This window comes from Sycon ciliatum, chromosome 5 (genome assembly GCF_964019385.1).
Source record: "Sycon ciliatum chromosome 5, ocSycCili1.1, whole genome shotgun sequence".
Classification (NCBI taxonomy): domain Eukaryota; kingdom Metazoa; phylum Porifera; class Calcarea; order Leucosolenida; family Sycettidae; genus Sycon; species Sycon ciliatum.
This window is the reverse complement of record NC_088647.1, coordinates 11,465,072-11,609,250: the sequence shown is the minus strand read 5'-3', so window position 1 is coordinate 11,609,250 and position 144,179 is coordinate 11,465,072. Positions and strand designations below refer to the sequence as shown.

Genomic DNA, 144,179 nt, shown 5'->3' with positions numbered 1-144,179 from the left:
CTATGGGTAACTGGGCCCAGCTTCAATGTGGGTGCTGGATTTGCTTAAATTTTTGGTTTGCTCGTAGGCCGCTTGCACTCGTAGGCAGTGCCCCAGGAAATTTGACCCTACTGTAACTTATTTGAGTTCCAGGTCCGGATGCACGGGCAAAAAGCCCCAAAGTGGGAGATAGGTAGTTTTTAGGGTTCAGTAGCCTGGGCAGGTCGTTTATGACAATGTGTGTCATTTCTGCTTTGCACTACCCTTTGTGTGCCTCTTGTAGGAATTCACGATGGTCACTGTCTAAGTTGCAGGTGCGAATAGTGGGAAAGGTGAGAAATGGTGAATTTTGGACCATTTCTGCGCCTGTGTTCTTTTCAATGTACCTATGGGTAAAAGACCCCAGCTTCAATGTGGGTCCTGGATTTGCTTAATTTTTTTGTTTGCTAGTAGGCCGCTAGCACTTGTACGCAGTGCGCCAGGAAATTTGACCCTGCTGTAACTGGCTTGAGTTTCAAGTCGGAATGCATGGGCAAAAAGCCCCAAACTGGGAGATAGGTATTTTTTACGTTTCATCAGCCCTAGGCAGGTCGTTCCTGACAATGTGTGTCATTTTTCTTTTGCACTACCCTTTGCGTGTCTGTTGTAGGAATTCACGATGGTCACTGTCTAAGTTGCAGGTGTGAATAGTCGGAAAGATGAGAAATGGTGAATTTTGGACCATCTGTGCGCTTGTGTTCTTTCAATGTACCTATGGGTAAATGGACCCAGCTTCAATATGGGTGCTGGGTTTGTTTAAATTTTTGGTTAGCTAGTAGGCCGCTTGCACTCGTAGGCAGTGCCCGAGGAAATTTGACCCTGCTGTAACTGGCTTGAGTTCCAAGTCTGGATGCACGGGCAAAAAGCCCCAAACTGGGAGATAGGTAATTTTTAGGGTTCAGCAGCCCTGGGCAGGTCGTTTATGACAATGTGTGTCATTTCTGTTGTGCACTACCCTTTGTTGTATTGTATTTGTATTGTATTTTATTATTTTACTTGGGCATTCCCAACAGACCCTAAGGTCTTCTTACAGGGTGCCCAAGATGAATGAAATTGTTAAGTTCCTGGCGAAATGAATTGGGGATATGATTTGTGCGAAGGGATTCGGGAAGCGCAATAAAGCGGTCAGCACCAAGGAATGAAATAGATCTGTATCAAGCTTGAGCTTGCACAATGGCTAAGGAAACACGAAGAATATGGACTTAGTATAATATCTTTTGTCTAAGCTAATTATGTGGTATCGCTCAAGCAAGTATGATGTCCGCGTGAATGTGTCATGCTCAAATATGCATCTAAGTGCTCTCTTACTTATGCGTAGCAGCTGATCTCTCACATTGTCAGCGAGGCAGTGGACGTAGGCAGTGCTGGCGTACTCGAGCTTGCTCTGGACTACTGACAAGTAGAACTGCCTTCTGGCCTGGACAGCAAGGTTCCTCCTTCCACGTCGAAAAGCACCTAGTTTCTTTCCGATGTCTTCCCTGAGGGAGTTAACGTGGGCACTGAAACTTAAAGTTGAATCGAGAGTCAGTCCTAGATACTTAACTTCGTCAGACGGGGCAATAACAGTCGAACCACAGACAATGCTCAGGTTAGGTGGGGGATGTGAGCGTCTGCTGTGGATCAGTAGTACTTGGCTCTTGCTGGAGTTCAGGAGCAGGCCGCGATCTGTGAGGTGCTGCTTAACCACTGAAAAATCGTCTTCTAAGTCAGACATGAGAATTCGTGGACACTTTCCAGAGGCATACAGGGTGGTGTCGTCTGCATAAAGAAGGTATTGGGAACGCAATGGCAGAGTGGGGACAAGTCGAGTGTAGATGCTGAAGAGGGTAGGGCCTAGGACGGAACCCTGGGGAACGCCCCTAGTGCAGGTTCTACAGTCACTTGTGGTTCCGTTCACTTCTACGCGTTGCTGTCTGTGGGACAGATACGACTTGAACCACTCAAGAGCATTTCCACGGATCTTCAGATTGTGAAGGTCATCTATTAGCGTTTGGTGGTGGACGCGGTCAAAGGCTTTGCTCATATCGAGCAGCAGTACAGCCGTATAGTCTCCGGTATCCATGCTTCTCTGCCAGTTATTGATGGCAAGTGTTAAAAGGTCCTCAGTGCTGTGGTTCCGCCTGTATGCAAACTGTTCATTTGGAATTGCTCCGGGTGTGATGTCCAGATGGTCGTGAAGCTGCTGGAGCACTAGTGATTCCAAGACTTTGGAGATATTGGGCAGTAGCGAGACTGGGCGATAGTTGGAACTGTCGTAGGGGTCGCCTTTCTTAAACACTAGACACACAGACGCTAGTTTGTAGGCTGACGGTACCTTTCCGCTAGACAATGACTGGTTGAAGATGGAAGTTAAGGAATTGGCCAGCTCGGCGGCATGGTGTTTCAAGATGTAAGCTGGTATGCCGTCTGATCCAGATGCTTTCGTGGCATTCAATCGTTCGAGAATCTTCGTTACTGCTGCTGTTGTAACGGGTTGGAACTCGAGAAGGCAGTTGTCTAAACAGTCCTCCGCCGGAGTGTCTGGGGTCGTAAGAGCAGCGCGGTGTTCATCATGGACGATATTGCCTAGGGTATCTGACAAAGATGAGAGGGAGGCTTTCGGTGTGGGGTGGGATTTTCTCCTTCCAGTTAGTTGATTCAGCACTGCCCATTGGAGTCTAGGATTTCCTGTAGCGGCACTGAACTTATCTTTGTAGTACACACTTTTCAGTTTGCGGTTTAGTAAAGTTCCTTGACGACGTATTCCACGATACTGCTGTCGGAGGCGGTCATCCATGGGGTGCTTTATTAAGGCGCGGTGGGCTGAGCTTCGTCGATGAAACATCTGTTTCAGCTCTGGGGTGACCCAGGGCTGGGGGCAGGGTTTGGAGTAAGCTGCGCGCTTCTGGGTAACGAATGGTGCAAGATCATCTAGTACTGTCATGACACTTTGTTGCCAGTGGCTTGCCGCTGCATTTAGAGTATAACCGCCGGATACATCTGAGGGGTCAAGGATGTGTTTGGGAGCTGCAGACGTTACCCTACGGTCAAGGTGAGCCAGGCTAGGTTGGCGTCTTGGAGAGAATTGCTCGTGTGCCTGTTCAAAGTTGGCTCTACTAACACGGACAGAGAGGCCAATAAGATGGTGGTCGGACAGTCCATCGACGCTGTGAACAAATGTACTATGAAGAAACATGGGAGAGGAAGACGGAGCAGCCGTTGTCATTGTTGTCGGTATGAGTGCAAGGTCTAGGCATGACTGACTAGGAACTCTGGTGGGCTGTAGTATGACGTTTTGTAAGCTGTGGTCAGCGCAGAGGCCTTGTACATAGCGGGCGTTTGGGTGAGGTGGGACAGAGAGCATGTTGACATTGTAATCACCGAGGAGGAGGATGTCCGGACATGTTGCGGAGGCCATCTGCACGCTATTGTCGAGCTGCTCCCAGAAATCCACATGGCTGTCGGGAGCGCGGTATACGCAGCCGATGGATAGAAATGGATTCGTTCGGCTATGGGTGTGCAACCCAACGAATATGGTCTCTAACCTGTCGTTTACTTGAAGTTGCCTGGATTTCAGTTGTTCCTGCACATACAAAGCAACGCCGCCACCCTTTCTGCGATCAGCTCGGTCCCGGCGATAGAGAGTGTAGGCTGGTATAGCAAGATCGCAATTCATCACAGAAGAGTCCAAGCATGTTTCACTGATTGCTAGCACATCGATTCTGTACTTGTACATTATGCAATGGATTTCATGAGTTGTATTTCTTAGGCTACAGATGTTGATGTGGGCAATGGTTAAGCTCTTGATGGGTGAAGACGGACAGTCAGGCACTGTTTGACTGGATGGATAGTTACAAGGATTTCTTAAAATGTTAGGTGCTGGGTCAGCGACATCTGTTGCTCGGAGATGAGGTGAAGCAGCTGAGAGGGAGTGTTGCTGGTGATTACTTGGACACCCTGATGTAACCTATTGTGTTGCTAGATCATCGATTTCAGTTGCACTGTACGGGGTGCCATCTGGGTTCAAAATCTCACCATACGGTAGCGAGCAACGGATCTCCTTTTGGCGGAGTTCCTTATACCTAGGCAGGGCCTGTCGTCTAGCAATCTGCTGTTGCTTGGTAAGGTCGTTGTTCACGTACACATCTTGATCATTCAGTTTCAAATCCAGACGTTTACGGTACACTGACAGCTTGGCCTCGTGGCTTTTCATGCGTAGCCTCACTGGCCTGGCCTTGGTCTGTACGGCTTTGCTGGCGGAACCAATACGCTCTGCAGAGAGTATTTGGTCAGCACTAATCTGGAGGAGCTGCTCACATCTGGATGACAGTGCTACGCTGTCCTCATTGTCCGCTTCGGGGATGCCCCTGAGAATAAGGTTTTCCGACCTCTTCACCCTCTCTACCTCCTCTGCTGTGACCTCGGCAAGCTGCGTTGCACTGTGGCTCCCAGCTGTTCGCCACGCGTTTCCACGTGGTGCATTGCTTTGCACCGCACTCCTGGTACGGTACGCAGGGTCATCATCTCGAGTACGGAAAGTCCTCTCCATCTCCTCCACTCTCACTTCAAACTTCGTCAGCTTCTCTCTCAAAGAGCGATTTTCCGCCATTACACTTTCTAGCTTCAGGGAGATTTCTTGAAAGATGCTGTTTACTCTCATACTCATATCCTTCTGCTCCCACAATATCTCGTTTAACGTGCTGCGCATTGACGCAGTGTCGTCCTGTTCCGCCTGGCTCCCGTCATAACTGGTGTTGTCAATTTGCTGTCGCAGGCCGTCAGGAGGCGAGCGATCCGCCACGGGAGACTTTCTGCTCAACCTCTCAGGAGTTTGGCGAAGAGAAGACGACTTCACACCTGTAACTGCTACTGGCAGCCTGCTTGGCTGACTGGCTGGCATGCTGGGGGAGAACAAGGGGGACTTTGACCAGAGCTCAAAAACCTGCAACCAGTTCCTACGTCACAAATTGTGAGGAGATGGTGATAAGCTTGTGTGTCTGTTGTACTTCCTCCGCGTCATCGAAATTGTCGCAGTTTGATGTTTGATATAAAACGGGGTATTTACTCACCAGCACTCGTACCAGAGGCAAGGAAGCGGACATAGGCGATAGTCATCAGTATATTGTGACGGTAAAGTTCTAATTTCTGTTATTGGAAGCTGGAATTTTTGAACTAGACTCAATTTCTTCGCTGATGTCGCTGCGATGGTAATTTCGACCCCCTGAGATCAGTCAGGCGTTGCAGCCTGCACATTTCTCGTGCTTATGGCCATTCACTCAAGCCTCATCACTGTTTTACCTAAGCTGGGGTGAGAATGACTTTGTGGAACAAGTGGCAGCGCTTGGAGAAACATCGAGGGGTCAGCAAACTAAATGCCTGCAACAGCGATAAAATTTGTCGCTCTGGCTGAGACACTCAGTACATGATTGTACCTGCAAGAGCTGTGCAGACTCTACACGTAGTGCTAGTGATGCACGCGCAGGTGCCGTACCATGGTATACCAGTGATGCTGGAAAAGAGGTCGCGCTGGACGTGATGGTACACTTACCTGCATGAGCTGTGACCACACAGCTAAAATAAATGGGCATACCACGGCTAAAAAAAAGTTCATTTCAAGATCGAGGTGATTCCGCCGACGGTAATCAACCGACCTCGCAACGATCGTGTACTCTTACTAGGCTTCGTTGGTGGTGAAGTTGAAATCATCCAGAGTTAGCAGACGACACAAGCATAGCAGCTCTTGCCCTGTGGAGAAAGTCAAAGTGTTTGAGATGTGGCGCGACCAACTTTCAACCTTCCTTGAAATATTTCGGAACGATATTTTTGCGTCCATTGACATCAGCGACGACGAGGACTTCATCTCTGCTTGAAAACTCTCAGTCCAACTGTCCTGGAACGTTACTCTAGTCTTCAGACTATCATACTGTGTAAAAAGTTTTGAATGGCTTAGCTTATGGAGTTGTCAGTAACAAGTGACAAGTCACTAGTCAAACTGCGACAATTTCGATGACGCGGAGGAAGTAGGAATTCACGATGGTCATTGTCCAAGTTGCAGGTGTGAATAGTGGGAAAGGCGAGAAATGGTGAATTTTGGACCATTTCTGCACAAAGTACCCATCTGTAAATGGGCCCAGCTTCAATGTGGGTGCTGGATTTGCTTAAATGTTTGGTTTGCTAGTAGGCCGCTTGCACTCGTAGGCAGTGCCCCAGGAAATTTGACCCTGCTGTATCTGGCTTGAGTTCCAAGTCTGGATGCACGGGCAAAATGCCCCAAACTGGGAGATAGGTAATATTTAGGGTTCAGCAGCCCAGGGCAGGTCGTTTATGACAATGTGTGTCATTTCTGTTGTGCACTACCCTTTGTGTGTCTGTTGTAGGAATTCACGATGGTCACTGTCCAAGTTTCAGGTGCGAATAGTGGGAAAGATGAGAAATGGTGAATTTTGGACCGTTTCTGCGCTTGTGTTCTTTCAATGTACCTATTTATAAATGGAGCCAGCTTCAATGTGGGTTCTGGATTTGTTTAAATGTTTGGTTTGCTAGTAGGCCGCTTGCTCTCGTAGGCAGTGCCCCAGGAAATTTGACCCTGCTGTAACTGGCTTGAGTTCCAAGTCCGGATGCACGGGCAAAAAGCCCCTAACAGGGAGATTGGTAATTTTTAGGGTTCAGCAGCCCTGGGCAGGTCGTTTATGACAATGTGTGTCATTTCTGTTGTGCACTACCCTTTGTGTGTCTGTTGTAGGAATACACGATGGTCACTGTCCAAGTTGCAGGTGTGAATAGTCGGAAAGGTGAGAAATGGTGAATTTTGGACCATTTCTGCGCTTGTGTTCTTTCACTGTACCTATGGGTAAATGACCCCAGGTTCAATGTGGCTGCTGGATTTGCTTAATTTTTTGGTGTGCTGGTCGGCTGCTTGCACTCGTAGGCAGTGCCCCAGGAAATTTGACCCTACTGTAACTGGCTTGAGTTCCAAGTCCGGATGCACGGGCAAAAAGCCCCAAACTGGGAGATAGGTAATAATTAGGGTTCAGCAGCCAAGGGCAGGTCGTTTATGACAATGTGTGTCATTTCTGTTGTGCACTACCCTTTGTGTGTCTATTGTAGGAATTCACGATGGTGACTGTCCAAGTTGCAGGTGTGAATAGTGGGAAAGGTGAGAAATGGTTGATTTTGGACCATTTCTGCACTTGTGTTCTTTCAATGTACCTATGGGTGAATGGGCCCAGCTTGAATGTGGGTGCTGGATTTGCTTAAATTTTTGGTTTGCTAGTCGGCCGCTTGCACTCGTACGCAGTTATTATTATTATATTATTATAAACACTATCGCGATGTAAGTGAGGATGCCTACTTCACTTGTGCCATTCAGGATGATGATAAAGAGAAAGACAAACAAAAAGCTCAGAATCTTGAGGAACAATGCTATAGAGCAGAATAGCTGTGATCAATTGGATGCACTACAGAAAGGTGAAAATTATTAGTTCATTGATAATAGCTGGTGAGTTGTCTCGTCATTTCTGAATATTCGATCTGGAGTGTTTTGAACAGTTTGGTTCTAGCAAGTTGCCTTCAGGGTGCGCCAGCCTTTTCTGTCTTGGGCTCTGGTGTGCCAGGTCTCAAGATCGGTCTGCGTCCGGGTGGGGATACCATGGCTGGTCAGGTCGGCGATGACGGTGGTTGCAAGGGTGGTACGCGGCCGGCCGCGGAAGCGTTGTGCAGCCGGGTCACTGGCCCGGCGGAAGTATGCACCCATAGCGAGTTGTGCCGGGGTGTCGACTGGTGAGCGCAGAACGTGCCCGAGGAGTCCGATCCGCAGGCGGTTGATGGTGACGCTTAATGGCTGGGTTTTGCACCTCCTGTACAGGGTCTCGTTCGATATGTGCCGGGGATGATGCATGTCAATGATTGAGCGCAGCTGTCGTCGGTGGAAACTGTCCATTCGAACCATTTCAGTTTTGGAAAGACCCCAGGTGCCACTGTTGTACGCGAGGACAGGTATGATGTACGCCTCATACAGTCGCAACCTGAGACGCTCGCTGATTTCGCCTCACCGGAACCAGATGAGGTACATGGACCGGAATGTGCAGCCAGCAAGTTGTCTCCGTCTCGCAGCGTCTTCAGCATCCCCTAGCAAAGAGCCCAATTTTGTAACTAATCTCCACACTTCGTCGTTCCGGTCGGGTTTCCTGGATACTTCTGCATACTCGGTTTTCGAGGCATTGATATTCAAATGCCATTTGCCTAGAATGGTTGGGGCAATGGTTTCCACTTCCCGAAGGTAGGCTTCACTGTGGCTAATGAAGTCAACGTCGTCTGCGTAGCCGATATCGAGGGGCAGACCGCCATCTGACAATGGTCAGGCCGGCAATGCCTGTCGCAGCTCCTTGAGGGCAGCCTCTAAGTAAACGATGAACAGAACGGGAGAGAGGCTATCGCCTTGTGGGACTCCGATGTTTGTAGAGAACTTCTCTAGCGGTGCACCTCTTACGCGGGGCTCAAGCCATGTATTGGCGAGCAGCATCTGCACTATGCGTAAGTCGCTGGCGTCCAGGAATGAGTGCAGGACCTCAAGAAGGACATCACGGCAAACAGTGTCGAACACACGACTCATGTCGATGCCAAGGATATGAATCGTGTCGTGGAAACGTTGAGTCATTGCACCCAACCACTTGTGGCACCATATAACATCGCTGGTACTACGATGACGTCGGAATGCACTCTGTGATGGGGATAAATATTCCTCAACCCGTGGCTGAATGCGTTTGAGCACGATCAGTGATAGGCATTTCCGGAGTACCGAGAGCAATACGATTGGCCTTGTGCTGGAAAGTGGCCCAAGAGGTTTCCCGGGTTTCTGCAAGAGGGTGAGCGCGCCTCTGCCAACGTCCAGTGGGTCGCTGGTCTCTAGTGCCAAGTTGATAATATCAGCGATTCTCTGAGCAACAGATGGACAGATGGTGGGCAACAGATGGTGGGTATGAGCAACAGATGGTGGGTATGAGCAACAGATGGTGGGTATGAGCAACAGATGGTGGGTATGAGCAACAGATGGTGGGTATGAGCAACAGATGGTGGGTATGAGCAACAGATGGTGGGTATGAGCAACAGATGGTGGGTATGAGCAACAGATGGTGGGTATGAGCAACAGATGGTGGGTATGAGCAACAGATGGTGGGTATGAGCAACAGATGGTGGGTATGAGCAACAGATGGTGGGTATGAGCAACAGATGGTGGGTATGCGCAACAGATGGTGGGTATGAGCAACAGATGGTGGGTATGAGCAACAGATGGTGGGTATGAGCAACAGATGGTGGGTATGAGCAACAGATGGTGGGTATGAGCAACAGATGGTGGGTATGAGCAACAGATGGTGGGTATGAGCAACAGATGGTGGGTCTGAGCAACAGATGGTGGGTATGAGCAACAGATGGTGGGTATGAGCAACAGATGGTGGGTATGAGCAACAGATGGTGACAGATGGTGGGTATGAGCAACAGATGGTGGGTCTGAGCAACAGATGGTGACAGATGGTGGGTATGAGCAACAGATGGTGGGTATGAGCAACAGATGGTGGGTCTGAGCAACAGATGGTGACAGATGGTGGGTATGAGCAACAGATGGTGGGTATGAGCAACAGATGGCGGGTATGAGCAACAGATGGTGGGTATGAGCAACAGATGGTGACAGATGGTGGGTATGAGCAACAGATGGTGGGTATGAGCAACAGATGGTGGGTATGAGCAACAGATGGTGGGTATGAGCAACAGATGGTGGGTATGAGTAACAGATGGTGGGTCTGAGCAACAGATGGTGACAGATGGTGGGTATGAGCAACAGATGGTGGGTATGAGCAACAGATGGTGGGTATGAGCAACAGATGGTGGGTATGAGGAACAGATGGTGGGTATGAGCAACAGATGGTGGGTCTGAGCAACAGATGGTGACAGATGGTGGGTCTGAGCAACAGATGGTGGGTATGAGCAACAGATGGTGGGTCTGAGCAACAGATGGTGGGTATGAGCAACAGATGGTGACAGATGGTGGGTATGAGCAACAGATGGTGGGTATGAGCAACAGATGGTGGGTATGAGCAACAGATGGTGGGTATGAGCAACAGATGGTGGGTATGAGCAACAGATGGTGGGTATGAGCAACAGCTGGTGGGTATGAGCAACAGATGGTGGGTATGAGCAACAGATGGTGGGTATGAGCAACAGATGGTGGGTATGAGCAACAGATGGTGGGTATGAGCAACAGATGGTGGGTATGAGCAACAGATGGTGGGTATGAGCATCTCACCAGTAAGCATGTCAGGACCAGCAGCTCCCCCCGTCCTTTGTTTAACCCTTTACCGGTCTACCATAAGCGAACCGATACTATAGTATCGGTACGTTTAGCCCTCATTTTTTTGGGGTCTTGTTGCTAGGAGACAGCTAAAATGGCGCTCCACGCGTAGCTGAGGTCCAAGGCTTTCTGACGATGTACAAAACAACCATGCTTACCATACAAATTTTTGCCGTATCGATCGACTGAAGTTTGTTGAAATTGGAAAAGACGACCATCCGCCATGCGTGCATTTCGAGAATGCGAGTGCATCTCTTGGGGCCGTGTTTGACAAGCGTTCTGAGAGCAGTAACACCACCAGTCCAGGCTGGATCTCCCGGGAGGTTTTGCAGTGTAGTGTGTTGAGAAAAAGAGCTCCGTTGAGTCCTGCTAGTTCAAAAATATATCGTCCACGAATGAAGAAACAAATTTCTCCAAACAGAGAGGAAGCCTTCTTGCTGCCGACACGGCGACAGCGACTGTCACAAAGACTCGTCAGGTGTGATCAGCTGATTCGCCTGGCCGTGAGAATCACGGCATGCGTAAGCTCGCGCCTGAGTGCTCATCTGAGCGAGAGTGAATCTGACGCGAGCAGCCCTGAGATAAACAAACCGAAGCTGCGATATCGTGGAATGGGAATTGCTGCTGCTGGCGTATCGCCGATGGCGAGGTGTTGGTGTTCAATGGCGGTATTGTAGAGAGCCTACATTTCTTGTAAAGACGTAGCCCTTACCTGATTGTTTATCGTACGACTTCAGCTCCATCACGAACTTGGCCAGTATGCCCTTCGTGCTGTGATATTCGTGTATTTCATTCGCAATTGTATTTTCTCTCAACTTGAAGGGCTACCATGGGCTCTATCCTTGCCTGGACCTAGTCATATTTGAATTTTCTGGACGCGTTCAGGCATACAGATTTTGAAAATATATGGTTTACCCATACCTACATCACATGGTTCTTGAGTTATTGCTGGTTGTGTGTACATGTATTTGCGTGACCACCCCTCACATACATTGAGTTAGACCGGCAAAGGGTTAAACGTTTCAACACCGCGGAAACCTCTGACGCTGTGATTGGTTGTTCCATTGGTCCTGGGTTGGCTGGAAATGGAGGGACAGGTGTGACGGCATCATCGTGGAATTGCGCTTGATAGTGCTGTACGATAAATGATTGTTGTTCTATACGGTTCACAACCACGCGCTTCATTTCGTCATGGATGACTGGTTGGCAGTACGGCTTGCGTTTCATCAGTTGGACGGCGCGAAACATCTTGGCCCCGTCGCGTATTCGTTCTACTTCCTCAGCTTGTTTCGTCACAACTGCTTTCGCTTCATCAAACCTGAGCTTCCTGATATTGTGAAGTATGCGATTCCTTTTGTCTTGAGAGTTCTCTTCTTCTCCTCATCTTTGCATTCGGCGATGGACAGCTGGAGTCCTCTTTGCTCATGTGATAGAGATGCAATCTCAGGGGAGAACTGATGTTTCCGTGGTGCACGTTGCGCAGCGCCGACACACCGCTCCATCGATACCAATAGCCAGACCATCCCATGCAGCCTGTGCCGATTCACTCTCCGCCACAGTCGTATGCAGTGCCGCAGGAAATTTCACCCAGCTGTAACTGGCTTGAGTTCCAAGTCCGGATGCAAGGGCAAAAAGCCTCAAATTGGGAGATAGGTAATTTTTACGTTTCAGCAGCCCTGGGCAGGTCGTTTATGACAGTGTGTGTCATTTCTATTGTGCCCTACCTTTTGTGTGTCTGTTGTAGGAATTCACGATGGTCACTGTCCAAGTTGCAGGTGTGAATAGTCGGAAAGGTGAGAAATGGTGAATTTTGGACCATTTCTGCGCTTGTGTTATTTCAATGTAAAACATAAATTTAAAAAAGTAAATTATCGTATCCGTTCCCGAAGGGAACTCACGACGGCCGCTAACACCCGATAAACCCTAGCGGTAGATGCAGCACCTAACGGTGGGGGTGGCTGGGTAAGTCTCACAACCACTGGCACAAGTGCCGAAAACGACCACATTAGCTGCATCCATGTACCCCTTGTGCCTGGCCACAAGTTCCCAGTTGACTGTGGGTAGCAGCACGGCTGGAAAAACCGCTCACCGGCAGGACTTGAACCAGGTACCTCTCGTATCTCAATCATGGTCTTTGACCAACCCACTGTGCCTGCCTGGTACCTGGTGCCTGCCTGGTACCTGGTGCCTGCCTGGTATTTCAATGTACCTATGGGTAAATGGGCCCAGCTTCAATATGGGTGCTGGGTTTGTTTAAATTTTTGCTTTGCTAGTAGGCCGCTTTCACTCGTAGGCGGTGCCCCAGGAAATTTGACCCTGCTGTAACTGGCTTGAGTTCCAAGTCCGAATGCACGGGCAAAAAGCCCCAAACTGGGAGATAGGTAATGTTTAGGGTTCAGCAGTCCTGGGCAGGTCGTTTATGAGAATGTGTGTCATTTCTGTTGTGCACTACCCTTTGTGTGTCTGTTGTAGGAATTCACGATGGTCACTGTCCAAGTTGCAGGTGTGAATAGTCGGAAAGGTGAGAAATGGTGAAATTTAGACCATTTCTGCCCTTGTGTTCTTTTCAATGTACCTGTGGATAAAAGGGCCCAGATTCAATGTGGGTACTGGATTTGCTTAGCCCTTTGTGGACCGATGCCGCACATGTGCGTCAAAACGTCACACCCTGATTTCCTGATGCCGCATATGTGCGTCACGTAAAAGTGCATACTTGTACAGTGTACAGTGTATATACCGTACATCACTGTTGACGTATGCAATCGTCGCGAAGGATGGCTCATTGGAAAGGTGAGAGAATAAGCTTTCCATTGGTATGTCGTTTGATATAGGGCGAAGCGGAATCACTGAGTATCGAAGAACGAAACGCGGATACGCTTGAAATAGTTTCTAAAATTTGCACGCAGAGCGCTTCAAACTGCGTCGGCGTGCCTCAAACGGGGACTTTCTTAGTGACTCATCGCTGCACAGCGCATGCGAAGTAGAGACCAAATGAATCGATTGAGCTTCATGGATCTGCAGGAATTTTAATCATCGTTCTACGTTGAGTAAAAATTGAGAAACGATAAAATTTGTGGAGTCGGGTACAGAATCTCGCTCAGGCGCAATAGGGCAGCTCTCAACAGGCTTGATGGCAATTCTGTTGCTCCTGCTGGGTGTCTAGTGGCGATATTCAGAGAGAGGACATCTGTAGCTTTCCAATGAGACCAAAAAGAAATAATTACGAAATTGGTGAGTGAAATTAGATAATTTTCAAATGCATACTGGGGCTATTGAGTATGGCAGGGCGGGCGGTGGCAGGAATCAGGGGATTTAGCACCAGGGCGCAAAAGGTTACACTTTTGCTTTGCTAGTCGGCCACTTGAACTCGTACGCAATGCCCCAGGAAATTTGATCCTGCTGTAATTGGGTTGAGTTCCAAGTGCGGATGCACGGGCAAAAAGCCCCAAACTGGGAGATAGGATATTTTTAGGGTTCAGCAGCCATGGGCAGGTCGTTTATGACAATGTGTGTCATTTCTGTTGTACACTACCCTTTGTGTGTCTGTTGTAGGAATTCACGATGGTCATTGTCCAAGTTGTAGGTGTGAATAGTCGGAAAGATGAGAAATGGTTGATTTTGGACCATTTCTGCACTTGTGTTCTTTCAATGTACCTCTGTTAAAATGGGCCCAGCTTCAATGCGGGTGCTGGATTTGCTTAAACATTTGGTTTGCTAGTAGGCCGCTTGCACTCGTAGGCAGTGCCCCGGGAAATTTGACCCTGATGTAACTGGCTTGAGTTCCAAGTCCAGATGCACGGGCAAAAAGCTCGAAACTGGTAGATAGATAATTTTTAGGGTTCAGCAGCCCTGCGTAGGTCGTTTCTGACAATGTGTGTCATTTCTATTGTGCACTACCCTTTGTGTGTCTGTTGTAGGAATTCACGATGGTCACTGTCCAAGTTACAGGTGTGAATAGTCGGAAAGGTGAGAAATGGTGAATTTTGGACCATTTCTGCGCTTGTGTTCTTTCAATGTACCTATGGGTAAATGGGTCCAACTTCAATGTGGGTGCTGGATTCCGTAACTTTTCGGTTTGCTAGTAGGCCGCTTGCACTCATAGGCAGTTCCCCAGGAAATTTGACCCTGCTGTAACTGGCTTGAGTTCCAAGTCCGGATGCAGGGGCAAGAAGCCCCAAACTGGGAGCTAGGTAATTTTTTAGGGTTCAGCAGCCCTGGGCAGGTCGTTTATGACAATGTGTGTCATTTCTGTTATGCACTACCCTTTGTGTGTCTGTTGTAGGAATTCACGATGGTGACTGTCCAAGGTGCAGGTGTGAATAGTCGGAAAGGTGAGAAATGGTGAATTTTGAACCATTTCTGCGCTTCTGTTCTTTCAATGTACCTGTGGATAAATGGGCCCAGCTTCAATGTGGGTGCTGCATTTGCTTAAACCTTTGCTTTGCTAGTCGGCCGCTTGAACTCGTACGCAAAGCCCCAGGAAATTTGATCCTGCTGTAACTGGCTTGAGTTCCAAGTCCGGATGCACGGGCAAAAAGCCCCAAACTGGGACATAGGTAATTTTTAGGGTTCAGCAGCCCTGGGCAGGTTGTTTATGACAATGTGTGTCATTTATGTTGTGCGCTACCCTTTGTGTGTCTGTTGTAGGAATTCACGATGGTCACTGTCCAAGTTACAGGTGTGAATAGTCGGAAAGGTGAGAAATGGTGAATTTTGGACCATTTCTGCGCTTGTGTTCTTTCCGTGTACCTATGGGTAAATGGGCCCAACTTCAATGTGGATGCTGGATTGCGTAACTTTTCGGTTTGCTAGTAGGCTGCTTGCACTCGTAGGCAGTGCCCCAGGAAATTTGAGCCTGCTGTAACTGGCTTGAGTTCCAAGTCCGGATGCACAGGCAAGAAGCCCCAAACTGGGAGATAGTCATTTTTTAGGGTTCAGCAGCCCTGGGCAGGTCCTTTATGACAATGTGTGTCATTTCTGTTGTGCACTACCCTTTGTGTGTCTGTTGTACTTGGTCCGCCCAGTTACAATTGGCACTTATCTTCATACTTGTCTCAGGAAGGAAATACGAATATTTGAAGCAAGCCACGATCACAAAGCACTATGTACATGATTATTTACATGTCAGTAAGCAACTCTGTCGAAAATTCAAGCAAGTTACAAATCCTCCTCGCCACTATCGTCGCTGGAGGGAGAGCTGAAAAACGTTCGATCCGGACAGCTGCTGCACGTTTCATAGCTTGTTCCACTTCTCCTCGTCTCGAATCGTGCTCAAAGGCAGTGCGTGCCTGTCACCTTGCCGATCAGAAGCTGAGTGAGACGGCCCGCATGTTGGCTGTAAGTGTTATCTCCGTTCGTCGCAATAATGCGACTTTGTTTGAGCCAAAAAGGCAACGCCATATCAGTGTCCTTTTTTTCTAATCGCCTCTTGCGCTTGTCGTACTTGCTGATCAGCACCCACGCGAGCCGCTGGAGCTTGTACATGCAGTGCAGTGATAGCTTCCGCTTGATGTAGCACCTGTGCGTACTGCACAGTGCACCTAACTAACGTCCTAAGTCCGAACGCAGTGCACCAGGCTTTTCGGCTAGTTTTCTGAAAGTCCTTTGCACCAGTTTTTGCCTCAGGACATGGTGTTTATTTTGATTAGTTCAAAATAAATCCTTGCCATCAGACAGCTGGAAGTAGACAGAAACTGTATTCTCCATCGCTCTGAAATGCGAACATCCGGACCTATTTTACGGACTCGAGCGGAGGTTGCAGTGTTTTCTTGCGCTGACGGAAGTGTTCGTCGGCGGCAGCTCCGTCAAAAAGACTCAAACGAACCGATCGCAACTTCTGTGATGGTTTGTGCTGCCATGTTGTCCGATGCAATGGTCAATGGTTATGTTCGGATGGTGAATCGGTGGTTCCATGCCGTGTGACACAGGCAGAACACCGAAAAACCAAGTGAGAAGATAAGCGCCAATTTTAACTTGGCGGACCAAGTGGGAATTCACGATGGTCACTGTCCAAGTTGCAGGTGTGAATAGTCGGAAAGGTGAGAAATGGTGAATATTGGACCATATCTGCGCTTGTGTTCTTTCAATGTACCTATGGGTAAATGGGCCCAGCTTCAATGTGGGTCCTGGATTTGCTTAGATTTTTGGTTTGCTAGTAGGCCGCTTGCGCTCGTAGGCAGTGCCCCAGGAAATAATTTGACCCTGCTGTAGCTGGCTTGAGTTCCAATTCAGGATTCACGGGCGAAAAGCCCCAAACTTTGAGATGGGTTACATTCAGGGTTCAGCAGCCCTGGGCAAGTCGTTTATGACAATGTGTATCATTTCTGTTGTGTACTACCCTTTGTGTGCCTATTGCGGGAAATCAAGGTGGTCACTGTCCAGGTTGCAGCTGTGAACAGTCGGAAAGGTGAGAAATAGTGAATTTTGACAATTTGTGCGGATGTGTTCTTTTCAATGTACCTGTGGGTAAATGGGCCCAGCTGCAATGTGGGTGCTGGGATTGCTTAGATTTTTGGTTTGCTAGTAGGCCGCTTGCACTTGTAGGTATTGCCCGAGGAAATTTGACCCTGCTGTAACTGGCTTGAGTTCCAAGTCCGGATGCACGAGCAAAAAGCCCTAAACTTGGAGGTAGGTTATTTTCAGGGTTTAGCAGCCCTGGGCAAGTCGTTTATGACAATGTGTGTCCATTCTGTTGTGCACTACCCTTTGTGTGTCTGTTGCAGGAATTTACGGTGGTCACTGTCCATGTTGCAGCTGTGAACAGTCGGAAAGGTTAGAAATGGTGAAACTTTGACCATGTATGCGCGCCTGTTCCTTTCAATGTAACTATGGGTAAATGGGTTCAGCTGCAATGTGGTTGCTGGAATTGCTTAGATTTTTGGTTTGCTAGTAGGCCGCTTGCAGTCGTAGGCAGTGCCCCACGAAATCTGACCCAGCCGTAACTGGCTTGAGTTCCAAGGCCGGATGCATGGGCAAAAAGCGTTCAATAATTTTCATTCTCGGTCAATCATCCTGTTAGGCCGCAGCACCTGGAATCCCAATCCCATGGCCCCCTGTGTGTGGAATCCCAATCCCATGGCCCCCTGTGTGCCCTGTGTGATTGTGTGATTGTGTGCCCTGTGTGATTGTGTGATTGTGTGCCCTGTGTGATTGTGTGATTGTATGATTGTGTGATTGTGTGATTGTGTGCCCTGTGTGATTGTGTGATTGTGTGATTGTGTGATTGTGTGCCCTGTGTGATTGTGTGATTGTGTGATTGTGTGCCCTGTGTGATTGTGTGATTGTGTGATTGTGTGATGTCAAAGAAGGATGTACATGTTGTAACACTATGTTGCATTTTGCAACAGCTCCTTATCTTGAGAAACCTCTGCTGTATGCACCTATTGTCTTGCAGCTTGTGTGCGCACATTGTCACGGAGACTGCAAGGACCGAGTAGTTCAAGCACCAGTGCAAATTGTGACATGACGAAGTGCTGGTGATGCAGAACGCAGAGTACAGTGGAACCAGTGATTGGTCAGTGCTGCTGATGCAGAACGCAGAGTACAGCGGAACCAGTGATTGGTCAGTGCTGCTGATGCAGAACACAGAGTACAGCGGAACCAGTGATTGGTCAGTGCTGCTGATGCAGAACACAGAGTACAGCGGAACCAGTGATTGGTCAGTGCTGCTGATGCAGAACACAGAGTACAGCGGAACCAGTGATTGGTCAGTGCTGCTGATGCAGAACACAGAGTACAGCGGAACCAGTGATTGGTCAGTGCTGCTGATGCAGAACACAGAGTACAGCGGAACCAGTGATTGGTCAGTGCTGCTGATGCAGAACACAGAGTACAGCGGAACCAGTGATTGGTCAGTGCTGCTGATGCAGAACACAGAGTACAGCGGAACCAGTGATTGGTCAGTGCTGCTGATGCAGAACACAGAGTACAGCGGAACCAGTGATTGGTCAGTGCTGCTGATGCAGAACACAGAGTACAGCGGAACCAGTGATTGGTCAGTGCTGCTGATACAGAACGCAGAGTACAGCGGAACCAGTGATTGGTCAGTGCTGCTGGTGCAGAACACAGAGTACAGCGGAACCAGTGATTGGTCAGTGCTGCTGATGCAGAACGCAGAGTACAGCGGAACCAGTGATTGGTCAGTGCTGCTGATGCAGAACGCAGAGTACAGCGGAACCAGTGATTGGTCAGTGCTGCTGTTGCAGAACGCAGAGTACAGCGGAACCAGTGATTGGTCAGTGCTGCTGTTGCAGAACGCAGAGTACAGCGGAACCAGTGATTGGTCAGTGCTGCTGATGCAGAACCCAGAGTACAGCGGAACCAGTGATTGGTCAGTGCTGCTGATGCAGAACACAGAGTACAGCGGAACCAGTGATTGGTCAGTGCTGCTGTTGCAGAACACAGAGTACAGCGGAACCAGTGATTGGTCAGTGCTGCTGTTGCAGAACACAGAGTACAGCGGAACCAGTGATTGGTCAGTGCTGCTGATGCAGAACACAGAGTACAGCGGAACCAGTGATTGGTCAGTGCTGCTGTTGCAGAACACAGAGTACAGCGGGACCAGTGATTGGTCAGTGCTGCTGTTGCAGAACACAGAGTACAGCGGAACCAGTGATTGGTCAGTGCTGCTGATGCAGAACACAGAGTACAGCGGAACCAGTGATTGGTCAGTGCTGCTGTTGCAGAACACAGAGTACAGCGGAACCAGTGATTGGTCAGTGCTGCTGATGCAGAACACAGAGTACAGCGGAACCAGTGATTGGTCAGTGCTGCTGATGCAGAACCCAGAGTACAGCGGAACCAGTGATTGGTCAGTGCTGCTGATGCAGAACACAGAGTACAGCGGAACCAGTGATTGGTCAGTGCTGCTGATGCAGAACGCAGAGTACAGCGGAACCAGTGATTGGCCAGTGCTGCGGATGCAGAACGCAGAGTACAGCGGAACCAGTGATTGGTCAGTGCTGCTGATGCAGAACACAGAGTACAGCGGAACCAGTGATTGGTCAGTGCTGCTGATGCAGAACACAGAGTACAGCGGAACCAGTGATTGGTCAGTGCTGCTGTTGCAGAACACAGAGTACAGCGGAACCAGTGATTGGTCAGTGCTGCTGTTGCAGAACACAGAGTACAGCGGAACCAGTGATTGGTCAGTGCTGCTGATGCAGAACACAGAGTACAGCGGAACCAGTGATTGGTCAGTGCTGCTGGTGCAGAACACAGAGTACAGCGGAACCAGTGATTGGTCAGTGCTGCTGTTGCAGAACACAGAGTACAGCGGAACCAGTGATTGGTCAGTGCTGCTGATGCAGAACACAGAGTACAGCGGAACCAGTGATTGGTCAGTGCTGCTGTTGCAGAACACAGAGTACAGCGGAACCAGTGATTGGTCAGTGCTGCTGATGCAGAACACAGAGTACAGCGGAACCAGTGATTGGTCAGTGCTGCTGATGCAGAACACAGAGTACAGCGGAACCAGTGATTGGTCAGTGCTGCTGATGCAGAACACAGAGTACAGCGGAACCAGTGATTGGTCAGTGCTGCTGATGCAGAACACAGAGTACAGCGGAACCAGTGATTGGTCAGTGCTGCTGTTGCAGAACACAGAGTACAGCGGAACCAGTGATTGGTCAGTGCTGCTGTTGCAGAACACAGAGTACAGCGGAACCAGTGATTGGTCAGTGCTGCTGATGCAGAACACAGAGTACAGCGGAACCAGTGATTGGTCAGTGCTGCTGTTGCAGAACACAGAGTACAGCGGAACCAGTGATTGGTCAGTGCTGCTGATGCAGAACACAGAGTACAGCGGAACCAGTGATTGGTCGGTGCTGCTGTTGCAGAACACAGAGTACAGCGGAACCAGTGATTGGTCAGTGCTGCTGATGCAGAACACAGAGTACAGCGGAACCAGTGATTGGTCAGTGCTGCTGATGCAGAACGCAGAGTACAGCGGAACCAGTGATTGGTCAGTGCTGCGGATGCAGAACGCAGAGTACAGCGGAACCAGTGATTGGTCAGTGCTGCTGATACAGAACGCAGAGTACAGCGGAACCAGTGATTGGTCAGTGCTGCTGATGCAGAACACAGAGTACAGCGGAACCAGTGATTGGTCAGTGCTGCTGATGCAGAACACAGAGTACAGCGGAACCAGTGATTGGTCAGTGCTGCTGATGCAGAACACAGAGTACAGCGGAACCAGTGATTGGTCAGTGCTGCTGGTGCAGAACACAGAGTACAGCGGAACCAGTGATTGGTCAGTGCTGCTGGTGCAGAACGCAGAGTACAGCGGAACCAGTGATTGGTCAGTGCTGCTGATGCAGAACACAGAGTACAGCGGAACCAGTGATTGGTCAGTGCTGCTGTTGCAGAACACAGAGTACAGCGGAACCAGTGATTGGTCAGTGCTGCTGATGCAGAACCCAGAGTACAGCGGAACCAGTGATTGGTCAGTGCTGCTGATGCAGAACACAGAGTACAGCGGAACCAGTGATTGGTCAGTGCTGCTGTTGCAGAACACAGAGTACAGCGGAACCAGTGATTGGTCAGTGCTGCTGTTGCAGAACACAGAGTACAGCGGAACCAGTGATTGGTCAGTGCTGCTGATGCAGAACACAGAGTACAGCGGAACCAGTGATTGGTCAGTGCTGCTGTTGCAGAACACAGAGTACAGCGGAACCAGTGATTGGTCAGTGCTGCTGTTGCAGAACACAGAGTACAGCGGAACCAGTGATTGGTCAGTGCTGCTGATGCAGAACACAGAGTACAGCGGAACCAGTGATTGGTCAGTGCTGCTGTTGCAGAACACAGAGTACAGCGGAACCAGTGATTGGTCAGTGCTGCTGATGCAGAACACAGAGTACAGCGGAACCAGTGATTGGTCAGTGCTGCTGATGCAGAACACAGAGTACAGCGGAACCAGTGATTGGTCAGTGCTGCTGATGCAGAACACAGAGTACAGCGGAACCAGTGATTGGTCAGTGCTGCTGATGCAGAACGCAGAGTACAGCGGAACCAGTGATTGGTCAGTGCTGCTGATACAGAACGCAGAGTACAGCGGAACCAGTGATTGGTCAGTGCTGCTGATGCAGAACACAGAGTACAGCGGAACCAGTGATTGGTCAGTGCTGCTGATGCAGAACACAGAGTACAGCGGAACCAGTGATTGGTCAGTGCTGCTGATGTAGAACACAGAGTACAGCGGAACCAGTGATTGGTCAGTGCTGCTGGTGCAGAACGCAGAGTACAGCGGAACCAGTGATTGGTCAGTGCTGCTGATGCAGAACACAGAGTACAGCGGAACCAGTGATTGGTCAGTGCTGCTGATGCAGAACACAGAGTACAGCGGAACCAGTGATTGGTCAGTGCTGCTGATGCAGAACACAGAGTACAGCGGAACCAGTGATTGGTCAGTGCTGCTGATACAGAACACAGAGTACAGCGGAACCAGTGATTGGTCAGTGCTGCTGATGCAGAACACAGAGTACAGCGGAACCAGTGATTGGTCAGTGCTGCTGATGCAGAACACAGAGTACAGCGGAACCAGTGATTGGTCAGTGCTGCTGGTGCAGAACGCAGAGTACAGCGGAACCAGTGATTGGTCAGTGCTGCTGATGCAGAACCCAGAGTACAGCGGAACCAGTGATTGGTCAGTGCTGCTGATGCAGAACACAGAGTACAGCGGAACCAGTGATTGGTCAGTGCTGCTGTTGCAGAACACAGAGTACAGCGGAACCAGTGATTGGTCAGTGCTGCTGTTGCAGAACACAGAGTACAGCGGAACCAGTGATTGGTCAGTGCTGCTGATGCAGAACACAGAGTACAGCGGAACCAGTGATTGGCCAGTGCTGCTGTTGCAGAACACAGAGTACAGCGGAACCAGTGATTGGTCAGTGCTGCTGTTGCAGAACACAGAGTACAGCGGAACCAGTGATTGGTCAGTGCTGCTGATGCAGAACACAGAGTACAGCGGAACCAGTGATTGGTCAGTGCTGCTGTTGCAGAACACAGAGTACAGCGGAACCAGTGATTGGTCAGTGCTGCTGATACAGAACACAGAGTACAGCGGAACCAGTGATTGGTCAGTGCTGCTGATGCAGAACACAGAGTACAGCGGAACCAGTGATTGGTCAGTGCTGCTGATGCAGAACACAGAGTACAGCGGAACCAGTGATTGGTCAGTGCTGCTGATGCAGAACACAGAGTACAGCGGAACCAGTGATTGGTCAGTGCTGCTGATGCAGAACACAGAGTACAGCGGAACCAGTGATTGGTCAGTGCTGCTGATGCAGAACGCAGAGTACAGCGGAACCAGTGATTGGTCAGTGCTGCGGATGCAGAACGCAGAGTACAGCGGAACCAGTGATTGGTCAGTGCTGCTGATACAGAACGCAGAGTACAGCGGAACCAGTGATTGGTCAGTGCTGCTGATGCAGAACACAGAGTACAGCGGAACCAGTGATTGGTCAGTGCTGCTGATGCAGAACACAGAGTACAGCGGAACCAGTGATTGGTCAGTGCTGCTGATGCAGAACACAGAGTACAGCGGAACCAGTGATTGGTCAGTGCTGCTGGTGCAGAACGCAGAGTACAGCGGAACCAGTGATTGGTCAGTGCTGCTGATGCAGAACCCAGAGTACAGCGGAACCAGTGATTGGTCAGTGCTGCTGATGCAGAACACAGAGTACAGCGGAACCAGTGATTGGTCAGTGCTGCTGTTGCAGAACACAGAGTACAGCGGAACCAGTGATTGGTCAGTGCTGCTGTTGCAGAACACAGAGTACAGCGGAACCAGTGATTGGTCAGTGCTGCTGATGCAGAACACAGAGTACAGCGGAACCAGTGATTGGTCAGTGCTGCTGTTGCAGAACACAGAGTACAGCGGAACCAGTGATTGGTCAGTGCTGCTGTTGCAGAACACAGAGTACAGCGGAACCAGTGATTGGTCAGTGCTGCTGATGCAGAACACAGAGTACAGCGGAACCAGTGATTGGTCGGTGCTGCTGTTGCAGAACACAGAGTACAGCGGAACCAGTGATTGGTCAGTGCTGCTGATGCAGAACACAGAGTACAGCGGAACCAGTGATTGGTCAGTGCTGCTGATGCAGAACACAGAGTACAGCGGAACCAGTGATTGGTCAGTGCTGCTGATGCAGAACACAGAGTACAGCGGAACCAGTGATTGGTCAGTGCTGCTGATGCAGAACTCAGAGTACAGCGGAACCAGTGATTGGTCAGTGCTGCTGATGCAGAACACAGAGTACAGCGGAACCAGTGATTGGTCAGTGCTGCTGATGCAGAACACAGAGTACAGCGGAACCAGTGATTGGTCAGTGCTGCTGGTGCAGAACGCAGAGTACAGCGGAACCAGTGATTGGTCAGTGCTGCTGATGCAGAACACAGAGTACAGCGGAACCAGTGATTGGTCAGTGCTGCTGATGCAGAACACAGAGTACAGCGGAACCAGTGATTGGTCAGTGCTGCTGATGCAGAACGCAGAGTACAGCGGAACCAGTGATTGGTCAGTGCTGCTGGTGCAGAACGCAGAGTACAGCGGAACCAGTGATTGGTCAGTGCTGCTGATGCAGAACACAGAGTACAGCGGAACCAGTGATTGGTCAGTGCTGCTGTTGCAGAACACAGAGTACAGCGGAACCAGTGATTGGTCAGTGCTGCTGATGCAGAACACAGAGTACAGCGGAACCAGTGATTGGTCGGTGCTGCTGTTGCAGAACACAGAGTACAGCGGAACCAGTGATTGGTCAGTGCTGCTGATGCAGAACACAGAGTACAGCGGAACCAGTGATTGGTCAGTGCTGCTGATGCAGAACGCAGAGTACAGCGGAACCAGTGATTGGTCAGTGCTGCGGATGCAGAACGCAGAGTACAGCGGAACCAGTGATTGGTCAGTGCTGCTGATACAGAACGCAGAGTACAGCGGAACCAGTGATTGGTCAGTGCTGCTGATGCAGAACACAGAGTACAGCGGAACCAGTGATTGGTCAGTGCTGCTGATGCAGAACACAGAGTACAGCGGAACCAGTGATTGGTCAGTGCTGCTGATGCAGAACACAGAGTACAGCGGAACCAGTGATTGGTCAGTGCTGCTGGTGCAGAACACAGAGTACAGCGGAACCAGTGATTGGTCAGTGCTGCTGGTGCAGAACGCAGAGTACAGCGGAACCAGTGATTGGTCAGTGCTGCTGATGCAGAACACAGAGTACAGCGGAACCAGTGATTGGTCAGTGCTGCTGTTGCAGAACACAGAGTACAGCGGAACCAGTGATTGGTCAGTGCTGCTGATGCAGAACCCAGAGTACAGCGGAACCAGTGATTGGTCAGTGCTGCTGATGCAGAACACAGAGTACAGCGGAACCAGTGATTGGTCAGTGCTGCTGTTGCAGAACACAGAGTACAGCGGAACCAGTGATTGGTCAGTGCTGCTGTTGCAGAACACAGAGTACAGCGGAACCAGTGATTGGTCAGTGCTGCTGATGCAGAACACAGAGTACAGCGGAACCAGTGATTGGTCAGTGCTGCTGTTGCAGAACACAGAGTACAGCGGAACCAGTGATTGGTCAGTGCTGCTGTTGCAGAACACAGAGTACAGCGGAACCAGTGATTGGTCAGTGCTGCTGATGCAGAACACAGAGTACAGCGGAACCAGTGATTGGTCAGTGCTGCTGTTGCAGAACACAGAGTACAGCGGAACCAGTGATTGGTCAGTGCTGCTGATGCAGAACACAGAGTACAGCGGAACCAGTGATTGGTCAGTGCTGCTGATGCAGAACACAGAGTACAGCGGAACCAGTGATTGGTCAGTGCTGCTGATGCAGAACACAGAGTACAGCGGAACCAGTGATTGGTCAGTGCTGCTGATGCAGAACGCAGAGTACAGCGGAACCAGTGATTGGTCAGTGCTGCTGATACAGAACGCAGAGTACAGCGGAACCAGTGATTGGTCAGTGCTGCTGATGCAGAACACAGAGTACAGCGGAACCAGTGATTGGTCAGTGCTGCTGATGCAGAACACAGAGTACAGCGGAACCAGTGATTGGTCAGTGCTGCTGATGTAGAACACAGAGTACAGCGGAACCAGTGATTGGTCAGTGCTGCTGGTGCAGAACGCAGAGTACAGCGGAACCAGTGATTGGTCAGTGCTGCTGATGCAGAACACAGAGTACAGCGGAACCAGTGATTGGTCAGTGCTGCTGATGCAGAACACAGAGTACAGCGGAACCAGTGATTGGTCAGTGCTGCTGATGCAGAACACAGAGTACAGCGGAACCAGTGATTGGTCAGTGCTGCTGATACAGAACACAGAGTACAGCGGAACCAGTGATTGGTCAGTGCTGCTGATGCAGAACACAGAGTACAGCGGAACCAGTGATTGGTCAGTGCTGCTGATGCAGAACACAGAGTACAGCGGAACCAGTGATTGGTCAGTGCTGCTGGTGCAGAACGCAGAGTACAGCGGAACCAGTGATTGGTCAGTGCTGCTGATGCAGAACCCAGAGTACAGCGGAACCAGTGATTGGTCAGTGCTGCTGATGCAGAACACAGAGTACAGCGGAACCAGTGATTGGTCAGTGCTGCTGTTGCAGAACACAGAGTACAGCGGAACCAGTGATTGGTCAGTGCTGCTGTTGCAGAACACAGAGTACAGCGGAACCAGTGATTGGTCAGTGCTGCTGATGCAGAACACAGAGTACAGCGGAACCAGTGATTGGCCAGTGCTGCTGTTGCAGAACACAGAGTACAGCGGAACCAGTGATTGGTCAGTGCTGCTGTTGCAGAACACAGAGTACAGCGGAACCAGTGATTGGTCAGTGCTGCTGATGCAGAACACAGAGTACAGCGGAACCAGTGATTGGTCAGTGCTGCTGTTGCAGAACACAGAGTACAGCGGAACCAGTGATTGGTCAGTGCTGCTGATACAGAACACAGAGTACAGCGGAACCAGTGATTGGTCAGTGCTGCTGATGCAGAACACAGAGTACAGCGGAACCAGTGATTGGTCAGTGCTGCTGATGCAGAACACAGAGTACAGCGGAACCAGTGATTGGTCAGTGCTGCTGATGCAGAACACAGAGTACAGCGGAACCAGTGATTGGTCAGTGCTGCTGATGCAGAACACAGAGTACAGCGGAACCAGTGATTGGTCAGTGCTGCTGATGCAGAACGCAGAGTACAGCGGAACCAGTGATTGGTCAGTGCTGCGGATGCAGAACGCAGAGTACAGCGGAACCAGTGATTGGTCAGTGCTGCTGATACAGAACGCAGAGTACAGCGGAACCAGTGATTGGTCAGTGCTGCTGATGCAGAACACAGAGTACAGCGGAACCAGTGATTGGTCAGTGCTGCTGATGCAGAACACAGAGTACAGCGGAACCAGTGATTGGTCAGTGCTGCTGATGCAGAACACAGAGTACAGCGGAACCAGTGATTGGTCAGTGCTGCTGGTGCAGAACGCAGAGTACAGCGGAACCAGTGATTGGTCAGTGCTGCTGATGCAGAACCCAGAGTACAGCGGAACCAGTGATTGGTCAGTGCTGCTGATGCAGAACACAGAGTACAGCGGAACCAGTGATTGGTCAGTGCTGCTGTTGCAGAACACAGAGTACAGCGGAACCAGTGATTGGTCAGTGCTGCTGTTGCAGAACACAGAGTACAGCGGAACCAGTGATTGGTCAGTGCTGCTGATGCAGAACACAGAGTACAGCGGAACCAGTGATTGGTCAGTGCTGCTGTTGCAGAACACAGAGTACAGCGGAACCAGTGATTGGTCAGTGCTGCTGTTGCAGAACACAGAGTACAGCGGAACCAGTGATTGGTCAGTGCTGCTGATGCAGAACACAGAGTACAGCGGAACCAGTGATTGGTCGGTGCTGCTGTTGCAGAACACAGAGTACAGCGGAACCAGTGATTGGTCAGTGCTGCTGATGCAGAACACAGAGTACAGCGGAACCAGTGATTGGTCAGTGCTGCTGATGCAGAACACAGAGTACAGCGGAACCAGTGATTGGTCAGTGCTGCTGATGCAGAACACAGAGTACAGCGGAACCAGTGATTGGTCAGTGCTGCTGATGCAGAACTCAGAGTACAGCGGAACCAGTGATTGGTCAGTGCTGCTGATGCAGAACACAGAGTACAGCGGAACCAGTGATTGGTCAGTGCTGCTGATGCAGAACACAGAGTACAGCGGAACCAGTGATTGGTCAGTGCTGCTGGTGCAGAACGCAGAGTACAGCGGAACCAGTGATTGGTCAGTGCTGCTGATGCAGAACACAGAGTACAGCGGAACCAGTGATTGGTCAGTGCTGCTGATGCAGAACACAGAGTACAGCGGAACCAGTGATTGGTCAGTGCTGCTGATGCAGAACACAGAGTACAGCGGAACCAGTGATTGGTCAGTGCTGCTGATACAGAACGCAGAGTACAGCGGAACCAGTGATTGGTCAGTGCTGCTGATGCAGAACACAGAGTACAGCGGAACCAGTGATTGGTCAGTGCTGCTGATGCAGAACACAGAGTACAGCGGAACCAGTGATTGGTCAGTGCTGCTGATGCAGAACACAGAGTACAGCGGAACCAGTGATTGGTCAGTGCTGCTGGTGCAGAACGCAGTGTACAGCGGAACCAGTGATTGGTCAGTGCTGCTGATGCAGAACACAGAGTACAGCGGAACCAGTGATTGGTCAGTGCTGCTGATGCAGAACACAGAGTACAGCGGAACCAGTGATTGGTCAGTGCTGCTGATGCAGAACACAGAGTACAGCGGAACCAGTGATTGGTCAGTGCTGCTGGTGCAGAACGCAGAGTACAGCGGAACCAGTGATTGGTCAGTGCTGCTGATGCAGAACCCAGAGTACAGCGGAACCAGTGATTGGTCAGTGCTGCTGAGGCAGAACACAGAGTACAGCGGAACCAGTGATTGGTCAGTGCTGCTGATGCAGAACACAGAGTACAGCGGAACCAGTGATTGGTCAGTGCTGCTGATGCAGAACACAGAGTACAGCGGAACCAGTGATTGGTCAGTGCTGCTGATGCAGAACGCAGAGTACAGCGGAACCAGTGATTGGTCAGTGCTGCTGATACAGAACGCAGAGTACAGCGGAACCAGTGATTGGTCAGTGCTGCTGATGCAGAACACAGAGTACAGCGGAACCAGTGATTGGTCAGTGCTGCTGATGCAGAACACAGAGTACAGCGGAACCAGTGATTGGTCAGTGCTGCTGATGCAGAACACAGAGTACAGCGGAACCAGTGATTGGTCAGTGCTGCTGGTGCAGAACGCAGAGTACAGCGGAACCAGTGATTGGTCAGTGCTGCTGATGCAGAACACAGAGTACAGCGGAACCAGTGATTGGTCAGTGCTGCTGATGCAGAACACAGAGTACAGCGGAACCAGTGATTGGTCAGTGCTGCTGATGCAGAACACAGAGTACAGCGGAACCAGTGATTGGTCAGTGCTGCTGGTGCAGAACGCAGAGTACAGCGGAACCAGTGATTGGTCAGTGCTGCTGATGCAGAACCCAGAGTACAGCGGAACCAGTGATTGGTCAGTGCTGCTGATGCAGAACACAGAGTACAGCGGAACCAGTGATTGGTCAGTGCTGCTGTTGCAGAACACAGAGTACAGCGGAACCAGTGATTGGTCAGTGCTGCTGTTGCAGAACACAGAGTACAGCGGAACCAGTGATTGGTCAGTGCTGCTGATGCAGAACACAGAGTACAGCGGAACCAGTGATTGGTCAGTGCTGCTGTTGCAGAACACAGAGTACAGCGGAACCAGTGATTGGTCAGTGCTGCTTGTAGACATCTATTCAGTCACTCACAAGACAGCCATTGTGCTAAACAGATCTTCTTTAGTTCTCTATCAGAAGTGCGCCATGTCATCTCTCTCGTGCTATACATAAAGCGGTACAAGCACGTGCATGCCTGCACGTGCGTACATAGTACTACATACAACTGCATGTACGATATCTACATTACCCCCCTTCCCTCAAAAAGAAAAAAAAAGAAGAAGGAGAAAAAAGGAAAACAAAAACAAAACAAAAACACATGCATCCGTATCCTGCAGCTTGCAGAGGAATGTACGTACATGTGTTGGAGTAAAAGAGAGACGGGAAGTGTTGCAACTATTAGAAATAATCTGACTCAAAACTTGAGGCAAAAACACCATGAGTTTGAGTTACAATGCAAACTCGACCAATAAGGGGAAAAAAATAAAGAAAAATCTAAATATTCACAAGGTAGTTAGAAGATTCTAAACAACGCCAATCTGGTAGCGATTGAAGCCACTCATCTGGTAATGCATGACTCGACGACTCAGATGTCAGCTTCACGTGCTTTCTCTGTAAGCTTGATCTGACGGCCAGCTCTGGTCTGTACGCCCTCGCGGAATACACTTGGACGAGATGTTGGCGGTGACAGTGACATACAGGCCGGTGTTGCAGGTGATGCTGTCGTCTCCGGTGAAGCTGCAGGAGACAACGGCAATGTGAGCGCAGTTACCGGAGCTTCGGGCCTGGATGTTGCGCTGCTCGCTGACGGAAGGCTTGTTGGGTCGGACACTGGCAGTGCTGGAGCACACACTGGCTCTGGCACATGCTCCCTCTCTGACTGTGCCAGAGGTTCACTCATGGGTGCTTTCTCCGCTGCTGCTGCTGCTGGTGCTACAAACTCGGTAACATGCTGACGGTTCCGGAGCAGTATGCGTGACCCATCAGTGACCCCAACCTGACGACCATACTGCTCTACTACCTTCCATTCTTTTCGAGGGTCGCTGTACCCATCATGGAGCACTACCCGCGTACCTGATGGCAAATGGGGTAACTTGCGGACACCTCGGCGCGAGTCATGACCTTCAACCATTGCTGCTTTCGCCTTGATCTGCTCAGATGGGTTGACGATCTGTGGGGTGATGGATGCTGGAACCCGTGTCCGAATGACTCTGCTGAACAACGCTTCGCTCGGCGATGTACCTAGCATCCGGTGCCGCGAATTGCGAATGTCGAACAAGACTTGAGTGATGCGGCGGTGTAGCGGTAGATGAGGTCTCAGGCTGGCAACTCGTTCTTTCACCAGACGATGTAGTCGCTCCACCATACCGTTAGAGCGGGCATACCGGGGGCTAGACTTGCAATGCTCAACACCCAACTGAGCGAGAAACTTGGACATCTCAGTGGATGCAAACTGTGGGCCCCAATCCGAGACGAGTGTTGAAGGCAGACCAAACCGTGCGAACAACTCCATCAGCTTGTCGATCACACCCGTTGTCGTAGTATTGGACAGTGGTAGAAGCTCTGGCCAGCGGGAACCATAATCAATAGCAGACAGGAACGTGGCTCCCTCAATGGTAACAAGGTCAATGGCCAGTTTCTGCCAGACACCTTCTATCTCTGTAGGGAGGAGCTGTTGCGCTGGATTGGAGCGTTTACGCCAGCATTCAGAGCATTTCTCTGCAAACAGATTGGCATCCTTCATGAGACCTGGCCACCAAACCCGTTCGCGAAGGGTATCCCGGAATGCATCGATGCCTGGATGACCTTCATGTGCTAGTCGCAGCACCGCTGGGCGGAGCTCTTCTGGAATGACGTAGCGATTGTCTAGCATGACAATCCCTTCAATGACTGTCAGCTGATGGCGTAGCAGGAAGTAAGGCTCTTCCGTTTGGATGCACCCTGACCAAACTGATGTGCCCACTCTTTGTCGGACGCTGCTCAGTGTCGGATCAGAGTCCGTGGCCTGGCGAATATCCTTGGAACGAACCGGACAAGCCTCGAGAATGAGACTAACGAATTCCGCCATTGAACGTGCCTCTGCAGGTGAAGCTGTGCGATCAGGTAGAGGAGCTCGAGAGAGAGTGTCAGCACAAACCATCTGCTGGCCAGGGACGAACACCAAGCTGTAGCGATAGGGCATCAATGCGACCAGCCATCTCTGAAGCCTCGGTGGCACTTCGTCGAACGGCTTCTGGACGATAGAAATAAGCGGCTTGTGATCCGTAAACACTTGCACTTCTCGGCCTAGTACATACTGCCGAAAGCGAGTCAGGCCGAATACCACTCCCAGCATCTCTCGTTCCAGCTGAGAATAGCGTGACTCAACATCTGATAGAGAGCGACTGGCACATGTCACTGGTACCCAACAGCCACTGGTATTCTTCTGCCACAGGACTGCTCCCAAACCGTCTGGCGATGCATCACAGCTGATAGCAGTAGGGACGTCCAATGCTGGTTGAAAGAATGCCAACGCTTGCAAAGCTGACGCTATACCAGCCTTTGCTGAGGTGAATGCCTGCAGGACTTCATCATCCACACTGAAGGGATCACGCTTTGCTAGCCTGCGCAGAGAAGCCGTGATCTGGGCCAAGTTCGGAATGAACTTTCCAAGGTACGTAGCCATCCCCAGGAACCGTCGCACATCAGAGATAGATTTCGGAGGGGCCAGCTCCTGGATGGCTTGTAACTTGTCATCATCTGGGGACAAGCCGGTCGCACTTAGCCAATGTCCCAGATACTTCACACGGTCCTGGTTCAGTCGGCACTTGGTCCAGTTGAGTTGGAGGTTAGCTGCTCGCAGTCGCTGCTTGACTGCTTCTAGCCGTGCATCGTGTTCTGCTTGATTGGAGCCAAACACTAGGATGTCGTCGATGTAGACGATGACTCCTGGCAGGCCTTCCAGAATGTCGGACACCACTCGCTGGAAAATCTCAGGCGCACATGCAATACCGAAAGGTAAACGCTTGAAACGGAACAGGCCACAGTGCGATGAGAAAGTCGTTAGAGGCCTTGCTTCTTCTGACAAGAGTAGCTGATGGAATCCAGATTCCGCATCCAGAACTGAGAAGACCCCTGCGCCATCAAGCTGAGCTGTGATCTCGTCAACGGTTGGAAGAACGTTGCGCTCACGTGTAACTCTCTTATTCAGTTCTCTGTAGTCCACGCATAGTCGCAATGCTCCATTCGGTTTGCGGACTGGAACAAGTGGTGACACCCACGGCGTGGCTTCCTTGACGGGTTCAATGATATCCAACTTGGTCAGCCGTTTCAGCTCGGTCTCGATGTCAGCCCGGATACTGAAAGCTGGGCGTCGTGGTGGCTGGGCTAGAGGCTTTGAACCGTCTTCCAGAGAGATTTCGATGGGTGACACGTTCACCACGTTTGCTTGTGACAGGAGGTTCAGCTCCTTGATGACATCCTGTCCGAAGAGAACGGAGTGCTGACTGGCTGCTACCACGAAACAACTGCACTTCACGTTCTTGCCACCATGTGAAATGTGGACGTCAGCCATGCCCAAAGTCTCTACGACACCGCCATTGTACGCTTTCAGCAAGCGGTCACTCTTGCGCGTGGGCTTGATCACATCATCAGTGAGGATCGTCCGAGTTGCACCTGTGTCTAACAGTCCAGTGCACAGCTCACCATTGACTTTGAGTGTAGTCTGGAATGTCTTGGCGCCTGCGAGTGCCGAGCTACTGACGGCGAAAGCGGAGTCGTACATGCGACTTGCATGCTCATACTCATCAGGCTCATCCTCTACTGGCCGGGCTCTTTCTTCGTGTCTTTCCACTTTGTTTGACATGCAGACCGCTGCAAAATGCCCTCGCTTGCCACACTTGTTGCAGGTGACGTTGGCCGCAGGACAGTTACGCATGCCTGGTTTGTGACTACGTCCGCAGTATTTGCACTTCTTTCCCTCTGATCCAGAACCAGCTGCAGAGACAGCTTGCACACGCTGGATGGGCACGGGGAACACAGGCGGTGCGTCACTAGCTCTGGTACTATCGTACAGTTTACTGTCAGTAATCGACGCTTCCAACGCCACTGACTTGGTGACGGCGTCGTTCAGGGTCAGCTTCGACTGTTTCAGCAGCTCCTTTCGAAGCTCAACAGAACGCAGGCCCACGATCAGCTGGTCTCGAATTTGGCAGTTGACAATGGTATCCACAGAAGTGGAGCTGAATTCGCAAACATCTGCCTTTTCTCTCAGCCGCCCAACGAACGAAGTCACCGACTCGCCCTCCATTTGGCGGAGTTGGCGGAATTTGTGACGTTCAGACGTGACATTTGTTGACGGTCGAAAGTGTGCCAACAATGCGTCCGTCAAGGCTTGGTACTCATCTCCAGGTGAGCCATCTTGTGTCTGCTCCACCGTGACAACCAGACCTTTCACAATGCGCCTCACTGCTAATCCAGCCAGATTCAAGAACAAGCGTTTCTTGTCAGCTGCTGCCGTCACTTCACTGATTGAAAGGAAATCATTTATGTCCTCGAGCCAGAGTTCAAAATCAGCACCGACGTTGCTCGCAGCATAGTCAGGAATAAATTCCTTGGGCGTCCTGCCCTTAGTCATTTTCGTTCACTGCGCCAATGTAGACATCTATTCAGTCACTCACAAGACAGCCATTGTGCTAAACAGATCTTCTTTAGTTCTCTATCAGAAGTGCGCCATGTCATCTCTCTCGTGCTATACATAAAGCGGTACAAGCACGTGCATGCCTGCACGTGCGTACATAGTACTACATACAACTGCATGTACGATATCTACACTGCTGTTGCAGAACACAGAGTACAGCGGAACCAGTGATTGGTCAGTGCTGCTGATGCAGAACACAGAGTACAGCGGAACCAGTGATTGGTCAGTGCTGCTGATGCAGAACACAGAGTACAGCGGAACCAGTGATTGGTCAGTGCTGCTGATGCAGAACACAGAGTACAGCGGAACCAGTGATTGGTCAGTGCTGCTGATGCAGAACACAGAGTACAGCGGAACCAGTGATTGGTCAGTGCTGCTGATGCAGAACACAGAGTACAGCGGAACCAGTGATTGGTCAGTGCTGCTGATGCAGAACGCAGAGTACAGCGGAACCAGTGATTGGTCAGTGCTGCTGATACAGAACGCAGAGTACAGCGGAACCAGTGATTGGTCAGTGCTGCTGATGCAGAACACAGAGTACAGCGGAACCAGTGATTGGTCAGTGCTGCTGAGGCAGAACACAGAGTACAGCGGAACCAGTGATTGGTCAGTGCTGCTGATGCAGAACACAGAGTACAGCGGAACCAGTGATTGGTCAGTGCTGCTGGTGCAGAACGCAGAGTACAGCGGAACCAGTGATTGGTCAGTGCTGCTGATGCAGAACACAGAGTACAGCGGAACCAGTGATTGGTCAGTGCTGCTGATGCAGAACACAGAGTACAGCGGAACCAGTGATTGGTCAGTGCTGCTGATGCAGAACACAGAGTACAGCGGAACCAGTGATTGGTTAGTGCTGCTGGTGCAGAACGCAGAGTACAGCGGAACCAGTGATTGGTCAGTGCTGCTGATGCAGAACGCAGAGTACAGCGGAACCAGTGATTGGTCAGTGCTGCTGATGCAGAACACAGAGTACAGCGGAACCAGTGATTGGTCAGTGCTGCTGATGCAGAACGCAGAGTACAGCGGAACCAGTGATTGGTCAGTGCTGCTGATGCAGAACACAGAGTACAGCGGAACCAGTGATTGGTCAGTGCTGCTGATGCAGAACACAGAGTACAGCGGAACCAGTGATTGGTCAGTGCTGCTGATGCAGAACCCAGAGTACAGCGGAACCAGTGATTGGTCAGTGCTGCTGATGCAGAACGCAGAGTACAGCGGAACCAGTGATTGGTCAGTGCTGCTGATGCAGAACGCATAGTACAGCGGAACCAGTGATTGGTCAGTGCTGCTGATGCAGAACACAGAGTACAGCGGAACCAGTGATTGGTCAGTGCTGCTGATGCAGAACGCAGAGTACAGCGGAACCAGTGATTGGTCAGTGCTGCTGAGGCAGAACACAGAGTACAGCGGAACCAGTGATTGGTCAGTGCTGCTGATGCAGAACACAGAGTACAGCGGAACCAGTGATTGGTCAGTGCTGCTGATGCAGAACACAGAGTACAGCGGAACCAGTGATTGGTCAGTGCTGCTGAAGCGGGACGCAGAGTACAGTGGAACCAGTGATTGGTCAGTGCTGCTGATACAGAACGCAGAGTACAGCGGAACCAGTGATTGGTCAGTGCTGCTGATGCAGAACACAGAGTACAGCGGAACCAGTGATTGGTCAGTGCTGCTGAGGCAGAACACAGAGTACAGCGGAACCAGTGATTGGTCAGTGCTGCTGATGCAGAACACAGAGTACAGCGGAACCAGTGATTGGTCAGTGCTGCTGGTGCAGAACGCAGAGTACAGCGGAACCAGTGATTGGTCAGTGCTGCTGATGCAGAACACAGAGTACAGCGGAACCAGTGATTGGTCAGTGCTGCTGATGCAGAACACAGAGTACAGCGGAACCAGTGATTGGTCAGTGCTGCTGTTGCAGAACACAGAGTACAGCGGAACCAGTGATTGGTCAGTGCTGCTGGTGCAGAACGCAGAGTACAGCGGAACCAGTGATTGGTCAGTGCTGCTGATGCAGAACACAGAGTACAGCGGAACCAGTGATTGGTCAGTGCTGCTGATGCAGAACGCAGAGTACAGCGGAACCAGTGATTGGTCAGTGCTGCTGATGCAGAACACAGAGTACAGCGGAACCAGTGATTGGTCAGTGCTGCTGATGCAGAACGCAGAGTACAGCGGAACCAGTGATTGGTCAGTGCTGCTGATGCAGAACACAGAGTACAGCGGAACCAGTGATTGGTCAGTGCTGCTGATGCAGAACACAGAGTACAGCGGAACCAGTGATTGGTCAGTGCTGCTGATGCAGAACACAGAGTACAGCGGAACCAGTGATTGGTCAGTGCTGCTGTTGCAGAACACAGAGTACAGCGGAACCAGTGATTGGTCAGTGCTGCTGATGCAGAACACAGAGTACAGCGGAACCAGTGATTGGTCAGTGCTGCTGATGCAGAACACAGAGTACAGCGGAACCAGTGATTGGTCAGTGCTGCTGGTGCAGAACACAGAGTACAGCGGAACCAGTGATTGGTCAGTGCTGCTGATGCAGAACACAGAGTACAGCGGAACCAGTGATTGGTCAGTGCTGCTGATACAGAACACAGAGTACAGCGGAACCAGTGATTGGTCAGTGCTGCTGATGCAGAACGCAGAGTACAGCGGAACCAGTGATTGGTCAGTGCTGCTGATGCAGAACCCAGAGTACAGCGGAACCAGTGATTGGTCAGTGCTGCTGATGCAGAACACAGAGTACAGCGGAACCAGTGATTGGTCAGTGTTGCTGATGCAGAACACAGAGTACAGCGGAACCAGTGATTGGTCAGTGCTGGACTGCATAGTGTACAGCTGCTGCTACTGCCGTCGCCGTTGTCACCATTCTACCCATGACCATCAGTAGGCACTGGTACTGATGTCTTTTGCAAATGTGCGTACCACAAATATATAGCCAGCCGCTAAGTAATAATCTACTGCTTTGCCAATGCACGGAATACATACCGTCTTTGCCGGAGTATGACGCGCACCTGAGTATAAAAGGCGCACCCCCTCTTTTGAGCAAGGTTTTGGCAACTCATGGTATATGCGGATATCCTGAGTATAATGCGCCGCCGCCTAGATTTGAGATTTGAGAACATTATCGATGGTAAAGGCAGTACTATAGTGCGACCTTTGTCAGAATTTATCCTAAAAAAATGAGCATGCGTATGGCTTGCGCAGGGTCATAGGTCAGAGGTGGCACACTTCACCGCAGTTTTACTAATTGTACTACTTCTCGAAGTACAGTACATGCATTTTCATATTTGCATAGTGTGCGCCTGCGATTTGTGGCCAGAACGAATAGGGCCTCTAAAGTGCGCACTATACTCCGGCAAATACGGTAGTGTGACTTCTTGTGCAGCTAGTACATGTGTGGTAGAATTTGAGTGCGTTGATACAGCGGCTGTAGTGCAGCATATTGGTGTTGATTATGATCTCTATCCGTCAGTTCTCTACACTGTATCTCTACCCCAGTACATAGGCTGAAGACTACCCTGCAGTGTTGTATCTCTACCCCAGTACATAGGCTGAGGACTACCCTGCATTGCTGTATCTCTACCCCAGTACATAGGCTGAAGACTACCCTGCAGTGCTGTATCTCTACCCCAGTACATAGGCTGAAGACCACCCTGCAGTGCTGTATCTCTACCCCAGTACATAGGCTGAAGACTACCCTGAAGTGCTGTATCTCTACCCCAGTACATAGGCTGAAGACTACCCGGCAGTGCTGTATCTCTACCCCAGTACATAGGCTGAGGACTACCCTGCAGTGCTGTATCTCTACCCCAGTACATAGGCTGAGGACTACCCTGCAGTGCTGTATCTCTACCCCAGTACATAGGCTGAAGACTACCCTGCAGTGCTGTATCTCTACCCCAGTACATAGGCTGAAGACTACCCTGCAGTGCTGTATCTCTACCCCAGTACATAGGCTGAAGACTACCCTGCAGTGCTGTATCTCTACCCCAGTACATAGGCTGAGGACTACCCTGCAGTGCTGTATCTCTACCCCAGTACATAGGCTGAGGACTAACCTGCAGTCATTATAATCTGTGCACTGTACTGCCTGCATCCGCGCCGCTCTGCTTTATTTAGCATGATCATATTCAGATGAGATGCTATACTACTCCGTCTGCAGAATCTGAACGGTATGACCTTGTACATATTACTGGTCTGAGTTCTACTTTAGACCAGTGACGGGTTTATTCGCTGAGTCTCTAAAATGCTACTACTGGCACTACTGGTACTATGTACTTCAAGTATTGCATTGCATACTGCATACTTGTACTCTTGTACTCTGGTCTCCTCGCACTCTGCTGTGTATTTACATCTACTACAGCCATGCTGATTTTGAGTACAAGCGAGTACAACCACAAGCATGTGCTTGTACACTGAACAGGTCCTGAGTTCTATCTGCAGAACTATGTGTGTATGCAAACTGTTTATTTTTTTTCCTCTTCGATTGAAACTGTTTATGCTTGTGCATGTACATTTCTTGCAGTGCTTCATTATCAAACGACTGTAAAGTGTATACTGCAGATGCCATGGTCATCAGTTGTATTGCATATCATCAGCCATGTACATGTACATGGACATGTGTTATAGAGCTGCACTGTGTTCACACTATTCATGGCCGAGTCTGTCTCAGCTGTCCAATATCAAGACGAAAAATGGGAAAATCTTCCGATTTCAGATGTAAAAAACGATAAAAACACAGTTTTTCGAAGAAAATACACAGTTGCCATGGCAACCAGGCAGAAAAGCCACCGTTGCCATGGTAACCATGCTCTATTTCAGCCCATTTTCCAGGCTTACAGTGGTTGCCATGGCAACCAGGATTTCGTTGCGAATTAGGTTTGTTTCCATGGTAACCCATACAATTTCTCTGATAAACCTGGCTGTTTTTGCCTAAAACGATCCGATTTCGGAAAGCCCTGGAATTTTTTACCTGCGTAATTTTTTTATGCAGAATGACCCAACCACATGCACAGTGCACAGTATTGATTTTAGTTTTATAAAGTGAAGTTTAATTGTCATGGCAAGAGTGTGGAAGGAAGAGAGGAGAGGACAAGCAAGATAAAAGTAATGAGAAGCAAGAAATAAAAAGGATAAAAAAAAGATGAACCCGTACATCATTACAGGGGGAAAACAGTGATTTGTGGAAATCCGGCATGTTAAAGATACAAAAACGGAAGGACTCAATTGAAGTTGAAAAAAAAACACAAAAAAAAACAGAAAAGTAAACTGATCGTCTCTAAGAAAATACACGTAGAAAACAAGAACTTGAAATGAACATGGAAGACTGAAATGTTGACAAGTCCACATGTAAATAGTTATCAGGATGCAAGAATTGTAAAGGAGCAAGATCACAAAAATCAGTGTTGATCTCGATACAGTAGAACTTACTTAAACTGCTTTACTATGCAGTACATTGTGAATACATGCGCAAAACCATTCTGTTTGTTAGAACCGCAACAGAACCAGGGACATTCTAGACCATAGCAAAGTATGTAAAAATCTTATGCTCTGAAAACGGACTGTTCCGTGTACTTGCACAATGTGCCAATGGGGAATAGCAATACACGTACGAGTATACAGGATCATAAAGCCACGGCATGATATCACAAAACAACGGTGGGTTATCGGAGAGTCAAAATGGTTCATTTACGCTGCAAGTACTACTTCTACTATAAGTATAATTCCATAGTACCATTATTATTATTATGAGTCCACAAAGGACGAAACAGTTCTGTCCGCAGATTGAGTGAGTATTATTATTATCATTTTTATTATTTTCACTAGTTTGAGGGTTTGAGTTTTTTTTGTAAATGTAGACAGACAACGCAACACACCATGTTGACTGACAGGCACTAGCAGTAATTCCTATAACTTTGTGTCTTTATTCAGAGTCAAATTTCGGTTGAACCATGCTGGAGAGACAGGCCAAACGGCCAACATTTTCTTTTCACTGGAATTCACTGCTAGCTAAATTGAAACAAATGAATTGAGTGTGTACTCTACTGTTGAGGGTGGTCTCAATAGTCAACTTTCCAATTCAATGCCATGACAAACTGGTCCAGTACAGTGTAGCAACGTCGGTAAGTTCACCTTGGTGTGAGCGGGATGCTTGCACCTGATTCACTAAGCTGACTACATGTAACTTGATATGCATATCAATATTCTTTAAAGCTGGCCCCGCTTATCCCGTGAGGCATGGATGTACACTCCGGCAGACAAGGAAAAGTGTCTTTATTTCCAGGATGTCACTATTCAACCCAGGCCTTGGACTAGAAACAAGGAGCTGTGGGCAAACATTTCCTTCATTATTGATGATCTGTCTTTGTTGCATATAATGGCTGCATTGTCATGTACATGGCTATTGACATACTATAGCACAGGCACACTCGCCTTGTTTTCTGATGGCCAAGTCTGATGGCCAGGTCTGATGGCCAGGTCTGATGGCAATAGCAGTTACATACATGGCACTACATTCTTGGTTAACTTTCATGTCTTGGTTGACTAGTGTGTCTTGCATGCCAGTACAATGTGTTATAACAACATGATGTATTTCTCCTCATCTGGCCTGGCTGACAAAGTGAATTCTTTCTGGTGTCTCAGAGTTGGTTTGTACCGACTTGAGTAAAACAGGGGTATGCGTGCACTGAAGAATGTGGGATCAACCATTCTCATAATGTTGTAGCAATCTTGACAACAGGCATAGGTAATGCTTGTGAGATGCTTTACCATCATCAATCATTGATTGTGTGTATACTTCACAGTGTGTGTTCGTGATCTGATAAGCAAAGGAAATGCAGGCATGAAGACTTTATAAGACTTGCCAACCTGATCGCCATAGTTCAATGCGCATGTTCCCAGGCTGTAGTGTGGTCTCTCCGCTCTAGTGTGGTCTCTCCGCTCTAGTGTGGTCTCTCCGCTCTAGTGTGGTCTCTCCGCTCTAGTGTGGTCTCTCTGCCCTAGTGTGGTCTCTCCGCTCTAGTGTGGTCTATCTGCACTGGTGGGCCTATTTGTTTACTGAACATGGAGAATTTACTTAGTAATGTCCCTGCAGCAGTAGCATTTTCTACCTTTTCCCTACCATTAGCACACTTTCCCCATCCTGAGCAGCACACTTTCCCTATGGTACTTGCAGCGTAAATGGAGCACCTCCTACAGTGGTTATTAAGTGATAAACCAAAGAAAATAATATAAGACATTTTCAAATATAGCATAGCTCTAGCATTACTACAATGATGTCTCACTTCCAGACCACCTTGTAGAAGTGTGTACAGCCTCTGCCATAGTGTAGCTCAGCCGACAATAACTCAGAGAGTACTCCTCCCGTCGAAGACAGTATCTTGCAAAGTATATGTTTCCATCTATGGCGTACTCCCATACAAGAAGTGTCAGAGTACAATTAGCTTGCTATCAACCTAAGACAATGGATGCACAAACACACGCACACCCACATGCACACCCACGCACAAACATGTACGTAAAACACACATGCACACACTTTTAAAATTAATACACACACGTACAAACACACACACATGTCCACAGACACACACAAACACCCACCCACGCGCACACACAGACACACGCACGCACTGTCGTACACACACACACCTTTTGACGCCCATCGCCGGAGGCGATGATAGCAATGCTACGGCAAAAGCCATAGCAACTTGTGCTGGGATAGCACCATTCAACAGCTTGCAAGGCTGAAGAATTGACCGTCACTATACAGCCTGGTCTACACCATACAGCTATTTGAAGTGACATTTTCTGGCCAGTGAATCCCTATTTTTGGTCTTTTTTTCTCCACACACACACACACCTCAGACCTCAGACATGCACACACACACACACACACACACACACACACACACACACACACACACACACACACACACACACACACACACACACACATACACACACACACACACACACACACACACACACACCTGTGCATGTACGCATGCGCAAGAAAAAAACCCGGTATCTTAGACCCCGGTGCGGCTAACAAACAGGAAAACACAGTATACATTCATGTCTAGTTTATCCAGGCGGCCTGGGACAGGGCACTGACCTTAAAGGGGAAGTTAAGGCAAAAATTAAAATTTCACCAGCTGTAGTCTTCGGGGTGCTGGGTCGAATGGTCTTGGTCCGAGGAAGCTGAGACGCTCCCTTCCTACTTGAATCCCAATCGAACTCGCGCACTTCCACCGAAACTGGGTGACTGCGCCCTACTAGATGGGGATTTGTATGCAAAATGTCACTAAAAGCGCCATTTCGTTCTTATAAAAGCACGGATGACCGCGATTGGCCCATATGTTGTAGTCTTTTGGATGCTGAGTCGACTGGTTTTGGTCCGAAAAGGCTGCGATGTAGCGTTCCTCCTTTATTCCCAATCGAACATGGTTGAACAAGCGGTCACATGCTCCTGCGTACACCAGTCACCTGGTCACCGTGCCTGCAGGGTACAACTTACTAGCCTGTTTGACCTTTTTTGGGTGCACTCCTGTCACTCGAGTTGAACTCGAGTTGAACCTTGGTGTGAAATTTGTCGCGTGCTGGCGTGGTGACCATGTGATTTGGGCACCCAGGAGCACGTGACCGCTTGTTCAACCATGTTCGATTGGGAATAAAGGAGGAACGCTGCATCGCAGCCTTTTTGGACCTAAACCAGTCGACTCAGCGTCCAAAAGACTACAACATATGGGCCAATCGCGGTCATCCGTGCTTTTATAAGAACGAAATGGCGCTTTTAGTGACATTTTGCATACAAATCCCCATCTAGTAGGGCGCAGTCACCCAGTTTCGGTGGAAGTGCGCGAGTTCGATTGGGATTCAAGTAGGAAGGGAGCGTCTTAGCTCTCTCGGACCAAGACCATTCGACTCAGCACCCCGAAGACTACAACTGGTGAAATTTTAATTTTTGCCTTAACTTCCCCTTTAACTTTGAAATTGAAATGTCCATAAATCCGAATCACATACACTCTGATAGGGAAAGGCCATAGATATTGCATGTGACGTCACTATTTCCACCGTAAAGTACCGTTGATCCGCCCCCTCTCTAGTTGCCACCCCCTGTCGATTTTCTGCCTGTGAAGCGACTTCGGCGTATACAATGAAATACGATGTTGAACCGACGCATGCACTGCTGTGCACAATACGTGCCAGTGCAGGATGAAAATGTGCACAATTCAGGACATCGATTCTGAACTTCCATGTTGTTGTACATCGTACTGCACTTGACAGCCTTGATCTAATTCCCGCCCCCTCATTGTGGATGGCACATGCGAAACTTCCAGCAACTTAACACTCGTGTGCAATTGCAACAGCGATACAACCTGAAATTCAATTCTGTCATCGCTGTCAGTCTGCTATTTTTTCCATGCACTCACCATCTCGTAAATTTGAATGCCCCGTTCACTGTTTCCTGTAAAAGGACAAAAACATCAACTATAAGAAGTCATGTCGCATCTTCTCTATTGGCAGCAAAAAAAGCAAGACATAAATGGAACATTTTAAATAGCGAGGAGGAAAGTGTGTAGAGGATAGCAACAACTTACTCCATCACAACTGTTAGGCTACATCTCACTGAATGGCAACCACCTACCCAGCCAATTCAAAAAACTAGTTCAGCATCATACTATGTTTCCACATCTTCCCGTATCCTTTTCTGAACATCAGCAGAGTTCTAGCCAAAAGGGGGTACGGTGGCGGAGCACCCCGTACTCTGATTGAGTGCCCTCCTGTAAACAAAGTGGTGCCCCCCCCCCTTCTCACTTGTTGATTTTTGTGTTTTTCCGGGCTATTCAGCGAAAATACAGTCGACAGTCACTAACAGAGGATTCACAAAGGCACCCACCCCTGTCTGGGGTGAAGTTGGGGTATGTTGCATTTTGGGTGGCAAGAGAATTTTGGAAAGGGAAAATGGGTAACTGTTTCCCCTGCCCCCCCCCTTCCTTCTGCTATTTTCACCTGGCTAGAGTCCTGACTAGTTGTTGGAGATGAAGTTTCGAGGAGCAATCGTCCCGATGCGAGCACAGTCAACTAGGTTTGGCTAGATATATTTTGTAGATGCACCAACGCGCAAAGTAGCATATAAATATTTGAAAGAAAGCAATTGCTACGGTGCAGCAGCAGACACAAGGAAAATATACTGTTGAAGATCCGTTAATCCACCACGGAGACATCAATCTCAGGACTCGGACAAGGAGGCGTCGCACTCAAATCACAAATCCATTCCATGCACAAGTACTGTACGATGTTTGATGCAGGGCTGCACACCGGTTTATCCACAAAATCTAATTTTTCAGTTGTGGCTGCTTGGCCTGATATGAAGCTGCATAAAGTGTCAAACAAATTCTAATTTAAAGAGTCGGCGTGGAGAAAGCAATTTTATTAGTGCAATTAGGAGTATAATCGATGCAGACATGGCCAGACAACAACGAGTTCATGGAATTTTTAAGGATTTTTATGTTATTCAAAATCGATTTTCGTGTTCCGCTCATCAGTGAATAGTATCGGAACTGAGGGTACTGTGTACAACAATAGAACATTTTATAACAGCATAATTAATTAAAAGTGTGAACAACAAAGGAAGTGCTACAGCATTACATAATAGGTGTCAAACATAGTGCTAACGTATATAACTGAGTGCAGCCACAAAGCATGAGGTGATACAGTGCAACATGACACAACATTTACATCTGATAACCAGCTACGAGAACAACTTTAGCGCGACTACATGCTTCTTTTGTTTACAAAGAACAGGATTATGCACACGAATACATACAGCTTCCAGAACCTTCAACTGCTTAACATAACTTGCACGGCACAAAACAGAAAAGTGAGAATCATCGTACACACCAAGACAATCTGGACGTGATAACAAGTGACAAAATACAGCTGACTTTTTGCTCACGTCGCTCTCTTCCGTCTCATCCCGCTCCTTTCCTTCGACCTCCTCCGCCTTATCCTCGTCCTCCGTCTCATCTTCATCATCATCGTCCTCATCACCATCATCATCATCATCAGTCACTTCCTCATCATCCGTTTGATGCTCAGTCTCACTGCACTCCTTATCAGCCTCCAACATGGCTCCATCATCTCCACCAGCATCACAAGTCGTTTGACCGCTGCTCCGCGTCACCGTTGCTGGGTTCTCTGCTACTGCACACCCATTTCCACTGTCCATTTTGCGTGGGCCAAGTCCATTCCGTGCATAAATTTCAAGTGAATAGTTTGCTGTGCTTCTTCTGGGTCTATGGGTGAGGATATTGGTTTCATTTTGGTTTGTCGATGATCTCCCTCTCTGTCCAGACACAGTCGGCACCGTGGATCCCAGCACCGGGGGGACCACCATCTCGGTAGTCACCAAAGGTAAAGGGGGTGGCTCAGGCGGAGGCAAGGGCAACTGCCGAGGTGAAGGTTCAGTGTCTCTCGGTGGCCCCTCCTCCATTCCAGGACGATGATGTTGTGCTAGAGTAGGCTCCGCTGCCGTTTGCAGTGGGTCGAGAAGTGGTGGCCAGGTCAATGATGGCAAACCCACCCCAGCCCCAGCCACCCACGGCACCCCAGGTGGTGGGGCCGGTGGTGGCACGGGAACAGGCGGCGCTGTCGGCACAGCGTGTTTGTCTACTGAGCTAACTGGGTTCTTACACGGCCTACCACGCTTTGGCCTCTTTGCTCTGGCTGCTGGTGGTAATAAGTGCAACGGCACATGTTGTCTGATACGTGCGTTCAGGTGTTGAAGAGTCCTACCAACGTACCGGGCAGCACAATTCCGGCACTCAAAGAGATAAACCAAATGGCTTGAAAGCTGGGGAGGTAGGACATCCTTCCTCACCATGAACGCACGTACCGTGGTGAACACGGGGATGAAGTGGGCAGCAAAGTATGTTTTATTGACTAGGGTCTTGATAGCTCTGGACATGCTGACAGACGCGTTGCCTTTCCAAGGCAGGCATAAGTAGATAGGACACTTCCGAGGACCTGTGAATGTATCTTTGTTATTAGATTCTTGCTTCAGTATTTTGTTCAATAAGTCATGTGGGTATCCATTCTTAAGGAATATTGATCTGAGAAATTCCAGCTCGTCGTTGAGCTTCGTTTCAGAGCAGAGCCGCTTTGCTCTCCCCACCAGGTTACGTACCAGGTTCACTTTGTATTGATGTGAGCAATATGAATCATAGACGATGTACTGCCCAGTGAAAGTGGGCTTTCGGTAGACTGATGTTACGACGCTGTTATTAGATTTTTCTACCTGCACATCCAGAAAGGCGAGTTTGTTGTCATGCTCATGCTCACATGTGTATCTAAGCGCTGGGTGTAGGTTGTTTAGATGATGAAAGAATGTGTCACATTGCTCAACGGAATCAAAATTTGTGGCTGCACTCAGTTATATACGTTAGCACTATGTTTGACACCTATTATGTAATGCTGTAGCACTTCCTTTGTTGTTCACACTTTTAATTAATTATGCTGTTATAAAATGTTCTATTGTTGTACACAGTACCCTCAGTTCCGATACTATTCACTGATGAGCGGAACACGAAAATCGATTTTGAATAACATAAAAATCCTTAAAAATTCCATGAACTCGTTGTTGTCTGGCCATGTCTGCATCGATTATACTCCTAATTGCACTAATAAAATTCTAATTTATTATTTCTTTTTCAGTTGAGGGTGTTGAAAAGGGAAAGGGTCTGAAGAAAATTTGATTGTCACCATCAGAACCAGGGTTGGAACCAGGGACCTTCGCTATAGGCCAACAATGCTCTAACCACCGAGCTATGGTGTAGCTGACATACCAGCAGAGACCTTTCAACATTTTCTTCAGACTTCGAAACTCATGCTTTCTGTGACACTACACAGGCTAATGTTAACGCACAAACTAGTACGAGGAGAGCCCCAATATTATCAAACATGTATCAATACTAAGTATTATCAGTCGAGGCTTCATTGCTTCATTGTTTATCATAAACAGTTACTTCTTAGTGGTGGAGCATCGCTGGACATAAGCGAGGCTCCCTGATTCGAGTCCTAGTGGAGACAGTCAATTTTATCTTCAGACTTTTCCCATTTTCAACTCCCTCAACCTTATGAATATCATACTGTAAAAGCCATTATTCTAACTCTGGCGCATATATAACCATTTCCTAAAATTGACTAGTTTACGTGTACCAAAGGTAACAATTCTCACGCATTCTCAACGCTCAATAGAACAGTATATGTATCGATTTCTGCATAAAGATTTCTATTTTAACGTTAGATTTCTCCTCGTTAACTCGTTAGAGTTAGCACTTCGTTATATAATTATATGAGTTTTACAGTATTTCAGTAGTTATTTGAGTGTGCAGGGTTCAAGCCAGATCAAATAAGTGGGATCAAAATAGTGGGGTCGGGGGGGGGGGGGGGCAGGGGAAACAGTTACCCAGTAACCCATTTTGCAAATATTGTCGTGCCATGCCGAATGCAACGTACGGTGGCGAACCCTTCACCCCAGACAAATGTGCCTTTCTGAGCCCCCTCATGACTATCGACTGCATTTTCGTTGAATGACATGAAAAACACCAAAAAAATCGACAAAGGAGGGAGCGCCACTTTTTCACATGGGGGGGGGTCAATCAGAGTAGGAGGGCACTGCCCCCCCCCCCTTTTCTGTAAGTTCCAAACGCCAAACAGTAAACAACTTCTGGCAACAAAAACTCTCCCCTTCTCCCTTTTCCCCTTCTCCCTTTTTCGCATGATATAATGCCCCCTCCCCCCCCCCCCCCACCCATGCCACACCCTCTACATCACACACCCAATCTAAACACATCCAACAAACAAATGTACAATCACAACAGTTTGTTCAACTAGCAATTCAATGTCAGTTTTGAAACTATCTGTGCTCACCTGTGCATGAAATCCGTTCTGCTTTCCACGTTCGACAGTATTCCGCTTGCTGCGGTGAGTTTTCTATGGCAGCCCATCCGTGCATGAAAATTTGTTCGATACGGACAGGATTCCACTTGATGCAGGGACCGCTAAGCCCAAGTGGCATCGTACTTGGAAAGGAGTCAAGACTTCGCCTGTACACCAATTATAAAAGCAGATACTGGACAAAAAGAAATGTTACAAAATCGCCACAAAGGGTATGGTGAGCACTGATGCGCACTCTACTCTAATTACTGTAATCTTGCGCCCGCCGTCTTATAGTGGAAAAATCGCTGTTTTCTGTCCTTTCACTAGTGCTTTTTCCTTCAAATAGAAGAACATGGTCAAATATAAGAACATGGTCTTATATGCCAGAGACAAACATAGCATACCGTATTATCTCTAATATAAGCACGGTCCTTTATTTTTTCAATGTACCTCCGCCCCGTGCTATTAATGGAGACGTTCCTTTATTGGAGACTGTTCCATTATTATTTCAACCTCATTTCAGAGGCATGTTGCCATGCCAAATTTATATGTCAGACACACACATTACAGGGTTTTTTCGCCGGTACAGATAGTGAATTTACACAGTGTGCTTATAATGGAGACTGAGCACTTTATTTTTTGAATGCCGCCCCAAGGTGTTCTATTATTGGAGACGTGCTATTATTGGAGACTGTGCTTATATTAGAGATAATACAATATAAGAACATGGTCTTATATGCGAGAGACAAACATGGCATCAACATGTATATGTGCAATTATACCTCACTCCATATACACTTACCGTCTTAGGCATGCTCTCCCTTAGCGGTGTGTGTATCTCCATATACACCACTAAGGGAAATTAGCAGTAGTTGTCGGCGAGGAACAAGCCATTAGGAGGTCACACACGGTGAATATGGAGAGGTATAAATAATTATATCATAACAAATGAACCTCGTGTATACCGAGATATATACACCAGTTATAAAAACCTCGGCTTCGCCTGGGTTTTCATATTGGTATATATATATATACGTGTAGATAAACTCGGTCACTCGGTTCCTTGTTATCATATATACTAGTACATGTACGGCACACAGCATGCGTGCATGCTACACACAGCATGCATGCATGCTACACACAGCGTGCATGCATGCTACACACAGCGTGCATGCATGCTACACACAGCGTGCATGCATGCTACACACAGCGTGCATGCATGCTACACACAGCATGCATGCATGCTACACACAGCATGCATGCATGCTACACACAGCATGCATGCATGCTACACACAGCATGCATGCATGCTACACACAGCATGCATGCATGCTACACACAGCGTGCATGCATGCTACACACAGCGTGCATGCATGCTACACACAGCGTGCATGCATGCTACACACAGCGTGCATGCATGCTACACACAGCATGCATGCATGCTACACACAGCATGCATGCATGCTACACACAGCATGCATGCATGCTACACACAGCATGCATGCATGCTACACACAGCATGCATGCATGCTACACACAGCGTGCATGCATGCTACACACAGCGTGCATGCATGCTACACACAGCGTGCATGCATGCTACACACAGCATGCATGCATGCTACACACAGCATGCATGCATGCTACACACAGCATGCATGCATGCTACACACAGCATGCATGCATGCTACACACAGCGTGCATGCATGCTACACACAGCGTGCATGCATGCTACACACAGCGTGCATGCATGCTACACACAGTATGCATGCATGCTACACACAGCGTGCATGCATGCTACACACAGCGTGCATGCATGCTACACACAGCGTGCATGCATGCTACACACAGCGTGCATGCATGCTACACACAGCGTGCATGCATGCTACACACAGCGTGCATGCATGCTACACACAGCATGCATGCATGCTACACACAGCATGCATGCATGCTACACACAGCATGCATGCATGCTACACACAGCGTGCATGCATGCTACACACAGCGTGCATGCATGCTACACACAGCATGCATGCATGCTACACACAGCATGCATGCATGCTACACACAGCATGCATGCATGCTACACACAGCATGCATGCATGCTACACACAGCGTGCATGCATGCTACACACAGCGTGCATGCATGCTACACACAGCATGCATGCATGCTACACACAGCGTGCATGCATGCTACACACAGCGTGCATGCATGCTACACACAGCGTGCATGCATGCTACACACAGCGTGCATGCATGCTACACACAGCGTGCATGCATGCTACACACAGCGTGCATGCATGCTACACACAGCGTGCATGCATGCTACACACAGCGTGCATGCATGCTACACACAGCGTGCATGCATGCTACACACAGCGTGCATGCATGCTACACACATATCACATGCTAGCATGTGCAGCGGGACGGAGATCGATGTACAGTGTACGCATCTGATTTTCATTCACAGAGGTGGTCTAATATTCGAATATGACACCATGGTCTTATATGCGCTAGATTACGGTATGTGGATTTTGGATAACCAGATTGCCACCAGGCTGGCAAAAATGAGTTTGTGTACACTAAGGTAAGTTTTTTTTCTCGCTCTGTTGCTGCCCCCCTCTCTCTCTCTCTCTGTCTGCCTGTCTCTGGCTCTCTGTAGATGAGGAAGATGGAGACGAGAGCACCGTATTTTACCCGTGATAAATCTATCCCACTACGTGGGGTCTCGATTCATCGGTTCAATATCAATATGATCAAAAGCTGTTTGCCAGTAACTCAAGCACCTTCTTTTAAATTTTTTTCTGTAGGTCATATTAGAAGGTCGACTTCTAACCAGGAAAATACGGTAGTTGTGAAATGGAGTATGATGTCGAGAAGGAGAAGAAGATAGATGGAAATGAGAGTGGCAGAAATGTAGCCATGCCCCCCCCCCACAAAAACGACTTTGGGGACAGAAACCGAGCGCTAGTACAACATACATGATAGAACTAAGAACACATCATCACTATGCAAGCATAATTGCTGCATTGCCTCATCCGAATCACACTATCACCATACCAATCTATGCCTACAACCTGGAAGGCAATACCCATCATCATGTCCAGCTGTCAATGAATTGCTGCATCCGTAACAAAATAGCTAGCTTCAAGCAGCCCAACAGGAAGGAGTGAGGACTCGTATTCCAACCATACACTACAAGATAGTGGACTGTCTCCGTTACCACCTGCGACATTAAAAAAAGAGTAAATTATCGTGTCCGTTCCCCGAAGGGAACTGGGACATGCTGTCCAAAAACTATTGCACATTTACTTGAAATAGGCATATTAGAATAAGGGACATGCTGTCCAAAACTATTGCACGTTTACTTGAAATAGGCATATTAGAATAAGGGACATGCTGTCCAAAACTATTGCACGTTTACTTGAAATAGGCATATTAGAATAAGGGACATGCTATCCAAAATTATTGCACGTTTACTTGAAATAGGCATATTAGAATAAGGGACATGCTGTCCAAAACTATTGCACGTTTACTTGAAATAGGCATATTAGAATAAGAGACATGCCGTCCATAATTATTGCACGTTTACTTGAAATAGGCATATTAGAATAAGGGACATGCTGTCCAAAACAATTGCACGTTTACTTGAAATAGGCATATTAGAATAAGGGACATGCTGTCCATAATTATTGCACGTTTACTTGAAATAAGCATAATTATTAGAATAAGGGACATGCTGTCCAAAATTATTGCACGTTTACTTGAAATAGGCATATTAGAATAAGGGACATGCTGTCCAAAACTATTGCACGTTTACTTGAAATAGGCATATTAGAATAAGGGACATGCTGTCCAAAACTATTGCACGTTTACTTGAAATAGGCATATTAGAATAAGAGACATGCCGTCCATAATTATTGCACGTTTACTTGAAATAGGCATATTAGAATAAGGGACATGCTGTCCAAAACTATTGCACGTTTACTTGAAATAGGCATATTAGAATAAGGGACATGCTGTCCAAAACTATTGCACGTTTACTTGAAATAGGCATATTAGAATAAGGGACATGCTGTCCAAAACTATTGCACGTTTACTTGAAATCGGCATATTAGAATATTTTCACACTTTACCACATACTACTTGCACTAACAACAAAGACAAATTTCCTATCCATTGACTATCCATTGACGACGGACAGTGCTTTCTTAAAGGGGAAGTTAAGGCAAAAATTAAAATTTCACCAGTTGTAGTCTTCGGGGTGCTGAGTCGAATGGTCTTGGTCCGAGAAAGCTGAGACGCTCCCTTCCTACTTGAATCCCAATCGAACTCGCGCACTTCCACCGAAACTGGGTGACTGCGCCCTACTAGATGGGGATTTGTATGCAAAATGTCACTAAAAGCGCCATTTCGTTCTTATAAAAGCACGGATGACCGCGATTGGCCCATATGTTGTAGTCTTTTGGACGCTGAGTCGACTGGTTTTGGTCCGAAAAGGCTGCGATGCAGCGTTCCTCCTTTATTCCCAATCGAACATGGTTGAACAAGCGGTCACGTGCTCCTGGGTGCCCAAATCACCTGGTCACCACGCCAGCAGGCGACAACTTTCACACCAAGGTTCAACTCGAGTGACTGGATTGCACCCAAAAAAGGTCAAACAGGCTATTAAGTTGTACCCTGCAGGCACGGTGACCAGGTGACTGGCGTACGCAGGAGCACGTGACCGCTTGTTCAACCATGTTCGATTGGGAATATTGGGCATGGTTGAGATAATATGAGGTGTACACTGATACCTAATTACCCTGACACCAAAGTCACTCAGTGCATGGTTGAGATAATTATGAGCTGTACACTGATACCTCATTACCCTGACACCAAAGTCACACAGTGCATGGTTGAGATAATATGAGCTGTACACTGATACCTCATTACCCTGACACCAAAGTCACGGGCACTTCGGTCTACCGGGCACTCTTTGGGAAACTTTAAGTCGAAAAATTGTCACCTTCGTGGATCCGCACAACGCAATTAAGTTAGTACTAACGTAGTCGATCTATGGAAAGTCTTACGTACACTGCATATGGATCCGTGTTCCGCCATACGTAGTTTCCAATCATGTAGCTGCCCTTGGCAACTCCAAACGCGACAGTGTACAGCCTAGGGAGAGAGTCATAAATGTATACCCCAATCCACTTACGGAGGGAGAGAGTCGTAAATTTACACCCTAATCCACTTACGGAGCACCTCCATTAGTAGAGATCCATTTATGTACTCTACGTAGACAACTTTCCAAAAGTGGATTGAAAACTCGCGAATTTACGGGTTTCCCGCCCACTTACGTAGTGCGGAACCTCTGTAGTGACATCATAATATTATCATGCCATAGATCTAGCCATTACCTCAAATGTACGTGACTCAGAGTTACAGACATTTCCAAGTTACAGGCAGTGCTCGGTCCCGGACCACCCTGGATAAACGAGGTGTGAGTGTAACTCATTCCTGTTGGGGCGCTTGAATTTCGGCAATTTTGTGATGCAGTCCATTGAAGTCTGCACATGATGGCTATTGCCTTCCAGGATGTAGGCCTGGTTTTGTGTGGTGGTGATGTGACTGAGGTGATGATTTCACTCATAATTATGGTTTGTTATTAACTTTTGTCATGTGCTCGTCGTATGTTGTACCAGCACTTACCCTGTGTCCCATACTTCAGTCGTTTCAATTTTTTGAGGGTGGGGGGGGGGCATATTTGAGGCGTACCCTATTCCAAGATGTAGCCGGGCCGTAAGTTGAGCAACGAATCGTTTTGCATGGTTGTTGTAGACCCCAAAGGGAACATACTTTGAAACATTTGATAAGTATTTCGGTGGGACGGGAATGTACAATGGGAGGCACATTGAACTGTGCAGCAAACGGGCACTAAAGCCGGTCCAGTGAAAGAATAACACATACAGGATTTCAAGCACTGGTACTCGGTTCTTTCGTCGTGTACTGGAACTAAGTTTCACAATACATCTCATTATCCTTAGCTACAAGCACAAGTCATACCAGTCATTATCACCTTCATAGTACAGTCTGTACTGACCATAGCCTACTCTTTATATTTCAGCGTTTTCATCATCGTATCTAATGTCTCACATCATCATCGTACCACATGTATAATAATGTATGCATGCATGTACACCACGGACAACTACATACTAATAATAATAATAATAATAATAATAATAATAATAATAATAATATTAACTGATTTGAGGGAAAGAGACAAACGGGAAAAGTCTGAAGAACAAATTGACTGTCACCACCAGGACTCGAACCAGGGACCCTCGCTTGTAGCCAGCGATGCTCTAACCACTGAGCTATGGTGTAGTCGTCATCCAAGCAGAGACCGTTCAACGTTTTCTTCAGACTTCGTAACTCACACTTCCTGTGAATCCACACAGGCGGGTGGGACGCAGCCCTCACTGTACCCACACACTTCACGTACAAACTAGCACGCGGGGAGCCCCAAGTCATAAAATATTAACTGATTTGAGGGAAATAGACAAACGGGAAAAGTCTGAAGAACAAATTGACTGTCACCACCAGGAATAATAATAATAATAATAGTAATTTGAAACTCGGGTATTGAGCCAATAATAAAAGTAGAAAGGAAAAGGACATATGAAAACGAGTTAAGAGTAACTCTCCGCCACTGTAACTAGATACTATATACAGTCAGAAAGTGCAACAACTAGGCACAAAACTGACAGAGTACTGAGACATTCGACGTCCTGACACATACGTCGTGTGAAACAACTTGTTTTGTAGTCAACTAGTCCATCACAATGTCATGCATGAGGAGTACTGTAGGAGTTTAGATTTCGGCTTGTACAATTCGTTCTGGCAAAGCTTCCCCCTTCTAAACTTATCTTTGATATTTTTGACCCACCCAAGTTGGGTGGTGTGCTGCTTTGCTGCTTCGAATTGTAGTTAGACCGCTTTGTCAAATCGCCTACTGGTCTCGTCATCGTCCAGTGACAATCGACATTCTTTGTTCCGTTGGGACTGTAGCTTGTGCTCGTTTTCGTTGCGCTTGCCTTCCCCTCTTTGGTCTTTCCATAACCTTGAACCTTCCAAGTTGGAAGGCTGTCGGTTAGCGCTACGGAGATGTGTTGAAGCTAGGTGTCAGGACGTCGAATGTCTCAGTACTCTGTCAGTTTTGTGCCTAGTTGTTGCACTTTCTGACTGTATATAGTATCTAGTTACAGTGGTGGAGAGTTACTCTTAACTCGTTTCCATATGTCCTTTTCCTTTCTAATAATAGTAATAATAACAATTGTGAAAAGAAGAAGGACAAAATGTTACAAGTTATGACTAACTGTCCACCAACGTAACCAGATCTTATACAGTCAGCGAGTGCAACAAAATGGCACAAAACTGACAAGGAGTACTGAGACATTCGGCGACCTGACACCTAGCTCCAACACTTCTCCAAGGCGCAAATCAACAACCTTCCAACTTGGAAGGCTCATGTTCGGAAAGGTCCAAGAGGGGAAGGAAAGCGCAACGCAATCTCAGTTTTGTGCCATTTTGTCGCACTCGCTGACTGTATAAGATCTGGTTACGTTGGTGGACAGTTGTCATAACTTGTAACATTTTGTCCTTCTTCTTTTCACAATTATTTGATTGGCTCACCATCCGAATAATAACAATAATAATAACACAGATACACGTACAACATGCACAGCCGTGCTGTACCTGCTTTCGCTGCTGTTCTCTAGCTCTGTCCAATATATGTATGTCAATATGCGGCAGTTGTGGCGACTCCTTCAGATTATCTGCCGCCATCCATTATACTAAGAAGACGATAATGACTGGTATTGATTTGTGCTTGTAGCTGAGGATAATGAGATGTATTGTGAAACTTAGTTCTAGTACACGTAGCAAGAACCGAGTACCAGTGCCTGAAGCCATGTATGTGTTATTATTACACTGTCCGTGTATGTGTTATTATTACACTGTCCATGTATGTGTTATTACTACACTGTCCGCTTGCTGGATAGTTTGTATAGCTGTATAGTTACCACCGCTTTAGGAGCTGCACTGGTGCCTTGATCCCAGAGGGTGGTGGCATTTCTACGGATGCGCAAAACTCGGCCTCAAGCCGAGTCTGACGCGAACCGTGATTTTTTCCCCGTAGAGTTCCATGTGACTACCATGGTACATTCCCGTGCCACCGAAATACTCTTATCAAATGTTGCAAAGTAGGCTTCTTTTGGGGTCTACAACAACCATGCAAAATGATTCGTAGCTCAACTTACAGCCTGGCTACACCTTGGAATCGGGGTACGCCTCAAAATACCCCCCCCCCCCACCCAAAAAAACAACAACAATAACCTAGAAACGACTGAAGTAAGTGCTGGTACAACATCCGACGAGCACATGACAAAGCTAAAAACAAACCATAATAATTATTATGAGTGAAATCACCTCCTCAGTCACATCACCACCACACAAAACCAGGCCTACATCCTGGAAGGCAATAGCCATCATGTGCAGACTTCAATGGACTGCATCACAAAATTGCCAAATTCAAGCGCCCCAACAGGAATGAGTTACACTCACACCTCGTTTATCCAGGGTGGTCCGGGACCGAGCACTGCCTGTAACTGAAATGTCTGTAACTCTGAGTTACATACATCTTGATGGGGAAAGGCTATAGATATGGCATATGACGTCACTATTTCCACAAAAAGTGACAAAAGAGTAGTAATATTTCAACCGAAACTCGTCCAAAGGGTGCCCGGTAGACCGAAGTGCCCGTGACTTCGGTCTCCGGACAACTGAGGTATCGGTGTATGGCTCATACTTTCTGAACCATGCACTGCAAGATAGTGAACATCTCCATTACCGTCCACAGGGCACCCAGTACATGGGTGTGTTCCAGGTTTTCCTGAAAATAGATTAATTTTACCTACCCGATGACGGAAAGCACTTCATCAAGCTCCAACAACAGGCACCACACCAGACGCCTGTATGCCAAACCTTGCAGCCTGGTCACCTCTATGCAGTCTAACAAGACATCTGCAAAAACATCCTGTGTCACTCAAAATATAATACATCCTCTCCGAAGTGACTCGAGTTTCACCAGCAGCAATGCTTTGCTGGGGTCCAAAAGGTATTGAACAAATCCCGATTAGTGTGATCTCATTGATCTGGGAAGATCAGTCAAACTCGCTATTCTACTATGACACATGGTCAGTGCAGGCCCTGCAGCACCGCTCTCATGACGCAACAGTGTCACGCTTGACTTCGGTCATACTGTCAGGATATGTCGCCCCAGAGAGGATATGCTTGCTGTTTGGAGTGACAAGGACTTTCTGTGCATATGTTTTGTTAGACTGCTTAGAGGTGACCATGCTGCAGTTTTTGGCATACAGGTCTCTAGCGTGATGCCTGTTATTGGAGCTTGAGGAAGCGCTGTCCGTCAACGGATACTGGATACCGATAGGTAATTGGCCCTGTTGTTAGTGTACTTCCGTAGTACCGGTATGACTATGTAGCAAAGTGAAAATATTCAAATAGTTTCAAGCACATGTACAGTGCCTTCGTGAGTCCAGGGACTACAGACTACAGTATTTCATTGATAATATTATTTCGTAAAGGCCTATTTCGCGGTAAGGAAGGGAAGGTCGGTGAGCACCACTGCTGATTGGCCATACACATGGTCCACACTTGTCCTCACTCAACGTCAATAAATTTTAATTTACCTTGAGCAGTAGAACAGAGGTCGTCAGCACATAACGTATTCCGCGAGTTTCTCCGTTATGGGCAAATAAGACGGCCCACAAGCCTAGTGCCACAGCTCCAGAAGACAGCTTGAGTTATTTCCCGCTGCTCGCGTGCTGACAGCAGTCAAAATAATTCTCTCCTATCCTCCTTGCTTGTCAAATAATATTCCAAACATTGTTCAAGTATTTGCCAGGAAAGAAGCTGACTAGGCCACACCGGGGGGAGAGGGGTGTTTGTATCGGGAATTGCACTCGAAGCTCTTGCAAACTAGACCAGTTAAAGCTTGCTTGAACCAACACCGCGACTACAACGCAAGACCAAAGGCAAGAAGATAAAGAGAACAGGAGAAAAAGCAAGCAAGTAGAAGTATGATTGTGCCGAGTAAAAGTTTAAAATTCGCGGTGCACATATCATGGCCTACTCAGCTACTGTAAAAGCAGACATTTTCGGTGGTGTCTATTTTTGGTAACTTCGGTGCTGACAATTTTTACCCAAAATAAAACGCACCGAAAATGTCGGTACTACCTGTACTGTATACATGCAGAACTAGTACACTTACCGGTACCTGGAAAACGGGTTTACCGAAAATTTCCCTCCACCGAACCGCCGATTTTGGAGAATACGGAAAATATTACACCACCGAAAATTTATGCTTTTACAGTATGTAGACTACGTGCAGATATCGTGGTCTTTGTGGTCCACTTTCACAACAATAACACAAACATGCACAGAAGTCTCTGCTAGTTGCTGTGAGCACGGTGGCTCGGCAACGGCTTTATTTATTGATATTATTATAATATTATCTCTTTCCTGATTTTTTCCTTCTTTTTCCTTGCATATAAATTGTATGCATAGAGCCTGGTAAGAAAAAAATATGCACAAGACACTGCTGCTACTGTAGTCGGACAGCAAAACACACAGAAAACGACAAAATGTTACAATGAATGAAACAACACCGGTCCATGCTAAAGGACCTATATCCCTGCCCAAGGACGGCATCTCTAAATCCCCACACACTCACCACACGGTCATCATCCAGCGTCAGTTCAATCACTGTATTCTTCCCCTGCAGACTCAACACCCCTGTCACTATACTAGCCATACAATCTGAAGCTGTATGTAACCACGGCATACAATGGCCCACGACGCACACCTCCCCTACGTTTTTTAACTAAAAAGGAAAAACAGTCGTAACTGCCACAGCCACATGGCCAATATTGGCAATAAGAAAACCAATAAGATATCGATAAACACACACCCAGAAGTCAGGGATGGGAGGGTGGGATACTAACTGCACCAACAATAAGCCACTGCGAAGTGACAGGAATGTGGTCCAGCACAATATTTTTGCTGAAGCAAAAAGTTGCGGGGAAATCTCAAAATCGATGCGATTTTGCATGAGCCCCAATGTTCAAGTTACCCACAAAGACACAAGCGTTCCAACTCTCTTTGGCCGTTGGAAAGCGTACCTTCTCTGCATTTGGCACGTGCTCGGCAACAAGATTCAAGATTTCAAACTGCATCATTTTTTTTGTCTTTTGAGATGGATTGCAGGGTAAATCTAGAAAGACGTTGAAAATCAATATCATTACTGAGATATTCCTTAGACTGAGGGTATGACAAATAATTAGTTTGATATAACGAGTGATTTGGACAATCCCTGAACTCCGGCATCATGGTGCTGTGACTGCTGTCCATGTAGATATACTAGAATGTGCCATGGCCAAAGTGTGCCGCTGCAACATGGACAGTGACCATCGTGATTTCCTGCAATAGGCACACAAAGGGTAGTGCACAACAGAATTGACACACATTGTCATATACGACCTGCCCAGGGCTGCTGAACCCGGCGATAACCGATCTCAAAGTTTGGGGCTTTTTGCCCGTACATCCTGTCTTGGAACTCAAGCCAGTCACAGCACGGTCAAATTTCCTGATGCACTGCCTACGAGTGCGAGCGACCTACTAGCAAACCAAAAATCTAAGCAAATCCAGCACCCACATTGCAGCTGGGCCCATTTACCAACAGGTACATTGAAAAGAACAGGTGCGCACAAATGGTCAAAAATTCACCACTTCTCACCTTTCCGACTATTCACAGCTGCAACATGGACAGTGACCACCGTGAATTCCTGAAATATTCACACAAAGGGTAGTGCACAACAGAAATGACACACATTGTCATATACGACCTGCCCAAGGCTGCTGAAAGCTGAAAATTACCTATCTCCCAGTTTGGGGCTTTTTGCCCGTGCATCCGGACTTGGAACTCAAGCCACTTACAGCAGGGTCAAATTTCCTGAGGCACTGCCTACGAGTGCAAGCGGCCTACTAGCAAACAATAAATATAAGCTAATCCAGCACCCACATTGAAGCTGGGCCCATTTACCCACAAGAACATCATCAGGAAAAAGAACACAAGCGCAGAAATGGTCCAAAATTCACTATTTCTCACCTTTCCCACTATTCACACCTGCAACTTGGACAGTGACTATTGTGAATTCCTAAAACAGACACACAAAGGGTAGTGCACAAGAGAAATGACACACATTATCATAAACGACCTGCCCAGGGCTGCTGAACACTAAAAATTACCTATCTCCCAGTTTGGGGCTTTTTGCCCGTGCATCCGCACTTGGAACTCAAGCCAGTTACAGCAGGGTCAAATTTCCTGGGGCACTGCCTACGAGTGCAAGCGGCCTACTAGCAAACCAAAAAGCTAAGCATGGCCAGCAATCGAGGACATCTGAGAGTTGTAATTTTTGTACTCCTCCGGGGTGTGATTTTTGGCGTGCTGGGCCAAGCACAAGGAAGCTCCCTGCAAAAAAACTGCAGAAAATGGTTGTTGTTTGATCCTTTGGTGTAATCTTTGTTTCTAGTCGAAGCTAGTTGCTGTTTGGAGCAGAAACGCTGAAATTGACTATTTTCTGCATGTACTCATTCATGTACTCATGTACTCAGTCATGCAGTCTCACTCGTATTTTAGCTCTTTTTCTGGAATGGATGCTGCTCTGCGCCCCTTGGTGAACATTTCCTGCGCTCGTGGAGCAGCTGAAAAGGACCACTGGTATGTCTGGCTCCTGGTTTGAAAGTGGAGAGTCGACTTTTGTGCCTTGAAAAAGGAGTAGAGAGCGATAAAGGTACGTCTGTGGCTTATTTTTGAGTGCTCCGCGTACATTTTTGATCATGATAGAAATTCTCAGACCAAAGTCAGACCAAAGTCAGCGCGATGATGGCCGTCCAGTTTTCTTGTGGATTTTTTAGTTGTTTCATCTCGTATCTATGTCAGTATCGTGATGGTGAAGTGGAGAGGGTGATTTTCTTCCTCTAGGCTTCGTTCGGCCGACTTTGCTTCGTCCTCGTTGAAAAGTGATCCTGAAAAAAAGATCGATTCGCAAAATTATGTTGATTTTCAATGTACGTGATGACATGCGATTGCTGGCTATGCAATTCCAGCACCCACATTGCAGCTGGGCCCGTTTACACACACTTACATTGAAACGAACAGGTGCGCACAAATGGTCAAAATTTACCTATTTCTCACCTTTCCTACTATTCACAGCTGCAACATGTACATTGACCACCGTGAATTCCTGCAATAGGCACACAACGGGAAGTGCACAACAGAAATGCCAGACATTGTCATAAACGACCTGCCCAGGGCTGCTGAAACCTTAAATGAGCCCGTGCTTTACACAGCCGGATATGTACATGCGCGTGCATGCGGACCCACACGCATGAACGAGCACACACAGAATAGTCTGGTTGAGTTAAATTGGATAGGTGGAGTTCTGGATTCGAACAACTGGTGCAATGTCACGTGACTCAGCAAATGAGTCGCAACGCGAAAAGACTCTGCTGAGTCGCGAACAGGCAATGACTCTGCAACTGAGTCGCAAGCAAGCAAACAGGGCAAACCAGTTGTGAGTGAACATCCGCACTCCCCAATGTTTTATTTTACTTGTTTGTTTTTTAGAATTGAATATGGCAAGTTACAGCGGATGCAAGTGAAGACCACATAGGCTGCAGAGAATATAGCAACATGTTAACGTAGAGCAACAGCTATAGGGTGGGTGTTGGTGGGGAAGAAAAAGCTAGAAGCAAAACTGTGAAAGCCAGGCAGCAGCAGCGAACTCTACTTTCACAAAGGCAACACTCAAAGCAAGGCACGTGGGAAAAGTTTGGAGCAGAAGAAATACGAGGTGTGAGCTGCAACCTCTCTTGGCACGGTTTCGGAGCTGCGCTGTAGATAAGCGCCGTGAATCTGCGTGATTGATTAGTATAATCAAGCTGCCAGCTGGCAGGTGTTCATGCGGTGCTAACACGCTCTAGCCATTGGCTAGTGCGCCAATAACCGATCTCCAAGTTCGGGGCTTTTTGCCAGTGCATCCGGACTTGAAACTCAAGCCTGTTACCGCAGGGTCTAGTTTCCTGGGGCAATATCTGCGAGTGCAAGCAGACTACTAACAAACCAAAAATCTAAGCAATTCGAGCACCCACATTGCAGCTGGGCCCATTTACACACACTTACATTGAAACGAACAGTTGCGCACAAATGGTCAAAATTTTCTTTTTTCTCACCTTTCCGACTATTGACACCTGCAACATGGACAGAGACTATGGTAACTTCTTCCAACAGACACGCAAAGGGTAGTGCACAACAAGAATGACACACACTGTCATAAACGACTTGCCAAGGGCTGCTTAACCCTAAAAATTACCTATATCCCAGTTTGGGTCTTTTTGCCCGTGCATCCGGACTTGGAACTCAAGACAGTTACAGCAGGGTCAAATTGCCTGTGACACTGCCTACGACTGCAAGCAGCCTACTAGCAAAGCAAAAATTTAAGCAATTCCAGCACCCACATTAATGCTGGGCCCATTTACCCACAGGTACATTGAAAAGAACACAAGCGCAGAAATGGTCCAAAATTCACCATTTCTCACCTTTCCGACTATTCGCACCTGCAACTTGGACAGTGACCATCGTAAATTCCTACAGCAGACACACAAAGGGTAGTGCACAACATAAATGACACACATTGTCATAAACGACCTGCCCAGGGCTGCTGAAAGCTGAAAATTACCAGTATCCAAGTTTGGGGCTTTTTGCCCGTGCATCCGGACTTGGAACTCAAGCCAGCTACAGCAGGGTCAAATTTCCCGGGGCACTGCCTACGAGTGCAAGCAGCCTACTAGGAAACAATAAATACCGTACTGGCAATATATGTTGCCGCAGTGAGGCCATGAAGCATTACATTGGCACATGTTTGCCGCACGCAGGGCGTTACATGCAAAGTCGCACAGGAGCCGTTACACAGGTTTCTATATTGCCGCAGTCCTTTTTTTGCTATTGCCGCATCACTTTTTTGCTATTGCCGCATCATTTTTTTTGCTTTTGCCGCATCATTTTTTCTTGTGCAGTGCAAACTGCAATGAAAAGATCGCCGCACCCCGCCGGACGCGCGTTACGAACTCAACGAAAATTTGTCGCACTAGCCTGGTCGCGCGTTACGCCGCACCCCCCTGCGTTACGCGTTACGCGGCAACATATATTGCCAGTACGGTATAAGCTAATCCAGCACCCACATTGAAGCTGGGCCCTTTTACCCACAGGTACATTGAAAAGAACACATGCGCACAAATGGACCAAAATTTATCTTTTCTCACCTTTCCGACTATTCACACCTGCAACTTTGACAGTGACCATTGCTAATTCCTACAACAGACACAAAAAGGGTAGTGCACAAGAGAAATGGCACACATTTCAATAACTGACCTGCGCAGGGCTGCTGGAAGCTGAAAATAACCTATCACCCAGTTTGGGGCTTTTTGCCCGTGCATCCGGACTTGGAACTCAAGCCAGTTACAGCAGGGTAAAATTTCCTGGGACACTGCCTACGAGTGCAAGCAGCCTACTAGCAAACCAAAAATTTAAGCAAATCCAGCACCCACATTGAAGCTGGGCCCATTTACCCACTGGTACATTGAAAAGAACACAAGCGCAGAAATGGTCCAAAATTCACTATTTCAGACCCTTCCGACTATTCTCACCTGGAACTACTGCACAGGCAGAAAAATTCGTCGGTCAATAATTTCGTCCAACTCCAAAGAAAGGGAGTTCGTCTGGTTGTAAATTTCGTCCATGGATCATAAAAGTGTATTGGAAATACTGGACAAATTGATATTAAAAGTAGAAAGGAAAAGAACATATGGAAAGGAGTTAAAGGGGAAGTCAAGGCAAAAATTAAAATTTCACCAGTTGTAGTCTTCGGGGTGCTGAGTCGAATGGTCGTGGTCCGAGGAAGCTGAGACGCTCCCTTCCTACTTGAATCCCTATCGAACTCGCGCACTTCCACCGAAACTGGGTGACTGCGCCCTACTAGATGGGGATTTGTATGCAAAATGTCACTAAAAGCGCCATTTCGTTCTTATAAAAGCATGGATGACCGCGATTAGCCCATATGTTGTAGTCTTTTGGACGCTGAGTCGACTGGTTTTGGTCCGAAAAGGCTGCGATGCGGCGTTCCTCCTTTATTCCCAATCGAACATGGTTGAACAAGCGGTCACGTGCTCCTGCGTACACCAGTCACCTGGTCACCGTGCCTGCAGGGTACAACTTACTAGCCTGTTTGACCTTTTTTGGGTGCAGTCCTGTCACTCGAGTTGAACTCGAGTTGAACCTTGGTGTGAAAGTTGTCACCTGCTGGCGTGGTGACCAGGTGATTTGGGCACCCAGGACCACGTGACCGCTTCTTCAACCATGTTCGATTGGGAATAAAGGAGGAACGCTGCATCGCAGCCTTTTCGGACCAAAACCAGTCGACTCAGCGTCCAAAAGACTACAACATATGGGCCAATCGCGGTCATCCATGCTTTTATAAGAACGAAATGGCGCTTTTAGTGACATTTTGCATACAAATCCCCATCTAGTAGGGCGCAGTCACCCAGTTTCGGTGGAAGTGCGCGAGTTCGATTGGGATTCAAGTAGGAAGGGAGCGTCTCAGCTTCCTCGGACCAAGACCATTCGACTCAGCACCCCGAAGACTACAACTGGTGAAATTTTAATTTTTGCCTTAACTTCCCCTTTAAGAGTAAGTCTCCACCACCGTAACTAGATACTATATACAGTCAGAAAGTGCAACAACTAGGCACAAAACTGACAGAGTACTGAGACATTCGACGTCTTGACACCTAGCTTCAACACATCTCCGTAGCGCTAACTGACAGCCTTCCAACTTGGAAGGTTCAAGGTTATGGAAAGACCAAAGAGTTGAAGCTATGTGTCAGGACGTCGAATGTCTCAGTACTTTGTCAGTTTTGTGCCTAGTTGTTGCACTTTCTGACTGTATATAGTATCTAGTTACAGTGGTGGAGAGTTACTCTTAACTCCTTTCCAATGTTTCCATATGGCCTTTTCCTTTCTACTTTTGTTATTGGCTTCATACCCGAGTTTCAAATTGATATTAGTCCGGCAAAAATAAATTTAGTCCAAAAGCTGCTTGGACGAAACGACTAAATTAAATTCCAGACGAATATTTCTTCTTATTACACGTCAGGTGACCGTTTCCAGGTCTACAACCAATCAGCGACCAGATAGAGCGGGCAATATTTCTCCATACCAGCCCGCTCAGGCGGTCCAATATTACACGATATTGCCCCGACATTTGACCCCATACACACTGTACACATACACATACAAATCGTACACGCGTACCCTTCCGCACCCCCCCCCCCCCCCCCCGCACCCCGGGTCCTTTCACTTCTGCACCACTGCACATACCAACAAAGCAAACCACACCACCAAAAAGGTTTCATTGTTACTTGTAGTGTGAAGGAGCGCTGACGATGGCTGAGGAAGAAGGACTACTCGGCTAATAGATATTGGGGGGGGGGGGGGTATTTCCCTGATACTACTCGGCTAATAGATATTGGGGGTATTTCCCTGATACTACTCGGCTAATAGATATTGGGGGGGGGGGGATTTCCCTAATACTACTCGGCTAATAGATATTGGGGGGGTATTTCCCTGATACTACTCGGCTAATAGATATTGGGGGGGGGGGGGGTATTTCCCTGATACTACTCGGCTAATAGATATTGGGGGGGGGGGTATTTCCCTGATACTACTCGGCTAATAGATATTGGGGGGGGGGGGGGTATTTCCCTGATACTACTCGGCTAATAGATATTGGGGGGGGGGGGTATTTCCCTGATACTACTCGGCTAATAGATATTGGGGGGGGGGGTATTTCCCTGATACTACTCGGCTAATAACACATACTTATACAGTGGTAGGCACTTCAGGCGGTTTTTTCAAAACCAGAAATAGTCGTATTTCTTTCTTGTATCCGATTTAGATAGGTTTAGGAAGACTCCACAGAAAATTTGAAGCAAAAAGAATAACTTGGCACAGAGAAATAGCCACCCAAAGTCGGAGAATTGAATAACGGCAATTTCAGTATTTCGATGGCACCAGCAGCATATCACCGATTGCCATGACTTTCTTCAGTGTCTATAGTGGCAAAATACCAGGCTCACTGGAAGCAGGTCAAAATAACCAGATGAATGCAGAAACAGCATGGTTGGGAAAAACTTCGCATTTTTCATCCGTCCGGCAGCTCAGACGTAGATATCGGGTGTGGTCACCATGGCAGCTCCATAGCAACAGCATAGCAACTCCATCGCAACAGCATGAAAACAGTGCTGAGAAGCCTTTGGAAAAGCATATGATGAGACTTTGAGGTAAGATAGAGTAACTACAATAATTCAGTGCCAGAACACATTGTTGCTACATGTACAGTACTGACGTGGTGACGAGTACGGAAGAACAATGAGCCGAAGACTGAGCAAACTAGAATTTTACCGGGTAGAATATTACCGGGTATTTGACGAAAAGAAATGACATACTATCACATGTAGAACATCGTCTGCAAATTTTTGGGACTACTGAAACTTCAGCAACTCCAGCATGAGAGATTTTGTGCATAGAGTGTGTGTTGGATTCTCGGATATACATTATTATTATATAAATATCACCGTCAATGCTTTTCTTGGTCGCTGGAAACCACCTGCTGATCAGCTGACGATTTGTTCCAAGCAGGCCGTTTTGATGTCAGCCCTCTTGGTCCAATCGCCGAAGTATATACTGTCCTACTCGTCGCCTGCAGGAGAGAACGACTGCTCCGATGCGACTCCAATAACACCTGGCAATATTTCTTCTTGCGCAGCCATACGCATGGACGCCGATAAACAAGGACCACATGTGCTGCCGGGAGGATGCCTGCCGCGGTTCGCTTTCAATACCACCTCGCATTATTTCTTCTTGTGCAGCTATGCGCAAAGTGTCGGACGAACGTGGACAACTGATTCCGAAAGGAAATACGACGCTGAAGACGATGAGCTACATGGCAAATGTGTGTAATCAAGTGTAATGCCCGGAAAACCCTTGCCGATTTTATTCGAACTGTACGTGAGTACAAAAAATTGCCGCATCATGACGTATGTGGGCTCAAACGGAAGCTGAGGGCCTCCGCTACATGCTGCGCAACACGAGAAGGCCCTGCGCAGCTTCCATGCAGCTACAGATCGATTTATGCATGCGCCTATCTGTGGTGCCACGCATGTACGCGATTCAGCGTTAGTACTTTGTGACAGGTCATGTCACGCGACTGAAGTGCCTACCACTAGGTTAGTGACCACCGTTAATTCCTACAACAGACACGCAAAGGGTAGTGCACAAGAGAAATAGCACAAATTGTCATGAACGACCTGCCCCAGCCTGCTGAACCCTAAAAGTTACCTATCTCCCAGTTTGGGGCTTTTTGCCCGTGCATCCGGACTTGGAACTCAAGCCAGAACCAGCAGGGTCAAATTTCCTGGGGCACTGCCTACGAGTGCAAGCGGCCGACTAGCAAACCAAAATTTTAAGCAAATCCAGTACCCACATTGAAGCTGGGCCCATTCACCCACAGGTACATTGAAAAGAACACAAGCGCAGAAATGGTCCAAAATTCACCATTTCTCACCTTACCGACTATTCACACCTGCAACTTGGACAGTGACCACCGTGAATTCCTACAACAGACACACAAAGGGTAGTGCAGAACAGAAATGACACACATTGTCATAAACGACCTGCCCAGGGCTGCTGAACCCTAAAAATTACCTATCTCCTAGTTTGGGGCTTTTTGCCCGTACATCCAGACTTGGAAGTCAAGCAAGTTACATCAGCCTCAAATTTCCTGGGACACTGCCTACGAGTGCAAGCGGCCTACTAGCAAAAAATAAATATAAGCCAATCCAGCACCCACATTGCAGCTGGGCCCATTTACCCACAGGTAAATTGAAAAGAACACATGCGCACACATGGACCAAAATTCACCATTTCTCACCTTTCCGACTATTCACACCTGCAACTTGGACAGTGACCATCGTGAATTCCTACAACAGACACACAAAGGGTAGTGCACAAGAGAAATGACACACATTGTCATAAACGACCTGTCCAGGGCTGCTGAAAGCTGGAAATAGCCTATCTCCTAGTTTGGGGCTTTTCGCCGGTGCGCCTGACTTGGAACTCAAGCCATCTACAGCGGGGTCAAATCTCCTGGGGCACTGGCTACGAGTGCGAACGGCCTACTAGCAAACAATAAATATACTACCTCCGACAAGCGAAACTTGGCGCGTTTTTTTGATTTTTTTGTGTTGGTACCAAAACTACTTCACAAGACTGTGAGGTACGACCTACTTGTAGCTCCATGCAACCGGGTGCAGGAAGCCAAGCGACACGCTGGTGAGTGGCACATGGCTCATACTTAGTCAGAAGCAAGCGTGTCTCTCGTGTACCAGCAAAACTGTGCCCGCGTCCATTCTGCGAAGGAGAATTGTTGTGCTTTCGCGTTTCAATGCAAAACCAAGGAGTTCTCTCTCTCTCCTCTTGGTCACTCCGCCAGCACAGAGTCCATGCGTCCATGCCAAACAATCCTAGCGTCTTTCAACAGCCACCAGAGCGATGCGTCTCTGGTGGCTAAGGAAAATCGCCAGGAATTGCTGCAGGCAATTTTGGACAGTTGGCGAGAATACCCTGCAAAACAGTTGGAGTCCAGGCGCTTGTGGAGGTGTTGCACAGTTCTTACCACGTCAATCTGAATAGTGGCGGCGGAAACGACTACCCTCGACACCGTGGCTCGAGCACAGCACACAGGAGTGACATAGAGATTTTCAGAGCGATTACAACAGAGGTACTTGCTGCAACTGAACCCGCTCTAGTCGCACTTTCGTCTCAAAACAGGGACAATTCCTCTCCAGAAGAAACTGCGATCTCTGAATCAGAGGAGAGTTGTTCAGCCAAACTGTTGCCTCTAATGTCCTTGTTGAGCAATACAAAGTTGGATTTTGGTGAATTAATCATTAGTTTTGATTGTAAAGTGTGAGTTATTTCGAGTAATTTGAAGTAAAAAAATGCGCCAAATTTCGCTTGTTGGAGGTAGTAAGCTAATCCAGCACCCACGTTGAAGCTTGGTCCATTTACCGACAGGTACATTGAGAAGAACACAGGCGCAGAAATGTTCAAAAATTCACCATTTCTCACCTTTCCGACTATTCACACCTGCAACTTGGACAGTGACCATCGTGAATTCCTACAACAGGCACGCAAAAGGCAGTGCACAACAGAAATGACACATTGTCATAAATGACCTGACCAGGGCTGCTGAACCCTAAAAATTACCTATCTCCCAGTTTGGGTTTTGTGCCCGTGCATCCGCACTTGGAACTCAAACCTGTTATAGCACATTCAAATTTCCTGGAGCACTGCCTACGAGTGCAATCGGCCTACTACTGTGTTGGAACTGGACATCCAGTCGATTGACCGGGGCCGGCGAACTCAGAGCGTTCAGAACGTTGCATGCAGTACACATGCTGATCCGATGCGACCAGCGGGCTGCAGCCATAAATGCCCCGCGTACCACGGCTGCATGGCCAGCGCTCTGGGGCCGCTAGACGTGCCACCAGATTTCCATGTCCACGACAATAGCAAACCAAACATTTAAGCAATTCCAGCACTCACATTGCAGCTGGGCCAATTTACCCACAGGCACATTGAAAAGAACGAGTGCGCACGAATGGTCAACAATTCACCACTTCTCACCCTTCCAACTATTCACAGCTGCAACATGGACAGTGACCACCGTGATTTCTTGTAATAAAAAAATGGAATTTTGACAAAATCTGGGTCCTGGCATCGGGGATCACCGGCGCAAACGGTTCATATCGCTTTTTTGGTCAAAATTGTATGGGACCGGTGTTGGGGCACATTGCAAGAGTCGGGCACTGGGCGCTGACTGGCTTTGCTGGCCATTGCTCGCGATGATGTGCCGTATGATTTGGCACGCATTGGACTGGCTCACATAATCGCGATGCTCCCACCACCGGTGCCTCCCGGCGCGTGCCGTCGATATGTGAACCAAGTGTAAGGGTGCCGGACCCGGTCTTCCCATCGGATTTCAGTGTCCACTGCAGTAGCAAACTTCGATCTGTATCTTACTGAGTGACACAATTTTGTCCTTTAGTAGGATGCAACTATTAAAAAGAATTAAAAAATGATTTACTTGGATACTGAGCCAGTCATAAAAATGTAAAAGAAATAAGAGAACACATGAGAACGAGTTATGCAGCAACTACCCACAACTGTAACAAGATGATAAACAGTCAAAAAAGTCTCTGGTCGCTGAATGTCTTAGTAGTTTGTCAGTTTCTTGCCCTATTACAGTCAAATCTGTTGGAAGCGACCGCCCCTTGGTGCAAGAAAAAGCGGTCTCTTACGGCAGATGGTCTCTTACGGCAGATGTATGGTAAATCCGGCATACCGGGCATGCATATATGCTTCCATGTACTCAAATCGACGAGAATAATGTGATTTCTAATATCATTTTATTGGATATTTATTGGTGCACAAACCCAAGAATAGTGCCCATACCAGGGCTAATCTTTTACATATTCAGCCAGCTGTCAAGGCTTCCCTGTTCAAGTTCGGACTAGCGAAGCATCTCCTCCTTGTAAATAATGTCAGTCGCCTGTGTGACCAGATCCAGTATGCTGTCAAGGCCTCTCTGCAAGGCATACTTCTTGAGTCCATCAATGTGCTGAACTGCCTGCTTACCAGAGATGGCGTTAGCGACCACTCCATCCTCTGTGTCGCTTTCGTCATCAACATCATCGTCATCATTTTGCTGCGCTTCACCTCTTGCAGCAGCCAAGATCTCTTCCTCCCAATTGGGACTGAGGGTCTCTCCTGTACTGACGTCATCATCAAATGCTACAAATTCTTCGAATGACAAGTTGCTTAGGACTGTGTCAGCACCAGGACAGTCGGAATCTTCAACTTCACACACCTCATTGGGAGCAACATCCTTGAACCCACAACTTGCAAAACACTTGCTGATTGTTGTCTGCGCTACATCCTTCCATCCTGAAACAGTGCACAGTATGGCGTCCAACACTGTCAGTTTCTTTGCCACTTTTGACGCAGACTCTGTTCCCTCCATGTGACCAAGCAGGTGCTGTAACATCCTCTTCCTGTACTTGAGCTTCAATGCGACGAGCCAACCGTTCGACGCAGCAAAATCATTGTGGCCCATCACTTTCGCCAGTTGCAGGGCTTTCTCTTGAAGGAGAGGACCAGTCAGTGGCAAACAACGCGCCCCGGCTTTGGTAAACCAATCCCACGTTGCAGAGTTTACATCGCCGTACTTCGCCTTTCCTGACAATCGACGAAGTTGGCTGGATGTCCCTGCCTTTAAGACGTCCATGATCTTCTCCTTGTCCTTGATTATTGGCTGGATCTGAGCTTTCCCGACACCTATGCGGTTCGCGATCGACAGCGCAGATTCACCTTTCTCGGATTTCCGGATCACATCCACTCTCTCGCTGAGGGAGAGACAGCGACGCTTCTTGCTGGAGGATGTAGCCATGGTCCATCTCATGCGAAAGCCGACTACACTCCAACGAGGCTGCTGTGAACGTCGCTGTTCTGTTTTGTAGCTGCCGTGAACGTCGCTGTTCTGTTTTGCAGCTGCCGTGAACGTCGCTGTTCTGTTTTGTAGCTGCTGTGAACGTCGCTGTTCTGTTTTGTAGCTGCCGTGAATGTCGCTGTTCTGTTTTGTAGCTGCCGTGAACGTCGCTGTTCTGTTTTGCAGCTGCCGTGAACGTCGCTGTTCTGTTTTGTAGCTGCTGTGAACGTCGCTGTTCTGTTTTGTAGCTGCCGTGAACGTCGCTGTTCTGTTTTGCAGCCTACAGGAAGTGTGTTTCACTGTAACTGCGTGCGTACATATACATGTGTACAGAGTCTACGGTGAGTGTGACGTGCATACATATACATGTGTACAGAGTCTACGGTGAGTGTGACGTGCGTACATATACATGTGTACAGAGTCTACGGTGAGTGTGACGTGCATACATATACATGTGTACAGAGTCTACGGTGAGTGTGACGTGCATACATATACATGTGTACAGAGTCTACGGTGAGTGTGACGTGCATACATATACATGTGTACAGAGTCTACGGTGAGTGTGACGTGCATACATATACATGTGTACAGAGTCTACGGTGAGTGTGACGTGCATACATATACATGTGTACGGAGTCTACGGTGAGTGTGACGTGCATACATATACATGTGTACCGAGTCTACGGTGAGTGTGACGTGCATACATATACATGTGTACAGAGTCTACGGTGAGTGTGACGTGCATACATATACATGTGTACCGAGTCTACGGTGAGTGTGACGTGCATACATATACATGTGTACAGAGTCTACGGTGAGTGTGACGTGCATACATATACATGTGTACCGAGTCTACGGTGAGTGTGACGTGCATACATATACATGTGTACAGAGTCTACGGTGAGTGTGACGTGCATACATATACATGTGTACGGAGTCTACGGTGAGTGTGACGTGCATACCTACAACGACCATGCCCGTATACGCGTATGCGACGCGGCAGTAGATCGACACTGCCTGGACTTGAGAGCTACAGCGCAGCCTCAGTACAGGCCAGGGCCAGTCGATCGCACTTGCAAGACAGCGCATTTTGACACCTTGTAGTTGACAGCGCACTGGCAAGAACAGTTTCGCACCTGACTGAACCTGGGTCGCGGTCGCTTACAGCAGATTTGAATGCAGCCACCGTGCATGAAATTGCGGTCGCTGGTCGCGCACATGGTCGCTCTGGACAGATAAGTTTGTATGTGAAACTGTCGGTGCACGGAAAATCGGTCGCTAACGGTAGATGGTCGCCTACAGCAGAGGTCGCTAACGGCAGTTTTGACTGTACCGCACTTTCTGACTGTTTATCATCTTGTTACAGTCAAGGATAGTTGCTGCATAACTCGTTCTCATGTGTTTCCTTTTTTTTTACGTAAAAATATCATTGCTATTAGCAGCATGCTTGTTGCCGTACTTGTACGGCCATTTTTCCACCTCACCTTTATCCCAAGTCCACGTTGATAAATCAGTAGGCGGGCGAGAAACCTCTCCCCTTCAACAGATGTGGCATTTGGAGGAAGAAATTGTGAACTTCTGCATCCCTTCATAAGCAAGTAAATTGCGGACTTTGCGCGCCGCGCACCACTGGTTCTGACGGTACTCTACAAAATTTGTAGAGTAGTTCTCACTCAGAGGAAAACAGTAAGACTGTGTAGATTCTACTAGCGTCGCTTAGGAAACGCGCGCTATGCGCTCAGGATGCAACGCTAGTCTGGCTGAGGACCGGCAATACTAGGGCAATGCTCGCCACCATCACGCAACATGACCTATCAAACTCTGCGCGAGATGTTCTGCAAGTCGGTACCGCCGATCCTCTACAACGATTACCATGATTACGTGCTGGTAGATCTACATGTACAAACATTTCCTTGCTGCTCGAGTACCGGTCCTCAGTAGGTCTACACCATGCCATGGTACTGCCACTGCGCGGCACTGGTCTAGTGTGAACCAGGCATGGTCACTGTCAGGGTGTCCTGTGTACAGGCATGTGGTGTGTTGCTTGTTGTCAATAGATAGGTAGATAGGTAGATCGAGTAGACGGGTAGACGGGTATACTCTACACGACAATCATTGACTTTGTAGACCTAGGGCCAGGCTAGGGCCGCTAGGCTACAGTAATGAACACCGATCTACATCATAGGTACCGGTATCTAATATTGACTGAGTACGAGGTCAATATAGGAAATAAAAGCCGAGTAAAAGACCAAGGCGAAGCCGAGGTCTTTTACGAGGTTTTTATTTCCTATACTGACCAAGTACGAAGTCAATATTAGATTTATCACGACAAACAGTCCGTATTTCAAATTCCAGAACGATAACCTCATGAATCCCGGTTTTATGATTGCACAACCGTTGCACCACGGCCTACTCATGCAGTGAAACTGCTGCACTAGGCACCGTTCAACTGCGCAACCCCTAAGGAGTCAAATATAAGCGGTCAATATAGCCCTAAGGAGTGAAATATGCAGGAATATTTGACTGCTTACAAAAAAATCTATGTGAGTCAATACTAAGGGAGTGATAAATAATTATAATATTATGTATTTTACTACTCCCTGGTCTGTACTGTGGCACTGCACTCACTCACGCCGGCATGAACTCTGGTCTCGTAGATCTACACAACGGTACAGGCACTGCCCAATCGCAGGTTGAAACCAGGGAGTTTGTATGACTCCCTGGTCGAAACTATGTGACTGCGCTGTTACTGAGTGCGTTGCCTGCGAGTAGGGTTGTCTCCTCCTCGTCCTGCGAGCACAACCACACTGTGGTTGTCGAGATTTCACTTGCCTGTGTCCAGTGGAATCTGTCTAACACAACACACTCAATGTTGTCTTTCCACACGGAAGACCATGCAAGAAAGAAATATGGTGTCCCAAACGATTCCATACGTCCTTCCACCTGTTCCACAGCACCGCTCTATGTCAGTATGTACATGTGTATGCGCCGGCATCTGGCGAAACGCGAAGAGAACAAACTGATGTATAGGCCAAGTCACATACCGGGTAGTGAAGCCCGGAGCCCGGGCGGCCCTCAGTTTCATCCAGTTCCAACCAGGGAGTCGTAAAAGCCCGGGAGAGGACACGGGATGCGCGCACGCGGACGATGTTTGCCTCGGCCAGAAAGTGAAGCACGCTAGGCCGGCGCGGCCGGATCTGCTCGATCCACGGCGCTGTGCTCGTCTTCAGGGCAGGGAGTCCTAAAATACCAATATTTTACAACTCGTTGTTGACACCGAAACTGGTGGCGAAGGAAGGATAAACATGATTGTATGTCTGTCAGACTCAGTACACATGGTACAGGGGTGGGGAGTTGAGTGTGTGTGTGGGGGGGGGGGGAGGCGTGTGTATGTGCACATGTGCTTGTACTTTTGTGTGTGTTTGTACAGTGTTTGTGTGTGTGCTTGTGTGTGTGCGCGCGCACGTGCGTGTGCATTTTTGTGCACAATTCCGTTATGAAGTACAAATGATAGGTTTACCTTTTGTACACTCGCCAAGACTTCCGTTTCCTAAACGCTCAAGTCACCGCGTACTCAGTATACGAGTAGAAAAGTGTTGAAATTATCAAGATTTATAAATAACGACCTGCAACCATGTACAATGTAGATAGATAGGGAACACGCATTGATTGTTTTTAAAAGAATCCAGGCATTATCATGAATCATGGAACGAGTGCGTAATAATGCTCTATGTTGCGTTTTGACGATGCTGAAGGAAGGGAGCCGTTGCGATTCACTCACAATACACGCACAGAAATCCACTCGACTGCAATTTCAGTGCAATTTCTGACACAAATTCATAAATCCACGAGTACGCCGAGGAAGCTCAGCGGATCTCCACAAGAACTTTCGCCCATCACCTGCAATGGAATATGGGCTGTATGATACGACCAGCGGCTAACACGGGAAGTGGCGTCATTTTCCACAAATCTCGTTTCATTCACAACCATTTGACTGCAATGCAGTGCAATTTCTGCCACAAATTCAACTCCACGAGTACGAGGAAGCTCAGCGGATCTCAACACGAACGTTCGCCCATCACCTGCAATGGAATATGGGCTGTATGATACGACCAGCGGCTAACACGGGAAGTGGCGTCATTTTCCACAAATCTCATTTCGTTCACCCCAACTCAAATAAAAGTGAAGTACAATTAGGGATTTATCTTGCATTTCCATCGCCTCAGAATAAATTAACTTCGATAAACTGAGAGAGAATGAGTGAGGCAGCTGGAAGAATTGAGGATGAAAATAGAGATCAGAAGACTCGACGGAGCAATCGTCTCCGTGCTCTAAGAGAAATCGGAGAATGTCCCAATTAGTATTTCAAGAAGACATCACAATTTTCGAAAATAATAATTTCCTTGCCTCGCAACACCGTTCCCTGGCAGCGTTCCCCGGCAGCGCGAGGCAAAGATGTTTTCTGGGAATGTGTGCCGTGTCCTCTCCCGGGCTTTTACGACTCCCTGGTTCCAACCAGTTTCGCCCAGTTCCAACCAGTTTCACCCAGTTCCAACTGGTCTCGGCAGGTTTGCACCGGTTTCAACGGATTATCGCGCCAATTAGGGCTAAGTACGCATGCGCCGTATACCAAGTACCACAGCATCTTCTTGACTTGATTCAGAGAAGTAGTTTGTACACTTGTTTGATCATCGCCTAGAGAGCCTCTTTCGATGTGACTAATGCCGCTAGACCAGACACAAGAACTGCATCAACTTACCATTTCAACGCTAGGCTTGCTAGAGAAATAATCCCCGGAGAAGCGAGGTCGTTGACGTCTGAACTGATATCAGGAAAAAAAAGGCAGCAATGGATAGCGGGTGATCGTGGATGCGAAAAAAAAGATACCAGTAAGTCGTTTCGGCTCGATGGATCAATTGTAAATATCTTCGTCCTTGTAAATTGTAACGTGCAGGCAAGCCTAGAACCTGCAAACCTGGTGTTTCGGGACGTGTGCTACTTTGCTGTAAACGGACAGACAGTCTTGCATTCAATCTCCCTCCTTCATAGGAAAGTGTGGGGCTCTGATATGCTTGACAATGTAGGGCAGCCTTGTGATCACATACCCGGTGATTCGGGCCGTGTATTACTTGGCATTGAGCTATGAGTCAACTTGCATTCAATCTCACTCCTTCAAGGGAAGTGTGGGGCTCTGATATGCTTGACAATGTGGGTCAGCGTTGGGATTACACATACTCCTTCAAGGGAAGTGTGGGGCTCTGATAAGCTTGACAATGAGAGGCAGCCTTGTGATCAGATACCCGGTGATTCGGGCCATGTCTTGCTTGGCAGTGAGCTATGAGTTTTGCATTCAACCTCACTCCTTCAAGGGAAGTGTGGGGCTCTGGTATGCTTGACAATGTGGAGCAGCCTTGTGATTACACATACCCGGTGATTCGGGCCGTGTATTACTTGGCATTGAGCTATGAGTCAGTCTTGCATTCAATCTCACTCCTTCAAGGGAAGTGTGGGGCTCTGACATGCTTGACAATGTGGGTCAGCATTGGGATTACACATACTCCTTCAAGGGAAGTGTGGGGCTCTGATAAGCTTGACAATGAGAGGCAGCCTTGTGATCAGATACCCGGTGATTCGAGCTATGAGTTTTGCATTCAACCTCACTCCTTCAAGGGAAGTGTGGGGCTCTGATATGTTTGGCAATGTGGGTCAGCGTTGCGATAACACATACTCCTTCAAGGGAAGTGTGGGGCTCTGATAAGCTTGACAATGAGAGGCAACCTTGTGTTCAGATACCCGGTGATTCGGGCCATGTATTGCTTGGCAGTGAGCTATGAGTTTTGCATTCAACCTCACTCCTTCAAGGGAAGTGTGGGGCTCTGGTACGCTTGACAATGTGGAGCAGCCTTGTGATTACACATACCCGGTGATTCGGGCCGTGTACTACTTGGCATTGAGCTATGAGTCAGTCTTGCATTCAACCTCACTCCTTCAAGGGAAGTGTGGGGCTCTGATATGCTTGACAATGTGGGTCAGCGTTGGGATTACACATACTCCTTCAAGGGAAGTGTGGGGCTCTGATAAGCTTGACAATGAGAGGCAGCCTTGTGATTAGATACCCGGTGATTCGAGCTATGAGTTTTGCATTCAACCTCACTCCTTCAAGGGAAGTGTGGGGCTCTGATATGCTTGGCAATGTGGGTCAGCGTTGCGATTACACATACTCCTTGAAGGGAAATGTGGGGCTCTGATAAGCTTGACAATGAGAGGAAGCCGGGTGATCAGATAGCCGGTGATTCTGGCTATGTATTGCTTGGCAGTGAGCTATGAGTTTTGCATTTAACCTCACTCCTTCAAGGGAAGTGTGGGGCTCTGGTATGCTTGACAATGTGGAGCAGCCTTGTGATTAAACATACCCGGTGATTCGGGCCGTGTATTACTTGGCATTTAGCTATGAGTCAGTCTTGCATTCAACCTCACTCCTTCCAGGGAAGTGTTGGGCTCTGATATGCTTGACAATGTGGGTCAGCGTTGGGATTACACATACTCCTTCAAGGGAAGTGTGGGGCTCTGATAAGTTTGACAATGAGAGGCAGCCTTGTGTTCAGATACCCGGTGATTCGGGCCATGTATTGCTTGGCAGTGAGCTATGAGTTTTGCATTCAACCTCACTCCTCCAAGGGAAGTGTGGGGCTCTGATATGCTTGGCAATGTGGGTTAGCGTTGCGATTACACATACTCCTTCAAGGGAAGTGTGGGGCTCTGATAAGCTTGACAATGAGAGGCAGCCTTGTGTTCAGATACCCGGTGCTTCGGGCCATGTATTGCTTGGCAGTGAGCTATGAGTTTTGCATTCAACCTCACTCCTGCAAGGGAAGTGTGGGGCTCTGGTATGCTTGACAATGTGGAGCAGCCTTGTGATTACACATACCCGGTGATTCGGGCCGTGTATTACTTGGCATTGAGCTTTGAGTCAGTCTTGCATTCAACCTCACTCCTTCAAGGGAAGTGTGGGGCTCTGATAAGCTTGACAATGTGGTTCAGCCTTGTGATTACACATACCCGGTGATTCGGGCCGTGTATTACTTGGCATTGAGCTATGAGTCAGTCTTGCATTTAACCTCACTCCTTCAAGGGAAGTGTGGGGCTCTGATATAGTTGGCAATGTGGGTCAGCGTTTCGATTACACATACTCCTTTGGGGGAAGTGTGGGGCTCTGATAGGCTTGACAATGAGAGGCAGCCTTGTGTTCAGATACCCGGTGATTCGGGCCATGTATTGCTTGGCAGTGAGCTATGAGTTTTGCATTCAACCTCACTCCTTCAAGGGAAGTGTGGGGCTCTGGTATTCTTGACAATGTGGAGCAGCCTTGTGATTACACATACCCGGTGATTCGGGCTATGCATTGCTTGGCAGTGAGCTATGAGTTTTGCATTCAACCTCACTCCTTCAAGGGAAGTGTGGGGATCTGATATGCTTGACAATGTGGGTCAGCGTTGGGATTACACATACTCCTTCAAGGGAAGTGTGGGGCTCTGATAAGCTTGACAATGAGAGGCAGCCTTGTGATCAGATATCCTGTGATTCGAGCTATGAGTTTTGCATTCAACCTCACTCCTTCAAGGGAAGTGTGGGGCTCTGATATACTTGGCAATGTGGGTCAGCGTTGCGATTACACATACTCCTTCAAGGGAAGTGTGGGGCTCTGATAGGCTTGACAATGAGAGGCAGCCTTGTGTTCAGATACCCGGTGATTCGGGCCATGTATTGCTTGGCAGTGAGCTATGAGTTTTGCATTCAACCTCACTCCTTCAAGGGAAGTGTGGGGCTCTGGTATTCTTGACAATGTGGAGCAGCCTTGTGATTACACATACCCGGTGATTCGGGCTATGCATTGCTTGGCAGTGAGCTATGAGTTTTGCATTCAACCTCACTCCTTCAAGGGAAGTGTGGGGATCTGATATGCTTGACAATGTGGGTCAGCGTTGGGATTACACATACTCCTTCAAGGGAAGTGTGGGGCTCTGATAAGCTTGACAATGAGAGGCAGCCTTGTGATCAGATATCCTGTGATTCGAGCTATGAGTTTTGCATTCAACCTCACTCCTTCAAGGGAAGTGTGGGGCTCTGATATGCTTGGCAATGTGGGTCAGCGTTGCGATTACACAAACTCGTTCAAGGGAAATGTGGGGCTCTGATAAGCTTGACAATGAGAGGCAGCCGTGTGATCAGATACCCGGTGATTCGAGCTATGAGTTTTGCATTCAACCTCACTCCTTCAAGGGAAGTGTGGGGCTCTGATAAACTTGGCAATGTGGGTCAGCGTTGCGATTACACATACTCCTTCAAGGGAAGTGTGGGGCTCTGATAGGCTTGACAATGAGAGGCAGCCTTGTGTTCAGATACCCGGTGATTCGGGCCATGTATTGCTTGGCAGTGAGCTATGAGTTTTGCATTCAACCTCACTCCTTCAAGGGAAGTATGGGGCTCTGGTATGCTTGACAATGTGGAGCAGCCTTGTGATTACACATAACCGGTGATTTGGGCCGTGTATGACTTGGCATTGAGCTATGAGTCAGTCTTTCATTCAACCTCACTCCTTCAAGGGAAGTGTGGGGCCCTGATATGCTTGACAATGTGGGTCAGCGTTGGGATTACACATACTCCTTCAAGGGAAGTGTGGGGCTCTGATAAGCTTGACAATGAGAGGCAGCCTTGTGATCAGATACCCGGTAATTCGGGCTATGTATTGCTTGGCAGTGAGCTATGAGTTTTGCATTAACCCTTTACCTTCTGTGTGTACATGAATCGACCGAATTTGGTCGATGGACATGCATGCACTAAAACATTCGTAACTCGATCAATTCTTAACGTAATCTCAAAAACTAAATATGTAGGAAGAAGCCGAAGTGCCCAGCTGTTCATTGCAACAATCGGCGAAGAGCTGCGATGCCGCATTCCAAAGATATCGCGCTCGACATTCCAGTCACGGCAAAAGTCGATTTTTTTCTGAGTGACTGGCCTTGAGCTGGGGATTTTCCCTCTCCTGACATGCTGAGTTACCTGTGCATGTTTTGAGCGCGTGGGCAGCATAAAAAGAAACCCAGGACAACAAATTTGAAATGTTTACGATGAAGGAGTGAGAAATGGCTGACGAGGAGAGAATTTTCTCGGATACCCAGCGATGGGGAGTATTTGAAGCACCCTGACGTTGGATATGTGATCTCAGTAGTGTCCAGTTTGAGCTCATTGTACGCAGCTCGTGGAGAGCTTTCCAGAATGCCCAAGAGTGTGAAAATCGGTTGATTATAACCAAAGATATTCTCAGAATGAGGTGAGAAATATCGTATTTGGAACTGCCTGGGAATTATGGTCAGAAGGTAAAGGGTTAAACCTCACTCATTCAAGGGAAGTGAGGGGCTCTGGTATGCTTGACAATGTGGAGCAGCCTTGTGATTACACATACCCGGTGATTCCTGCCGTGTATTGCTTGGCATTGAGCTATGAGTCAGTCTTGCATTCAACCTCACTCCTTCAAGGGAAGTGTGGGGCTCTGATAAAGCTTGACAATATGGTTCAGCCTTGTAATTACACATACCCGGTGATTCGGGCCGTGTATTACTTGGCACTGAGCTATGAGTCAGTCTTGCATTCAACCTCACTCCTTCAAGGGAAGTGTGGGGCTCTGATATGCTTGACAATGTGGTTCAGCCTTGTGATTACACATACCCGGTGATTCGGGCCGTGTATTACTTGGCATTGAGCTATGAGTCAGTCTTGCATTCAACCTCACTCCTTCGGGGGAAGTGTGGGGCTCTGATAAGCTTGACAATGTGGAGCAGCCTTGAGATTACACATAACCGGTGATTCGGGCCGTGTACTACTTGGCATTTAGCTATGAGTCAGTCTTTCATTCAACCTCACTCCTTCAAGGGAAGTGTGGGGCTCTGATATGCTTGACAATGTGGAGCAGCCTTGTGATTCAGATACTCCTTCAAGGGAAGTGTGGGGCTCTGATAAGCTTGACAATTAGAGGCAGCCTTGTGATCAGATACCCGGTGATTCGGGCTATGTATTGCTTGGCAGTGAGCTATGAGTTTTGCATTCAACCTCACTCCTTCAAGGGAAGTGTGGGGCTCTGGTATGCTTGACAATGTGGAGCAGCCTTGTGATTACACATACCCGGTGATTCCAGCCGTGTATTGCTTGGCATTCAGCTATGAGTCAGTCTTGCATTCAACCTCACTCCTTCAAGGGAAGTGTGGGGCTCTGATAAGCTTGACAATGTGGTTCAGCCTTGTAATTACACATACCCGGTGATTCGGGCCGTGTATTACTTGGCAATGAGCTATGAGTCAGTCTTGCATTCAACCTCACTCCTTCAAGGGAAGTGTGGGGCTCTGATATGCTTGACAATGTGGGTCAGCATTGGGATTACACATACTCCTTCAAGGGAAGTGTGGGGCTCTGATAAGCTTGACAATGAGAGGCAGCCTTGTGATCAGATACCCGGTGATTCGAGCTATGAGTTTTGCATTCAACCTCACTCCTTCAAGGGAAGTGTGGGGCTCTGATATGCTTGGCAATGTGGGTCAGCGTTGCGATAACACATACTCCTTCAAGGGAAGTGTGGGGCTCTGATAAGCTTGACAATGAGAGGCAACCTTGTGTTCAGATACCCGGTGATTCGGGCCATGTATTGCTTGGCAGTGAGCTATGAGTTTTGCATTCAACCTCACTCCTTCAAGGGAAGTGTGGGGCTCTGGTATGCTTGACAATGTGGAGCAGCCTTGTGATTACACATACCCGGTGATTCGGGCCGTGTACTACTTGGCATTGAGCTATGAGTCAGTCTTGCATTCAACCTCACTCCTTCAAGGGAAGTTTGGGGCTCTGATATGCTTGACAATGTGGGTCAGCGTTGGGATTACACATACTCCTTCAAGGGAAGTGTGGGGCTCTGATAAGCTTGACAATGAGAGGCAGCCTTGTGATTAGATACCCGGTGATTCGAGCTATGAGTTTTGCATTCAACCTCACTCCTTCAAGGGAAGTGTGGGGCTCTGATATGCTTGGCAATGTGGGTCAGCGTTGCGATTACACATACTCCTTGAAGGGAAATGTGGGGCTCTGATAAGCTTGACAATGAGAGGAAGCCGGGTGATCAGATAGCCGGTGATTCTGGCTATGTATTGCTTGGCAGTGAGCTATGAGTTTTGCATTTAACCTCACTCCTTCAAGGGAAGTGTGGGGCTCTGGTATGCTTGACAATGTGGAGCAGCCTTGTGATTAAACATACCCGGTGATTCGGGCCGTGTATTACTTGGCATTTAGCTATGAGTCAGTCTTGCATTCAACCTCACTCCTTCCAGGGAAGTGTTGGGCTCTGATATGCTTGACAATGTGGGTCAGCGTTGGGATTACACATACTCCTTCAAGGGAAGTGTGGGGCTCTGATAAGTTTGACAATGAGAGGCAGCCTTGTGTTCAGATACCCGGTGATTCGGGCCATGTATTGCTTGGCAGTGAGCTATGAGTTTTGCATTCAACCTCACTCCTCCAAGAGAAGTGTGGGGCTCTGATATGCTTGGCAATGTGGGTTAGCGTTGCGATTACACATACTCCTTCAAGGGAAGTGTGGGGCTCTGATAAGCTTGACAATGAGAGGCAGCCTTGTGTTCAGATACCCGGTGATTCGGGCCATGTATTGCTTGGCAGTGAGCTATGAGTTTTGCATTCAACCTCACTCCTGCAAGGGAAGTGTGGGGCTCTGGTATGCTTGACAATGTGGAGCAGCCTTGTGATTACACATACCCGGTGATTCGGGCCGTGTATTACTTGGCATTGAGCTATGAGTCAGTCTTGAATTCAACCTCACTCCTTCAAGGGAAGTGTGGGGCTCTGATAAGCTTGACAATGTGGTTCAGCCTTGTGATTACACATACCCGGTGATTCGGGCCGTGTATTACTTGGCATTGAGCTTTGAGTCAGTCTTGCATTCAACCTCACTCCTTCAAGGGAAGTGTGGGGCTCTGATAAGCTTGACAATGAGGTTCAGCCTTGTGATTACACATACCCGGTGATTCGGGCCGTGTATTACTTGGCATTGAGCTATGAGTCAGTCTTGCATTTAACCTCACTCCTTCAAGGGAAGTGTGGGGCTCTGATATAGTTGGCAATGTGGGTCAGCGTTTCGATTACACATACTCCTTCGGGGGAAGTGTGGGGCTCTGATAGGCTTGACAATGAGAGGCAGCCTTGTGTTCAGATACCCGGTGATTCGGGCCATGTATTGCTTGGCAGTGAGCTATGAGTTTTGCATTCAACCTCACTCCTTCAAGGGAAGTGTGGGGCTCTGGTATTCTTGACAATGTGGAGCAGCCTTGTGATTACACATACCCGGTGATTCGGGCTATGCATTGCTTGGCAGTGAGCTATGAGTTTTGCATTCAACCTCACTCCTTCAAGGGAAGTGTGGGGATCTGATATGCTTGACAATGTGGGTCAGCGTTGGGATTACACATACTCCTTCAAGGGAAGTGTGGGGCTCTGATAAGCTTGACAATGAGAGGCAGCCTTGTGATCAGATATCCTGTGATTCGAGCTATGAGTTTTGCATTCAACCTCACTCCTTCAAGGGAAGTGTGGGGCTCTGATATACTTGGCAATGTGGGTCAGCGTTGCGATTACACATACTCCTTCAAGGGAAGTGTGGGGCTCTGATAGGCTTGACAATGAGAGGCAGCCTTGTGTTCAGATACCCGGTGATTCGGGCCATGTATTGCTTGGCAGTGAGCTATGAGTTTTGCATTCAACCTCACTCCTTCAAGGGAAGTATGGGGCTCTGGTATGCTTGACAATGTGGAGCAGCCTTGTGATTACACATAACCGGTGATTCGGGCCGTGTATTACTTGGCATTGAGCTATGAGTCAGTCTTTCATTCAACCTCACTCCTTCAAGGGAAGTGTGGGGCCCTGATATGCTTGACAATGTGGGTCAGCGTTGGGATTACACATACTCCTTCAAGGGAAGTGTGGGGCTCTGATAAGCTTGACAATGAGAGGCAGCCTTGTGATCAGATACCCGGTAATTCGGGCTATGTATTGCTTGGCAGTGAGCTATGAGTTTTGCATTAAACCTCACTCCTTCAAGGGAAGTGAGGGGCTCTGGTATGCTTGACAATATGGTTCAGCCTTGTAATTACACATACCCGGTGATTCGGGCCGTGTATTACTTGGCACTGAGCTATGAGTCAGTCTTGCATTCAACCTCACTCCTTCAAGGGAAGTGTGGGGCTCTGATATGCTTGACAATGTGGTTCAGCCTTGTGATTACACATACCCGGTGATTCGGGCCGTGTATTACTTGGCATTGAGCTATGAGTCAGTCTTGCATTCAACCTCACTCCTTCGGGGGAAGTGTGGGGCTCTGATAAGCTTGACAATGTGGAGCAGCCTTGAGATTACACATAACCGGTGATTCGGGCCGTGTACTACTTGGCATTGAGCTATGAGTCAGTCTTGCATTCAACCTCACTCCTTCAAGGGAAGTGTGGGGCTCTGATAAGCTTGACAATTAGAGGCAGCCTTGTGATCAGATACCCGGTGATTCGGGCTATGTATTGCTTGGCAGTGAGCTATGAGTTTTGCATTCAACCTCACTCCTTCAAGGGAAGTGTGGGGATCTGGTATGCTTGACAATGTGGAGCAGCCTTGTGATTACACATACCCGGTGATTCGGGCCGTGTATTACTTGGCATTGAGCTATGAGTCAGTCTTGCATTCAACCTCACTCCTTCAAGGGAAGTGTGGGGCTCTGATATGCTTGACAATGTGGGTCCGCGTTGGGATTACACATACTTCTTCAAGGGAAGTGTGGGGCTCTGATTAGCTTTACAATGAGAGGCAGCCTTGTGTTCAGATACCCGGTGATTCGGGCCATGTCTTGCTTGGCAGTGAGCTATGAGTTTTGCATTCAACCTCACTCCTTCAAGGGAAATGTGGGGCTCTGGTATGCTTGACAATGTGGAGCAGCCTTGTGATTACCAGACCCGGTGATTCGGGCCGTGTATTACTTGGCATTGAGCTGTGAATCAGTCTTGCATTCAACCTCACTCCTTCAAGGGAAGTGTGGGGCTCTGACATGCTTGACAATGTGGGTCAGCGTTGGGATTACACATACTCCTTCAAGGGAAGTGTGGGGCTCTGATAAGCTTGACAATGAGAGGCAGCCTTGTGATCAGATACCCGGTGATTCGAGCTATGAGTTTTGCATTCAACCTCACTCCTTCAAGGGAAGTGTGGGGCTCTGATACGCTTGGCAATGTGGGTCAGCGATGCGATTACACATACTCCTTCAAGGGAAATGTGGGGCTCTGATAAGCTTGACAATGAGAGGCTGCCGTGTGATCCGATAGCCGGGGATTCGGGCTATGTATTGCTTGGCAGTGAGCTACGAGTTTTGCATTTAACCTCACTCCTTCAAGGGAAGTGTGGGGCTCTGGTATGCTTGACAATGTGGAGCAGCCTTGTGATTAAACATACCCGGTGATTCGGGCCGTGTATTACTTGGCATTTAGCTATGAGTCAGTCTTGCATTCAACCTCACTCCTTCCAGGGAAGTGTTGGGCTCTGATATGCTTGACAATGTGGGTCAGCGTTGGGATTACACATACTCCTTCAAGGGAAGTGTGGGGCTCTGATAAGTTTGACAATGAGAGGCAGCCTTGTGTTCAGATACCCGGTGATTCGGGCCATGTATTGCTTGGCAGTGAGCTATGAGTTTTGCATTCAACCTCACTCCTCCAAGAGAAGTGTGGGGCTCTGATATGCTTGGCAATGTGGGTTAGCGTTGCGATTACACATACTCCTTCAAGGGAAGTGTGGGGCTCTGATAAGCTTGACAATGAGAGGCAGCCTTGTGTTCAGATACCCGGTGATTCGGGCCATGTATTGCTTGGCAGTGAGCTATGAGTTTTGCATTCAACCTCACTCCTGCAAGGGAAGTGTGGGGCTCTGGTATGCTTGACAATGTGGAGCAGCCTTGTGATTACACATACCCGGTGATTCGGGCCGTGTATTACTTGGCATTGAGCTATGAGTCAGTCTTGAATTCAACCTCACTCCTTCAAGGGAAGTGTGGGGCTCTGATAAGCTTGACAATGTGGTTCAGCCTTGTGATTACACATACCCGGTGATTCGGGCCGTGTATTACTTGGCATTGAGCTTTGAGTCAGTCTTGCATTCAACCTCACTCCTTCAAGGGAAGTGTGGGGCTCTGATAAGCTTGACAATGAGGTTCAGCCTTGTGATTACACATACCCGGTGATTCGGGCCGTGTATTACTTGGCATTGAGCTATGAGTCAGTCTTGCATTTAACCTCACTCCTTCAAGGGAAGTGTGGGGCTCTGATATAGTTGGCAATGTGGGTCAGCGTTTCGATTACACATACTCCTTCGGGGGAAGTGTGGGGCTCTGATAGGCTTGACAATGAGAGGCAGCCTTGTGTTCAGATACCCGGTGATTCGGGCCATGTATTGCTTGGCAGTGAGCTATGAGTTTTGCATTCAACCTCACTCCTTCAAGGGAAGTGTGGGGCTCTGGTATTCTTGACAATGTGGAGCAGCCTTGTGATTACACATACCCGGTGATTCGGGCTATGCATTGCTTGGCAGTGAGCTATGAGTTTTGCATTCAACCTCACTCCTTCAAGGGAAGTGTGGGGATCTGATATGCTTGACAATGTGGGTCAGCGTTGGGATTACACATACTCCTTCAAGGGAAGTGTGGGGCTCTGATAAGCTTGACAATGAGAGGCAGCCTTGTGATCAGATATCCTGTGATTCGAGCTATGAGTTTTGCATTCAACCTCACTCCTTCAAGGGAAGTGTGGGGCTCTGATATACTTGGCAATGTGGGTCAGCGTTGCGATTACACATACTCCTTCAAGGGAAGTGTGGGGCTCTGATAGGCTTGACAATGAGAGGCAGCCTTGTGTTCAGATACCCGGTGATTCGGGCCATGTATTGCTTGGCAGTGAGCTATGAGTTTTGCATTCAACCTCACTCCTTCAAGGGAAGTATGGGGCTCTGGTATGCTTGACAATGTGGAGCAGCCTTGTGATTACACATAACCGGTGATTCGGGCCGTGTATTACTTGGCATTGAGCTATGAGTCAGTCTTTCATTCAACCTCACTCCTTCAAGGGAAGTGTGGGGCCCTGATATGCTTGACAATGTGGGTCAGCGTTGGGATTACACATACTCCTTCAAGGGAAGTGTGGGGCTCTGATAAGCTTGACAATGAGAGGCAGCCTTGTGATCAGATACCCGGTAATTCGGGCTATGTATTGCTTGGCAGTGAGCTATGAGTTTTGCATTAAACCTCACTCCTTCAAGGGAAGTGAGGGGCTCTGGTATGCTTGACAATATGGTTCAGCCTTGTAATTACACATACCCGGTGATTCGGGCCGTGTATTACTTGGCACTGAGCTATGAGTCAGTCTTGCATTCAACCTCACTCCTTCAAGGGAAGTGTGGGGCTCTGATATGCTTGACAATGTGGTTCAGCCTTGTGATTACACATACCCGGTGATTCGGGCCGTGTATTACTTGGCATTGAGCTATGAGTCAGTCTTGCATTCAACCTCACTCCTTCGGGGGAAGTGTGGGGCTCTGATAAGCTTGACAATGTGGAGCAGCCTTGAGATTACACATAACCGGTGATTCGGGCCGTGTACTACTTGGCATTGAGCTATGAGTCAGTCTTGCATTCAACCTCACTCCTTCAAGGGAAGTGTGGGGCTCTGATAAGCTTGACAATTAGAGGCAGCCTTGTGATCAGATACCCGGTGATTCGGGCTATGTATTGCTTGGCAGTGAGCTATGAGTTTTGCATTCAACCTCACTCCTTCAAGGGAAGTGTGGGGATCTGGTATGCTTGACAATGTGGAGCAGCCTTGTGATTACACATACCCGGTGATTCGGGCCGTGTATTACTTGGCATTGAGCTATGAGTCAGTCTTGCATTCAACCTCACTCCTTCAAGGGAAGTGTGGGGCTCTGATATGCTTGACAATGTGGGTCCGCGTTGGGATTACACATACTTCTTCAAGGGAAGTGTGGGGCTCTGATTAGCTTTACAATGAGAGGCAGCCTTGTGTTCAGATACCCGGTGATTCGGGCCATGTCTTGCTTGGCAGTGAGCTATGAGTTTTGCATTCAACCTCACTCCTTCAAGGGAAATGTGGGGCTCTGGTATGCTTGACAATGTGGAGCAGCCTTGTGATTACCAGACCCGGTGATTCGGGCCGTGTATTACTTGGCATTGAGCTGTGAATCAGTCTTGCATTCAACCTCACTCCTTCAAGGGAAGTGTGGGGCTCTGACATGCTTGACAATGTGGGTCAGCGTTGGGATTACACATACTCCTTCAAGGGAAGTGTGGGGCTCTGATAAGCTTGACAATGAGAGGCAGCCTTGTGATCAGATACCCGGTGATTCGAGCTATGAGTTTTGCATTCAACCTCACTCCTTCAAGGGAAGTGTGGGGCTCTGATACGCTTGGCAATGTGGGTCAGCGATGCGATTACACATACTCCTTCAAGGGAAATGTGGGGCTCTGATAAGCTTGACAATGAGAGGCTGCCGTGTGATCCGATAGCCGGGGATTCGGGCTATGTATTGCTTGGCAGTGAGCTACGAGTTTTGCATTTAACCTCACTCCTTCAAGGGAAGTGTGGGGCTCTGGTATGCTTGACAATGTGGAGCAGCCTTGTGATTAAACATACCCGGTGATTCGGGCCGTGTATTACTTGGCATTGAGCTATGAGTCAGTCTTGACTTCAACCTCACTCCTTCAAGGGAAGTGTGGGGCTCTGATATGCTTGACAATGTGGGTCAGCGTTGGGATTACACATACTCCTTCAAGGGAAGTGTGGGGCTCTGATAAGCTTGACAATGAGAGGCAGCCTTGTGATCAGATACCCGGTGATTCGGGTTATGTATTGCTCGGCAGTGAGCTATGAGTTTTGCATTCAACCTCACTCCTTCAAGGGAAGTGTGGGGCTCTGATAAGCTTGACAATGTGGAGCAGCCTTGTGATTACACATACCCGGTGATTCGGGCCGTGTATTACTTGGCATTGAGCTATGAGTCAGTCTTGCATTCAACCTCACTCCTTCAAGGGAAGTGTGGGGCTCTGATATGCTTGACAATGTGGTTCAGCCTTGTGATTACACATACCCGGTGATTCGGGCCGTGTATTACTTGGCATAGAGCTATGAGTCAGCCTTGCATTTAACCTCACTCCATCAAGGGAAGTGGGGGGCTCTGATATAGTTGGCAATGTGGGTCAGCGTTGCGATTACACATACTCCTTCGGGGGAAGTGTGGGGCTCTGATAAGCTTGACAATGAGAGGCAGCCTTGTGATCAGATACCCGGTGATTCGGGCTAGGTATTGCTTGGCAGTGCGCTATGAGTTTTGCATTCAATCTCACTCCTTGAAGGGAAGTGTGGGGCTCTGGTATGCTTGACAATGTGGAGCAGCCTTGTGATCACACATACCCGGTGATTCGGGCCGTGTATTACTTGGCATTGAGCTATGAGTCAGTCTTGCATTCAACCTCACTCCTTCAAGGGAAGTGTGGGGCTCTGATATGCTTGGCAATGTGGGTCAGCGTTGCGATTACACATACTCCTTCAAGGGAAGTGTGGGGCTCTGATAAGCTTGACAATGAGAGGCAGCCTTGTGTTCAGATACCCGGTGATTCGGGCCATGTATTGCTTGGCAGTGAGCTATGAGTTTTGCATTCAACCTCACTCCTTCAAGGGAAGTGTGGGGCTCTGATAAGCTTGACAATGTGGGCCAGCGTTTCGATTACACATACTCCTTCAAGGGAAGTGTGGGGCTGTGATAAGCTTGACAATGAGAGGCAGCCTTGTGATTACACATACCCGGTGATTCGGACCGTGCACCACTTGGCAGTCAGCTATGAGTCAGTCTTGCATTCAACCTCACTCCTTCAAGGGAGGTGTGGGGCTCTGATATGCTTGGCAATGTGGGTCAGCGTTGCGATTACACATACTTCTTCAAGGGAAGTGTGGGACTCTGATAAGCTTGACAATGAGAGGCAGCCTTGTGATTACACATACCCGGTGATTCGGACCGTGCACCACTTGGCAGTCAGCTAGGAGTCAGTCTTGCATTCAACCTAACTCCTTCAAGGGAAGTGTGGGGCTCTGATATGCTTGGCAATGTCGGTCAGCGTTGCGATTACACATACTCCTTCAAGGGAAGTGTGGGGTCTGATAAGCTTGACAATGAGAGGCAGCCTTGTGATTACACATACCCGGTGATTCGGGCCGTGTATTACCTGGCATTGAGCTATGAGTCAGTCTTGCATTCAACCTCACTCCTTCAAGGGAAGTGTGGGGCTCTGATATGCTTGACAATGTGGATCAGCGTTGCGATTACACATACTCCTTCAAGGGAAGTGTGGGGCTCTGATGAACTTGACAATGAGAGGCAGCCTTGTGATCAGATACCTGGTGATTCGATCTATGTATTGCTAGGCAGTGAGCTATTAATTTTTGATTTCAACCTCACTTATTCAAGGGAATTGTGGGGCTCTGGTATGCTTGACAATGCGAAGCAGCCTTTTGATTACACATACCCGGTGATTCGGGCCGTGTATTACTTGGCATTGAGCTATGAGTCAGTCTTGCATTCAACCTCACTTCTTCAAGGGAAGTGTGGAGCTCTGATAAGCTTGACAATGTGGAGCAGCCTTGTGATCACACATACCCGGTGATTCGGACCGTGTGCTACTTGGCAGTCAGCTATGAGTCAGTCTTGCATTCAACCTCACTCCTTCAAGGGAAGTGTGGGGCTCTGATATACTTGGCAATGTGGGTCAGCGTTGCGATTACACATACTCCTTCGGGGGAAGTGTGGGGCTTTGATGAGCTTGACAATGAGAGGCAGCCTTGTGGTCAGATACCCGGTGATTCGGGCTAGGTATTGCTTGGCAGTGAGCTATGAGGTTTGCATTCAACCCCACTCCTTTAAAGGAAGTGTGGGGCTCTGGTATGCTTGACAATGTGGAGCAGCCTTGTGATTACACATACCCGGTGATTCGGGCCGTGTATTACTTGGCATTGAGCTATGAGTCAGTCTTGCATTTACCCTCACTCCTTCAAGGGAAGTGTGGGGCTCTGATATGATTGATAATGTGGGGCAGCCTTGTGATCACAAACCCGGAGATTCGGTCCATGTATTGCTGGGCATTGAGCTTTGATTCAGTATTACATTCAACCTCACTCCTTCAAGGGAAGTGTGGGTCTCTGTTTACTTGGCTATGTGGGGTAGCCTTGTGATAACACATACCTGGTGATTCGGGCCGTGTAGCACTTGGCAGTCAGCTATGAGTCAGTCTGGCATTCAACCTCACTCCTTCAAGGGAAGTGTGGGGCTCTGTTCATTTGGCTATGTGGGGCAGCCTAGTGATAACACATACCCGGTGGTTCGGGCCGTTTACCACTTGGCATTCAGCTATGAGTCAGTCTTGCATTCAACCTCACTCCTTCTAGGGAAGTGTGGGTCTCTTATATGCTCGACAATGAGGGGTAGTATTGTGATCAGATACCCGTTGATTCGGGCTCTGAGGTGCTTGGCAGTGAGCTTTGAGTTTTGCAGTCAACCTCACTCCTTCAAGGGAAGTTTGAGGGCCTGATATGATTGACAATGTGGGGCAGCCTTGTGGTCAGATACCCTGTGATTCGGGCCATATCTTGCTTGGCAGACAGCTATGAGCCAGTCTTGCATTCAACCTCACTCCTTCAAGGGAACTGTGGGGCTCTGATCTGCTTGACAATTTGGGGCAGCCTTGTGATTACACATACCCGGTGATTCGGGCCGTGTATTGTTTGGCAGTGAGCTATGAGCCAGTCTTGCATTCAACCTCACTCCTTCAAGGGAACTGTGGGGCTCTGATCTGCTTGACAATTTGGGGCAGCCTTGTGATTACACATACCCGGTGATTCGGGCCGTGTATTGTTTGGCAGTGAGCTATGAGCCAGTCTTGCATTCAACCTCACTCCTTGAAGGGAAGTGTTGCCTGGTGATGTGCTTGACCATGTCGGCAAGTCTAGTGACTGCATACCCGTACATTCCTAGTGTCCGGTATTTGGCAATGGAATGAGTCTTTCTCGCATTCAGCCTCATTCCTATAATGTCTATTTTGAGGTTCTTGTATGCTTGTCAATGTGGGGCAATGTTGTGACTCCGAACGGAGTGATTCAATATACGTTGTACATGGCAAGGAATGAGCAGAGAGACGGAACTTACAGCATCCATTCCATGGTTGTATGTTACTTCATGATGGATGATGAGGTTTTAACGACAATGGCCTTTGTCCCTCATGTTGAGAATGAGGTATAAATCCTCTGACATTTTGAAGTGAAGGATTATTAGTACTAGCCCGAGAGATCTTCGCACCTCAGTAGTGCACTTCAATGACAGTTGAGGGGCTCTGATATCCTCGATAACGGGGTGAAGACTTGGGACTACATACCCCGTGATTCGTGGCGTCTGTTATTAGCAAAGAGCGACGAGTTAGACTTGCATTTGAACTCAGTACTTCAAGGAAAGTGTGGTGCTCTGATGTGCTTGACGTTGTCGGCAGCCTTGTGATTACACATGCCCGGTGATTCGGGCCGTGTATAGCTTGGCAGTGAGGTACGAGTCAGTCTTACGGCTAACCTCACTCATTCAAAGGAAGTGTGGGGCTCTGTTTACTTGGCTATGTGGGGCAGCCTTGTGATAACACATACCTGGTGATTCTGGCCGTGTACCACTTGGCATTGAGCTATGAGTCAGTCTTGCATTCAACCTCACTCCTTCAAGGGAAGTGTGGGGCTCTGATATGCTTGACAATGTGGAGCAGTCATTGTGATTACACATACCCGGTGATTCGGGCCGTGTATTACTTGGCATTGAGCTATGAGTCAGTATTGCATTCAACCTCACTGCTTCAAGAGAAGTGTGGGGATCTGTTTACTTGGCTATGTGGGGCAGCCTTGTGATAACACATAACCGGTGATTCGGGCCGTGTACCACTTGGCAGTCAGCTTTGAGTCAGTCTTGCATTCAACCCCACTCCTTCAAGGGAAGTGTGGGGCTCTGGTATGCTTGACAATGTGGGGTAGCCTTGTGATCACAAAACCGGTGATTCAGGCCATGTATTGCTGGGCATTGAGCTATGAGTCAGTCTTGCATTCAACCTCACTCCTTCAAGGGACGTGTGGGGCTCTGATAAGCTTGACAATGTGGGGTAGCCTTGTGATTACAAAACCGGTGATTCGGGCCATGTATTGCTGGGCATTGAGCTTTGAGTAAGTTTTACAACAAACCTCACTCCTTCAAGGGAAGTGTGGGGCTCTGTTTACTTGCAGCAGCATAACATCGTGAGCGTATATATTGTATCTGTGATTACACTGTAGTTGATGCCAATGGACTTGGTTTGTGTCTTATGTTCCATCTCTGCTGCAGACTCACTGTGTTGTTTGAAGTCGGATCTCTTCATGGACATCTTCTTATCCTGTGCTGAGTGAAGGCCAGTCTGCCAATTCAACTTCAACATTTAAGGTACATATACAAGATTGTGCAATTCCGCTTGGTTTGGACCATGGCATAAATGTTTTGTCACGGTAGCAGCATTCAATTGACCGTAACTTTGGTGTCTCTCAATGGATTTGAGTGAAAATTTCACCACATACTCCTGCCACTATATTGGCCCTCTGGTCATGATTTAAAAGTTCTTGCGCCTCACTGACAGGCTTTCCAGGCCGGAAAAACTCACAATTCCGGCATAGTGCCACGGTGTGCGAGCCACCCAGGAGCCAAAAAAATGGATTTACAATTTTTTTCACATTTTCTTGCCCATTCTGTCCGTGCGCGGGATCCAAACCTAAAAAAAGTCCAGAAGCAGCCATGGGTGGTGGGATAGGGCCCTTCAACGTGGCCCTGGAATCTGTCACAACGGCAGGAGTGGGCGTTGTTTCGCAGACTCCCACAGACCCAAGTCAATTTTGGATTTTTTTTTAGGTTTAGGGTGTGCTACGAGGTCGTACCTTTGATACAACATCCAGTGCTGGGACCTCCACAGCAAGCCATTTCCAAAGCGCTACAAACCGAATCCAGGATACCCTCAAAAATCGGCAAAGACTGCCACTCACGTTCCACTACTGCCTAGTACGGAATCCTACCTGACTTCTTGACACGACTCAAACTTGCCAAAGTCACTAAATCAACGTCAACTACAATAATCAAGTCACATATCTGCAACGTCACGAGGGTTTTGGCAAAAGTCCTGCTGCACGGCGGTGGGCTTCGCCGTGCAGCCCAATACATGGCTTAAAAACGTGAGTTTTTGGACTTGGAGCAAAATTCACACTTTCACGTGTTTCCATGATACGACAAGTTGCGCACGGTCTGCTCACATTCAAATACAGTGCTGCCAACAAATGAGAGCGTGCAACAAAAAAATCTTTCCTTACAAGGGCATAATATCGGCCATAACTCTTGCGGCTGGTGAGATCGAGACAAAAGTTTCAGAGACTTTGCAGCTGTTCATGCTCTTTCAACTGATGTAGTCCTCAATATGAATTCACAAATTCGATTTTTCAGGGATTTTACGACCAGGCTGCCCCCTTAATGTCAAGTTTTCTGGAGATCATGAGTAATACTGTGTGTGCCATGTACAACAAGTCTGTGGCCGTGTGGACTTTACTGGGTTTCACTTAACCTGAATAACTTGCCACTTCAGCGCCACAGCTTCAGAGTGATACATTTGAGTGGCAGTACTTCAGCGCCCCATTTCACCCTTGATTATCTGCGTGGTAAAGTACAGCGCCAAGAAGTTCAGCGCAGTAAAGTACAGCGCGAACATATTATACAGCGCAAACAAGTACAGCGCGAACAAGTACAGCGCAAACAAGAACAGCGCAAACAAGTACAGCGCAAACAAGTACAGTGCAAACAAGTACAGCGCAAACAAGTACAGTGCAAACAAGTACAGCGCAAACAAGTACAGCGCAAACAAGTACAGCGCAAACAAAAACAGCGTGAACAAGAGAAGAAGTTAGTACAGCGCGAACAAGAACAGCGCGATAGAATACAGCGCGATAGAATACAGCGCGGTAGAATACAGTGCGATAAAATGCAGCGTGAACAAGAAGAGCGCGAACAAGTACAGTGCAAACAAGTACAGCGGAAACAAGTACAGCGCAAACAAGAACAGCGCAAACAAGTACAGCGCAAACAAGTACAGTGCAAACAAGTACAGCGCGAACAAGTACAGCGCAAACAAGTACAGCGTGAGCAAGTACAGTGCAAACAAGTACAGCGCAAACAAGAACAGCGCAAACAAGTACAGTGCAAACAAGTACAGTGCAAACAAGTACAGCGCAAACAAGTACAGCGCGAGCAAGTACAGCGCAAACAAGAACAGCGCAAACAAGTACAGTGCAAACAAGTACAGTGCAAACAAGTACAGCGCAAACAAGTACAGCGCGAGCAAGTACAGCGCAAACAAGAACAGCGCAAACAAGTACAGCGCAAACAGTACAGTGCAAACAAGTACAGCGCAAACAAGTACAGCGCAAACAAGTACAGCGCAAACAAGTACAGCGCAAACAAGTACAGCGCAAACAAGTACAGCGCAAACAAGTACAGCGGAAACAAGTACAGTGGAAACAAGTACAGCGCAAACAAGTACAGTGCAAACAAGTACAGCGCAAACAAGAACAGCGCAAACAAGTACAGCGCAAACAAGTACAGTGCAAACAAGTACAGCGCGAACAAGTACAGCGCAAACAAGAACAGCGCAAACAAGTACAGCGCAAACAAGTACAGTGCAAACAAGTACAGTGCAAACAAGTACAGCGCAAACAAGTACAGCGCGAGCAAGTACAGCGCAAACAAGAACAGCGCAAACAAGTACAGTGCAAACAAGTACAGTGCAAACAAGTACACCGCAAACAAGTACAGCGCGAGCAAGTACAGCGCAAACAAGAACAGCGCAAACAAGTACAGCGCAAACAGTACAGTGCAAACAAGTACAGCGCAAACAAGTACAGCGCAAACAAGTACAGCGCAAACAAGTACAGCGCAAACAAGTACAGCGCAAACAAGTACAGCGCAAACAAGTACAGCGCAAACAAGTACAGTGGAAACAAGTACAGCGCAAACAAGTACAGCGCAAACAAGTACAGCGCAAACAAGAACAGCGCAAACAATTACAGTGCAAACAAGTACAGTGCAAACAAGTACAGCGCGAACAAGTACAGCGCAAACAAGAACAGCGCAAACAAGTACAGCGCAAACAAGTACAGTGCAAACAAGTACAGCGCAAACAAGTACAGCGCGAGCAAATACAGCGCAAACAAGTACAGCGCAAACAAGTACAGCGCAAACAAGTACAGCGCAAACAAGTACAGGGCAAACAAGTACAGCGCAAACAAGTACAGCGCAAACAAGTACAGTGCAAACAAGTACAGCGCGAACAAGTACAGCGCGAACAAGTACAGTGCAAACAAGTACAGCGCAAACAAGTACAGCGCAAACAAGTACAGCGCAAACAAGTACAGCGCAAACAAGTACAGCGCAAACAAGTACAGCGCAAACAAGTACAGCGCAAACAAGTACAGCGCAAACAAGTACGGCGCAAACAAGTACGGCGCAAACAAGTACGGCGCGAACAAGTTCGGCGCGAACAAGTACAGCGCGAGCAAGTACAGTGCAAACAAGTACAGCGCGAACAAGTACAGCGCAAACAAGTACAGCGCGAACAAAAACAGCGTGAACAAGAGAAGAAGTTAGTACAGCGCGAACAAGAACAGCGCGATAGAATACAGCGCGATAGAATACAGCGCGGTAGAATACAGTGCGATAAAATGCAGCGTGAACAAGAAGAGCGAGATCAAGTACAGCGCGAATATCTCTTACTCCAAATTTCTGTGTGGTCAGTGTGTCTGTGTGTTCAGTGTGTCTGTGTGTTCAGTGTGTCTGTGTGTTCAGTGTGTCTGTGTGTTCAGTGTGTCTGTGTGTTGAGTGGCATTGGACGGTAGTTTAGGATGGTACCGTCAGTCATTTGAGGTACAAGTTACTTGTGGGGGAGGGTTGACTCCGCTGAAAAAGTTTGAAATTTCCAGCCCAAATCAGTGCTTTTGATTGATTCATGCGGTACCTGTGGCAAGAGTGGTGCTGTCAATACCGTAGTGACCATAGCGTGTCCGACGCCCCTGGTGTTGGTTGCTGATTGGTTTCATATCTTTTTTGTTGTTTTGGATACTGATAGTGGCGGCGTGCTGTTCGTTCACACTACAAGACAGTATTCTGGGTCAGGTAAGATTCTCTTACTGCTGCTTGCACTGCTGTTACTTATCTTGCTGCTGAGCCCGCTCACGCTGCTGCTGCTGCTGCTGAGCCCGCTCCCGCTCTCGAGCGAACCGATACACTTTCTAAAAATTGATATCGTTGTACATGCGGCTGCGCTTGTAGCTCTTCGCTGTACATGCGGCTGCGCTGGTGTCTCTTTGTCGTACATGCTGCTGCGCTGGTGTCTCCTTGTCGTACATGCGGCTGCGCTTGTGTCTCTTTGTCGTACATGCTGTTGCGCTGTCTTTGACTCCTGTATACATGCGGCTACACCATCTTCTGTACCCTCCGTATACACACTTTGTCGTCTTGTCCCCGTTGTACACTCAGTTTCCTGTCTTATTTTCGTTGTTTTCGTCCGTGTGCCATCTTGCTCCTGTCGTATTTGATCGTCCGCCGTCTTGCTCTCACCCCCCTTCGGAACTTTTTTGTATCACGCACTGACAGCTATTTTGTCTCCACCGCCGCCCTTTTCCTCACATCTTCAACTCTTCATAATATTGTAACTAACTTTTCTCCACCTGCTCCCAGTCCCGAGCATTTATTGTCTATTTCGTAAAACTCAGCCAACAATAATTGAAAACAGCCTTCCGACAGGTTGGCAGTGTGTGTGTGTGTGTGTGTGTGTGTGTATGTGTGTGTGTGTGTGTGTGTGTGTGCGTGTGTGTGTGTGTGTGTGTGTGTGTGTACCGTAAAGTACCGTTGATTCCCCCCCCCCACACACACACCATGTCGCTTCCCACCAGCTGGGTTTTCGGCAGGGGACGGGAATTAGATCAAGGCTGTCAAGTGTAGTACGATGTACAACAACGCAGGTCAGGCTCGGTGTGCTGGATTGTGCATATTTTCATCCTGCACTGGCATTTCTTGTGTACAGCAGTGCATGCGTCGGTTCAACACCGCACTTCATTGCATACGCCGAAGTCGCTTCACAGGTCGAAAATTGACAGGGGGTCGCTATTAGAGAGGGTGCTGATCAACGGTACTTTACGGTATGCGTATTGAACAGCTGTTATGCTCTAAGAATCTGCTGTACTTATTATGGTTCCAGTGAGGTCCTTGACTGCAACATGGTGTTATCCAGTGACTGTAGAACATTGACTCATCATTGCGTGTGCATTGTGTGTGTGCTTTGTGTTGTTATGTTTGTGCAGGAAAGAACACAGATAGGACTGCTGTATGGTGGCCGCCGGCCTATCATCATGTTGTGCCGCAGCGTACAGCAGTTTGTCATGCGCCGCAAAGTTAGTACGTGATGAACTGTTCACTGTGTTCACTGTGTTCCGTGTGTAGAATATGCACATTGAACTGTTCCGTGTGTTCCGTGTGTAGAATATGCACATTTAACTGTTAGCATGTCACAAGGCCACCTAGGGACGAGGTGTTTCTTAGCAGGTCGCTTCCTCAAGGAATATCTTGACAAAGTTGCCAATTTTTCTCCTTTTTGTTTGTCAATTTCAATTCTTTGGTCCAATCTCTGGCAATGCCATTCTTCTACTTACAATGCAGCAACATCAGCTGTCAGATATGTTGCTGTTCATGCTATTGCAGACAGTAGTGGCAGTTGTGCCATCTATTCACCAGTGCCGCCAAGAATGTTCGAACATTTGAATATTCTAGAGTGTTTTGATTGAAAAACATTCGAACATTCGAATATTGGAATATTGATGTGCATTCGAGCATAATGGTTCACATTTGATAGGCGTACACAAGCTGTACTGGTCGCGTACGTCTCTCTCTCTATCTCTCAGTTGTTTGAATTTGTAGTGTACATTATACAACATTATTATTAATGATTGGGTTTTTTTTCTTCTTTTCTTTCTTCTTGCTCTCTGCTGTTCTGCCTTCGTGCTGCTGTTCTTGTGGTCTATGGAGTGTGTTGTGTCAGTTGCTGCATGGCGGCTGACTAGTTACATTGCAACATACTAACAACAGCAGCAGCACAGTGACTCTGCTAGCTGCGGCTAGCTGGAGTATAGACTGTAGTACTGCACAGTGGGTAGTAGGCATCACCCAAAATGCTTGCTGAACTCTGATTGGCTGAGAGCAGTTGATCATTTCAGGTGTGAAGTTCAGAGCCAGTATGGGCTATAAAAGTAATCATTCCAGGAGGGGATGGTGGTCGGGGTTTGGGATGGCCGAAATTTTAGCTTTTCTTCCTTCTTTGTTGTTTAGAGAAGGAAGAACAATGCTGGAGTATAATAGACTGCTGTACTGAATAGTAGGTAGGTATCACCCAAATGCTTGCTGAACTCTGATTGGCTGAGGGCAGTTGACCAATCATTTCAGGTGTGAAGTTCAGAGCCAGGATAGGCTATAAAAGTAATCATTCCAGGAGGGGATGGTGGTCGGGGTTTGGGATGGCCGAAATTTTAGCTTTCTTCCTTTCTCCAGAGTTCAGCCAAGAAGAAAACCACTTGCTGAACTCTGCAGAAACAACAAGAGTTCAGCCATTAGCAAGCCAAGAAGAAAACACTTGCCGAACTCTGATTGGAATTTCAGATGTTCTTCCTTCTCCGGCAGAATTTTCCGGCTTATTTTTTGCTAAGTTAGGCGGGCCAGAAGATTCAGAACAGACTTTGCATGAATCTGTATACACACAGCATCCCACACAGCATCTATGCATAGTATATTCTGTATACACACAGCATCTATGCATAGTATATTCTGTATACACACAGCATCTATGCATAGTATATTCCGTATACACACAACATCTATGCATAGTATATTCTGTATACACACAGCATCCCACACAGCATCTATGCATAGTATAATCTGTATACACACAGCATCTATGCATAGTAGATCTACAGGTCGAACTCAGATCCTTTCTCTTTTCTTTAAAATGTTTTACTGCCAGAAGTCGGCTTCATATAAGGAGGCAGATATACCTGTTTGTTGTACGACTTTAAATAAATCCAACCAACCAGATTCAATGTGACCAGTGTATATACACTCAGTTCCTGTTTTCTGCAGCAAGTGTCAGAGATTTATTCTGCAAACTGCAGCAATGGCTGATGACTTGCATCATACAAGACAATATGCATGTATTAATGGTAAGGAGCGAAGAAAGGAAACAGACGTAATGGATACGAGTTTTAAGAGTAATCGTCACCGCTGTACCTAGATACTACTCTTGCGTACTGATTGAAATACATTGAGAAGTCAAGCAGCTGCAGGCGCTGCTAGTCCATTTCTACATACAGTGTGTTCCTGAACTACAGTGCATGTATGCGCTAGCGTTAAAGCAGTAAGGGCAACGCCAGCCCCGATCCGATCATCCCATCGGCGGATTTCAATGTCCACCACTGTAGTATATACAGTAGTCAGACAGTGCAGCACCTAGGTATATACAGTAGTCAGTAGACAGTGCAGCACCTAGGTATATACAGTAGTCAGACAGTGCAGCACCCAGGTATATACACATGTACAGTAGTCAGACAGTGCAGCACCTAGGTATATACAGTAGTCAGACAGTGCAGCACCTAGGTATATACAGTAGTCAGACAGTGCAGCACCTAGGTATATACAGTAGTCAGACAGTGCAGCACCTAGGTATATACAGTAGTCAGACAGTGCAGCACCTAGGTATATACAGTAGTCAGACAGTGCAGCACCTAGGTATATTCAGTAGTCAGACAGTGCAGCATCTAGGTATATACAGTAGTCAGACAGTGCAGCACCTAGGCGGGGAGTATATACCGTAGTCAGTAGACAGTGCAGCACCTAGGCGAAAAACTGACAGAGTACATATAGATTTGACAACCTGATAGTCTGATACCCAACTCCAACTCATCTCCCCAAAGAGCAAAAAGTACAGAGGGTCTCATGGAAGCATTTTAGCGATGCGATGCGCGACGTGACGTCCGGGAAACCTGGAATTCCCCAAATCACAACCACCGCGCAGCTCACCTGTCCCCACAGGATACCGCGATCTCGCGGACGCGACATGCGATTTGATGTACGATTTTGATCTTTTTTTGGCAGCAAAGTTGTACAAAGGTTCAAGAGTTGCTTGCAGATTTGTAAAAGTTGCACCCAGGCACATGAATACCATGCTGAGTACTCACACCCAGGCACATGAATACCACTCAGCCACATGAATACCATGCTGACGTACTCGCCAGCATTGAACTTAGCGTCAAATCAGCAAGGCAACGTCACATCGCTGACTTCTTCTGTGAATGGCATTTCGCGAGTTTGCATCGCACGCTGCCTTCACAGATGACGACACACCGTGCATCGCACATCGCAAAAAAGACACACGTCTGTGAATCCCACTTTCTATAGAGGGTTGGGTCACATGTAATGTGTGGGCACCACCATGTGATATGTAAGTTAGACTTCTAGAATTTACTTCAAGGCATGAATTAGGAATTTTCTTTGCCGGCTTGCTTCTTCTTGTCTTGCTGGTGAGTGCACACTTCCACCTGCAAGAAGAAAACGAAAAAAACCACATGCACAGCACAAATCAAGATAGGCCGGTCAGAAGATTCGAAACAGCCTTTGCAAGACCTGCTATGAAAATGCTACTTCTCCCCCTTACCCCTGCCACACAACAACTTATGTATCTGTAAGCTACAACTGACTTTTTCTTATCACCAAACGGCGAGGGCGTTAGAAGAGGAAAGCAAAGACGAAACGAAAAGACCAAGGAACAATAAAGAAGAAGCAATGATAAACGTGCGGACGAATCGCGACGGCCAGTATGTACAGAAAACATAACTAAAGACAACCAGACCATGGACGAATCAATCATCACTCTCGTTCCCGGACCAAACTAGCACTATGCATTCACAACACAACTTGACCATCACTCACACATGATTGGAAGCATGTTCTCACACTCTAAAAACGCATAGTGTTGCATGCACCACATACCATACGCGTCACACATCACACCATACTCGGACGTACTCTAGACAATAATTTTTATGACATCAGACATTCGACTCTACAAGACCAGAGCCATATAAAACAACGGGCATAAATCATAGAGTCGAACATCACCTTCCCCCTCGAGTGGAATCGACCTCACGTAAACACAGCAGCTATGCATAGTAGAGGTCAAGCTCAGATTGAATGTGACCAGCGTGTGGTGTGTGTTGGGACTACAATTTGTACTGTTCAATGCTAGCTGCTCCCCAAACACCGGTTGCCGAAGAGTCAGAACCAACTAGCAACGTGGGAACAGCAACTTTGTTCAAACTCTCTACTCGCCCTTGGACCAAACCAGGCGTTGCCCAATCATGCACAAAGCAGATATTCAGGATTTGGTGGCTTCCTTCTCTTGTACATACATGTTCCAAGGCACAGCTAGGAATGATTGGAGCAAGACAAACAGCTAGCCAGGACTTAAGCCTAGTTCACATTTAACGGGGTGCGACGGGACGCGACATAAGGATCAACGGGAAGCGACGGGACGGTCTGACGGCGTCCAATGTGAACACCAGGAACGGGAACACAACCGTACTAATGTACAGATTGGGAAGCGACGGGAAGAGTTGGATCGATTCAACTTTTCATACCGTAGACGGGCGTAGACGGGGACACAAGCGACAAAACAGCTGAAATTCGATTGTGAACAGCAGACGGCGTTATGCGCCGACTACTCCCGATTCGTACTTGGACATTTGTAGCATTTCCAACACTGCGCTTCCCATGATAACTCACAGAATGGCTAGCACGACTTGAGTTGAATTTTAGCATGATAAGATATCATGTCACTTATTGTGTTTAGGGATAGTTCAGGAGCGTGACAGACAAACTATTCTATCATTTCCTGGGACTATTATTTGAATGCCACAACTTTCAGGGCTAATTTTTTGGTCTTCATGAAAAACTGGTATTGTGAACTTGATTCCGCTTCTTTCAAGAAGAAAAAATTGAAAAGAACTCCCGAAAAACGAGAAATTAAGTCCGAAAGTCACCCCGTCACTGACCGTGCTACATGACACGCACCGTTTGACGTTGAACATCGCAACGACTGCTGCATGTCGAGTCGTACGAATTGTACAGGAGTTTGCAGCTCACCCCAGCCTTCCTGACAGGCCCTTACGTCCCGTACCGTCAGCGTTGCGTCGAATGTGAACTGGGCTTTACATGGTAGAGTGCGTAACATACATGGAAAACAAATGCAATAATGGTCACAGTATGGCATCACCAATACACATAAAGAGTTCACGCTTCACGCTTTTTTCAATTTCAAATGTGAGATCTCACGGCCCGATTGAAAATGGCCCTACTCACGTTGCTACGTGAGATTTCAACGCGACAAAGGGTCAACTCAGAGTGAAAAAAGCGATCCAACACACGGTTTTCCTCACTATGACACTAACACAACCAATGTGCCCTATTACGTACATATGTACTTGAAGTACATAATACATGCACATATGTACTTCAAGTACATAATTATGTACTTGAAGTACATATGTACATGCACATGTAGGTGAACAGGTATGCAAGTCACCCAACATGTTTACTGCACCTCACCTCAACCCAGAATTGTACAGGTGCCAGACACTACAGAGCAATCAAGGTGGATGACTAGAGATCCAAGCACTCCATTTGCTTGACATAGTTACGCCCGTCAACCAGACTACATCCACCCACGCATGCACTCATGCACTCGTGCACACACACACACACATACACACACACACACACACACACACACACACACAAACAGACAAGCACATGAAACACTGACCATAGACTTCAGATGTCCATCGCTAGAAAGAAGGGTCACCAGTACCAGCAAGCAACTTGCAGGGATGAAGATTTGACACAACCGCAGTTTTAGCCTGGTCTGCCAAACATAAACGCAGTCGGTGTGCACACATGCACACATCTAAATTCTTCTGTGGGACCAAACGTGCACATACACACAGACAACCACACACACACTTTCCATACACATTCACATGCACACACACTTGCATGCACGCACATGCATACGCACACACACACACACACACACACACACACACACACACACACACACACACACACACACACACACACACACACACACACACACACACACCTTCCTTCCTTCTTCTCCACTGCCATGACTGTCTAAGTGGCCCCATACGGGGCAGCTCTTGAATTAGCGCTGTCTCCGGGAAGCGGCACCAGGACCCGACGACTGACCCACACACACACACACACACACAAACACGCACCCACACCAACACACAAGCGCGTGTGCTTGTTCATTGACAAAACTGGTCATGTGTGTCTCCCCGGGAGAGGGAAGAGAGATTCCAAAGAACCTAGGAAAGATGACACAGTTGGGTAGCTGACAACCCCTACAATTGAGGACATTTTGCCTCAGTCCCTTGGGTGTCCGTAATGACCAGGTTTGACAAGATGTTACAGTAACCACAGCAACAACCAATATCACTTTACAGTTATTTTTTTCAAACTTTGAATTCTGTTCTGCAAATGTGGAGAGTGTTAGCAAGTTTTCCTGCTTATTATCATTATTATATAAACCGAAATCTGTGCATGCGCTCATGCAAAGGGTGTACGCTGTCATGCAGGCGCACACCCACCCACACACATACATATATAAGTTATACACACATGCATACACACACCATGGCACACCCACCCACCCCCACACACACGCGCGCACACACAGCATACACACACCACGTCACACACACCACGTCACACACACACACACACACACACACACACACACACGCATGCATGCATGCACACACACACACGTGCTCGCGCGCACGCGCGCACACATACACACACTCAATGAACATAGAAAAGTAACTGGTATGCGGTGGGTGTAGAGGGTGGAATAATCCTTGTATTCTTAAAAAAAAAACATTTACCTTGGCTATAGGTGAACGTTGACGAATACCGATTGTACATTGTACATTGTGAGAGTGCCGAGTAGACTGAGTACGGGCCAGCAGAACATGTACAGCCGCTTTCAGAAACTGATTGCGTTTGAAGACGTGCCAACACTGAGGAATGTGACAAGTCCAACGTTTCCTGCAGTAAAGTCACCACCACTCATATCATTTCTGCTTGTGCTGATGATGAGCTGCTCAGTTTCCGAGCCACCACAGTTTGACTGGTCGGAGGTACTAACCTAATGGTTAGTACTGCCGGTGAATAGAGAAGCAGGTATCAGTCAGTGCAGAGCTCCGCGCAATACTACACTTCACTAGTCACTCGTGTTCACTATCCAGTGATCAATCCTGACGACGAGCACACTCATAATATCCATGTCGCTGAGTGGTCACCAGAGGTACGAGTCGTAGAGTAACCATTCATCATGTTTATGGTGAGTGACAATACCTGAACTGCCAGATAGCTAGCGTACACTGCGTCAGTACAAGCACATGGCTAACGTGCCAATGTGCCCTTTAGCACTTGGCCACAAAGCAAGGAAGGCAACTCAAGAGTTGTGGACAGAGGAAAGCAGCTCGAGAGAGACTGTTGCCACCGCTGCAAGATGATTCTAGCGACTGAAGAGACGAAATTCGATTACGACCTCTTGTGCTTTCATAACCAGTTTCTGAACGAGGCTCAGCGCTCACCAAAGAGCTACTTGCTTGCTCCATGTCGACGAACGAAGCTCAAACTTTGATGCGAAAGCTCATGCGTTCCCACAATCTACTAGTACATAATGATTATACAAGTACTGAACAAGTACTGAATGTCTCTTCATTTTCGCTAACTGACATACGCTGCTGTGGCACCTTCCGCTTTCTTTTCGGAAACAGACGATGTTCACTCAACAAAGCGCACAATAATTATTATTATTTATACCAATTTTTTTGAATGGCAAAGAAAAGAACATGAGCCAGAGCACGCTAAAATATGACCACAGACCAAAAGTTCGATTTTCAGTTTTTTGTTCAAAAATGATCAAACACACATAATGTTCGCTGCCTGAAAGTTTTGGATTGATCTGACATGTCTAAGTGTTGCTACAATGGTATTATATGCAGCACTGTTGAAATGGTGAAATTCTATGTACAGCAATGGGATTGTCATTTTTGAACACAGTTGATATGTCCCTTGGTTCATCCTTTCTGGGTCAGTTCCTCTGTCCAGGGTCTTATAGCATGAGCTGACAGGTACTCAGCCACATCCAAAATTGCTATGGCAACTGAGCTGGTTGTCCGAAATACCTCCTGTTTGGAGTACAACTGGAGAACCGCCAGCGAAAACACGGTCAACATCTGTAGATGGCCGAAGAAGTTGGCACTCCACGTCCTCTCCATCACACTCCACCTGTACTTTCAGATATACAGTATACACTGCTGCACACAGTCTTCCTCAACATACTCGACGTCGCACTCATATTCCCCACACCAAAGCCCATCTGCACACAGTTTTCTCCACTCGCTAGAGAGTACTGCTTTCGCTGCCTACTGCTCGTGCAAGCGATGTTCCGCACAAGGGTACTCAAATTATCAACTTGAGCAAGTTGAGGGAGCAGCAGAGTCCATTGATTGTTTTTGCACTTGCAACCAATACTGGCATTGTCCCGGATATGTGCAGCGATGTCCATTCTGGCCAAATCATCGGCCGACTCACCTCCCAAGTCAGTGTCGATGCCAATCGCTTGCCAGGTTGTCATCAGAGTAGAATTCCTCGTCACTGCAGTTCGTGGGACTAGCAGCTTCAATTCTTTTACACTCGATGAAAGTGTCGCCCTCAAATGACTCGTCGCTGTAGCCATCATCGTCTTCCTTCTGTTTCCGACCCGAATCCTCAAAATATTTTATCCTGCGCATGAAGTGCGAGGATGTCGTCTTCTTTCGCTCCGCAGTACATTACTACTACTAGGCTGTTCCATCGATACATCGATGACGATCCGTTTTAGGCGACTCAGCGCAACATGGAATACAAACTCAAACAAATAAACTTACTTGCAACAAAGAAATGCATCCGGAACAGTCCAGTCGACCGAGGAGAACAACAACAGCAACTCGCGTTGCACTGCACTTCGTATTTTTTGCCGCGGAATTCAAATCGCGATTTTCTTGACTTTTTCAAAAAAAGCTGTGGTCATGTTTTAGCGCGCTCTGGCTCACATAATTAAAAAAAATAACTGACAGTCAATAAAAATTACTCTTCAGATTTGCTCGCCGGAACAACAGCCGACACTGCCATCGCCAGATTCGCCACCAACCCTATCACGGAAACACGAGACACCGACAGACACCGCTGTTCAACGCACGCTAATGAGCATAGCTAGCCATCGGCTACACTACTGCACTCTATGGAGAATAAATCCAAGGCAAGAGATCCAAGAGATCCAAAAACAGTATTTCAGTTGTCCTCTTCTTTTGTCGTGATCGGTAAAATAATGGTCTTCGCATCGACTTGGATTGATCTCGGTCCTTGGCAACTCATCGTCGTCTGCCATTTCGCTGAAAGCACTATAGGTTTCAGTGGTCATTGTCCATGAGGCCTGTTCGCTTGTCGTGTGGAATGTAGAAGGAGCGAAGATACAGCTTTTGTACACGAGAATCTCCTGAGTACAAGTACAGTCATGTACCTAGTACCACGGTATCCGAGTTGCAACCCCCAACACCCTATGTACTGGAGCCACGGTCGTGCTTCCAATCGACCAAACTTATTCGTTCGCCAACCCACAGCCCACGAGTAAAACACGTCCATACCCAGTGCAAGCAATCCGATCAGTGTTCTGCACGCTATTTATCGTATATCCATCAACAATCACAGACACGCCACATCCTCACCCACGGAACTGGACGTGCCTTTGCATAATGATATCGCCTGGGGTAGATCTACAAGTTAGACCGTATTCGACTTGCAACCCCTAACACCCTATGCACTGGACGCATGGTCGTTGTTCCAATCGACCAAACTTCTTCGCTCGCCAGCGCTCAGCGCATGAGTAAAACAGGTCCATACCCAGTGCATGCCGCCCGATCAGAGCTCTTCACGCCATTTCTCGTGTATCCATCACCTACCCGCAACAACACTCTCCCACGGAACGGGACATGCCTTTGCACACGGAAATTGCCTGAGTTCAAGTTACAACCGTATTCCATTTCCAACCCCTATCAACCTATGCACTTGTGGCGCGGTCGTCCTTCCAATCAACCTAAAGTCTTCGGTCTCCAAAGCTCAGCACACGAGTAAAACACGTGCATACCCAGTGGATTCTGTCCCATCAGTACTCCTCTTCACTGATACTTGATAGTGATACCCATAACACCATGCTGCAGCCGTGACACAGATCCAGAACTGCTCACACCCTCTCATAGGTACCACTGTAACTGCACACCGCATCATCTATCGACTCTTCGAAAATCCTCGTTCAAATTTTCAACCTCCCAAGATCTCTTACCATTTTCATGTAATTCATCACAGGCTGTCTAATTTTGCTTTCTACCTATTGCACAGGAAAATGGCCATGAAGTATGCTCAGGGACAATTTCTCGCCGGGTTTCCTCCTTTACACCATAGGGAGTTACCATCTTCCTGGACTCTGACTAAAAACGATCGGTAGGACGCTGGGAACTGGACTATAGCTGCACGCGTCCTCGACCACGCTAGGTACTCGTCGAGATTATCTGATGAAGGAGTATCGTTTTTGCTAGCCATGTCATCAACAAAAAAGGCACTCCACATTCTCTCCTCAATTACACAATAGGGATTCGGGCTTTTCTTGACATTGTTGAATATCGCCCAAGATTCAACCTACGCTCATGAGCATAGTCATTGGATACACTAGTGGACTCTACAATTATAGAGGATATCCATAAAATGCAAACACAGTATTTCAGTTGTCCTCTTCTTTTGTCGTGCTTCCAATCGCCCAAACTTCTTCATTCGCCAGCGCACAGCCCATGAGTAAAATATGTCCATACCCAGTGCAAGCCATCCGATCAGTGTTCTACACGCCATTTGTCGTGTATCGATCACCAATCACGGACACGCCACATCCTCACCCACGTAACTGGACATGCCTTAGCATTATGATATCGCCTGGGGTACAAGTTACACCGTATTCGACTTGCAACCCCTAACACCCTATGCACTGGACGCACTGTCGTGGTTCCAATCGCCCAAACGCTTCGCTCGCCAGCGCCCACCCCATGAGTAAAACACGTCCATATTCAGTTCAAGACATCCGATCAGTGTTCTACACGCCATTGCTCGTGTATTCATCCCCGACACGCCACATCCTCACCCACGGAACTGGACATGCCTTTGTTCTACACACCATTTCTCGTGTATCCATCACCGACCTGCAACATCTTGCCCACAGAACTCAGCTGCACATGCCTTTGCACACGGAAATCGCCTGAGTTCAAGTTACCACTGTATCCTATTTGCAACCCTTATCACCCTATGCACTGGACGCACGGTCGTCCTTCCAATCCACAAAAAGTCATCGATCTCCAACGCCCAGCGCACGAGTAAAACACGTGCATACCCAGTGGATTCTGTCCGATCAGTACTCTTCACTGATAGTGATACCCATAACACCATGCTGCAGCCGTGACACAGATCCAGAATTGCTCACACCCTCTCATAGGTAGCACTGCAACTGCACACTGCATCATCTATCGACCCTTCGAAAATCCCCGTTCAAATTTTCAACCTGCCAAGATCTCTAACCATTTTCATGTGATTCATCACATGCTGTCTAATTTTGCTTTCTACCCATTGCACAGGGAAATGGCCATGAAGTATGCTAAGGGACAATTTCTCGCCGGTTTTCTTCCTTTACACCATAGGGAGTTGCCATCTTCCTGGACTCTGACTAAAAACGATCGGTCGGACGCTGGGAACTGGACTGTTGCTGCACGCGTCCTCGACCGAACTTGGTAATCGTCGAGCTAGCCATGTCATCAACACAGAAAGGCACCCCGCATTCTCAAAAGCAGTTTCTTGCTTTCTATCCTCATTTCCATCATAGGGAATTGCGCTTTTCTTGACATTGTTGAATATCGCTCTTATTCAAGCCACGCTCATGAGAATAGTCATTGGATACACTAGTGACTACTGTTATAGAGGATTTCCATTAGATCCAAACACTGTATTTCAGTTGTCCACTTCTTTTGTCCTGATCGGTAAGTTGTCTTCGCACCTACCCGGATCACTGAATTTCCTTGGCAACTAATTGCGCGTCATCGTCTGCCGTTTCGTTCAAAGCACTCCAGTTGCTGCTGGCAGTGTCCATGAGATCTGCGCGCCTGTCGTGTCGCAGGTCGAAGGGGCCTTCGGAAGATACAGCCTCTGTACACGATAATCGCCTGGGTACAAGTTACCACCGTATCCGAATCGAAACCCTAACACCCTATGCACTGGAGCCACGGTCATGCTTCCAATCGGCCAAACATCTTCGCTCCCCAGCGCACAGCCTTCGAGTAAAACACGTCCATACCCAGTGCAAGCCATCCGATCAGTGTTATACACGCCATTTATCGTGTATCTATCACCAATCACGGATACGCCACATCCTCACCCACGGAACTGGAAATGCTTTTGTTCCACACACCATTAATTTTCTCCTGTCTCCATCACCGACCTGCAACATCTTGCCCAAGGAACCCAGCTGCACATGCCTTTGCACACGGAAATCGCCGGAGTTCAATTTACCACCGTATCTCATTTGCAACCTTTTTCACCCTATGCACTGGACGCACGGCCGTCCTTCCAATCGACATAACGTCTTCGCTCTCCAACGCTCAGCACACGAGTAAAACACGTGCATACCCAGTGGATTCTGTCCGATCAGTACTCTATACTGATAGTGATACCCATAACACCATGCTGCAGCCGTGACCAAGATTCAGAACTGCTTCTGCCCTCTCATAGGTAGCACTGCAACTGTACACCGCATCATCAGATTCTATCGACACTTCGAGAATCCTCGCGCACATTTTCAACGCTCAGCCCATCCATACCCAGTGAATGCTGTCCGATCAGAGTTCTACACGCCATTTCTCGTGTATCCATCACCGGCCCGCAACATCACTCGCCCACGGAACTGCAAAATGCCTTTGCACACGGAAACTGCCTGAGTTCAAGTTACCACCGTGTCCCATTTGCAACACAAAAGGCACCCAACATTCTCAAAATGATTTTCATGCTTCCTATTCTCATTTACACCATAGAGATTTGGGCGTTTCTTGACATTGAAGAATATCGCCTCTGTTCAACCCAAGGTAATGGGCATAGTCATTTGCAGCACTACTGCACTCTATGTAGAGTAAATCCATGAGATCCAAACACAGTATTTCAGTTGTCTGCTTCTTTTGTCTTGGTCAGTAACTTGTCTCTGCACCTACCTGGATCGATCTTGGTCCTTGGCAACTTATCAGGCAGGCGTCGTCGTCTGCCATTTCGTTCAAAGTACTCCAGTTGCTGCTGGTAGTGTCCATGAGATCTTTGCGCCTGTCGTGCGGCAGGTTGAAGGAGCGACTACACAGCGCAAATGAAGAAATACGCTGACGCCGTCCAGGGGTTGATTCGACAACTCCGACCTTCTTTATCACCTGCCTACTGTCTCCTTCGTCACCAAAACAGTGATGACAAGAGAAAATTTCAACTCTCCCCTCACCTTGTTTGAACTACCCTCCCGCCAAGAGCTATCGTCATAAGAGCGATTCCATGACCGCTTCACTGCCATCGCTAGCCTAGGCAGCGACGTAACGACGTCAGCGACGAGCTAGCACCTGGTAGTTACTGAATTCTTGAGGGTCAGTTCATCGGTCAACACAGGCATTCGCCTTTGAATTTCCCTATTTTGTCACCTACATCGTCCATCAAGCGGGGAACTACGTCTTGGACCTAACTCATCCATCGTCTCCCATACCGCGACCAACTCCGCACCTGTTACCCAAACCCACACACGATTTCTCAGGCCTTTCCTCAGCACAAATGGCTGGATCACAAATGTTCCATAATGATGACCGGTCGCCCGCATGCCCAGAGTTCCGTGACCTTCAATCCCTTTGACCAACATCTCACCAAGCCCGGGACACAATGCCGACGAGCAGGCGGCATCGATCACCAAATACCAACATCTCTGCAGCGACACAGACCCGAGTTCAACCCAGGATCAACTGAGAAGTTCCAGAAAGACGATCCACCTCAGCGCTGCCCACTCCAACATCCAAGCCTTGCCTTCCATCTCTACGCCAAAGCAATTTCATCAAATTGTTAGTTCTCGGCCATTTCCCGTGTATCCATCGCCGACCGGCCACATCACTCGGCCTCGGAACTCGACATGCCATTACACACGAAATTCGCCTGAGTGCAAGTAACTAGTTACTACCGTATCCGACTTGCAACACGTATTACCCTATGCACTGGACGCAAGGTCGTTATTCCGATCGACAAAACAATTTTCACTCGCCGACGCTCAGCCCACGAATAAAACACGTGCATACTCAATGGATGCATCCCGTTCAGTGTCCTTCACTGACAGCGATATCACCATGCTGCAGCCGTGACCAAGATCCAGAACTGCTCACACCCTCTCAAAGGTAGCACTGCAACTGCACACCGCATCATCTATCGACCCTTCGAAAATCCTCGCGCGAATTTTCAACCTTCCAAGATCTCTTACCATTTTCATGTGATTCATCACAGGCTGTCTAATTTTGCTTTCTACCCATTGCACAGAAAAATGGCCATGAAGTATGCTCATGGACAATTGCTCCCCGCTTTTCCACCTTTACACCATAGGGAGTTACCCTTTTCCTGGACTCTGGCTAAAAACGATCGGTCGGACGCTAGGAACTGGACTGTTGCTGCATGCGTCCTCGACCAAACTTGGTAATCGTCGAGCTTATCTGATGAAGGAGTATCATTTTTGCTAGCCGTGTCACCAACAAACAGGCATCCCACATTCTCAAAAGCATTTTCTTGCTTCCTATTCTCGTTTACACCATAGGGAGTTGAGCTTTTTCTTGAAGCAGCCACCTCGTGAAATTCGCCGCCCATGGGTTGACCTGCCTACTCTCTCCATAGTCACCGAAAAAGGCGATAAGAACAAAATTCAAATCTCCCCTCACCGTGTTCGAACGACCCTCTCGCCAAGAGCCATCGTTACAAGAGTAAGTTTATGGTCGCTTCACTGCCACCTCTAGCCTAGGCTGCGACTTGACGACATCGGCGACAAACTCCCAGATGCCAGTTACTGAATCATTGAGGCCCAGTTCCTCGGTCAGTACAGCCATTATTCGATTTTCCCTATTTTGTGACCTACATCGAAGACCAAGCAGGTTACGACGTGTTGGACCTAACATGTCGATCGTCTCCCATCTTCTGACCAGCTCCGACACACGCACCATTGACCATTGAGCATTTGACGCCCATCGCCGGAGGCGATGATAGCGATGCTACAACAGAAGCCATAGCAGCTTGTGCTGGCACACACACACACACACACACACACACACACACACACACACACACACACACACACACACACATACACACACACACACTGTAATTTGTAACCAATGTTAAACGCGCTCCTTCCTCGCTCGGCATCACTTCCTTCATAGGTACCGCTTTGCTTGACATTCATCCCTTATCTTTATACTTTTAAAAGCAGTGTGCACGCAATAACCCCCCCCCCCCCTACGCAATACCCCCCACCCACCCCCCCCCATTCATCATACACATTACTGCATGTTATCCCTATGTGTTCTGCACGGCTTACATGTACACACACCCATTGAATTCTATACTTTGGAATTCTCATGTTAGGATTCTTTTTAATATTTCCTTCTCTCATAATATGTTCTTCGTTCTTAGTAGGAACCGGAGTTTTTTTTCCTCTGGTGAGAAGGCAGAATTGCCTGTGCTCTAAACGAATTAAGATAAAATAAACAAACAAACACCCACACTCACACACACACACACTCACACCCACACCCACTGACACCCACCCACATGCACACCCACATACACACACACTCACATACACATACTCTCTCTCTCTCACACACACACACACACACACACACACGCACACACACATGCACACACACACACACACACACACGCACACACACACGCACACACACACACACACACACACACACACACAAACACACACACATGCACACACATAATTATATCCTTCCCCGAACATTGCCGTAAGACTGTCACATGTCTCCTTATATGACAGTTCGGTTATGTATGACACAGCTGTGGAGCAGCACCTGCGACATGCACTGCAATGAGCTTGGCAGCAGGGTAGTGACAGCTGAGTCCTGGCCTACACCGGTACTGCTGCGACTGAGTTGCGCATAGATGATATACAGTGTACACAGATGCACACGTACGTGCACGCGCATAGACACATGCCACCCCCCCCCCACACAAACACACACATGCACATACCCACTGTCACCCCCCCCCCCGCACACACACACACAAACGCACAAACACACGGGCATGACTACATGCACAAACACTTACACACGAACATAATGGATTTACACACATAAGCATGCAAACAAGTAGGTAAATGCATGTTGTATCATGTAAATTCCCAATGGGCATAAATTGTCCCACTAAGGCTGTTGTTCAGGCGGAATGCTGCGGTTTCTTTATCAGTAGATGTTGTGCATGGCGGTATGCTGGCTGGCGGGCAGATAAGCACCGGCATTTGAAGTAGTATATAAAACCGACAGCCGTCATCCGTATTTGCAAAAGTAAAGGAAGAGACACAGCCGAGTTCCTTATATAAACTCTAATGAAGACTAATGCAAGGAAGATACCATGTAGAAAGGAAGATACCATGTAGAAAGGAAGAGGACATATGTGCACGAGTTAAGAGTAACTGTGCACCACTGTAACTAGATACAATAGATACAATAGATACAATAGATACAGTCAGACAGTGCAACAACTAGGCACAAACCTCACAGAGTACTGAGCCGTTCGACGACCTGACACCTAGCTTCAACACATCGCCGTAGCGCTATCTAACAGCCTTCCACCTCGGAGGGTTCAAAATTCGAGATCTACAAACAAGTTGGTAAATGTAATAATCAAGGCACTGTGTTATCAGAAGACCTGAAGTAGTCGTGGAGGAAGTGGACTTGGTGAGCAATGCTTTTTTCAATTCATAATGGCCAACAACAACAACAACACTGACACAGAACAGCAGCAGCAGCATGTAGATTAAGTTGAGGGGAGGCAGGAAAGCAAAGTAATGTGTCATGCGTCATGCGTCTCCACTGCAAATGCACTCACTATACCATGCCTTGTCCTAGGATGTAGCATAGAGAGGTGTGCAGCCAGCATACCATGCCTTGTCCATGATGTAGCATAGAGAAGTGTGCAGCCAGCATACCATGCCTTGTCCATGATGTAGCATAGAAAAGTGTGCAGCCAGCATACCATGCCTTGTCCATGATGTAGCATAGAGCAGTGTGCTTGACCAGAGCACATCCAATGCACAAATGGAAGACCTGAAGAAGAAAAATGGAAAATGGAACAACATTTTCTATACAAAATTGAATGAATGAAAGAAAAGGGGTTTGTCAACTGATAGCCGATCTATTCAGTGGTCACTGTGCCCCATCACGGTTGTTGTTGTTTCTTTATTTTACTTCACCATATGAACAGGCAAGACTGCCTTCTCACCGGGGCTATTGGCCCACGGCTCTCACAATATGATGGAAATGTTTAAAATTTGTATGAAGAAGAAAGGAACGGAGAAGAAGATGAAATGAAAGGAAAGAAAACAGTAGGTATTAATTTTATGAAGGGGGGGGGGGTATGAAATGGGTATTATCATAGTTGATGAGAGAAGTATGATATCCAATATTATTGTTCTATAGACTATTTAGTGCGGGCATTTCATGAGAGTCATGCATGGGCAAGGCAGAATTTGGACTAGGATAGAGGACAAGAACATAATTGATGAGCATTTGTTCAGGCAGAGTCTGTGAAGAAGACATAGTAGGCACAACATCGGAGAGCTAGTTGAGGAGGGAGATAAGATCATGGCCAGACAGCAATGCTTGAAACGTGTGGCGTACGTCGCAAGCGCGAATATCAGCAGGGAGAGAGTTCCATGTGGTACTGCCAACGAAGGCGATTGAGCTACGGCCTGAGGGACCAGGTAGGAACGGCACTCTGAGCAGCTGGCTGACCTGACCACGCGTGACACAACTTCTGTCCACATCCGTGGCAATGAGGGAGTAGTAGGATTGGAACAGTGAGCTGGCTCTGCCATGAAGGCAGCGGAAGACGAAGAGAAGCAGACGTTGCACGTACAGCTGGTGGAGCTGAGGCATTGATAGTCTGGCAAATAGGGGAGCAGTGGGGGTCCTTCTGGGGAGTTGGAAGATGGCTCGTATGCCAGACTTAGCAATGCGTAGCAGTCGATGCAGCAGCAGTTTGGATAGAGCGGGAAAGAAACAGTTTGAGGCATAGCAGAGCACAGACTGGATCATACTCATGTACCAGGCCCGGCGGGCATTGAGTGAAAGGCACCGTCCATGGCGCCAGAGCTGCCCGATTGTAGTAGCAGTCTTGCTGGCAATAAAGTCCACTTGGGGCTTCCAGGACAGTTGGTCATCAAGCATGACACCGAGATACTTCGTGACTGGAGTAACATCAAGCACTGTGGTACCACACTTCACTTCAGATGGTCCGTCCAGACAACCACGGGGTCTCACAAACATAACATGGGTTTTACTGGCATTTAATAGCAGACCAATGTTGTCCAAGTACTCAGCGAGTCGTGTTACAGCGTTAGAGAGAACAGAGCACACTAAATCAGGCTGATAGTCGGAGTAGTCCAGAGCCACATCATCAGCGAATTCCTGGTGGCATACACTACCTGGTAGAACACGGGAGCATTTTATCACACCCCCCCCCCCCACCCCTATCCATTGCACGTGTTATCACTGTGCACCCCCCCCCCCCCCACCTCTTTCCCAAATATGCCCGCCACTTTATTCGCAACATTTCGTTGTTTTGGGAAGAAATCACAACTTTTGCAACTTTCTTCATTTTCGCGAAGTGCTTTGCAACTTTTCCGCAACCTTGGCCCAATGGCAAGGCGGTGAAAAGATCTTTTCACAGACTATAATATAATCTAAAAGAAGAAAAGAATACCAAAGACCTACAAGTTATGCTATAACATCCACCAATACCACCAGTTACTTTACTTCCTTTTTTCAGCGCATGCGATAACATTGCACGACATGAGCAACAGTATTGACGCTCTACACCTAACTGGCAATCAGCTCTAGCACTTCTTGGAAGCGCACTCCAACAGCCTTCCAGCTTGGAAGGTCCTAAGGTATAGATTCTATAGAATAAGATAAGGATGGTCAGTGTTGTGCAATGTTATGGCATGAGCTGATTGTAAAGTAACTGGTGGTGTTTGTGCATACTATACCGCAACTTGTAGCTCTTTGCTCCTCTTTTCCTTTCATGAATTACATGCAATCATTGGCTCTCCACCTGAGTCTAACTAGAATACAATTTCAGACAAATGCATACTCGTTCATTTATCGCATGCCTTCATTTCAGAGAAACAGTAGATCAACGGTAGTTACGTTGCCCCCCCATCCATGGGACATTTTTGTCACTGTACCCCCCCCCCCATTCAAGGAATGTTTGTTGCACTCTCCCCCCCCCCCCATCATTCATGGCACGTTTTGTCACTGTCCCCCTTTCATGGAACGTTTTTGTCACTGCCCCCTCCAATCATGGAACGTTTTTGTCACTGCCCCCCTCCAATCATGGAATGTTTTGTCACTGCCCCCTCCAATCATGGAATGTTTTGTCACTGCCCCCTCCAATCATGGAATGTCTTGTCACTGCCCCCTCCAATCATGGAATGTTTTGTCACTGTCCCCTCTCTCCCCCCCCCCCCATATTCCATAGAACATGTTGACACAGTGCCCCGATCCCGGGAACGTGTTGTCACAGTGCCACGATCCCGGGAACGTGTTGTCACTGTGCCCCCTCCCATTGAAGGAATTATTTTTCATTCACTGTGCCCCCTCCCCTCCATGGGATATTTCGTCACTGTAACTCCCCCCCCGCATTAAAGGAACATTTTTTCACTCCCCCACTATTCATGTCACGTTTCGTCAGGCGAAATTACTGGTCAGTCGGCGTCACGCATTTTTCACAAAAATTTGCGTTTCACCTGTTGGGAGAGTATGCGTGTACTCGAGTCTCATCCTGAACCCGTTTTTTCTTCTTTTTTTCAGCTCTAGTATAGCTGTATTTTTCATTGCAAAGCCGTCCTCGATTGTTGTTTTCGTTGTTCAAACGAAGTGGACATTCAATCATGAAGGCAGAGGACATAGGAGCCTGATTGGAGTTTCTCGTGGCATAGGACGGCCACACAGAGACACTTTAGGATTTTCGGAATATAAAATACCGTACGCACGATGCTGAGATTAATTTGTGCGATATCAAATTGTTTGTGATCTACCACATCGAGCAGAACGGGATCCAAACACAAGCTTACCGACGGTTAGGCTGCCGACCTGACTGGACAAATGATCCCTGGCTTCACCAGACGCCAGAAGTCGGACACCATGTCCTTTGTCGCGACGTCCATCTCCAAAAAGAACTCCATCTTCGTCGTGAAAAGGCTTGAAATACTCAATATTCAACCGAGATTCGCGGACTCGCGCTTTCTCGGATCGATTAATTTCCTGCTGGAACAGTTGCAGGGCAGCTTCCCGCCACTGTTTCAACAGGCGATGGCTCCAAAGCATGCCTGGAACAAGCCATATCGAGGTTGCAAGCCACCCCTCTCAGCAAAAAATTCGAAGAAATTCGAAATTTCAATGGTGGAAGATATACTATGAAGAGAATTTCAAAAAGTATGTTTCGCGGAGCGATCGCTCAACCTACGTCATTCAAACTTTGTAGGATGGTTCAGACGTACATGCTAGGCATGGAACCACAGGCGATGATGCCATAGCTGACACACAGAGTAACACACACACAGCAGAATCGTGTGCACAGATACTAAATTAGTGGACGTCGTCATCTTCTTCCCGCTGATCTCGAATGTACTATGACGTGCTAGTTCGCCTGACGTGTCACTGCCGCCCCCCCCTTTCATGGAACGTTTTTTCACTGCTCCCCCCCCCCCCACACAATCATCCGTAGAACATGTTGTCACTGTGCCCCCCCCCCGCATTCATAGAACGTTTTGTCTCTGTTCTCCCACCCATCCAAGGAATGTTTTGACAAAACTCTAAGCACTGAACGTTTCATTGCCTATTGTGCAGCCGGGGGATCAGAGAGTAGATCTACTGTATCTGAATTTTTTGACCACCTCCACTTCGTCCTTTCTACTCGATCCGCGATCCTCATCTAACTCGCCTTGCCCGGTTTTACCAAATATAAAGCAAAATCAGGTTTGGCCCACAAAACCCACCTCAACCTTCTTCGATTAGCCATTACAACGTTCCGTAAACCGCTCTCGCGTGGCCGTCAAGTGCCAACGTAATGAGACCAGTTTCAACATTGCCAACGCGCGTTGGCCTTGCTGTCGAACATGGCACGTAATCCTCGAACACGTCAAGTAAGCTCGTTGCACGCCGTGCGAAACCTCCCTACTGTGTCTCGCCTCCCCCCTATCATCCAATGGCCAAATATTCAGCGTCACTGAATGCGGGTGCCAGCGGCCTACAAGCAAACCAAAAATCAAATCGAAGCGGTCACTCATATTGCAGCTGGGTCTTGTTATAGAGAGGTACGTTGAAAGTGACACGTGGACACAAATGGTCAAAAAGCGACAATTTCTCACCTTTCTGCCGGTTCGAAGCTCAAGAACTGACCATCGCCACCCTGATCTTGTTGTATAGCTGGACATAGGGATGTGCACCAAGAAAAAATGCCACATTTCAATAAACAACTCTCCCAGGGCTGCTCAAAGCTGAACAGAACCTATCTCGAAGTTTTGGGCCTTTTTGCCCGTGATTCTTCACTTTGCGACTAAACTATTCGCAACAGTGCCAAATGTTCCGTGTCAGTGAATGCGGATGCCAGCGGCCTACAAGCAAACCAAAAATCAAATCAAAGCGGTCACTCATATTGCAGCTGGGTCTTGTTATAGAGAGGTACGTTGAAAGTGACACGTGGACACAAATGGTCAAAAAGCGACAATTTCTCACCTTTCTGCCCGTTCGAAGCTCAAAAACTGACCATCGCCACCCTGATCTTGTTGTATAGCTGGACATAGGGATGTGCACCAAGAAAAAATGCCACATTTCAATAAACAACTCTCCCAGGGCTGCTCAAAGCTGAACAGAACCTATCTCGAAGTTTTGGGCCTTTTTGCCCGTGATTCTTCACTTTGCGACTAAACTATTCGCAGCAGTGCCAAATGTTTAGTGTCACTGAATGCGGGTGCCAGCGGCCTACAAGCAAACCAAAAATCAAATCGAGGCGGTCACTCATATTGCAGCTGGGTCTTGTTATAGAGACGTACGTTGAAAGTGACACGTGGACACAAATGGTCAAAAAGCGACAATTTCTCACCTTTCTGCCCGTTCGAAGCTCAAGAACTGACCATCGCCACCCTGATCTTGTTGTATAGCTGGACATAGGGATGTGCACCAAGAAAAAATGCCACATTTCAATAAACAAGTCGCCCAGGGCTGCTCAAAGCTGAACCGAACCTATCTCGAAGTTTTGGGCTTTTTGCCTGTGATTCTTTACTTTGCGACTAAACTATTCGCAGCAGTGCCAAATGTTCAGCGTCACTGAATGCGGGTGCCAGCGGCCTACAAGCAAACCAAAAATCAAATCAAATCGGTCACTCCTATTGCAGCTGGGTCTTGTTATAGAGAGGTACGTTGAAAGTGACACGTGGACACAAATGGTCAAAAAGCGACAATTTCTCACCTTTCTGCCCGTTCTAAGCTCAAGAACTGACCATCGCCACCCTGATCTTGTTGTATTGCTGGACATAGGGAAGTGTACCAAGAAAAAATGCCACATTTCAATAAACAACTCGCCCAGGGCTGCTCAAAGCTGAACAGAACCCGTCTCGAAGTTTTGGGCCTTTTTGCCCGTGATTCTTCACTTTGCGACTAAACTATTCGCAGCAGTGCCAAATGTTCCGTGTCAGTGAATGCGGGTGCCAGCGGCCTACAAGCAAACCAAAAATCAAATCGAAGCGGTCACTCATATTGCAGCTGGGTCTTGTTATAGAGAGGTACGTTGAAAGTGACACGTGGACACAAATGGTCAAAAAGCGACAATTTCTCACCTTTCTGCCCGTTCGAAGCTCAAGAACTGACCATCGCCACCCTGATCTTGTTGTATAGCTGGACATAGGGATGTGCACCAAGAAAAAATGCCACATTTCAATAAACAACTCGCCCAGGGCTGCTCAAAGCTGAACCGAACCTATCTCGAAGTTTTGGGCCTTTTGCCTGTGATTCTTTACTTTGCGACTAAACTATTCGCAGCAGTGCCAAATGTTCAGCGTCACTGAATGCGGGTGCCAGCAGCCTACAAGCAAACCAAAAATCAAATCAAATCGTTCACTCCTATTGCAGCTGGGTCTTGTTATAGAGAGGTACCGGTTGAAAGTGACACGTGGACACAAATGGTCAAAAAGCGACAATTTCTCACCTTTCTGCCCGTTCGAAGCTCAAGAACTGACCATCGCCACCCTGATCTTGTTGTATAGCTGGACATAGGGATGTGCACCAAGAAAAAATGCCACATTTCAATAAACAACTCGCCCAGGGCTGCTCAAAGCTGAACAGAACCTATCTCGAAGTTTTGGGCCTTTTTGCCCGTGATTCTTCACTTTGCGACTAAACTATTCGCAGCAGTGCCAAAAGTTGAGCGTCACTGAATGCGGGTGCCAGCGGCCTACAAGCAAACCAAAAATCAAATCAAAGCGGTCACTCATATTGCAGCTGGGTCTTGTTATAGAGAGGTACGTTGAAAGTGACACGTGGACACAAATGGTCAAAAAGCGACAATTTCTCACCTTTCTGCCCGTTCGAAGCTCAAGAACTGACCATCGCCACCCTGATCTTGTTGTATAGCTGGACATAGGGATGTGCACCAAGAAAAAATGCCACATTTCAATAAACAACTCGCCCAGGGCTGCTCAAAGCTGAACCGAACCTATCTCGAAGTTTTGGGCCTTTTTGCCTGTGATTCTTTACTTTGCGACTAAACTATTCGCAGCAGTGCCAAATGTTCAGCGTCACTGAATGCGGGTGCCAGCGGCCTACAAGCAAACCAAAAATCAAATCGAGGCGGTCACTCATATTGCAGCTGGGTCTTGTTATAGAGAGGTACGTTGAAAGTGACACGTGGACACAAATGGTCAAAAAGCGACAATTTCTCACCTTTCTGCCCGTTCGAAGCTCAAGAACTGACCATCGCCACCCTGATCTTGTTGTATAGCTGGACATAGGGATGTGCACCAAGAAAAAATGCCACATTTCAATAAACAACTCGCCCAGGGCTGCTCAAAGCTGAACAGAACCTATCTCGAAGTTTTTGGCCTTTTTGCCCGTGATTCTTCACTTTGCGACTAAACTATTCACAGCAGTGCCAAATGTTCAGCGTCACTGAATGCGGGTGCCAGCGGCCTACAAGCAAACCAAAAATCAAATCAAAGCGGTCAATCATATTGCAGCTGGGTCTTGTGATAGAGAGGTACGTTGAAAGTGACACGTGGACACAAATGGTCAAAAAGCGACAATTTCTCACCTTTCTGCCCGTTCGAAGCTCAAGAACTGACCATCGCCACCCTGATCTTGTTGTATAGCTGGACATAGGGATGTGCACCAAGAAAAATGCCACATTTTAATATACAACTCGCCCAGGGCTGCTCAAAGCTGAACAGAACCTATCTCGAAGTTTTGGGCCTTTTTGCCCGTGATTCTTCACTTTGCGACTAAGCTATTCGCAGCAGTGCCAAATGTTCAGCGTCACTGAATGCGGGTGCCAGTGGCCTACAAGCAAACCAAAAATCAAATCAAAGTGGTCACTCATATTGCAGCTGGGTCTTGTTATAGAGAGGTACGTTGAAAGTGACACGTGGACACAAATGGTCAAAAAGCGACAATTTCTCACCTTTCTGCCCGTTCGAAGCTCAAGAACTGACCATCGCCACCCTGATCTTGTTGTATAGCTGGACATAGAGATGTGCACCAAGAAAAAATGCCACATTTCAATAAACAACTCGCCCAGGGCTGCTCAAAGCTGAACAGAACCTATCTCGAAGTTTTGGGCCTTATGCCCGTGATTCTTTACTTTGCGACTAAACTATTCGCAGCAGTGCCAAATGTTCAGCTTCACTGAATGCGGGTGCCAGCGGCCTACAAGCAAACCAAAAATCAAATCGAAGCGGTCACTCATATTGCAGCTGGGTCTTGTTATAGAGAGGTACGTTGAAAGTGACACGTGGACACAAATGGTCAAAAAGCGACAATTTCTCACCTTTCTGCCCATTCGAAGCTCAAGAACTGACCATCGCCACCCTGATCTCTTTGTATAGCTGGACATAGGGATGTGCACCAAGAAAAAATGCCACATTTCAATAAACAACTCGCCCAGGGCTGCGCAAAGCTGAACAGAACCTATCTCGAAGTTTTGGGCCGTTGTGCCCGTGATTCTTCACTTTGCGACTAAACTATTCGCAGCAGTGCCAAATGTTCAGCGTCACTGATTGCGGGAGCCAGCGGCCTACAAGCAAACCAAAAATCAAATCAAAGCGGTCACTCATATTGCAGCTGGGTCTTGTTATAGAGAGGTACGTTGAAAGTGACACGTGGACACAAATGGTCAAAAAGCGACAATTTCTCACCTTTCTGCCCGTTCGAAGCTCAAGAACTGACCATCGCCACCCTGATCTTGTTGTATAGCTGGACATAGGGATGTGCACCAAGAAAAAATGCCACATTTCAATAAACAACTCGCCCAGGGCTGCTCAAAGCTGAACCGAACCTATCTCGAAGTTTTGGGCCTTTTGCCTGTGATTCTTTACTTTGCGACTAAACTATTCGCAGCAGTGCCAAATGTTCAGCGTCACTGAATGCGGGTGCCAGCGGCCTACAAGCAAACCAAAAATCAAATCAAATCGGTCACTCCTATTGCAGCTGGGTCTTGTTATAGAGAGGTACGTTGAAAGTGACACATGGACACAAATGGTCAAAAAGCGACAATTTCTCACCTTTCTGCCCGCTCGAAGCTCATGAACTGACCATCGCCACCCTGATCTTGTTGTATAGGTGGACATAGTGATGTGCACCAAGAAAAAATGCCACATTTCAATAAACGACTCGCCCAGGGCTGCTCAAAGCTGAACCGAACCTATCTCGAAGTTTTGGGCCTTTTGCCTGTGATTCTTTACTTTGCGACTAAACTATTCACAGCAGTGCCAAATGTTCAGCGTCACTGAATGCGGGTGCCAGCGGCCTACAAGCAAACCAAAAATCAAATCGAAGACATCACTCATATTGCAGCTGGGTCTTGTTATAGAGAGGTACGTTGAAAGTGACACGTGGACACAAATGGTCAAAAAGCGACAATTTCTCACCTTTCTGCCCGTTCGAAGCTCAAGAACTGACCATCGCCACCCTGATCTTGTTGTATAGCTGGACATAGGGATGTGCTCCAAGAAAAAATGCCACATTTCAATAAACAACTCACCCAGGGCTGCTCAAATCTGAACAGAACCTATCTCGAAGTTTTGGGCCTTTTTGCCCGTGATTCTTCACTTTGCGACTAAACTATTCGCAGCAGTGCCAAATGTTCCGTGTCAGTGAATGCGGGTGCCAGCGGCCTACAAGCAAACCAAAAATCAAATCAAATCGGTCACTCATATTGCAGCTGGGTCTTGTTATAGAGAGGTACGTTGAAAGTGACACGTGGACACAAAGGGTCAAAAAGCGACAATTTCTCACCTTTCTGCCGGTTCGAAGCTCAAGAACTGACCATCGCCACCCTGATCTTGTTGTATAGCTGGACATAGGGATGTGCACCAAGAAAAAATGCCACATTTCAATAAACAACTCTCCCAGGGCTGCTCAAAGCTGAACAGAACCTATCTCGAAGTTTTGGGCCTTTTGCCTGTGATTCTTTACTTTGCGACTAAACTATTCGCAGCAGTGCCAAATGTTCAGCGTCACTGAATGCGGGTGCCAGCGGCCTACAAGCAAACCAAAAATCAAATCAAAGCGGTCACTCCTATTGCAGTTGGGTCTTGTTATAGAGAGGTACGTTGAAAGTGACACGTGGACACAAATGGTCAAAAAGCGACAATTTCTCACCTTTCTGCCCGTTCGAAGCTCAAGAACTGACCATCGCCACCCTGATCTTGTTGTATAGCTGGACATAGGGATGTGCACCAAGAAAAAATGCCACATTTCAATAAACAAGTCGCCCAGGGCTGCTCAAAGCTGAACAGAACCTATCTCGAAGTTTTGGGCCTTTTTGCCCGTGATTCTTCACTTTGCGACTAACCTATTCGCAGCAGTGCCAAATGTTCCGTGTCAGTGAATGCGGGTGCCAGCGGCCTACAAGCAAACCAAAAATCAAATCAAAGCGGTCACTCATATTGCAGCTGGGTCTTGTTATAGAGAGGTACGTTGAAAGTGACACGTGGACACAAATGGTCAAAAAGCGACAATTTCTCACCTTTCTGCCCGTTCGAAGCTCAAGAACTGACCATCGCCACCCTGATCTTGTTGTATAGCTGGACATAGGGATGTGCACCAAGAAAAAATGCCACATTTCAATAAACAACTCGCCCAGGGCTGCTCAAAGCTGAACCGAACCTATCTCGAAGTTTTGGGCCTTTTGCCTGTGATTCTTCACTTTGCGACTAAACTATTCACAGCAGTGCCAAATGTTCAGCGTCACTGAATACGGGTGCCAGCGGCCTACAAGCAAACCAAAAATCAAATCAAATCGGTCACACCTATTGCAGCTGGGTCTTGTTATAGAGAGGTACGTTGAAAGTGACACGTGGACACAAATGGTCAAAAAGCGACAATTTCTCACCTTTCTGCCCGTTCGAAGCTCAAGAACTGACCATCGGCACCCTGATCTTGTTGTATTGCTGGACATAACGAAGTGTACCAAGAAAAAATGCCACATTTCAATAAACAACTCGCCCAGGGCTGCTCAAAGCTGAACAGAACCTATCTCGAAGTTTTGGGCCTTTTGCCCGTGATTCTTTACTTTGCGTCTAAACTATTCGCAGCAGTGCCAAATGTTCCAAGTCACTGAATGCGGGTGCCAGCGGCCTACAAGCAAACCAAAAATCAAATCAAATCGGTCACTCATATTGCAGCTGGGTCTTGTTATAGAGAGGTACGTTGAAAGTGACACGTGGACACAAATGGTAAAAAAGCGACAATTTCTCACCTTTCTGCCCGTTCGAAGCTCAAGAACTGACCATCGCCGCTCTGATCTTGTTGTATAGCAGGACATAGGGATGTGCACCAAGAAAAATGCCACATTTCAATAAACAACTCGCCCAGGGCTGCTCAAAGCTGAACAGAACCTATCTCGAAGTTTTGGGCCTTTTGCCTGTGATTCTTTACTTTGCGACTAAACTATTCGCAGCAGGGCCAAATGTTCAGGGGTCACTGAATGCGGGTGCCAGCGGCCTACAAGCAAACCAAAAATCAAATCAAATCGGTCACTCCTATTGCAGCTGGGTCTTGTTATAGAGAGGTACGTTGAAAGTGACACTTGGACACAAATGGTCAAAAAGCGACAATTTCTCACCTTTCTGCCCGCTCGAAGCTCAAGAACTGACCATCGCCACCCTGATCTTGTTGTATAGCTGGACATAGGGATGTGCACCAAGAAAAAATGCCACATTTCAATAAACAACTCTCCCAGGGCTGCTCAAGGCTGAACAGAACCTATCTCGAAGTTTTGGGCCTTTTTGCCCGTGATTCTTCACTTTGCGACTAAACTATTCGCAGCAGTGCCAAATGTTGAGCGTCACTGAATGCGGGTGCCAGCGGCCTACAAGCAAACCAAAAATCAAATCAAAGCGGTCACTCATATTGCAGCTGGGTCTTGTTATAGAGAGGTACGTTGAAAGTGACACGTGGACACAAATGGTCAAAAAGCGACAATTTCTCACCTTTCTGCCCGTTCGAAGCTCAAGAACTGACCATCGCCACCCTGATCTTGTTGTATAGCTGGACATAGGGATGTGCACCAAGAAAAAATGCCACATTTCAATAAACAACTCGCCCAGGGCTGCTCAAAGCTGAACCGAACCTATCTCGAAGTTTTGGGCCTTTTGCCTGTGATTCTTTACTTTGTGACTAAACTATTCGCAGCAGTGCCAAATGTTCAGGGGTCACTGAATGCGGGTGCCAGCGGCCTACAAGCAAACCAAAAATCAAATCAAATCGGTCACTCCTATTGCAGCTGGGTCTTGTTATAGAGAGGTACGTTGAAAGTGACACGTGGACACAAATGGTCAAAAAGCGACAATTTCTCACCTTTCTGCCCGTTCGAAGCTCAAGAACTGACCATCGGCACCCTGATCTTGTTGTATTGTTGGACATAGGGAAGTGTACCAAGAAAAAATGCCACATTTCAATAAACAACTCGCCCAGGGCTGCTCAAAGCTGAATAGAACCTATCTCGAAATTTTGGGCCTTTTCCTCGTGATTCTTCACTTTGCGACTAAACTATTCGCAGCAGTGCCAAATGTTCAGCGTCACTGAATGCGGGTGCCAGCGGCCTACAAGCAAACCAAAAATCAAATCAAAGCGGTCACTCATATTGCAGCTGGGTCTTGTTATAGAGAGGTACGTTGAAAGTGACACGTGGACACAAATGGTCAAAAAGCGACAATTTCTCACCTTTCTGCCCGTTCGAAGCTCAAGAACTGACCATCGCCACCCTGATCTTGTTGTATAGCTGGACATAGGGATGTGCACCAAGAAAAAATGCCACATTTCAATAAACAACTCGCCCAGGGCTGCTCAAAGCTGAACCGAACCTATCTCGAAGTTTTGGGCCTTTTTGCCCGTGATTCTTCACTTTGCGACTAAACTATTCGCAGCAGTGCCAAATGTTGAGCGTCACTGAATGCGGGTGCCAGCGGCCTACAAGCAAGCCAAAAATCAAATCAAAGCGGTCACTCATATTGCAGCTGGGTCTTGTTATAGAGAGGGGGAGACACGTGGACACAAATGGTCAAAAAGCGACAATTTCTCACCTTTCTGCCCGTTTGAAGCTCAAGAACTGACCATCGCCACCCTGATCTTGTTGTATAGCTGGACGTAGGGTTGTGCACCAAGAAAAAATGCCACATTTTAATAAACAACTCGCCCAGGGCTGCTCAAAGCTGAACAGAACCTATCTCGAAGTTTTGGGCCTTATGCCCGTGATTCTTCACTTTGCGACTAAACTATTCGCAGCAGTGCCAAATGTTCCAAGTCACTGAATGCGGGTGCCATTGGCCTACAAGCAAACCAAAAATCAATTCAAACCGGTCACTCATATTGCAGCTGGATCTTGTTATAGAGAGGTACGTTGAAAGTGACACGTGGACACAAATGGTCAAAAAGCGACAATTTCTCACCTTTCTGCCCGTTCGAAGCTCAAGAACTGACCATCGCCACCCTGATCTTCTTGTATAGCTGGACATAGGGCTGTGCACCAAGAAAAAATGCCACATTTCAATAAACAACTCGCCCAGGGCTGCTCAAAGCTGAACCGAACCTATCTCGAAGTTTTGGGCCTTTTTGCCCGTGATTCTTCACTTTGCGACTAAACTATTCGCAGCAGTGCCAAATGTTCCGTGTCAGTGAATGCGGGTGCCAGCGGCCTACAAGCAAACCAAAAATCAAATCAAATCGGTCACTCATATTGCAGCTGGGTCTTGTTATAGAGAGGTACGTTGAAAGTGACACGTGGACACAAATGGTCAAAAAGCGACAATTTCTCACCTTTCTGCCCATTCAAAGCTCAAGAACTGACCATCGCCACCCTGATCTTGTTGTATAGCTGGAAATAGGGATGTGGACCAAGAAAAATGCCACATTTTAATAAACAACTCGCCCAGGGCTGCTCAAAGCTGAACAGAACCTATCTCGAAGTTTTGGGCCTTTTTGCCCGTGATTCTTCACTTTGCGACTAAACTATTCGCAGCAGTGCCAAATATTCAGTGTCACTGAATGCGGGTGCCAGCGGCGTACAAGCAAACCAAAAATCAAATCAAAGTGACCACTCATATTGCAGATGGGTCTTATTATAGAGAGGTACGTTGAAAGTGACACGTGGACACAAATGGTCAAAAAGCGACAATTTCTCACCTTTCTGCCCGTTTGAAGCTCAAGAACTGACCATCGCCACCCTGATCTTGTTGTATAGCTGGACGTAGGGTTGTGCACCAAGAAAAAATGCCACATTTTAATAAACAACTCGCCCAGGGCTGCTCAAAGCTGAACAGAACCTATCTCGAAGTTTTGGGCCTTATGCCCATGATTCTTCACTTTGCGACTAAACTATTCGCAGCAGTGCCAAATGTTCCAAGTCACTGAATGCGGGTGCCAGCGGCCTACAAGCAAACCAAAAATCAATTCAAATCGGTCACTCATATTGCAGCTGGATCTTGTTATAGAGAGGTACGTTGAAAGTGACACGTGGACACAAATGGTCAAAAAGCGACAATTTCTCACCTTTCTGCCCGTTCGAAGCTCAAGAACTGACCATCGCCACCCTGATCTTCTTGTATAGCTGGACATAGGGCTGTGCACCAAGAAAAAATGCCACATTTCAATAAACAACTCGCCCAGGGCTGCTCAAAGCTGAACAGAACCTATCTCGAAGTTTTGGGCCTTTTTGCCCGTGATTCTTCACTTTGCGACTAAACTATTCGCAGCAGTGCCAAATGTTCCGTGTCAGTGAATGCGGGTGCCAGCGGCCTACAAGCAAACCAAAAATCAAATCAAAGCGGTTACTCATATTGCAGCTGGGTCTTGTTATAGAGAGGTACGTTGAAAGTGACACGTGGACACAAATGGTCAAAAAGCGACAATTTCTCACCTTTCTGCCCGTTCGAAGCTCAAGAACTGACCATCGCCACCCTGATCTTGTTGTGTAGCTGGACATAGGGATGTGCACCAAGAAAAAATGCCACATTTCAATAAACAACTCGCCCAGGGCTGCTCAAAGCTGAACCGAACCTATCTCGAAGTTTTGGGCCTTTTGCCTGTGATTCTTTACTTTGCGAGTAAACTATTCGCAGCAATGCCAAATGTTCAGCGTCACTGAATGCGGGTGCCAGCGGCCTACAAGAAAACCAAAAATCAAATCAAATCGGTCACTCCTATTGCAGCTGGGTCTTGTTATAGAGAGGTACGTTGAAAGTGACACGTGGACACAAATGGTCAAAAAGCGACAATTTCTCACCTTTCTGCCTGTTCGAAGCTCCAGAACTGACCATCGACACCATGATCTTGTTGTATAGCTGGACATAGGGATGTGCACCAAGAAAAAATGCCACATTTCAATAAACAACTCGCCCAGGGCTGCTCAAAGCTGAACCGAACCTATCTCGAAGTTTTGGGCTTTTTGCCTGTGATTCTTTACTTTGCGACTAAACTATTCGCAGCAGTGCCAAATGTTCAGCGTCACTGAATGCGGGTGCCAGCAGCCTACAAGCAAACCAAAAATCAAATCAAATCTAACACTCCTATTGCAGCTGGGTCTTGTTATAGAGAGGTGCGTTGAAAGTGACACGTGGACACAAATGGTCAAAAAGCGACAATTTCTCACCTTTCTGCCCGTTCGAAGCTCAAGAACTGACCATCGCCACCCTGATCTTGTTGTATAGCTGGACATAGGGATGTGCACCAAGAAAAAATGCCACATTTCAATAAACAACTCACCCAGGGCTGCTCAAAGCTGAACCGAACCTATCTCGAAGTTTTGGGCCTTTTGCCTGTGATTCTTTACTTTGCGACTAAACTATTCGCAGCAGTGCCAAATGTTCAGCGTCACTGAATGCGGGTGCCAGCGGCCTACAAGCAAACCAAAAATCAAATCGAGGCGGTCACTCATATTGCAGCTGGGTCTTGTTATAGAGAGGTACGTTGAAAGTGACACGTGGACACAAATGGTCAAAAAGCGACAATTTCTCACCTTTCTGCCCGTTCGAAGCTCAAGAACTGACCATCGCCACCCTGATCTTGTGGTATAGCTGGACATAGGGATGTGCACCAAGAAAAAATGCCACATTTCAATAAACAACTCGCCCAGGGCTGCTCAAAGCTGAACAGAACCTATCTCGAAGTTTTGGGCCTTTTTGCCCGTGATTCTTCACTTTGCGACTAAACTATTCGCAGCAGTGCCAAAAGTTGAGCGTCACTGAATGCGGGTGCCAGCGGCCTACAAGCAAACCAAAAATCAAATCAAAGCGGTCGCTCATATTGCAGCTGGGTCTTGTTATAGAGAGGTACGTTGAAAGTGACACGTGGACACAAATGGTCAAAAAGCGACAATTTCTCACCTTTCTGCCCGTTCGAAGCTCAAGAACTGACCATCGCCACCCTGATCTTGTTGTATAGCTGGACATAGGGATGTGCACCAAGAAAAAATGCCACATTTCAATAAACAACTCGCCCAGGGCTGCTCAAAGCTGAACCGAACCTATCTCGAAGTTTTGGGCCTTTTTGCCTGTGATTCTTTACTTTGCGACTAAACTATTCGCAGCAGTGCCAAATGTTCAGCGTCACTGAATGCGGGTGCCAGCGGCCTACAAGCAAACCAAAAATCAAATCGAGGCGGTCACTCATATTGCAGCTGGGTCTTGTTATAGAGAGGTACGTTGAAAGTGACACGTGGACACAAATGGTCAAAAAGCGACAATTTCTCACCTTTCTGCCCGTTCGAAGCTCAAGAACTGACCATCGCCACCCTGATCTTGTTGTATAGCTGGACATAGGGATGTGCACCAAGAAAAAATGCCACATTTCAATAAACAACTCGCCCAGGGCTGCTCAAAGCTGAACAGAACCTATCTCGAAGTTTTTGGCCTTTTTGCCCGTGATTCTTCACTTTGCGACTAAACTATTCACAGCAGTGCCAAATGTTCAGCGTCACTGAATGCGGGTGCCAGCGGCCTACAAGCAAACCAAAAATCAAATCAAAGCGGTCAATCATATTGCAGCTGGGTCTTGTTATAGAGAGGTACGTTGAAAGTGACACGTGGACACAAATGGTCAAAAAGCGACAATTTCTCACCTTTCTGCCCGTTCGAAGCTCAAGAACTGACCATCGCCACCCTGATCTTGTTGTCTAGCTGGACATAGGGATGTGCACCAAGAAAAATGCCACATTTTAATATACAACTCGCCCAGGGCTGCTCAAAGCTGAACCGAACCTATCTCGAAGTTTTGGGCCTTTTTGCCCGTGATTCTTCACTTTGCGACTAAGCTATTCGCAGCAGTGCCAAATGTTCAGCGTCACTGAATGCGGGTGCCAGTGGCCTACAAGCAAACCAAAAATCAAATCAAAGTGGTCACTAATATTGCAGCTGGGTCTTGTTATAGAGAGGTACGTTGAAAGTGACACGTGGACACAAATGGTCAAAAAGCGACAATTTCTCACCTTTCTGCCCGTTCGAAGCTCAAGAACTGACCATCGCCACCCTGATCTTGTTGTATAGCTGGACATAGAGATGTGCACCAAGAAAAAATGCCACATTTCAATAAACAACTCGCCCAGGGCTGCTCAAAGCTGAACAGAACCTATCTCGAAGTTTTGGGCCTTATGCCCGTGATTCTTTACTTTGCGACTAAACTATTCGCAGCAGTGCCAAATGTTCAGCTTCACTGAATGCGGGTGCCAGCGGCCTACAAGCAAACCAAAAATCAAATCGAAGCGGTCACTCATATTGCAGCTGGGTCTTGTTATAGAGAGGTACGTTGAAAGTGACACGTGGACACAAATGGTCAAAAAGCGACAATTTCTCACCTTTCTGCCCGTTCGAAGCTCAAGAACTGACCATCGCCACCCTGATCTCTTTGTATAGCTGGACATAGGGATGTGCACCAAGAAAAAATGCCACATTTCAATAAACAACTCGCCCAGGGCTGCTCAAAGCTGAACCGAACCTATCTCGAAGTTTTGGGCCTTTTTGCCCGTGATTCTTCACTTTGCGACTAAACTATTCGCAGCAGTGCCAAATGTTCCGTGTCAGTGAATGCGGGTGCCAGCGGCCTACAAGCAAACCAAAAATCAAATCAAAGCGGTTACTCATATTGCAGCTAGGTCTTGTTATAGAGAGGTACGTTGAAAGTGACACGTGGACACAAATGGTCAAAAAGCGACAATTTCTCACCTTTCTGCCCGTTCGAAGCTCAAGAACTGACCATCGCCACCCTGATCTTGTTGTGTAGCTGGACATAGGGATGTGCACCAAGAAAAAATGCCACATTTCAATAAACAACTCGCCCAGGGCTGCTCAAAGCTGAACCGAACCTATCTCGAAGTTTTGGGCCTTTTGCCTGTGATTCTTTACTTTGCGAGTAAACTATTCGCAGCAATGCCAAATGTTCAGCGTCACTGAATGCGGGTGCCAGCGGCCTACAAGAAAACCAAAATTCAAATCAAATCGGTCACTCCTATTGCAGCTGGGTCTTGTTATAGAGAGGTACGTTGAAAGTGACACGTGGACACAAATGGTCAAAAAGCGACAATTTCTCACCTTTCTGCCTGTTCGAAGCTCCAGAACTGACCATCGACACCATGATCTTGTTGTATAGCTGGACATAGGGATGTGCACCAAGAAAAAATGCCACATTTCAATAAACAACTCGCCCAGGGCTGCTCAAAGCTGAACCGAACCTATCTCGAAGTTTTGGGCTTTTTGCCTGTGATTCTTTACTTTGCGACTAAACTATTCGCAGCAGTGCCAAATGTTCAGCGTCACTGAATGCGGGTGCCAGCAGCCTACAAGCAAACCAAAAATCAAATCAAATCTAACACTCCTATTGCAGCTGGGTCTTGTTATAGAGAGGTGCGTTGAAAGTGACACGTGGACACAAATGGTCAAAAAGCGACAATTTCTCACCTTTCTGCCCGTTCGAAGCTCAAGAACTGACCATCGCCACCCTGATCTTGTTGTATAGCTGGACATAGGGATGTGCACCAAGAAAAAATGCCACATTTCAATAAACAACTCACCCAGGGCTGCTCAAAGCTGAACCGAACCTATCTCGAAGTTTTGGGCCTTTTGCCTGTGATTCTTTACTTTGCGACTAAACTATTCGCAGCAGTGCCAAATGTTCAGCGTCACTGAATGCGGGTGCCAGCGGCCTACAAGCAAACCAAAAATCAAATCGAGGCGGTCACTCATATTGCAGCTGGGTCTTGTTATAGAGAGGTACGTTGAAAGTGACACGTGGACACAAATGGTCAAAAAGCGACAATTTCTCACCTTTCTGCCCGTTCGAAGCTCAAGAACTGACCATCGCCACCCTGATCTTGTGGTATAGCTGGACATAGGGATGTGCACCAAGAAAAAATGCCACATTTCAATAAACAACTCGCCCAGGGCTGCTCAAAGCTGAACAGAACCTATCTCGAAGTTTTGGGCCTTTTTGCCCGTGATTCTTCACTTTGCGACTAAACTATTCGCAGCAGTGCCAAAAGTTGAGCGTCACTGAATGCGGGTGCCAGCGGCCTACAAGCAAACCAAAAATCAAATCAAAGCGGTCGCTCATATTGCAGCTGGGTCTTGTTATAGAGAGGTACGTTGAAAGTGACACGTGGACACAAATGGTCAAAAAGCGACAATTTCTCACCTTTCTGCCCGTTCGAAGCTCAAGAACTGACCATCGCCACCCTGATCTTGTTGTATAGCTGGACATAGGGATGTGCACCAAGAAAAAATGCCACATTTCAATAAACAACTCGCCCAGGGCTGCTCAAAGCTGAACCGAACCTATCTCGAAGTTTTGGGCCTTTTTGCCTGTGATTCTTTACTTTGCGACTAAACTATTCGCAGCAGTGCCAAATGTTCAGCGTCACTGAATGCGGGTGCCAGCGGCCTACAAGCAAACCAAAAATCAAATCGAGGCGGTCACTCATATTGCAGCTGGGTCTTGTTATAGAGAGGTACGTTGAAAGTGACACGTGGACACAAATGGTCAAAAAGCGACAATTTCTCACCTTTCTGCCCGTTCGAAGCTCAAGAACTGACCATCGCCACCCTGATCTTGTTGTATAGCTGGACATAGGGATGTGCACCAAGAAAAAATGCCACATTTCAATAAACAACTCGCCCAGGGCTGCTCAAAGCTGAACAGAACCTATCTCGAAGTTTTTGGCCTTTTTGCCAGTGATTCTTCACTTTGCGACTAAACTATTCACAGCAGTGCCAAATGTTCAGCGTCACTGAATGCGGGTGCCAGCGGCCTACAAGCAAACCAAAAATCAAATCAAAGCGGTCAATCATATTGCAGCTGGGTCTTGTTATAGAGAGGTACGTTGAAAGTGACACGTGGACACAAATGGTCAAAAAGCGACAATTTCTCACCTTTCTGCCCGTTCGAAGCTCAAGAACTGACCATCGCCACCCTGATCTTGTTGTCTAGCTGGACATAGGGATGTGCACCAAGAAAAATGCCACATTTTAATATACAACTCGCCCAGGGCTGCTCAAAGCTGAACGGAACCTATCTCGAAGTTTTGGGCCTTTTTGCCCGTGATTCTTCACTTTGCGACTAAGCTATTCGCAGCAGTGCCAAATGTTCAGCGTCACTGAATGCGGGTGCCAGTGGCCTACAAGCAAACCAAAAATCAAATCAAAGTGGTCACTAATATTGCAGCTGGGTCTTGTTATAGAGAGGTACGTTGAAAGTGACACGTGGACACAAATGGTCAAAAAGCGACAATTTCTCACCTTTCTGCCCGTTCGAAGCTCAAGAACTGACCATCGCCACCCTGATCTTGTTGTATAGCTGGACATAGAGATGTGCACCAAGAAAAAATGCCACATTTCAATAAACAACCCGCCCAGGGCTGCTCAAAGCTGAACAGAACCTATCTCGAAGTTTTGGGCCTTATGCCCGTGATTCTTTACTTTGCGACTAAACTATTCGCAGCAGTGCCAAATGTTCAGCTTCACTGAATGCGGGTTCCAGCGGCCTACAAGCAAACCAAAAATCAAATCGAAGCGGTCACTCATATTGCAGCTGGGTCTTGTTATAGAGAGGTACGTTGAAAGTGACACGTGGACACAAATGGTCAAAAAGCGACAATTTCTCACCTTTCTGCCCGTTCGAAGCTCAAGAACTGACCATCGCCACCCTGATCTCTTTGTATAGCTGGACATAGGGATGTGCACCAAGAAAAAATGCCACATTTCAATAAACAACTCGCCCAGGGCTGCGCAAAGCTGAACAGAACCTATCTCGAAGTTTTGGGCCGTTGTGCCCGTGATTCTTCACTTTGCGACTAAACTATTCGCAGCAGTGCCAAATGTTCAGCGTCACTGATTGCGGGAGCCAGCGGCCTACAAGCAAACCAAAAATCAAATCAAAGCGGTCACTCATATTGCAGCTGGGTCTTGTTATAGAGAGGTACGTTGAAAGTGACACGTGGACACAAATGGTCAAAAAGCGACAATTTCTCACCTTTCTGCCCGTTCGAAGCTCAAGAACTGACCATCGCCACCCTGATCTTGTTGTATAGCTGGACATAGGGATGTGCACCAAGAAAAAATGCCACATTTCAATAAACAACTCGCCCAGGGCTGCTCAAAGCTGAACCGAACCTATCTCGAAGTTTTGGGCCTTTTGCCTGTGATTCTTTACTTTGCGACTAAACTATTCGCAGCAGTGCCAAATGTTCAGCGTCACTGAATGCGGGTGCCAGCGGCCTACAAGCAAACCAAAAATCAAATCAAATCGGTCACTCCTATTGCAGCTGGGTCTTGTTATAGAGAGGTACGTTGAAAGTGACACATGGACACAAATGGTCAAAAAGCGACAATTTCTCACCTTTCTGCCCGCTCGAAGCTCATGAACTGACCATCGGCACCCTGATCTTGTTGTATAGGTGGACATAGTGATGTGCACCAAGAAAAAATGCCACATTTCAATAAACGACTCGCCCAGGGCTGCTCAAAGCTGAACCGAACCTATCTCGAAGTTTTGGGCCTTTTGCCTGTGATTCTTTACTTTGCGACTAAACTATTCGCAGCAGTGCCAAATGTTCCAAGTCACTGAATGCGGGTGCCAGCGGCCTACAAGCAAACCAAAAATCAAATCGAAGACATCACTCATATTGCAGCTGGGTCTTGTTATAGAGAGGTACGTTGAAAGTGACACGTGGACACAAATGGTCAAAAAGCGACAATTTCTCACCTTTCTGCCCGTTCGAAGCTCAAGAACTGACCATCGCCACCCTGATCTTGTTGTATAGCTGGACATAGGGATGTGCACCAAGAAAAAATGCCACATTTCAATAAACAACTCACCCAGGGCTGCTCAAAGCTGAACAGAACCTATCTCGAAGTTTTGGGCCTTTTTGCCCGTGATTCTTCACTTTGCGACTAAACTATTCGCAGCAGTGCCAAATGTTCCGTGTCAGTGAATGCGGGTGCCAGCGGCCTACAAGCAAACCAAAAATCAAATCAAATCGGTCACTCATATTGCAGCTGGGTCTTGTTATAGAGAGGTACGTTGAAAGTGACACGTGGACACAAAGGGTCAAAAAGCGACAATTTCTCACCTTTCTGCCGGTTCGAAGCTCAAGAACTGACCATCGCCACCCTGATCTTGTTGTATAGCTGGACATAGGGATGTGCACCAAGAAAAAATGCCACATTTCAATAAACAACTCTCCCAGGGCTGCTCAAAGCTGAACAGAACCTATCTCGAAGTTTTGGGCCTTTTGCCTGTGATTCTTTACTTTGCGACTAAACTATTCGCAGCAGTGCCAAATGTTCAGCGTCACTGAATGCGGGTGCCAGCGGCCTACAAGCAAACCAAAAATCAAATCAAAGCGGTCACTCCTATTGCAGCTGGGTCTTGTTATAGAGAGGTACGTTGAAAGTGACACGTGGACACAAATGGTCAAAAAGCGACAATTTCTCACCTTTCTGCCCGTTCGAAGCTCAAGAACTGACCATCGCCACCCTGATCTTGTTGTATAGCTGGACATAGGGATGTGCACCAAGAAAAAATGCCACATTTCAATAAACAAGTCGCCCAGGGCTGCTCAAAGCTGAACAGAACCTATCTCGAAGTTTTGGGCCTTTTGCCCGTGATTCTTCACTTTGCGACTAACCTATTCGCAGCAGTGCCAAATGTTCCGTGTCAGTGAATGCGGGTGCCAGCGGCCTACAAGCAAACCAAAAATCAAATCAAAGCGGTCACTCATATTGCAGCTGGGTCTTGTTATAGAGAGGTACGTTGAAAGTGACACGTGGACACAAATGGTCAAAAAGCGACAATTTCTCACCTTTCTGCCCGTTCGAAGCTCAAGAACTGACCATCGCCACCCTGATCTTGTTGTATAGCTGGACATAGGGATGTGCACCAAGAAAAAATGCCACATTTCAATAAACAACTCGCCCAGGGCTGCTCAAAGCTGAACAGAACCTATCTCTTTTGCCCGTGATTCTTTACTTTGCGACTAAACTATTCGCAGCAGTGCCAAATGTTCAGGGGTCACTGAATGCGGGTGCCAGCGGCCTACAAGCAAACCAAAAATCAAATCAAATCGGTCACTCCTATTGCAGCTGGCTCTTGTTATAGAGAGGTACGTTGAAAGTGAAACTTGGACACAAATGGTCAAAAAGCGACAATTTCTCACCTTTCTGCCCGCTCGAAGCTCAAGAACTGACCATCGCCACCCTGATCTTGTTGTATAGCTGGACATAGGGATGTGCACCAAGAAAAAATGCCACATTTCAATAAACAACTCTCCCAGGGCTGCTCAAGGCTGAACAGAACCTATCTCGAAGTTTTGGGCCTTTTTGCCCGTGATTCTTCACTTTGCGACTAAACTATTCGCAGCAGTGCCAAATGTTGAGCGTCACTGAATGCGGGTGCCAGCGGCCTACAAGCAAACCAAAAATCAAATCAAAGCGGTCACTCATATTGCAGCTGGGTCTTGTTATAGAGTGGTACGTTGAAAGTGACACGTGGACACAAATGGTCAAAAAGCGACAATTTCTCACCTTTCTGCCCGTTCGAAGCTCAAGAACTGACCATCGCCACCCTGATCTTGTTGTATAGCTGGACATAGGGATGTGCACCAAGAAAAAATGCCACATTTCAATAAACAACTCGCCCAGGGCTGCTCAAAGCTGAACCGAACCTATCTCGAAGTTTTGGGCCTTTTGCCTGTGATTCTTTACTTTGTGACTAAACTATTCGCAGCAGTGCAAAATGTTCAGGGGTCACTGAATGCGGGTGCCAGCGGCCTACAAGCAAACCAAAAATCAAATCAAATCGGTCACTCCTATTGCAGCTGGGTCTTGTTATAGAGAGGTACGTTGAAAGTGACACGTGGACACAAATGGTCAAAAAGCGACAATTTCTCACCTTTCTGCCCGTTCGAAGCTCAAGAACTGACCATCGGCACCCTGATCTTGTTGTATTGTTGGACATAGGGAAGTGTACCAAGAAAAAATGCCACATTTCAATAAACAACTCGCCCAGGGCTGCTCAAAGCTGAATAGAACCTATCTCGAAATTTTGGGCCTTTTCCTCGTGATTCTTCACTTTGCGACTAAACTATTCGCAGCAGTGCCAAATGTTCAGCGTCACTGAATGCGGGTGCCAGCGGCCTACAAGCAAACCAAAAATCAAATCAAAGTGGTCACTCATATTGCAGCTGGGTCTTGTTATAGAGAGGTACGTTGAAAGTGACACGTGGACACAAATGGTCAAAAAGCGACAATTTCTCACCTTTCTGCCCGTTCGAAGCTCAAGAACTGACCATCGCCACCCTGATCTTGTTGTATAGCTGGACATAGGGATGTGCAACAAGAAAAAATGCCACATTTCAATAAACAACTCGCCCAGGGCTGCTCAAAGCTGAACCGAACCTATCTCGAAGTTTTGGGCCTTTTTGCCCGTGATTCTTCACTTTGCGACTAAACTATTCGCAGCAGTGCCAAATGTTGAGCGTCACTGAATGCGGGTGCCAGCGGCCTACAAGCAAGCCAAAAATCAAATCAAAGCGGTCACTCATATTGCAGCTGGGTCTTGTTATAGAGAGGGGGAGACACGTGGACACAAATGGTCAAAAAGCGACAATTTCTCACCTTTCTGCCCGTTTGAAGCTCAAGAACTGACCATCGCCACCCTGATCTTGTTGTATAGCTGGACGTAGGGTTGTGCACCAAGAAAAAATGCCACATTTTAATAAACAACTCGCCCAGGGCTGCTTAAAGCTGAACAGAACCTATCTCGAAGTTTTGGGCCTTATGCCCGTGATTCTTCACTTTGCGACTAAACTATTCGCAGCAGTGCCAAATGTTCCAAGTCACTGAATGCGGGTGCCATTGGCCTACAAGCAAACCAAAAATCAATTCAAATCGGTCACTCATATTGCAGCTGGATCTTGTTATAGAGAGGTACGTTGAAAGTGACACGTGGACACAAATGGTCAAAAAGCGACAATTTCTCACCTTTCTGCCCGTTCGAAGCTCAAGAACTGACCATCGCCACCCTGATCTTCTTGTATAGCTGGACATAGGGCTGTGCACCAAGAAAAAATGCCACATTTCAATAAACAACTCGCCCAGGGCTGCTCGAAGCTGAACCGAACCTATCTCGAAGGTTTGGGCCTTTTTGCCCGTGATTCTTCACTTTGCGACTAAACTATTCGCAGCAGTGCCAAATGTTCCGTGTCAGTGAATGCGGGTGCCAGCGGCCTACAAGCAAACCAAAAATCAAATCAAATCGGTCACTCATATTGCAGCTGGGTCTTGTTATAGAGAGGTACGTTGAAAGTGACACGTGGACACAAATGGTCAAAAAGCGACAATTTCTCACCTTTCTGCCCGTTCAAAGCTCAAAAACTGACCATCGCCGCTCTGATCTTGTTGTATAGCTGGACATAGGGATGTGCACCAAGAAAAATGCCATATTTCAATAAACAACTCGCCCAGGGCTGCTCCAAGCTGAACAGAACCTATCTCGAAGTTTTGGGCCTTTTTGCCCATGATTCTTTACTTTGCGACTAAACTATTTGCAGCAGTGCCAAATGTTCAGCGTCACTGAATGCGGGCGCCAGCGGCCGACAAGCAAACCAAAAATCAAATCAAATCGGTCACTCATATTGCAGCTGGGTCTTGTTATAGAGAGGTACGTTGAAAGTGACACGTGGACACAAATGGTCAAAAAGCGACAATTTCTCACCTTTCTGCACGTTCGAAGCTCAAAAACTGACCATCGCCACCTTGATCTTGTTGTATAGCTGGACATAGGGATGTGCACCAAGAAAAATACCACATTTCAATAAACAACTCGCCCAGGGCTGCTCAAAGCTGAACAGAACCTATCTCGAAGTTTTGGGCCTTTTTGCCCGTGATTCTTCACTTTGCGACTAAACTATTCGCAGCAGTGCCAAATATTCAGTGTCACTGAATGCGGGTGCCAGCGGCGTACAAGCAAACCAAAAATCAAATCAAAGTGACCATTCATATTGCAGCTGGGTCTTATTATAGAGAGGTACGTTGAAAGTGACACGTGGACACAAATGGTCAAAAAGCGACAATTTCTCACCTTTCTGCCCGTTTGAAGCTCAAGAACTGACCATCGCCACCCTGATCTTGTTGTATAGCTGGACGTAGGGTTGTGCACCAAAAAAATGCCACATTTTAATAAACAACTCGCCCAGGGCTGCTCAAAGCTGAACAGAACCTATCTCGAAGTTTTGGGCCTTATGCCCGTGATTCTTCACTTTGCGACTAAACTATTCGCAGCAGTGCCAAATGTTCCAAGTCACTGAATGCGGGTGCCAGCGGCCTACAAGCAAACCAAAAATCAATTCAAATCGGTCACTCATATTGCAGCTGGATCTTGTTATAGAGAGGTACGTTGAAAGTGACACGTGGACACAAATGGTCAAAAAGCGACAATTTCTCACCTTTCTGCCCGTTCGAAGCTCAAGAACTGACCATCGCCACCCTGATCTTCTTGTATAGCTGGACATAGGGCTGTGCACCAAGAAAAAATGCCACATTTCAATAAACAACTCGCCCAGGGCTGCTCAAAGCTGAACCGAACCTATCTCGAAGTTTTGGGCCTTTTTGCCCGTGATTCTTCACTTTGCGACTAAACTATTCGCAGCAGTGCCAAATGTTCCGTGTCAGTGAATGCGGGTGCCAGCGGCCTACAAGCAAACCAAAAATCAAATCAAAGCGGTTACTCATATTGCAGCTGGGTCTTGTTATAGAGAGGTACGTTGAAAGTGACACGTGGACACAAATGGTCAAAAAGCGACAATTTCTCACCTTTCTGCCCGTTCGAAGCTCAAGAACTGACCATCGCCACCCTGATCTTGTTGTGTAGCTGGACATAGGGATGTGCACCAAGAAAAAATGCCACATTTCAATAAACAACTCGCCCAGGGCTGCTCAAAGCTGAACCGAACCTATCTCGAAGTTTTGGGCCTTTTGCCTGTGATTCTTTACTTTGCGACTAAACTATTCGCAGCAATGCCAAATGTTCAGCGTCACTGAATGCGGGTGCCAGCGGCCTACAAGAAAACCAAAAATCAAATCAAATCGGTCACTCCTATTGCAGCTGGGTCTTGTTATAGAGAGGTACGTTGAAAGTGACACGTGGACACAAATGGTCAAAAAGCGACAATTTCTCACCTTTCTGCCTGTTCGAAGCTCCAGAACTGACCATCGACACCATGATCTTGTTGTATAGCTGGACATAGGGATGTGCACCAAGAAAAAATGCCACATTTCAATAAACAACTCGCCCAGGGCTGCTCAAAGCTGAACAGAACCTATCTCGAAGTTTTGGGCCTTTTGCCCATGATTCTTCACTTTGCGACTAAACTATTCGCAGCAGTGCCAAATGTTCCAAGTCACTGAATGCGGGTGCCAGCGGCCTACAAGCAACCAAAAAATCAAATCAAATCGATCACTCCTATTGCAGCTGGGTCTTGTTATAGAGAGGTACGTTGAAAGTGACACGTGGGCACAAATGGTCAAAAAGCGACAATTTCTCACCTTTCTGCCTGTTCGAAGCTCCAGAACTGACCATCGA

At 47.6% G+C, this 144,179-nt stretch overlaps 2 protein-coding genes and 4 long non-coding RNA genes across 7 annotated transcripts; 1 reads left to right on the top strand and 5 right to left on the bottom strand.

Moving 5' to 3' along the window:
- Positions 1–29,665: 29,665 nt before the first annotated feature.
- Positions 29,666–33,694, bottom strand: LOC135816794 (uncharacterized protein K02A2.6-like). The gene has a single exon (XM_065329894.1). The coding sequence runs from the start codon at positions 33,692–33,694 to the stop codon at positions 29,666–29,668; it is 4,029 nt and encodes a 1,342-aa protein (XP_065185966.1).
- Positions 33,695–37,239: 3,545 nt separating this feature from the next.
- Positions 37,240–37,806, bottom strand: LOC135816793 (uncharacterized). Its single transcript, XM_065329893.1, has one exon. It carries the CDS (start codon positions 37,804–37,806, stop codon positions 37,240–37,242), a length of 567 nt encoding a protein of 188 aa, XP_065185965.1.
- A 1,895-nt stretch (positions 37,807–39,701) lies between these two features.
- Positions 39,702–57,842, bottom strand: LOC135816608 (uncharacterized). Of its 2 annotated transcripts, none has more exons than XR_010553409.1 (4): positions 57,460–57,842; positions 47,699–47,900; positions 43,198–43,232; positions 39,702–41,217 (listed from the first exon to the last, which is right to left on the bottom strand). It is a non-coding gene; the product is annotated as an uncharacterized LOC135816608 (long non-coding RNA). The 2 variants fall into 2 exon arrangements; XR_010553408.1 differs by having other exon boundaries at positions 47,699–47,874.
- A 727-nt stretch (positions 57,843–58,569) lies between these two features.
- Positions 58,570–73,400, bottom strand: LOC135816607 (uncharacterized). The gene is made up of 10 exons (XR_010553407.1): positions 72,978–73,400; positions 69,075–69,123; positions 67,876–67,924; positions 67,515–67,558; positions 63,152–63,200; positions 62,429–62,477; positions 61,026–61,074; positions 59,937–59,985; positions 59,565–59,613; positions 58,570–59,248 (listed from the first exon to the last, which is right to left on the bottom strand). It is a non-coding gene; the product is annotated as an uncharacterized LOC135816607 (long non-coding RNA).
- Positions 73,401–76,160: 2,760 nt separating this feature from the next.
- LOC135816605 (uncharacterized) lies at positions 76,161–99,776 on the top strand. Its single transcript, XR_010553406.1, has 4 exons — positions 76,161–76,382; positions 94,042–94,137; positions 97,850–97,896; positions 99,084–99,776. It is a non-coding gene; the product is annotated as an uncharacterized LOC135816605 (long non-coding RNA).
- A 1,877-nt stretch (positions 99,777–101,653) lies between these two features.
- Positions 101,654–106,574, bottom strand: LOC135816604 (uncharacterized). Its single transcript, XR_010553405.1, has 3 exons — positions 105,789–106,574; positions 104,645–104,743; positions 101,654–102,362 (listed from the first exon to the last, which is right to left on the bottom strand). It is a non-coding gene; the product is annotated as an uncharacterized LOC135816604 (long non-coding RNA).
- Between the last annotated feature and the right edge of the window lie 37,605 nt (positions 106,575–144,179).

What these genes read in the sequence shown, in the direction of transcription:
- LOC135816794 (XM_065329894.1), bottom strand. Translation starts at nt 33,694, where the DNA reads ATGACTAAGGGCAGGACGCCCAAGGAATTTATTCCTGACTATGCTGCG.
- LOC135816793 (XM_065329893.1), bottom strand. Translation starts at nt 37,806, where the DNA reads ATGTACTGGGGTAGAGATACAGCACTGCAGGGTAGTCCTCAGCCTATG.